Source organism: Haliotis asinina, chromosome 15, assembly GCF_037392515.1.
Source record: "Haliotis asinina isolate JCU_RB_2024 chromosome 15, JCU_Hal_asi_v2, whole genome shotgun sequence".
In the NCBI taxonomy this organism is placed as follows: Eukaryota; Metazoa; Mollusca; class Gastropoda; order Lepetellida; family Haliotidae; genus Haliotis; species Haliotis asinina.
Window position 1 is genome coordinate 51,744,976 of NC_090294.1, and position 144,179 is coordinate 51,889,154.

General features: G+C 41.9%; 5 protein-coding genes and 1 long non-coding RNA gene across 6 annotated transcripts; 5 read left to right on the plus strand and 1 right to left on the minus strand.

Moving 5' to 3' along the window:
- The first annotated feature begins 3,041 nt into the window (after window positions 1-3,041).
- On the plus strand, window positions 3,042-4,923 carry LOC137266330 (uncharacterized). Its single transcript, XM_067801816.1, has 3 exons — window positions 3,042-3,358; window positions 3,748-4,152; window positions 4,582-4,923. Exons 2-3 carry the CDS (start codon window positions 3,756-3,758, stop codon window positions 4,593-4,595), a joined length of 411 nt encoding a protein of 136 aa, XP_067657917.1. The 5' UTR covers window positions 3,042-3,358; window positions 3,748-3,755; the 3' UTR covers window positions 4,596-4,923.
- A 2,862-nt stretch (window positions 4,924-7,785) lies between these two features.
- LOC137265747 (uncharacterized) lies at window positions 7,786-11,914 on the minus strand. Its single transcript, XR_010954940.1, has 4 exons — window positions 11,785-11,914; window positions 9,320-9,464; window positions 8,442-8,806; window positions 7,786-8,030 (listed from the first exon to the last, which is right to left on the minus strand). It is a non-coding gene; the product is annotated as an uncharacterized lncRNA (long non-coding RNA).
- A 1,203-nt stretch (window positions 11,915-13,117) lies between these two features.
- Window positions 13,118-32,024, plus strand: LOC137264811 (hephaestin-like protein). The gene is made up of 14 exons (XM_067800144.1): window positions 13,118-13,186; window positions 16,870-17,033; window positions 17,968-18,212; window positions 18,834-19,052; window positions 19,924-20,227; window positions 22,284-22,390; window positions 23,990-24,158; window positions 26,012-26,292; window positions 26,811-27,016; window positions 27,427-27,571; window positions 28,815-29,027; window positions 29,559-29,778; window positions 30,135-30,712; window positions 31,165-32,024. Exons 2-14 carry the CDS (start codon window positions 16,888-16,890, stop codon window positions 31,497-31,499), a joined length of 3,168 nt encoding a protein of 1,055 aa, XP_067656245.1. The 5' UTR covers window positions 13,118-13,186; window positions 16,870-16,887; the 3' UTR covers window positions 31,500-32,024.
- A 17,830-nt stretch (window positions 32,025-49,854) lies between these two features.
- Window positions 49,855-72,203, plus strand: LOC137264813 (hephaestin-like protein). The gene is made up of 13 exons (XM_067800145.1): window positions 49,855-50,380; window positions 58,051-58,310; window positions 59,060-59,272; window positions 60,004-60,310; window positions 61,171-61,277; window positions 63,510-63,678; window positions 64,654-64,934; window positions 66,251-66,456; window positions 66,844-66,985; window positions 67,479-67,691; window positions 67,955-68,174; window positions 69,393-70,024; window positions 70,591-72,203. The coding sequence occupies exons 1-13, from the start codon at window positions 50,232-50,234 to the stop codon at window positions 70,911-70,913; spliced, it is 3,222 nt and encodes a 1,073-aa protein (XP_067656246.1). The 5' UTR covers window positions 49,855-50,231; the 3' UTR covers window positions 70,914-72,203.
- A 4,822-nt stretch (window positions 72,204-77,025) lies between these two features.
- Window positions 77,026-94,156, plus strand: LOC137265779 (hephaestin-like protein). Its single transcript, XM_067801237.1, has 13 exons — window positions 77,026-77,195; window positions 77,924-78,183; window positions 80,530-80,739; window positions 81,350-81,671; window positions 82,078-82,184; window positions 82,469-82,637; window positions 83,199-83,479; window positions 83,990-84,183; window positions 85,360-85,507; window positions 86,096-86,308; window positions 86,987-87,206; window positions 88,432-89,060; window positions 89,375-94,156. The coding sequence occupies exons 1-13, from the start codon at window positions 77,059-77,061 to the stop codon at window positions 89,683-89,685; spliced, it is 3,201 nt and encodes a 1,066-aa protein (XP_067657338.1). The 5' UTR covers window positions 77,026-77,058; the 3' UTR covers window positions 89,686-94,156.
- Window positions 94,157-96,639: 2,483 nt separating this feature from the next.
- Window positions 96,640-112,315, plus strand: LOC137265780 (hephaestin-like protein). Its single transcript, XM_067801238.1, has 14 exons — window positions 96,640-96,912; window positions 97,991-98,250; window positions 98,475-98,687; window positions 99,413-99,716; window positions 100,551-100,657; window positions 101,329-101,494; window positions 101,824-102,104; window positions 102,721-102,926; window positions 104,670-104,817; window positions 107,607-107,819; window positions 108,298-108,508; window positions 109,086-109,529; window positions 110,167-110,348; window positions 110,898-112,315. Exons 1-14 carry the CDS (start codon window positions 96,779-96,781, stop codon window positions 111,206-111,208), a joined length of 3,180 nt encoding a protein of 1,059 aa, XP_067657339.1. The 5' UTR covers window positions 96,640-96,778; the 3' UTR covers window positions 111,209-112,315.
- Window positions 112,316-144,179: the final 31,864 nt, after the last annotated feature.

Below are 144,179 nucleotides of genomic sequence, written 5' to 3' on the forward strand. Positions count from 1 at the left end.
AGCATAAATCAAGGCACATGTAGGTCACCTGCATCACCTGCATCAAGGTAGATGCAGGTCACTTGTATCACCTCTATCAAGGTACATGTAGGTGACCTGTATCACCGGTATCGAGGCACATGCAGGTCAATGGTATGAAGGTACATGTAGGTCACCCGTGCCAAGGCATATGTAGGCCAGCTGTATCAAGGTACATGCAGTTACCTGTATCTAGGTATATGTAGGTCACCTGTATCAAGGAACATTTACGTCACCTGTATCTAGGTATATGTAGGTCACCTGTATCTAGTTATACGTAGGCCACCTGTATCAAGGTACATGCAGTTACCTGTACATGCATGTGGTTGTAATACTGGCAAGTATATGATTGCTGGAAGAAATGAGTGCCAATAGATACATTAAACAGAATTTCCTGGAGGTGCGGCCTTTTTCCCATAGAAGGAAAACAACCAAGAATTCCTCTTAGAATCTAATAAATAAATAAATAATAATACGGATGTTTATAAAGTGCCAGTGTCCACCCACGAATGCATGCTCATGGCGCTCAAGTAGAAAAGAAGAGTCACTGGAAGGCTTTAGTGCAGAAAAAAAGTCTTAAGATTTTTCTTGAAAGAATCTATAGTTTCAGAGAGTTTTATGTGGAGTGGCAAAGAGTTCCATAGGAGTGGAGCAACGTGTTGGAAACTTTTCTTTCCGTAGGAAGTGAGGCGAGCTGGGGGAACTATCAGTAGATACTGATTCTGAGAGCGGAGAGCCCTGACGGGACATACTTGGTTAACAGGGGCGATAGATATGAAGAAGCAAGATTGTTGAGACACTTGTAGATGATGCACAGGACTTTGAACTCTGTCTGGTATGGAACAGGGAGCCAGTGTAAAGATTTTAGCACAGGAGATATATGGTCATATTTAGAAGATAAGGAAATACTTCTGGCTGCCGTATTCTGAGCCTTCTGGAGTATTCGTATGTGTTTTTTAGAGAGACCAGTGAGGTGGCTATTGCAATAGTCAAGGCGGGAAACAAAGAGACATCTAACTAGAGTATGTGCACTCTGCTTGGTGATGTACTTCCTGAATGTTCCGATGGTACGAAGATGTTGGTAGCTGATCTTACACAGATGTTCAACTTGTGAGGACATGGATAGATCCGATTGCAACTACACTCCGAGATCCTTGACCTGTCTTGAGGGAGAGATACAAACAGAGGCAATCTTCATTAAAATTAATATTAACTCATGCGAGATACTCGTGTCCTGTGTAAAGTATCAAGTTGTTGTGTAAATCAAACGTTTTAGTTGCTTTGTAGTCCTAGGTTGTATAACTTCCAGCCATGTTTTTAATATATAACAACAAGAACGTGTAGTAAACTCATCTGTAAACTATTCCAGTAGTTTTCCCATGGATGTGGTCTTCCATTTCCTGCAGTCACCCTGAGTATGAATATGAAATTATGTATATTGAATGTAATTGAAGATGAGTTCCTGTTTTTGTTGGTATGTTCTTGCTATTAACACACTCTCTACCGTAATATCACCCTACAAATAATAATTCATGAAAATGTCTTTTGTTAATGAACACAAATAAAACAAACATTAAAAATACTTGGTCTGTATATCCATGATGCTTTTTCACATAGAAACAATGCTTACAAACATTGTCCCTGTGTCTCATCAGTACTACAGGCCCGGTGGACACTTCAGTACTGGATTATAAGAGTGAATGAGTGTGTGAGTGTGTGGATATTCCAGCAATATCACAGGACGCTAGAAAACCCGGGTCTTTGGCGTGAACACCATAACCGCTAGGCTACCCCACCGCCCTTGAAATGTAAGAGATTTGATTTGATCTGCATACGGAAAGAGAATATTCTGAGATAGGGATAACCTGTGAATACGTGAACAAATTCGTGACTGACACACGTTTTCTTCCCAGCACAAACACTGTCTTTGAATGGGGGATTACTATTTTGTCTGTTGTCTATCACACATACATAGCAACATTGAAGCGAATGACGACGATCTGTAAATACGAAAGTCCGGACCAGAAAAAAACCCCAAAAAACATAAAAACAAAACAAAAACAAAAACAGTAATTGACGCAGTTAGGATACGATGATATGCGTCAAGCACACCAGCGAGACTGACCACCCGATTAACTCACACCCGAATCTTCACGGACAGTGGGAACGCTGGATGACCCATCGATGCAAAGTGTACGGCGTACACACTTCGCAAACTGTTGTTTAAATGTGATGCGAGGAACAAATCACATGTCACTAGAAGCGAATGTTCCGCAAACAGTTTCACACAACTAGGAACTGCTCTTTGTGAATCCGGTAAGCGTGTGTGATAGCCTGTAGCAGACAGTTTCACACAACTAGGAACTGCTCTTTGTGAATCCGGTAAACGTGTGTGATAGCCTGTAGCAGACAGTTTCATCAAATAACTTTTGGGTCTGTTTCGTATTTACAACAACCCTCACACATCTTCACATCTCTGTCACGGCCCATGCTTTCGTCTTTGTTTGCATTTAAACATGTCAAAACAATTTATAACTAACAGCAAAAATTCTATTCTAGTTGCAAGACTTGTTCTTCCACTTGAAGAAATTACGTGTTAAGCGAAGCTAAAATAACTACCTTCCCACGTCCACCAAACATCAGTCACCGCCCGTCAGTTGTCACGTACAAACACCTGACCATTAATGCGATTTGTCACACGTCACTGACCGTGACACGGACGCTGAGATTGACCCCGACAAGTTGCTGGATCAATTATGTCTTTAAACCTGACATAACCCCAACTCCTCCTGTGTCCACCCCTGTGTTTGATCATACTAACTCAATATGATATAAAAACCTGGTGGCGCTTAATCATTCATTGCAAGTAATGTTTGATGAATCTCTCTTTATCATGTCAAAACTATGTCAAAACCATACCATGGGAACATAGATGAGAAATGGTCCCCATCAATGAACAATGCTTCGGGTGGCTGGGAACGTTGTCGCTGGCATTATCGGATCCGCTCCTCACCATATCATTGCCAGTGTTGTCTGGTGTCGATTGTGTATAGCTGGGCTATAGATGAGTACGGCATTACACAGCCAACACCCACGAACCCCTGACCCCAACTGACCCCAACAGGACATTATTTATGGCACACGCGTGTAGACCACACCTCAATCAAGTTACTCCTGTTGTTCTTCAATCATGACAACGTGAGTGATGCTGTCTTCTGACAGATCTCTTGACCAATCTCTGATGGATGAGCTGCATTTATCGCCTTCACATCACTATATTAATGCTGGTTTGCTGTGATTTCACCAGAAATACAGTTTCAACGGTTTCAAGTACTGACAGGTAATTCTGACCATTTGGACTTGTATCGTATGATTCATGTATATTTCAGTTGAACAACTGACTTTTCCTTGTATGTACTTGTGACGGGAGGCAAAATACGCGCATCTTTTAGTCAACACCTGTTCTCTATATGACAATGTGCACATACCCAAAGTACACCCAAATACAAAAGGTATCTTATAATTTAAGCAGGTTATCGCGACACTTTCTGGTCCATTTATCACATGACTGTGTAGACTCTTTACCATGTCAACGCACATTTAATGTGCAAGCAGTTTCGGGAGATAACTGAAGCTAGTCATTCTATGGTGTTGACTTTATACATTTTGTTGAACAATCTTCTCCTATAGCCCCACAATATATATTTTAGTTGTTCTTTTTCTTTGAAGGTCACAAAATGCCACTCAGGTTTGTTTGCGCCTTCCTCCTTGCCATGTCCTGCTCCATCACATCGGCGACATTCCATGTGCCGTTTTTCGCAAGACCCTTTCCCTTCACACCCTTCCCAATGGCAATGCCTTATGGAGGTTTTGGTGGAGGTCCTGGGTTTCTCAGGACGATATTGCCTAACGTCGTCGGTGGCTACGGCTTTGACGGATCAGTCGGTGTTGGTGTTGGGGGAGGAGTTGGTGTAGGGACTGCGACAGTTGCTGCGTCCGTTGACGGCAACGTGAATGTAGTTGGAGGATCTCCAGCAGGAGTCAGTGTTATTGGTGGGGCGACTGTTCCTGCCTCCAGCGTCATGTACTATGGAGATGGTGTCGACATCTCTCGCCCAGACGTATCGGATACCTGTACGTATCTAATTATAGTGTATTTAAATTCGGGCACAATGCGTTGTACGACTGGAAGTATATGTAGGTAAATCTGTTTGTTGAAAATTTTAATATTTAGGAATTGTGATGCAAAATAGACCAGACAGCTTAGGATTGACATTCTATGATTATAATGAATTCAATAGTAAACGTTGATTGTCACTATCCCGTCTTACTTTGGACATATGTAATTTTCATTTGGAAAGTTATTTATAAAATATCCCCGTCGGCAGTATTTCTGCCATGTTGTGATGACAACAAGTGATAAAGTATACATTTGTGTATTGTGCAAGGTCTTGCCCATTCATCAAGTACTGGTTCATTGTTTGCAGTCTCATACCGCTCTCATCAGTAATCAAGCTGCTATATGGCACCAAGATCTAAGGGAGCTCTTCTTTTGTATTTCAGACCTGATCGGCTGATTATACTTGATGACACCAGTCATGACGAGTCCAGCTCGCGTGACGAGACGTGGCGAGAATATAAAGTACATGATAGTCCACAGAGTAACTCCGCCATATTGCGAGAGACAATCTAGGGCGAGGGCGAGAATGTATGTTTATCTGGAGATATATACTTAACAGTCAGCTCTACGTAATTGTTTGTTCTGTGGAAAGTTTATACATTTACAGTGTATGTTTACTTTAATTGTTCCTGTCTAACACCGATGAAAATGGTTTATTGCTGTTGTGTTGTTCAATTTTGTCTCCAATGAAAAATTACAAATTGAATATAATTGTTGTCATGACATCTGCGTCTGTTGTCTTCATTCTTCTATCGCCGTCATAGTCAATATGGTCATTCTAAAGAGTGCAGAAATACAGTTTTGGAAAACTATACTGCGAAAATATCCCGAAAATATCTCGAAAGCTTACAAGTAAGAAAGCAAACGAAATATATATCTCAGAAGGTAGAAGTCAGTGTCTCCCACTCTCTCAGTGCATATCTCGGCATTTTATACCCTGTAAACAGAATGTGGATATATTACAACACGTGCTATTCAAACATAGTTCGCCATGCATGCTCCAGGTACTTGTTGATATTAAATAATACTACCTTTGGTCAAACTCAGCTGCGGATGAGAAACTTTCCAATGTAAAATGTGCCTGGACATTTCACTGGAAAATACACTTGAAAGCAGATTCTACTCTATTTTATTTTCACAAGTTAATTAATAATAGAATTTCTTTCGAAAACCTAGAGATCCCACAGAGCTGACACCAAATCTTAGTCTCGAGTGAGGTACAGTGGGGCACCCAGTGGTCCCTGATTTCACTCAGAGAACCGAAGAGGGATGCAAAATGCTTTTGAGTTTATTAACATTCAGTCGTTTTCACTGTCGCACCTTATTATACAATAGACCTACTTCAAGGCATATGTACAGTGTCCCGCCATTGTACTGTATGACACGAACTGATGGGCAGGTGAAGCGATAGATCCTTACTCGACAGTGGATGAAATAAACAAGACCAGGATAGGCGATGGTAGTGCCAAATATTCTAGTTATACACCAAGTACTATTTTGTATGTGATCAGTCTAAAATCGTTTAAATAACTTTTTGCAATTGTTTCATTCAGTGTTTTTGTTTTCTCTGCCAGTTTACATAACGTATGTGAACATTATCTTATTGCTTTTCTCTAAAAAGCCCTATTATATCAAGTGCGTGCTTGGAGAGATTTGTTGACAATGTGCATGTCATACCCCCATCAGACGTCCATCACTAGTTTGTCAAAATGACCGCTGAGTTATCTTTATGCGGTATTATTTGTTTGATTGCCATGATTAGAAGCTGGAGAGCAATAAGAGGGTAAGATTCGTTATGGATAACAACTTCTTTATTACATATGATGCGACGTTTCGGTATGGATCCTTATACCGTTGTCAAGCAAGAGTGGAGTGATACAGCACAGAACAGACTTATATACATGGACAGGGATAAAGCAATAACAACGTGTGGGTATGGATCAAAGGCGGGGGATTAACAACAACAACAATGGGTGGTAGTAATGATGAGACAATAAGAGGAAGCCAATAGTGGCTGCAGCTGTAACAAAGTATACATGGCTGATCGGGTAATTAATAATGATGGCTGGTGAGCTCGAGCTCTAATCTGTTATTTTTATCAGTTCATTGTATGCAGTTGGGATCAGATATCCCTGATCTCTGTTGATTGAGGGTTTGTGTCTCCTGATTTGAACTGCTTCTGCCAGTTTTCTTTGGGTGAAGTCCTTGTGGTTTTGGGATAATATCTCTACATTGTCCCAAATTATGCTGTGATTATATGTGTATATAGCAGATTTTCGGTCTGATTTGGTTGTAGATGATAAGTGTTCTTTGATTCTGATGTTTACCGGCCGGAAGGTTTCACCTACATATGCCTCACAGTCGCAGCTGCAGTCGCAGTTGATTTTGTAGACGACACCTTTTGGTAGCTGATGTTGTTTAGAGGTGTTCCTGCCTTTCGCTTTGAGCTTTATGCGGTATTTCTGAACAAATAACCATTCTATCAGATATTTCTTTAAAACTATGAAATGTATTCATGCAGAAACAAAACTTTTTAACTTTATTTACATTCTCTGTGACCCATGCTTGCCATAAAAGGTGACTATGCTTGTCGTAAGAGGCGACTAACGGGATCGGGTTGTCAGACTAGCTGACTTGGTTGACACATGTCATCGGTTCCCCATTGCGCAGATCGATGCTCATGTTGTTGATCACTGGATTGTCTGGTCCAGATTCGATTATTTACAGACCGTCGCCATATAGCTGGAATATTGCTGAGTGCGACGTAAAACTAAACTCACTCACTCACTCACATTCTCTGTGGGGAAGAAGTGCACACTTTGCCCTTGTCAGTAACACTCAAGAGACACGCGACTGTCGTCACATAGACGCATCACTTCAAAATCAGTATGATCAAGCCGGGCATCCACTTGACTTTAAACGTGAAAGTAATCATCGAGCGTCCATTCCAAACATGGTTTATGCTGTTGTAGTCTTCACACAGGCTTAAATGATACCGGTTTCACACAAGTATTCCCAAGAGTCGTTGTAGGTCACATGTTAAGGCTGGTCTTCCAGACTGTAAGTATCTTCACTTTTCTTCTGTATGGCAGCATAACACTGAGGATCAGTGCGTGAGTATATTGGTAAAGTCGTGAAAACACGACGCTTGTAACAGTGAATTACGATACCGTTATGATAGTTCGCTCGATCAAATCATTAACATGGCTGCTGCATCACCTGGTGGTGACGTAGATTCACCAAGTGATGACTTGTACTCATCTGTTGCTGCATATATTTGTAATGACTTAGATTCTGCTGTTTTTGCATCACCAAGTGATGACTGTCACCACAACGACACAACTACCTCTTACATATATCCCCTACACAACATCAGCGGAAAGATTAAAAGAATGATTGAAACAGAAGTCACAAAACTGAGAACAAGTTTCTAGAGTCACGTGCTTTACATTCTGCCCGACAGATGCTACCACACTGTGCTACGATAAAAGGCTTACACAGAATCTTGAAATCATTTACTTAGGCACGAGTGTTGACACTGATCCTTGAAGAAGGATTGGTAATTTCAATATAACCAAACTATCATATAACAAGACGATTCTTTATTTCCCATATTTTACATCATTTTGATGGCAACACATACAGAACGAAACAAACAAAACACGTGCCGCTTACACAGACCGAGGTTTACAACTTCGTCAGTTTCTTGAAAACAAGACAATCACAACGGTTGCGTCTTTCACATTCAGGTTTCATGACGGGCTATTTTATCAAGGAGTAGTCTTGAAGGGGATTCTTGTGTCTCCTGTGGGTTATGGTCATCCTATAATATCTGTAATAACGAAAGAAATTGTGGTTGATAAATCGTTCTTCTATACGTTAAGGAGCACGAACCTCTTCATGTTAAAAACACATTGACAGTCTTATGTCACTGATAATCGAATCTTTGTTTCCAAATGTAAAGCTACATGTCTTGATTTGGTACGTGTTTGTCCTAACTAGAAAACACAATAAACATGTCAGACATTGAGAGGCGCAAAGGAGGTTCCAACTGGTTATGTAAAAAAGATATAACGTTGTTGAGACGTTACTGTAATCAGTAGACTTCTCCAAATAACTTGTGTTGTGGCTGGACACTATGTGTAAGTAAAACCACGGTGTTATACTTAAACAGTGAATCAGTAGATGCACAACAACGACGTCGTGTGACACATGGAAGATACAGAAGAACGTTCAGACTTACACTGATCAGGTGTGTCCGGACCGTCACCAACGTAGATTACTTGAGAAGACCCTTGACCCAAACCTCCCCCGACAACGTTAATGTCCATTCCTCCGTCGACGACGTTGATGCCTCCAGAGACAACTCCACCACCAAGGACGCCACCACCCATTGTGTGAACGCCACCTCCGCCAATAACTGTAGGTAAGCCCATTCCGATACCTCGCGATGCACCAAGATGGAGAGGCATCGGGTGTCGCAGGGGAGGGTACATGGGGAACGGTAGTCGCATTGGGAAACGTCGTGACAGGAAGGGAAGATATGCCGTGGTGGTTGCCAGGAAGCAAAAGACAAGTAGGATTGTGGATCGGGTGGCCATTTTTAGGCTAGAGTACAAAAATATAATATTTTATTAGTCATCTTTCTTTAAAATTGAATTACAGATTGGATCATGTTTTTGACATTTCCAGGACTTCACGTCTAATCACCTCGATCAGCAGATTGATGTTTCTTTGACGTTGTATCAAGGAATTATCTTGCAAGGACTAAAAGCGGCTTTTATGACCTATTGTAAATATTTGCATACATGTCAATTTCCTGTTTGTCGTATTAGAATATGAGACAAAGCGAGTAATGTGTAGATGTATAATGTATAAGGTTGATTATTTAGATTCAATCATAATGTACTGAACAGACACTACACAAGCTCAAAGACGGACTGAATGTAGTTTTACGCCGCGTTTAGCAATATTCTAGCAGTATCACGGCTGTGGACACAACACAGACCTTCACATACAATGCCCAACACATCCACAGAGTACTACTGAACAATTATGTGTACATTTAACTGTACTGTACGTTGGAACACGACGACAGAATGTCTGTCAGTGGATACTTACGGTGCAGGCTGTGTGGACTGACGACACATTCATGATGGCCAGACATTTATATAGCAATAGTAACAGTGGCCTGGTCATCCATCAATTGGTCAGTAGTCACGAAGTCAGCCTCAAGACACGAGGTTCAGACTGTCATCGCGAATGTCTGTGTGTGAAGCAAAATTCCTCCATTAAACTGACGGGTATTAATCGATGTAGTTGTCAGCATGGCAGGTTGAACACTGCCAGTAGTTAGAATTAGGTAACTGGGTCGTTGGGGCTTTGTTTGGTTGGTGAGTGAAGTAGTTTAGTTTCACAATATTCTAGTCATATGATGGACACTTGTGAATAATCGAGTCTGGACTAGACTATGTAGCGGTCAGCAGAATTAGCATCGGGATACGATGACATGTGTCAACGAAGTGAGAGAGTCTGACCACCCGATCCCGTTAATCGCCTCTTACGACATGTATGGGTTGAAGAGGACGAATTGTAACTTTGATCCGAGTCCCTCGGATAGTGAGTGCGTGGGTGGGCATTGAAGTAAGTTAGCAAGAGTGTAAGACAATTTGACACTGTTTTGATAAGTTCGTTTCTCTTTCAGTATTAATGCTGTGCCAGCAAAGGATGTGACATGAGCAGGGAGTCGAACCTACAACCGTTGGTCCTTGGTACTCAAAAGGGACATAGCTCTGTATCGTATCGCCGCACCACAATATGACACAGAACATCACGTCCATCTGTACTGTAAGAAGGATTTCTGGGTTTTCTATCGTCACTGTTCGTATAGTATTCAGTGTATAACTGAGCACATTGATAGGTCAGTATTTTTAAAATGCATGCTCCTCATTAGCACTTATTAATTGGATGGTTCATTGTTTGAATATAAGACAAATCTATCTCTGTTATAATGCCTTTTACCGACTGACTATTACATATTTTCTGTACGTTTTCTGTTAACTTTCTGTTACACACTCTCTGTTACAATTTCTGGTGAAGGAGGGTGGTGTAGTAGTCAAGGCGTCTGAACAGTGAGGACCGGGTTCAGGTTTCATGTCTCCTTCTGACCCAAATGTCCCAAACAAAGGCATATCCCCCAACTAATACTGTTATAGATATTAAAGTACTGATTTTACTGGATGATTTGCTGTTGTAAAGACACAGCATGCTGAATTAAAGAGGATGAGCCTGAATGATGTATGGATCATTGGATGCGTTCTCTCTTGGAAAGAAATACAATTTAAAACAGTCTATTGCGACGCGGCGCGGTGGTGTATGAGTGTTGTTGTGTGCTTTACTATGATGTTGTGGGGGCTGGATGTGTAACTGTGTATATTTCTGACACTGCTGTGTATGGCGGCAGATTGAGATACAAGTTGACCTCCCTTATAGAGTCACCTTTGCGTCACGCGTTTAGTAAAAGTCCCGGGCAACAAAAAGACAGAACTTCCTGACAAGCTGTATGACAAACTTCCTGACAAACTGTATGACAAACTTCCTGACAAACTTCCTGACAAACTTCCTGACAAACTTCCTGACAAACTGTATGACAAACTTCCTGACAAGCTGTATGACAAACTGTATGACAAACTGTATGACAAACTTCCTGACAAGCTGTATGACAAACTGTATGACAAACTGTATGACAAACTATATGACAAACTGTATGACAAACTTCCTGACAAGCTGTATGACAAACTGTAAAAAACTGTATGACAAACTGTATGACAAGCTGTATGACAAACTGTATGACAAACTGTATGACAAACTTCCTGACAAGCTGTATGACAAACTATATGACAAACTGTATGACAAACTGTATGACAAGCTATATGACAAACTGTATGACAAACTGTATGACAAACTGTATGACAAACTGTATGACAAACTTCCTGACAAGCTGTAGGACAAACTATATGACAAACTGTATGACAAGCTGTATGACAAACTATATGACAAACTGTATGACAAACTGTATGACAAGCTGTATGACACTCATATAAAAAAGATGATATATCAACACACAACTCAAACATTGCAGTCTTCGGTGACCAATCCTTGTAATATCTACTATGTGTTTGCATTTAGCGTCCAGGGGAATATGTTTCGTCGGATAATGGAGGCTGGGTATTTTGGTCACTTGTTAGCGTTATATAGTTGCAACTAAACAAATGTACAGATTTGAACGTGTAGCTTCATGCAAAACATTTTGAATGCTCTTTAACATTGGTATGATCATCAAATATATGACTTGATGAAGATTAACAATTAGGAAGGATGCAATACATCACCAAATAAAGTCCCCAGCCTAACTCATTCCTGATATAACTGAATCAAAACATTATATCTACCTGTTCATATGGTAATAATTGTTTAATGCCTTGGGCTTGCCCTAAATGTAGTTACACATTTGTGTCCGAAATATACCTATGCCTTTGTCTATGCGGGATACTGCTGTAACAAAAATACAGACTGTGTATACTCACTCACACCATGCTGTAACAGATGCTAGTCATCACTGTCAGGAAATTGAACCACCGACCCCGATCCCACCCATCCACCCATAGTCACTCATTAGTGTAGATGGGATGGTATGATGGTATGTCTCCCGCAACATTGTGGCTGCCTGACAACACATCGAACGTCACGCCTGTTTAATCGGAGGATATCATATTGTGCTGACAGTGACATGCATTACAACAAGTCAACGCCTGAACAAAATATTGAGAGTAAGGATGACGTGACCGAAATGCACATACACTAGAGAACCAGACATATATGTACTCTCCATACATACGTTTGTGTATTATGTTTTCCATGGTTATATAAGGACGTATAGTCACTAATTACATAAGATATTTTTATTTCTAGTTCTGCTTGATGTGTTGCAGGGGGTGAAAGGTCAACATACATTCTGTATTGCTCAGACATAGCGTTCTGTAACAGCCCAACCTCATGCTGTCGTGTTGAAAACGAAGTCACAGAGCATCGTCTCAAGCATGAGTGACTTCCTCGCAACCCAGTTCACAACAATATTCTGGAAATATTAAACTATTTTAATCTTACACTGAAGTGAGTTTAGTCGAGGCCTATCTCGAAACATTTTAGGAATATTTTCAATGAATGTGCAATGGACATTAGGATTTAAAACTAACGACACAGGGGCTTCTGGCAATGAGCAAAATATGCTGCCTACTGCCTACCAGGCTTTTCAAAACACCAAATACATAGAATACATACTACATACATTTAATACACACAACGTATCTGTGTGTGATGGGCTCATTATGTATGAAAACTATACCAAACAGCGAAAGAAACGCAACCCTGTTTTTGTCAATGCGGTTGTGTGACAATTTACGAAAATGCGACAGCGATGTTGATCCCATGTTATATATATATTCACATTACAGTATCAAGGATATGCGTGTTAGTATATCGACACTTTTCAGGCTTGTTCTGCCCTTGGTTACAGTCAAATTTTTAAATAGAACGCTTAATTTCGTTTGTTTTGCTGTTCAGTGTACTGCTATTTCCCGTCATCCCTGAGAAAGAAAATGTATGACGTAAATTACTTTCTGAATTGAGTATATTATCGTGCTTCGATTGGGGCTGTTTTCCGCACTTAAATAGTTCACCTTTGCCAAATTAGGGTCAGACAAGGTGATCACTCCAATCACTGCCTCTTATTGTCGGGCCGATTTGTTGAAAAGTGCATCAGATGTGCAAAGCGGAAGAACTAACAGATTTTCTCACTGTAAATCACGTGATCAGGCTACATCCCATGAGGTCACGGATGAGTGAGTCGGGTAGCTAAATGCAGTGTCCGCGACGATCTGTGGAGACATCCATATCGGCAGACGTGGTGAGGACGGGACGAGCACGGGGGTATGTTTTTTGTGTTAAATTCGATATTCGTTTTACTGACAAGTTGAAACATACAAATTGTTCACGGTCTGCAGTCTGCAGTCAACTTTAACACACGATGGGGGAGATCTTGAACATGGTTTAATACTTTTAAAGTGTTATTATTTTTAGTGAGTATTAACATTGTATATTTTGCTATGTTGTCTGTTACTAGTGAACACCAACTTCTACCGATGGACTGAAAATCCCGAGATTCATCTTAGCATATTTATTTTTGCTGAATCAGCTACACTGCTAGGTCACAGGCACAAATACATGTTGTAAGACAAATCCATTTTCCAGATATCTTTTCTTCACCTTCGGAATCTCCGGCTAGAAGTCAATTCAAATTCATCTGACATTATTCTTCGTTCCATCGATCACTTTATTATCTCGTTTGCCTGAAAATAATCGTATGCAAATATTGTGCATGGTGGATCCTACCGGGCTTGGTATGTTTACCCTTTCCGTGAACACCTGGTGTCCTCGCAAGACTTTCCTAGAATTTCCACAGCTTTCCACTAAACAGATTCAGAATTTATTTTTCGCAAATAGCAAAAGGACTGGCTTAACTTTTTCATTGCATTATACTGTATTGTATTGTATTGTATTCATCCAAACAAGATACTCAATTGTGTTGTATACATTCAAACAAGATATAGCATCATTACTGCATATGTCACTTTTCCTGTGTCTCAATTATCGTGCAAAGGCGGTAGGATAGTTCCGAGGACAGTGTCACAGTTTCTTGTCCAGAGACCATTATACGTTACTCTGATTCATCTTCCCCTTCGTCAGTGTACCTGGCCTCGATTTCTCGAAACTAACTTAAGTCTGAGTTTTGACTTAAGTTCGAGTTTTTGCTCAAAGTGGAGAAAACGCATTTCACAAAATGAACTGAACGGCATAAAATTCAACATTAGAGCAATTTGAGTTTGGTGGTTAGAGATTACTTAAATTGTTTCAAACATTTCAAACATGCAGTTACGTTAAATTCAGCTGTTTCAAATTGTGAAGCCTAGTTTGAGATTTGAGTTAAAACTCGAGAAATCGGACCCTGGCTATACTGCTCCTGGTTACAATGTACCTTGATAGCATGCCATTTGTTTTGATAGAACGCATTTCCTGCCCTGTGCGTGCCTTGGTTGAAATGCCAAACTGGATATGATGCTAAATGACAATGTTTTGGTGAACAATACTTTAAGTAGTCATGCACCAAGATGGGTTAGAAGCATGTGACAATACGCTTCCTGCTGCCTACAACAAGTCACCTGCAACCCCTAGGCAATATCCAGTCATCCAAGACTCTTATTAGAGACACCAGCTCAATGACTTTGTTGATTGTCCTAGCTCCCCTACCTAGTTATAATGCCTCCGTTGAAAATATGCCATGTTTTCTCCTGGACAAATGAGTAACTGACTGCATAGATCTTGAGACGTGTGGAGTGGCGGCAACAGGTCACGAGGTGCCCTGTCATTATATTGAACCTTTTCAGATTAAGAAACCCCTGCTAAAGAAATAAAATATGATCACCATACCTCCTCCTCGGCGGCATTGAAACGTGACGTAATCTAGACTGTTGTATAACTCGGTATTTTTAAAACTTTTGCATGCAAGCATGTTGTAATGCCTATGAACAGGTTGTGTTGTGTAACAAAAATCTGCATTGTTGGTGTTTGGCCCTCCACTTGGCGTCATGTCGACATGCTTGGGATATAAGCTGAGAACAGGGAGACTTCTGTTCTCGACATACTGTGTTGTTGGGGGTCGAACCAGAACATTCTGTACTACTGTATGTACATACACGTATACTATGATTACTTAAGCTCTGACTCATCAAGGTCCGGGGTAGAATAGGCCCTCAGCAACATTCTTGCCACAAAAGGCGACTATACTTGTCGTAAGAGGTGACTAATGGGATCAGGATCAAGCTTGCTGACGTGTGCGAATCATGTCATTGTTCGACACTGCTCATTTCTGGATTGTGTGGTCCATTATTTACAAACCGCCACCACATAGCTGGAATATTGTATAGTGCGGTGTAAAACTAAACTCACTCACTCACTCAAGCTCTGCTGTAAGGGAAGGATTGGCTGTCATTGGAGGCTGTTTGTCCCGTCGCACACACGGGTGCACTTGTAGCACATCTAGTGCTTTCGAGAAGTGACAATAGGTCTCACCTGAATTCCTGGAAGAAGGGGTAGCCAAGTGGTTAAAGCGCTCACTCACCACCCCGAAGACCCGGGTTTGATTCCACGCATGGGTACGATGTGTGAAGTCCATTTCTGGTGTTAGGACGTCTTTGTTTTAGGACGTCACTGTAAATCTTCTGTCGATTAATCGCCTGTTTGAACTGTCTACTCCCAGGGAGTTGAGAATGAAAATCGAGTGCATATTGATGCAATAACCAGGCTTATATCGTATGCGCGTTTTGAGCATACACGTGCACGGAGATCTGCATCGTATTACTGTCGTTATCAACCCGAACAACATGGTTGTGAAAGTGAAGTCAGTATTTACATATAGTATACAAGCAATAGGATACCCGAGGCACAGGGTCGGTGTTGTAGTCCACGGGGTGAAACGTTCACTCGTCAAGCCAGATATTCCAGTTCGATGCCCTCCATTCAGTTCAATGTGTGATTCCTTATCGTGGCATTGATGGAACATTGATAAAAGAGACGTAAACAACAACTGACTCATTTACTCACACACTTGTGTCATTTGTAAACTGGGTCAGCATAAGTAAAGACCGAGAGAAGCAGTAATCATTATCAGCTTGAACTACACCACAAGTTGACTGAAAGACAAAACAACAAGGTTAGAAGACTCCAGTACCATGGAAAACGTCTTGAGTCTATAGATATTACTGAAATCCACAATCCTCTGATCAACACAAACCAAGGATGCTACATACCAACGGCCAATGAAGAATACAGCCAAACTGCAAGCTCAAAGGCTATCGAAGCGCCCAATCTACATGTTATAAGTACTGAATTCAACTAGGTTATTGGCTTCGTGACCAGTAATGTGTGGCTGTAGTTACGTTTAGCTTGGTAAAGATGAAAGAATCTGCACAGAAACGCTTAGCGCAGTTATCAAGAAGTTGTTATCAATAGAGATGAATGTTTCATTTTTGACTCGCCAAATATATTGTGAGAACCATCTCCGTGCTGCGTTGAAAAGTATGCTGAACAACAAAGTAAATAAATAAATAAACAAACAAACAAACAAACAAACAAACAAACAAATAAATAAATAAATAACACGCAACTCTGGCTTTTTGGCAAGTATTTTAATGTTTAAATGTGTGACATAAGCATGAGATTTCATTTATTTAGTAAAGTGCGTTTCTTCTGCAGGTTTAAAAGTTAACATGCTTCAGACCAAAAAGTCCCTTAGTACTCATCTCTACACATTCGTCTGGAGTCGGATAGAAGGGGTGTGTTGGGTATCTTCAACACAATGGTTATATGCTGCACAGATACTTTTCTCACTTTATTGCAGGGTTATTTGCACTTGCACTCTTGTATTCACCCAGCCGTCCCCTGTGGTGTCGACGTTTTATTTTCTTTGACAGTTCAGTATCTGGCAATAATAGTTCGCATTTGCAACACATCCATCATGCTTCTGGCGTCCATGGTATGTTATTGTACTATTGCAGACTGATTGTACCATCACTATGTTGAAGAACATGCTGTCGGCCATGTCTGTGTGTCTGTGTGTCACTATATCCGGGGTAGCTGGAGACAAGCTGTTCTTCGTCGCGGCCACCGAGGAGTATTGGAATTATATGCCGCTAGGTGGCGAGGTCGTCAACATAGAGAGGTATGTACCACAGAGTGAGTGAAGGACTGTGTGGCAGTGATGACTTTGATGGGTGAGAGTGAGGGAGTGAGTAACTGGGTGGAAGGAAGGAGTGAGTCAGGACAAAGGGTATGCACACACATACTCATGCCAGGTTCAAACTCGCTCCTGTGTCTGAGGAGCGGACATTCATACCACTGGCCCTGAAATAATAGAAGTAACACATCTGAAGAAATGCCATTTCCCACACAACCTCGGCGTTATTCTGAACGTTCTGGTACCTGGCGCGTCTTCGTTTACAACTGTTTTCGTGTTCGTGGCCACATTTCAGTGTTTAGAAATTCGTGTGAGGTTATAGAGGTAAAACAATCCTCTATAACAAGATTGCACTTCCCTGCTTACGTTCTCAGCTCTTTGGAATGCATAATTAGCAAAAACGTCCCAGTGTCTCTCCATGAGTCCAAACTGGTGTCACAGAGAAAATACAGGTGACTTCTGTTTAGAGGAAATAGGTTTACAACACAAACTCTTTTCCTTTTACTACAGCTACGTTGCCGTATTCGCTCTAGGAATTGGTGTTTGAGTTGTAGACGTAAACAGCGTAAATCATCGGCCAGGTTAAGTTGTAGTTCTGGGGAAAAAAGCAAGCTGTTCATCCTTTGAATGATCTGTTCTCAAAATATTTTTATTCGAAGGTGTCGTTTTTATTGAATGTAACTAAAGTGATGAGTAAATATGCTGAACGGTCATAAATGTTATTTAACTGTTGAGTCATTCAAAATGCAAGAACTATTTTTCTATGGATTATGATTGCGGGATACAGTTCCCAGTCAGAAACATAGGACCTCGAACTGTAGTTGCCTGGATTACCCAGGATTGACATGACATGGCTGAAGGTTTCCTGGCGTTGTCTCTACAAGTAGCAGGAGATGTCAAAGATGATGGTATATTTCAGTCTGAAAGCCAGCAGGACGAAGGCAGGACAACCTGGAGACGGTCTTGTGTTCAAGAAGGCGATCTACAGAGAGTACACAGACGAAACCTTCAGCACAGAGAAACACAAGCCGGCATGGCTGGGATTTGTCGGACCGATTCTGTACGGGGAGGAAGGCGAGTTCATCAACATCACCTTCTTCAACAACGCTAGCAGAACCTTCTCTATGCACCCTCACGGCGTCATCTACAGCAAGCTCAATGAAGGTCAGCTCCTGAAATACTGTTTTAATAATACATCAGGCAGTAGGCTATGTTTGTAGCTAAACAGCATCAAATTCTGTTACAAGAATAGATTATGAACTAAATAGTTCAGTTTTTGAGAATGTTTTGTGGCGAACAAGTACTTAATTGTGTAATTTAGGAATAAGTATCTGTGAAGTTTCATATGCTAATAAGCAATGCCTTTAAGAAAGGTGTAGCGTGTCTTGGTGTTTAATTGCAATATCAGGGAAAAGTTCAAGTTTTAAAACTTTTGGGTGTTGAATCTCATCGGCATTCGAACCTACACTCACAGAGTGATTGAACGATCTAACCCACTCAGACACCCAACCTTCCACAAAGATGGGAGTCTGACAACTGATAGTCTGAACAAATACTTTGCGTACCCTTCTGTGTGTACTGGATATCGGTCATGAAGGATCGGTGCTTTACTGAGAAGTACAGTCCCAAATATAACATAAGTTGAGGTTAAGGTCAGATAAGTGTCCTCATTCCAGCGGTACATCCAACAAACCTATACTTCGTGCTTTTGGTCGCCATACAGCGTCTTGAATATGCTGTGCAAGGATGGGTGAAATTTTGTTTGAAATCTTCCACTTCTTACAGGAGCGGCTTATGCGGACGGTAGCCATGACCACTACACGGACACACCCCCTGATATCGTGGAACCTGGACATACCTATACTTACAAGTGGAAAGTAACGCCCACCGCAAGCCCGTCAGAGGGAGACCCAGACTGTCTGACATGGCTGTACCACTCTCACATCGACACCGGCAGGGACACCAACTCAGGACTAGTCGGGTTCCTGCTCACCTGCAGAAAAGGTTCTTGGACACACCTACTGGCGTTATATTGTCCATCCGTGAACATCCGGGGTAGAATAGGTCTTCCGCAACCAGTGCTTGCCACAAAAGGCGACTTTTTATTTGTGACAGGCGACTAACGGGATCGGGTGGTCAGGCTCGCTGACTTGGTTGACTCATGTCATCGGTTCCCACGTGCATAGATGGATGCTCATGCTTGTGATCACTGGATTCTCTGATCCACACTTAATTATTTACCGGCCGCCGCCATGTTGCTGGAATATTGCTGAGGGTGGTGTTAAACTAAACCCACTCACATAGATGTGTTGACTGTGAACATTATTTACAGATGTTTCAATGTTCTGGAGACATTGCTTTTAAATGATGTTAAGATAGAACATGTTTTTAACAATTAAGGATTCGTTGATCTAGTCGAAGATGTTTCGGTGTCTTTAACAGCATAATGATTAGAAAAAAATAGTAATGATCCAGCTAGCTTCGGCACGAAGCATCTTTGCACAGGAACAGAAACTGATTGGCCATTCTTCATATACTCTCCAAATAGACCGTGTCGTATATTATTACCACAGCGGGTGTGTTAGCAAGTTTGTTTGTCCCCGCATTAAATACTGTATCACCCTTATCAATGGGGTAGATGATGCCGACAGACGTAGAACCATACCGAGAGTGATCAGGATTCGAACCCACAATTATATATGATCATGTCCCTCCCTCCCTCCCCCCTCCTCCAACACGGCTTTACAGACAGAGACTAAACCATCTGAAGATCTGATCTGAACGGGAGATACGTGTGTATTGCACTTCCATAAAAGAATTCCACGGGAATATTGTTAGACGTATGTAAAATAACAGTTGTTTAATGGTTGTGCAGGTGCCCTCAACAACACAAACCTCGACCGCCATTACGCCTTGTACGTCACCACCGTGGACGAATCCAAGAGTTGGTACATCAATGACAACGTGAAACACCTCTCTCGCAACATCAGCAACGAAGATGTGGCCTTCAGTCGGACGTCCTCTATCCACGCCATTAACGGCTACGTGTTCGGCAACCTCCCCGACATCACGGCCTGTGTTGGAGAGACAGTCACGTGGCATATGGCGGGCCTAGGGTCATCCCAGGATCTTCATTCGCTGTCCATCAGTGGACACTCGTTCGAATACTTCCATCACAGGTGAAACCATCAGTAGATTCTACTTCTTCGTGAAAACATCCCGCTTGTCATTCACAATCGGGGTTAAATTGCGCAAGGGTGATTGCAAACTAACAGGTCAAAAGTTTCCAGGATTTCCAGGTTACTGCTTGTCAGAGCTCGCTGTACGACGGAGCACGCTGTACGACGTGTTTGCAGTGATTAGAAAGAGCGTCCTGTTGCAATATACAAGTGCTTAGATGTATCAAATGATACTGATCAATATTTATGTATCCAGTTAAAAGAATGTGTCTAAAAATGCAGGGCTGGTTGTTGCACAAAGTTTCGCAATGGGACGGCACCAAGTTAACGGGAAACGAGACTGTTGTGTAATCAATGCTTTCACTTGCCCCAGTATCAGAACTTGGTGTCTCAGGACAGGCGTTCCAAAGACTAAAACTTATTCAGAAAGCGGCGTGTCCTAAGCTCCTAGATTGCATGTCGTCATGTCTGAATACATTGTCAACTCCCAGTCAACCCAACAGTACATCAGTGTGTAAGATGTATATCTCTCGTTCCCAGTTTTTACTGTCCACGCTTGTGTCCCCGTGGAGACGGTGCGGAAGGCCCCACTACTCTCTGTTTCCGGGATTAATTTACCATGACGTCAAAATCACAATACTTTGAAATATCACGCTTGTTTTCCTTCCAAGCAGTACGCATTTATCAGTAGTTATATAGAGAATTGTTCTGCTCGTAGTATTGTCTTAGTGGAAGATAGGTGTTACACTGCGTCCTGATACATGCTTCAGTGAGCCATCAGGTCTGGACGCTCTTGCCTTATAAATGCAAGAAAACTCAACACAACAAATAAACATCACCTCATTCGCTGGAGATATACAAAGCAGAGGTGAGACATGCACTTGGTAAAATGAAGCTTTGTCCTATATTTCGGTCAAAGGTGGTTTTCGCTCGGTGCGGTGTGCACCACTTGCGGTTTGCACCATATCTTATTGATGTAATACACAAATAATTGCATCAGTGCAAGTGCAAACGTATTTGTGTTGCTAAAGAGTTGACGAAGTAAATGATGATCGGTTCCCGTTGTTACTGACAACAGACATATTGAGTTTTCTAGCGGTATCAATATCCTGTCTATATTCGAAACTTTGGCTCTAAAAGGGAACATATTTCAAGAAAATACAACCTAGTTTTGTTATGGTATATTAAATGTGTTAGTTTTGAAAATACAATATTTTATATGTTTGATAGAACATTTACTCGAAACAAAGTAAATCTAAAGGATTAAATATGATCTAAGCACAAGTGTAGTTTCCCATTTTCAACACACGGGCGATATATATGAACAGCAAACTGACGTAAGACACTAAACGACAGTCTATGCTTCAGTCGCAGTGTCACTTTCTATCTTCGGCGTCGGACCCGTGAACATCCGGGTTAGAAATTGTCACCGGTTCACACAAGCTTGTTTTAAGAGGCTACGAGGCCCGGTTGTCAGACCCTCTGACTTGGTTATCGTATGTCATCGTATGTCATTTGGGTGACTTGGTTACCGTATGTCATCGTATGTCATTTGGGTGACTTGGTTACCGTATGCCATCGTATGTCATTTGGGTCACTTGGTTACCGTATGTCATCGTATGTCATTTGGGTGACTTGTTTGCCGTATGTCATCGTATGCAAATGCCCCTGCTGACAACAACACTGTGAAAATCTTCATATCAGCATATCATTAATACGTTTTAACAGATCACTACATACACATTTTATATGTGTTATTACCCTGTTATCAAAGTTTACTGTAGCAGACTACCATAGAATCTAATACTTTGAAATACCATTCCTTGTACCCGTTGTAAATGCCCAGTTTTGTACCTTTCACCTTTAATGATACTTTAGCCCATATGGGATACGACGAGTGACATGTTGGTTTAGTGGACGTCAACCGATATGTCGAGATTGCAGTTGCCAACTTGCTAACTTGGCAAAACTATTGTTTGGGAAATGATGAAACAAAATGCTGAGACAAACAAATTTCTTCCGATATTGATACAGTGCTAATGATTTCTTGTTTCAGACAGTACACAATCAACCTGGACGTAGCCCAATTCTCTACCGCCACCACCACTGCGGTCTCCCCGGGAAGGTGGCGCATCAGCTGTGAGGTCGCCGAGCATGCTGAAAGTAAGATGACCAGAGTTAGCTCCCTTGTATGTCGCCTCTTCCCGGCTCTCACCTATTTGCATGACTGTCACATTCCTAGACTTTGTACGACGTAATGCATGTGTAACAGAATATTGCTAACTTCGAAAGAGAGTCGGGTCTCAGGATGCTTCTTTCAGGAAAGCATAGACAGATGCAGCTGGCAGTTTCTCGCTACAGAATCTCATCAACGACCCAGTCACTAACTCACCCATCCATCTCATCAACGACCCAGTCACTAACTCACCCATCCATCTCATCAACGACCCAGTCACTACCTCACCCATCTATGTCATCAACGAACCAGTCACTAACTCACCCATCCATCTCATCAACGACCCAGTCACTAACTCACCCATCCATCTCATCAACGACCCAGTCACTACCTCACCCATCTATGTCATCAACGACCCAGTCACTAACTCACCCATCCATCTCATCAACGACCCAGTCACTAACTCACCCATCCATCTCATCAACGACCCAGTCACTAACTCACCCATCCATCTCATCACCGACCCAGTCACTAACTCACCAGTCCATCTCATCAACGACCCAGTCACTAACTCACCCATCCATCTCATCAGCGACCCAGTCACTAACTCACCATCCATCCGAGGCTCATCAACGACCCAGTCACTAACTCACCATCCATCCGAGGCTCATCAACGACCCAGTCACTAACTCACCCATCCATCTCATCAACGACCCAGTCATTAACTCACCCATCCATCTCATCAACGACCCAGTCACTACCTCACCCATCTATGTCATCACCAACCCAGTCACTGACTCACCAGTCTACATCATCACCATTCCAGTCACTGACTCACCAGTCTACATCATCACCATTCCAGTCACTGACTCAACAGTCTACATCTTCACCATTCCAGTCACTGACTCACCCATCTATCTCATCACCAACCCAGTCACTGACTCACCAGTCTACATCATCACCATTCCAGTCACTGACCCACCAGTCTACATCATCTCCATTCCAGTCACTGACTGACCAAGCTATCTCATCACCATTCCAGTCACTAACTCACCAGTCTACATCATCACCATGCCAGTCACTGACTCACCAGTCTACATCATCACCATTCCAGTCACTGACTCACCAAGCTATCTCATCACCATTCCAGTCACTGACTCACCAGTCTACATCATCACCATTCCAGGCACTGACTCACCAGTCTACATCATCACCATTCCAGTCACTGACTCACCAGTCTACATAATGACCATTCCAGTCACTGACTCACCAGTCTACATCATCACCATTCCAGTCACTGACTCACCAGTCTACATCATCACCATTCCAGTCACTGACTCACCAGTCTACATCATCACCAACCCAGTCACTGACTCACCAGTCTACATCATCACCATTCCAGTCACTAACTCACCCAACCATCTCATCACTCACCACCTCACTAACTCACAAGATATTTTGTTTAACATTTACACTTTTTCCGTCTTCATTCGTATTGGGCAGAAATATCCATCAAACAGTATTACTTTGTTGTGGCCCAAGATTACGAGGCATTTATCTATAAGTGTTCAGTCTTGTTTCCGTAGACGGGATGGAAGCCATCTTTGACGTCCGGACGTGCGATCGTCTGCGATATCAGCCGACGTACCTCCGCAACCTCCGAAGGCACTACATTGCGGCGGAAGAAACAATCTGGGACTACGGACCTACAGGCAGAAACGAATTCACTGGCGAACTCCTCACCAAACAAAGAAGGTTGTTCTTACTGACATCCATCTCATCGCCCTCCCACTCACATATCATGTAAACAAACTCTCCTGCTCTGTCAATGTAAGTTAGCCGACGAATGACGCATTGGCGGATTTATCGCAAGGTTACTGTATAGGTTGTTATACAAGCTTAACCCCGGCCTAAACAGGCATGCATCAACGCTCTCGCTGCGAATAATTGTCATGTAGCGTTCGCCCGGAGAGTGGAAGGTCGGGGTTCGATTCTCAGTCGTCATATTATACCAAAATGACAAATGACTGAAGTAAATGTCCTGGGTGCCGCTCGTGTCTTGGTGTGCTGCGTTTACTCGGTACACTTCATGCACTGGGTGCACCGGCTGCGCTCGGTGGACTGAGTCTACTGGATGGATGTGCTGAGGGCACCGGGCGTACTAAGTATTCTTAGTGTACTCGATGTATTGGGTGTACTAGGTGCACTCGGTATGCGCGATGTATTGGATGTAATGGGTGTACTCTGGATGCTTGGCGTACTCAATATGCTCGGTGTACTCGATCTACTGGATGTACTCAATATACTCGGTGTACTCGATCTACTGGATGTACTCAGTATGCTCGGTGTACTCGATCTACTGGATGTACTCAATATACTCGGTGTACTCGATCTACTGGATGTACTCAGTATGCTCGGTGTACTCGATCTACTGGATGTACTCAGTATGCTCGGTGTACTCGATCTACTGGATGTACTCAGTATGCTCGGTGTACTCGATCTAATGGATGTACTCAGTATGCTCGGTGTACTCGATCTACTGGATGTACTCAGTATGCTCGGTGTACTCGATCTACTGGATGTACTCAGTATGCTCGGTGTACTCGATCTACTGGATGTACTCAATATACTCGGTGTACTCGATCTACTGGCTGTACTCAGTATGCTCGGTGTACTCGATCTACTGGATGTACTCAATATACTCGGTGTACTCGATCTACTGGATGTACTCAGTATGCTCGGTGTACTCGATCTACTGGATGTACTCAGTATGCTCGGTGTACTCGATCTAATGGATGTACTCAGTATGCTCGGTGTACTCGATCTACTGGCTGTACTCAGTATGCTCGGTGTACTCGATCTACTGGCTGTACTCAGTATGCTCGGTGTACTCGATCTACTGGATGTACTCAATATACTCGGTGTACTCGATCTACTGGATGTACTCAGTATGCTCGGTGTACTCGATCTACTGGATGCACTCAATATACTCGGTGTACTCGATCTACTGGCTGTACTCAGTATGCTCGGTGTACTCGATCTACTGGCTGTACTCAGTATGCTCGGTGTACTCGATCTACTGGATGTACTCAATATACTCGGTGTACTCGATCTACTGGATGTACTCAGTATGCTCGGTGTACTCGATCTACTGGCTGTACTCAGTATGCTCGGTGTACTCGATCTACTGGCTGTACTCAGTATGCTCGGTGTACTCGATCTACTGGATGTACTCAGTATGCTCGGTGTACTCGATCTACTGGATGTACTCAGTATGCTCGGTGAATTCGATGTAGGCCTACTTGGTGTAGTCGATATGTTTGGTGTAGTGCGTGTACTGGGTGTACTTTGTACGCTCTGTGCACTCGATGTACCAGATGCACTGTCTCTACTCAGTGTACAGGGTGTACTGTTGTCCTTGGCACGTTCGGTGAGCTGGTTGTACTCGTGAGGGAGGCGACACAGATGAGCGGGCTACCACCCACACGCACTTTTTACGCACATACACGCATGCACGCACGCACGCACGGGCGCGCGCCATGAGTTATGAACGGACACTGGGTCGTAGAGATGTTCCTGTCACCGACTTCACACAATCTCTGTTTTAGTGAATCTGAAAAGTATTTCAAGCGAGACAACCAGCACATTGGTGGAGCGTATAAGAAGGCTGTCTTCAGAGCATATGACGACTACAAGTTTAAGACTAAGAAAATCCAAGATGGCCACTGGAACCATCTCGGTTTTCTTGGTCCTGTGATACGAATCGAGGTTGGAGATTTGGTTCAAGTCACCTTCAAGAACATGGCCAGTCGGCCCTACTCCTTGTATGCTGAGGGCGTGAAGGTTTTGAAAAGCAGTGAGGGAGCCGAGTACAACGATGGCAGTGACGGTAAGAAACTTCAAGTCCTGACCTTGACCTCTAACGTCATAGGACACGCCATATACAATATATGACATTCCCCTTCCACGTTCTATTGCACAGAATGCAGTAGATCGATTCGGCAAGCAATGTTCGGCATCACCTAGAAGTGTCTTTTCAACAACTTTGCACATTATTTCCTTGGCTCGTAGTTGTACGGACGTTTGTAGCGCTATGTTGGTTCTGGAAAAGAGCGGCGCTCTAATCCAGGTGGGAACTGTATTTATTACTATAGAATGACGATATATTACACAGGGTATTCGAACCAGTGTCATGCCTGGTTCTGTAGTTCCTATGCTTGGCAGCCAGCACCAAGATATTGTCGGTGAAAACTCAGACGTCTCTAATCCCCATTATGTAACTTGTATGTAAGAATTGTACTGAAGGAAAATAATGAAAATATTAATGTCGAAAATAGTGCTTCATGATATATCATGATATAAATGAGGGTGGGCAATCTAGAAGTGATCACTGCACTGTTTCCACAGCAACAGCTGACAACCGGGTGTCTCCAGGCCGGATCTTTACATACTACTGGACAGTGCCGGAAGAGATGGGGCCGACAGACAGCGATCCGCAGTGTCTCACGAGGATGTACATGTCCGGTGTCAACCCCATTAAAGACATGTACAGTGGGATGATCGGGCCATTGCTTGTTTGCAAACGAGGAACTCTTAATGGACGAGGGGAACAGGTACGTGAAGCAGAGGGATGACCCAAGGAGTCGGTGATCTAGTCTATCTCACCTTTCAGCAGTAGTTCATATGAGGACTCAGGACATTCATCTCACGGATGACATACAATGCACAGAGCTAGATTTATTATAATATTTAACATTATGAAAGTTATGATCGAGTCCGTACATTTATGGTAAATGAAAGATAAACAACTCTACACAGCGAATTCCGGCCCCCGAAATTGTCTCCTGTCGGGTGTCCGCAGGTGTGTACTGAGAAAATATATTTCAGACAAAATGGTTCACAGTTTACGTGCGGATTTTAAGGAAAGTATTGCACACGTTCCTTTTTTTGCGGACAGCATACACATACTCACCCCACTCCACAAATCCTCATCCCACAATCAATCAATCAATCAATTTCCCAGATAAAAGTTGACAGGGAGTTCCACCTAGTGATGTCTGTGATGGATGAGAATGAGTCATGGTACCTGGAGGACAATATTCAACTGGCCGGGTTAGACAACAATTTCACTGACAGCGGCAACTTTTCCGACTCCAATCTCATGCACAGTAAGTACCTGTCGTGAACATCAGGGCAACGTTTCCTCAGATGCCTACACTTGTCTAGGACATGACTATCGATTCCTTCACGGAGTGGTCACGTAACGTATTCCAATTGCGAAGATCGATTGTTTGATCAACATTTTAGGTAGACATTGGTGTGTCAACAACAACAACTATCAAAACTTCAAAGATAATAATCTCTTGGTCATGGCAATAATTGACCCCCAAGGCATTGATTCTTTCCAGTTTATCAAGATGAAAGTGGCGAGCTTGATATTAATGTAAGAAACTACATTAAAACGTTGTTCCATGCAATAAACAAGAAGTTGAAGTTATTATCCGTAACGTTCAAATCTACATGCATTATTGCGTTGATGGATGCTCAGATTGATTATAAGGTCCACGCGCCATCACATAGTTGGATCTGGTATTAAACAACAAACTAACAGGAACAACAGATAAATAAGCTAATGACAGAGGAAAGACTTCTGAATTGTAAATATGGAATCTTCTCCGGAGAGACGGATGAGACAAAGATGAGTTGACACTTTCTGATGCAGGGCCTCGTCTCACTACGCGGTCGTTGTGCTACGGCAGTCGTAAATCTGTGTTAATGTATGGGAGATACGATCATGTGATCACTGCCAACTCTACATTCTTCCACCCGCCATTGATCACACCTTTATAAGGTAGACACCCGGGTTTACTTGACACTCTCTCAAACAATCAGAGCGGTACATATATGTTTTTCATTTTCCCTCCAGTAAGGCAGAGCTTGTAATGGTGTTGTGAACTGTTCACGTGTTTTCTAAAATAACATCGCAGTTTCTGCAGACCCCATTTAACATACACGATTAGAATGAAATCCGGTTCACCTTAAGTTCAATCGATTTCACTTATTCACGATTTATTGATATCACCAGAGTAATTAAGTTCTAGCTTTTGATGATATTGACTTCCTTTTCGAGTAACAAAGTATGAACTGTAGAATCAGTCGTATGGTAGTAGCTGATCGGTTTACATTCGTGTTGAGTCTGACACGTAGACAAGGGGGGTGTGTTTGTTGTTTGACATCGCACTCAGCCATATGCAAGCAAAATGACAGTAGTTTATGTACGATGTATCCTGGACTAGGTTATCCAATGGTTGATACAGTAAGCACGGATTCTGACCAGTCGATCCATTACATCTCGCCAGGGCCAATCCGGAGTCACATACAATCCCTGACGTTAATGTGTGACTGTTGTAGGCATCAACGGTCTGATGTATGGCAACCTTGAGGGGTTGGACATGTGCGTGGGCGACCGTGTCAGCTGGCACGTCCTGAGCATCGGCACAACTGTAGACATCCACTCTATATATTTCCATGGCAACCCGTTCTCTCGGGCGCACACTCACCGCAGCACCACCTTCCTCATCCCCGGATCGAGGAGGACCTTGTACATGATCCCCAGAAGTTCAGGTAATTCACAGCGTGCTGACCTCCAATGTCGAGGAGGACCTTGTACATGACACTCAGTCCAGGTAATGCACAGAGTGCTGACCTCCAATGTCGAGGAGGACCCTCAAAAGTTCAGGTAATTCTCTGAGTACTGACCTCCGGGATCGAGGGGAACATGACCCCTAGATACTTTGGTATTTCATTACCAATCTCGGTGTTCACATACATTTCAGTCCAGATTTCTCCTGCAAAGTTTGCAAATTTAGAGTTTAAATCGACTCCTTTCCATCACTGAACATTCACCAATTTCTGTACTGATTTCAAGAGAATGTCCAAAGAAATCACATCAAAGTATGCGTTCATGTTTACGTCTTCCATTTAAAACTTGACAGTGTTGCGTTTCTTTTGCTGTTCAGTATGTTTACATTGATTTTTCTTTCAAAATAGTCCACCCAAACCACACGTTTACTTTCTCTTGAACCCCAGTTTAATTTCGATATGTAGGTCTCCTGTATATTATACTATCAATGGATGTTATTGGACTGTCTGCAGGAGAGTGGGCACTAACTTGTCAGACAGACAACCACTTCAAGGCGGGCGAGAAGACGTTGTACAGGGTGTCGAAATGTGCCTCCAGCAGCGTGAAGGATGAAGTCGGTAGCGGAAAGGAGCGTGTGTTCTTTATCCAGGCGGAGCAAGTGCTGTGGGACTATGCCCCCACTGGCCATGACGTCACGCATGACAAACCGTTACCACCAAAATATGAATACAGGTTCGTGTATTCTGCATCAGGGTACGATCATTATCGTCGATAAAAAACAGATTTACATATTACACATAAACAACCCTACCCCAGTTAATTTCTTCTTTGTTCTGGTAAATCAGTAGTGTCCTATCGCAGTGTGATTGGTCAATCTGTAACGTCCTGTCACGTGACCCACCTCTCCTACGAAAACAGGCGATTTGACGGCGAATACGAATATTTACAGAATCCTTGGTTGACAAGTACGTCGATTATAACAATATTCACATCTTACCATACACAACCTTGTCTCATGACTCTTGTCGTATACGGATATTTACTAGGGGTTGGGGAGATTATTAAAAAATCCAAACTTGTTGTTACAGACAGCAACTGAAAGTTCTCTACCGTGGATACACTGACTCGTCCTTCACGACTCTGCTCAACAGAACAAGGGAAGACTACCTCGGCATGCTCGGCCCCATAATACGTGTAGAGGTAGGGGACACATTGAAGATTGTCTTCAGAAACAAAGCGCACCGAACCTTTTCCATTCATCCTCAAGGCCTGGCTCTCGGCTCCGAAGGAGCATCAGTCGAGAGTCGAATACGACCCGACCAACCTTCCGTACAACCAGGTCAGGTTCACACGTATCTATGGAAGGTTCACCATGCCTCCGGCCCGGGGAAATCGGACCCGGGCTGCATCAACTACCCATACTATTCCGACGTGAATCCAGTGAGAGACGTGAACACGGGGCTGGTTGGAGCTGTGGTGGTGTGTAGGCCGGGGACACTGGGCAGTGGTGGACACAGATTAGACGTGGACAAGGACTTTGTGAGTTACTTGACCGTTGTAGACGAAGGAAAGAGCTGGTTGATAGACAAGAATTTGGAGAGATGTCAAGAACGATATGGTGTCATGGCCTCCAAACTGGGAAAGTGCGCTCCCGGGTCCTTCTATGGTATGTCTGTGACTTCGTTCAACTGCCCGTTGAAAACCGTGGTTAGAATTGATCTTCGGCAACCCATGCTTGTCTTAAGACGCGACTAATGGCATCTGGTGGTCAGGCACGCTCACTCCTCCCTTTGATTGGAAATACGTGTACGTCATACTGCCATCTGAGTGAGTGAGTGAGTGAGTGAGTGAGTGAGTGAGTGAGTGAGTGAGTGAGTGAGTGAGTGAGTGAGTGAGTGAGTGAGTGAGTGAGTGAGTGAGTGGATCTACTGGTTGGTGAATAGTCTGTTCTGGCACTTGTCTGATTAATACAGTGCAATCATATTTCAGTAAAACCGAATCAAGAATGAAAATCTCCTGATGCCCTTTTTAATGTTTATGCTGTATTGAGTGTACATGAGTACATAGATTGATGACATATTTTTCAGGATGAATGTCACCTTGTTGTCTGTGTTTCAGTTATCAATGGTTATATATTTGGGAACCAGCCATTACCAACGATGTCGCAATGGTCTGTAGTTGACTGGTACCTGATGACCTTGGGAGGCCAACATGACCTTCACCCTCTTCATTTCCATGGCAACAACATATATGTGTATGACGGGAAGACCCACACGAGTGACGTCAAACAGTTATTTCCGGGGGTGTTTTCGACAGTGCGCATGTCTGCAATAAACCCTGGTACATGGCTCTATCATTGCCACGTGAACTATCATCTGTCATCGGGGATGGAGGGCATGTATAAGGTGGAGCGAAGGAGGATGCCTTCGGACTGGGATGAAGGCAACCTCTAACGCTGACTTCAACAGCGACGTTGACGTCAATGCGTAGTACTACATGAATGAACGCCGTTACAACTTGCCTGTGGTCATGAAAGCAGCTGCTGATGTGTTACTTGTAAAAACAGTGACCAATGACTTGGGTTTACTAAAATGCTAACATCGTTACATTATTGGTTGCAATATGTTTGTGTGAATGTTGTTTCAATGTGCGGAGCCGTTTGCAATTTGTCATTGAGAGAGAGAGAGAAAGAGAGAGAGAGAGAGAGAGATAGAGAGAGAGAGAAAGAGAGAGTGTTAAGAAGTTACGCTGTTACGATAGCGATAGTACCGCGTCATATTTCTTTGGGTTGTAAATAATTGTCACGTCGTTTTCATTATGAAGGTACAAGCATTGTTGCTTTCATTTGTTATCACTATCATACATGTTCATGTACCGCCACCGAGGTGATGCTAACATACTGAGTTTGGTAACCGTGTAAGAAATGTACACTTGTAATGTTGATGAGTAAATGTCCACGGTGTGGAATACCAATCAAACACAGTGTATGACACGTTATACTAGGTACAGCTGTACCCATGTAAATACTGTCGGGCGGATCACAGTGCGCTTTGGAACCACGGGAACCACAAATGCTCTCATGGAATACAAACAAATCTTTATTCCTACATCCACTTGTTCAGAATAACTAAGTGTATTCAAGGTTTCAGCAGCTATTCAATAGTACCATGTCCTGATGACATGACCCAGTGGGACAGCCCGATATATCACGTATATACAAGGAAGGGTGGTTTGTTTGCCGCCACGACACGACAGGAGCAACATGGCACGGCGCTATAGAACAAACATCACACTTGGTTTGTTTGCCTTACTTGAGAACACCTGATGTCATCGTTGATTGTCGGCAATCCATTCATTCCCCGTCTACCATCGTTCTGTTTGTAATTTTTTCATTTGCTCCTCTGTCAGGAAGCGGATCAACTCCAGAAGACATTCACGTCGAAGTAGAACTTATTATTTATTGACACTGATTAGTTTGCTCACTAGTCGGTGTATACTAATCGGAGTGAACATGTTTCATGAAATCGATCTACGCTTAAGACAATTTCTGAGTGAACTCACTCGCCTATCATAATCACATGCTTACCAGGGTGAACGAGACCTCAACAGTTTCGGATAACATTTCACATTTTGACACTTCCCGGTCTGATAATCCCTTACTAAAACAACAGATGAGATCTTAGGTACACCGTCTGTCCACGTCCAACGAATGGAAGAAATCAAGTTGTCCACCTATGACGATTACTGCAGCCTATTACAGGCAGTCTTATACCGAGTCAAAAAAGAAACTTCACACTATTTCTTCAGGGCACTATAAGAGAACAACAGGTGATAAGATGGTTAAATTGTTATTATTTCATTGCTGAGATCTGTGTGATGTACTCGATACACCGACAGTGCCACAATCAGCTCCATTAGGCTATACCGCCGTTCCTAAACATGGGTATACAGAATGTTTACAGAAAAGAACAAAAATTCGAAATTTCTCAGTTCAGTATTGTGTATGCCGCACCGTACATTCATCACTGCCAAGCACCGTCTCCTCGTCGACTCCCTGATGCATGTGATCACGTGGTTGGGATTCTTCGCCATTGCTCTTGCAAACCAGTGCCAAGTTCCTGCAAATTCTGAGGTTGGTTCCCAAGACCACGAAGCCTTCTCCCAAGCACATCCCAAACGTGCTCTATTGGATTAAGGTCAGGGGACCTCGACGGCCAGTCCATGGCGTTGATTCCAGCGTTATGAATGAAATTTCGTGTCAACATCGCAGTATGAGGCCGAGCATTATCATGCTGGAACTATACACCAGGGCCATGAGCCAACATGAAAGGTACGAGTTCAGGGACGAGCACCTGGTCGTGGTAAGCAGCAGCTGTGAGGTTTCCACGGTCGACCAGAAGTCGGGAACGGTTGTTCCCACAGAAAGCACCCCACACCATGTACCATTCGCCCCCGAATCTGCCGACTGCCTGTACACAACATTGGGCATACCGTTCACAACGTCGTTTCAAAACTCTACGCCTGTCGTCCGCGAATCTGAGGGTAAACCTGGATTCATCGCTAAAGACCCAATTCCAGTCTCTCTGGGCCCATTGGAGGTGACGTTGTGCTCACGGCAGACGTTAAAGTTGACGTTGATGAAACGGCATCAATGTTGGCCCACAATATGGACGTCGCGAATGTAGATTGGCAGCCCACAACCGATTTAGAATGGTTTGTGAGGACAGTCGACCTCTAATCATCTCAGCCCTGGTTCGTGTAGCCGGCAGAAATCTGTCACGTCGGTGACGTAGGACGATTTGCTATGTGACATCACATGTGGACGACCCTATGCCATTTTGTTGTAGACGACCTCGCAAGTCATACACAGTACGACGGCTGCATCCCATTGCTCTTGCGAAGTCAATGACTGATCTTCCCGCTTGCAACATTCCAACGGCACGTTCACGTTGCACATTTGACAATCGTGGCATTTAAAGTACCGTTAGAACAGTGGTTTAAAAGTAGTTTTTTCAATTCTTGAGGCCAATGCAAAGACGTGCAAATGAGGAAAACACCGATGCGAAGATCACGTGATCGACTGCAAATGCAAAACCTGATTTGATACTAACGTTATTTGCACGACGAATGGATGGGTTTGAGTGGGCTTTGCTAGCGTTTTTCTAGAGTCGAAGGATAGGGATCCCATTTCGGATACATAGATGTATCATCAGAGATTTTTAAAAATTGCATTTTGTGAAGTTTCATTTTTGACTCAATAAATTCACTTATATGTATTAGTAGTGTCACTATGTTCATGTGTATTTGTATGTATAAACTTGCGGTCTATATGAAAAAAATACCATAGGCTTTTAGTACCAACACGTGTTAGCGCATGTGCGGAGGAAGCAGTCGCCATTCACCCGAGCTCTTCATATCAGTACATTTCTTTGAAATTTGTAAGTTAAATGTTACTCTAATTTACCAGAGATGGCGGACAAGTCAAACACGTACGCTACTGAACTGGAAAATCTACAGCGTACTGACAAAAGAAATGATGGGAACCACTAGTGGGCGTGTCCTTCACAGTCTGGAAAGTGAATGGTAACTTAGTGGACAAGTTGGGGAACTCGGATTTGTTAAGGAAAAAAAACAACACGATGTGATTCTGTTGTCGGAAACGTGGACAAATCAGAGTAGTGAAGTCAGTGTGAAGTTTATAGTAAATACAGAGAGAGGAGGAGATGGTCCAGGAGGGATTCGGGTGGAATAGTGGTGTATACACAACACGCTGTCACATGTTGGTACACAAATTCTTAGTGACAGTGAGGATATCATGATTTTTCGTTTTGATAAGGTAACATTTCATTTGGATCAAGATCTTTATTTGTTCTTTGTTTATATAACTCCAACGCATTCTAATAGGAGACACATGTATCAGGGTTCAAATACTTTCGAATTATTATTTCAGCATGTTGCTGGACATAAAACAATTGATGATATACCAATTATGGGTGATTTCAATTCTCGTACAGGAGAAAAACATGACTATGTTGAACAGGAGGATACCAGAGACATTGATTATATTCTTCTTCCAGCGGACTATGTAGTTGATGACGTTGAAGTAACCGTGTTGCATCAATCAATGATGTTTTGTTACATGCCGGCTGTGATCATGTGATTAACCCAGGTGCACGTGCTCCAATTGATAAGTGTTGGTGTCCTGAGCTGAGGTCAAACTTCAAAGAGACAGGCCGAGGCTAAGTTTACGTTATGTGGTAGTGAGTGACATTGGCAGAGTCAACATGGTCAGATGTTCTGCTGAAAAAAGGACAACAGCAAGAAGTCATGTAGTACTGGTAATTGTAATTTTGAGGACCGCTTTAGAAGTTTGCTCAATCCTGAGATAGTCCCTGACATGGATTACGATTACCAGATCTGCTGGTTTTGATGGTATTGTTAACGAGTTTTTGACTTATGGTCAATTTCTTTTACTTCCAGTTCTGACTAAGCTATTCAATGTTATTCTTTGATTAGGGTATTTCCCATCAGGTCGGACCGAGGGAGTTCTCGTTCCTGATCATAAGAAAGGCAGTAAGTCAAGTCCGGATAATTATAGACGTGGAACTTTATTGTCATATCTCAGCAGTCTGTTTATTTCTATTTTGAATCCAAGACTTCCTTTTTGGTGTGGAAAGGATAGTTTGATAATACTGAGGAAAAGGCTGGTTTTAGGGACAAGTATAGCACAGGTGATTGTATATATGTTTTACATGGGCTGGATCCATTCACACCATTATCCATGATCATTTGGGCATGAACAAAGTATCTGCGCGATGGGTCCCAAAGTTTCTCAATGCTGGTTTGAAGAAAACTAGAAGTGATATTTTAAAGGACATTTTTAAACTGATGGAGCATGATTTTGAAAATCGTAAAAGTAGATTAGTAACAGAGGATGAAACATGGATTTCCGGAGTCACAACGTTCATCCACGAAGTGACACCACCCCATTTCTCCACTCAAGAAGTTCAGGTCTTCAAGGTCAGTTAAGAGTTATGGCCACTCTGTTCAGCAATGCAAATGGCACCATCCATATTGGCTACCTGGAGAGTCAAAAGACTATCACTGGTGCCTGTTACGCTGATCTACTCCACAGATTGAAAGCATCTATCAAAGAAATGCGCCGTGGTCTGTTGAGGGTCGGAGTTCTGATGTTACATGACAATGCTTCGTCTCACAATTCTGGACTAGCAAAGTCTGCAGTACATCGGTGTGGCTGCGAAGAACTTCCTCATCCTCCATATTCATCTGACCTGACCTCAAGAGACTTTCACCTATTTCCAAAATTGAAGGAACATCTCCGTGGAGAACGCTATGCCGGTCATGACGAGCTCAAATCGGCTGTATTTGACAGCACTTCCAGAAGAGCACAATGCACATGAAATTGAGCAACCCTCAGCCCTGAGGGTGATTATGTGGGAAAATAAAATATTAAAATCTGACCAAATCGTTTGTTGTCTGTGTTAGGGTTAGAAGGTTTTGACCAGCCTTCGTACAGACCAATACAGACAGGTAGTGGGCCATTTTGTGGTCAAAATATAAATGAAATCTGTATTTCGACTGAAAACTTTTATACGCTTTTATCCAATACTTGTGTAATCCACCAGTAAGTATACTCATATCAGTACTGTTGTTTTGTCGTAATGATGTTCATACTAATCCGGGACAAAGTAGTCAACAATTACAAATAGCGCAGAGCGTATAAAAATATCTACTGGCTAAGTTCCGCTTTGGTGTAAGTACACTCAAAACAAAATGACTAAATAATAATTATTTACGAGTGACAACTGTTCATAGCTGACTAAATATACTACCGACAGAAAATAAGGGAACCAAGAAATTGAACGTAGATGACTTTGACTGTGACAGGGTCCGTTATCGTGGCGTATCTCCCAAACGCAACATCCAATGACAATGGAATTTCGCATAATGCATGCCCAGCACGTGCTACACGTGCATACAGAAGTTAACTCCTGTAAATGTACTGGAGAAGTCGCAATCACTAATGCAATAGAGACTGACACTTACTGACAGAAATGCCTCCGAGGCAGTATCTCGGTGAAGCAACAAAATGGAGAATTGTGGGGATGATAGAGGGGGGGGGGGGGGACATCATTATGTGAAGTTGCCCGGCAGATGGGTAAATCAAAAAGTGTAATTTCACGCCTGTGGGATAAGTACCGTCAAACGGGTGGAGTTGCAACGAGACCTGGGCGTGGTAGACCAAAATCAACGACACCACGACAGGATCGTCTCATTACGTTAATTGCTCTACGCGATAGGTTTAAATCGGCCCCTGCCATCAATACAGGATTCCGCACATTCACTGGAAGACGCATTTCAACCTCCACCGTTAAAAACCGACTCTATCAAGCTCGTCTGAAAGCAAGACGGCCTTTTAAGGGTGTCACCCTTTCAGCTCACCATAAGCGCCAAAGATTGGCATGGGCTAGGCAGCATCAGGGACGGGCTATGCGCCACTGGCGTTACACCATGTTCTCTGATGAGTCAAGGGTTTGCCTACGATTCACAGATGGCAGAAAACGTTGTTGGCGTCGGAGTGGGGAGCGATATGCCAGAGCAGCAATTCTTGACCATGATCGATATGGAGGTGGTAGTGTCATGGTTTGGGGTGGGATTACACATGGCAGACGATCAGATTTGGTCATCATTAACGGAGCCATGACTGGTCAGCGATACGTTGACCAAATATTGCGTCCTGTTGTGGCTCCATTGGCTAGAGTTATCGGCCGAAATTTTGTATTCCAAGATGATAATGCCAGACCACATCGGGCCCGAACTGTCTCCGCTTATCTCCGACAAGAAGGTATCCAGACATTGGACTGGCCCTCTAAGTCCCCAGGCCTGTCTCCAACTGAACATCTCTGGGACGTTCTTGGTCGAAGGGTGTACGCCAGGGACCCAGGACCCGCCAGCCTGGCCCAGCTTGGTGCAGCTCTCCAAGAGGAATGGCGGGCAATACCACGGGCAACCATCCGGAAATTGATTAACAGCACGCCATCAAGGTGCCGTGAATGTGTTGCCCAACATGGTGGACACACCAGATATTGAACTTGACGCCTAAAATTGATTTAGTGGATATTTAAAGCAGTTTCAAATTCGCTATTATTTCATTAGTTCCCTTATTTCTTGTCGGTAGTATATATGTCGATTTGCATATGCTTTTCACTTATTGATGTCCTACTTTGGCTGCAATTGCATCAGAAATGTGTTTTGTTAGTTGTGAGAAGGGGAGTGCGGGAAGAACGCCTCTGAATGTGTTTATACAAGAACGTATTGACATAAATTAAGCTATTTATTTCACTGCCCCTGGTCTTTGGTGCATACAAGTATAAAAAAATAAGCTGTAATTGACATAAAAATATGTTAAAACCATGTATTTGGTTTGATTTTTCGTTTTCTTTAAAATTTGGAGTGCTTTAACACCAATGGTAAACGTACGACCAAAGCGGAAGTTGGCCAGTAGATATTTTTACACGCTCTGCGCATGCGCATAGCGAGTCTTAGATTAATGTGAAACCAACGAATGGCTGTAATGTACAGTAAACTCCCTGGATCTCGAACTTCAAGTGACCAAGAAGACAGGTTCGAGATATCGTGTCATTCGAGACTGAAATAGATTATATAGTACTACATATACAATGAACCTGTATACCAGCAATGTATTAAAAGCATGAATTACACTGTATGTGTAAATATAAACTGTATTCTAAAACATTGCATGTGCAATATAAACTGTATTCTAAAACATTGCATGTGTAAATATAAACTGTATTTTTTAAACATTTTTACATGTGTATGTAGCAGTAATAGTGTAGATCGTTTCTGTAGCCCCATTGATCACGTGACAGTGAGTGTCATACAGAAAACAGGGAATTCATGTGCGGAAGAAGTCTCTCGTGGATTTCTGTTTCTAGAGAATTGCCCTATAACACGGTTTTGCGGATTTATCACTTTTGATAAATTGACAAATTGTTCAGGTTGGACATTGGGCAATGTCTAAAGATGACGGGGTAGAATGGAACAGCTCTGTTTTGCTTCACCTGTGGAAGGAGGCAGTTTAGGGAGAGGCTCAGTGTCTGACTCCCCGTCGTCACTTGAATCAACATGAGAACCATGGTGGTCACCAAGAACGTAACAAACGAAACCATCTACACAGGTTGGGGCACATGTGGCAACATCATCGTCAGTGCTGGCGTAGTCGGGAATACATGCCTATATTCGGGCATAGCTGAGCTAAGGGGGTGTCGTCGTCTGCTGGTATGGGGTCGGATGAAGTTTAAAACCCTGCATGTCTGAAACAGGCCTGGTTGGTGCATGGTTTAACACGGTCACAAGCCCGATGCAGGAAGCGAAGTGCATCCGGAACAATGATAACGTACTCGTCTCGTTACGTTTTGTCGAGAACGTGGAGGCGTCGGTCAAGGACGAGGTGAGGGTCGTGTAGTTTCTGGTTCTGGGTGACACCTTGGTCCATGGGTTGTTTTTTGGAGGTGGTGTTTGGCGGCGAGAAGATTATGGTGGTGTTCTCCAGCTTGCGGACATGGGGATGGGCAGGACAGCTGTCGATAATAAGCGCGATTGTCTTCTGTTTGCGAGATACAGCTTCAAGCAGGGATATTCTACAACCTGTATATAGGCTCAATGGTCAGTACAGGGATACTCTACAACCTGTATATAGGCTCACTGGTCAGTACAGGGATAATCTACAGCCTGTATATAGGCTCACTGGTCAGTACAGGGATGCTCTACAACCTGTATATAGGCACCATGGTCAGTACAGGGATGCTCTACAACCTGTGTATAGGCTCCCTGGTCAGTACAGGGATATTCTACAACCTGTACATAGGCTCCCTGCTTCTAGTCAAGGGCGAGGAGGGAGCGGAGATGGCAGGGTGGCAGGGGCCGAAGCCGGGAGTGAGGCGGAGTAGCTGGTATATAGCGAGTTGACTAAGTGGTGTGGCCTTGACCTTGGCGGCGAGGGCTTGTTTACATTGGACGTGAGCGGGCGTGTCGTGTGCTACGCGCGGATAGTTGAAATTGAGTCCCAGGTCCCAAGATTAAGGCTTATGTATACATAGTATGGATAAATGGGTTTTGAACGCCTGGTCTAAATGTAGAGTATGGAGGTCATGGTGGTAGCAGAATGTTTTTTGGGAAGTTCTAAATTCTTGTATGAAGTTTCAATTTTGATGGATGGTTGCAGGTGGTTTGAATATATTGGGGGAAACAGGAAGAGATTATGTGGGTTTAGCAGCAGGTGGATCGATATTGTTGTGGAATTAGGAGGGGCTACTGTTGTGTATTTGCGTTGTTTCTTGTAGTTTGCAGTGGAAGCATAGGCCGTCGGTGATTATTTTGTTTGGTTGAGATGTGTAATGTCTGTGATGAGTCTGTTTATGGCCGTGTCAATTCTTTTAATGTTTGAGTATATGGTGATTTTCCTTATTTGTGATTTTATTATAGATATGACCCATGTTGATTTAATTGTTAGTGCTGATGTTGTGTTGAAAGTTTATATGGTGTCTGTTAGATTTAATGAGTTGTTTGATTTCTGTCTTGAAAGTGTGGAAGTTAATGTTGGGTGATGTCTGTGTTGTTGCTAGTTTGTCTGCTATTTCATTGACTTCTTCCCATCGCAGGACACTTTTATAGCCCCAAAGGTGATTGTCAACAAATTGGCAGTTCTTGTATAAACACATAATCCGTATGTAAAGCGGTCAGTCTTTTTGATGTACGGCGGATGAAGCTGGTTAACTGCTGCCGTGTCTTGGTCTCAAAAGTGATGGCAGTGATACGGTAAACTCAGTAATTTAACTAATCCTCGTGTTATTTAACCATGTAAGTGTATTTATAAATTATATTAAATTATCAACATATCAACTAAGGTGAAGTCATTTTTACTCCATTACAAATGTATTATGAAAACAAATGAAACACTTTGAAGGTTAATCATCTGCCAGTGGTAGATATGGTCAAAACTATTAGGACGGAAAAATAACGAAGCCAATGTACGTCTTTATATTTTGTCTCATAAGCCTAATTAGGTTATTGTCATATTTGTACGATTTTGAAAATTAATAAAAGAACACACGGTCTGCTTATACTTATAGTAAATTTCTAACATGACTGTAACATTTAAACATTGTATAGACTACCATTGTGGATCCTATTTCACACACGCCCTATGCGCCATCTAGTGTGTGTTTTCTGTCATATCGATTCTGCTGAATACTACAACAAATAAATTAAAACAGAATGCAAAAATGAATTGAAAACAGACTAATGTTATAGCAACAATGTCAGGCTACTACCTTGTTCAGGTATGTATCCATCAGTATCCAGATAAAAGAACGATGTTCCATTCATCTGCAGCTGGTAAGTAATCCTGCTCTATGTCGTGTGTCTTTCAACAGTCTAATTTGCCAAAAAGTTTCTTATTGGTCAATCAATCAATCAATCAATCAATCAATCAATCAATCAATCAATCAATCAATCAATCAATCAATCAATCAATCAATCAATCAATCAATCAATGAATGAATGAATGAATGAATGAATGAATGAATGAATGAATGAATGAATGAATGAATGAATGAATGAATGAATGAATGAATGAATGAATGAATGAATGAATCCAGGCAGTGGCGTTAATTCTTTATAGGAAGGATGTTGTTTTTACACTCGCACATTACGACAGGTTGTATTCAGTATAGATTACGTAAATCTACACTCTTAAACACTGCCTTTTTGACAAATCCACTGTGGAAGTAATTAATCAATCAGTGTGTTCTCGGTTAATCCTTTAATCGATGTTTGTTTTTGTAACTCAGCTGATAAACCCTCTTGCATCACTTACATGCACATATTACATTACATTCATTACATTTGAATCTACAGACCTTAATTTATAATGTTGAGTATTTACTCCAGACAGGAGAAATGCCAAATGGGAACCTATGTCGGGTAATGTTAGTGGTGTTACCACTATTTATACCCGTTATAATTCATTAACTGACCATCAAGTGAATGATGACAAATAACACATGTAGGTTTCTACTACCAAACGCGAGTTACAGCAAGGAAGATGTAATCTCTGTGTCACTTGCAGCCTGAAAACACTTATGGGCCAAACTATTTTTAGGATACCTACGGAACTTCGTTGTTACATAAGAAATGCACATAGGTGTTTGCTGTGTACTTGGGTAAATGGGTATAATCAATTATTACGTTTTCACGTAAGAAATGTTTTAGATTTCTCTACCGATGGCATAGTTGTTGTTATTAGTTTACGAATTCAGAAAAAGCAACTGTGTGTGTTTTATTATCATAGATAATAAACCAGGGTCGTATCTACCAAATGTACGTATGATGTTTGTTATGACAGCTGGAACAACCCTTAAAATTATCTAAATATAAAGCTTTGCAATCATTCGGACTTGAAACAAACAAATGGGTTGCTAGACATCATATTTTTAACCACATGATTAAATATCGAGGTAAAAAACACAGTAATAGGATCAAATTGGATTAGTCACTATACCATCCAGGCTTCAGGAAAAACAAACTACACTGCTGGGATATTTTGTTACAATCAGATAAAGAATACCATGGATATTTTTTAATAACGGCATGCGATGGGCATCCGGCCTCCTCACTTTTTAGGGTGAAGAAATTCTGCGAATGTGGACGGGAGCCCAGTCCCTTTGTCCGTCACGGTCAAGGATGCGGGTGCTGACCAATTTGCAGCTTGGTTTCGTAATTAGACCGTTGGTGAGAAACGTTATTCGCTCCGCATCAGTGCCCCTTTAAGATTGAGCCCGGTTTATTTTCAGCAGCTGATTAAATCCACTGAGTGTAGTAACAACTGAAATCCTACATGTAGAAAATAACTTAACTATTTTGTCATTCCAGTTTAAGTCAAATAATTGGTGTTAGTGTCCGTGTTAGGACAGTAGATTTGCAGTAAAGTTTCAAGTTGGTATCATATAGCTCATTGGCTTCTTTTCTCGATTCACTGCGAAAATAGACTAAATTGCACCGGTAAAAACTTCTTTCACACATTCGTTTAAGTTTTAGAAGGGAAACATACCTTTTGTTGAAAGGTATTCACAACTCATAGTAATAGTTTTATGACTTTAAAAATTGTTAAGGTGTAACTGAGGTGTGTGAAAAATATGATATATCGCCGATCTGGCCTCCGCTATTGAAATACTACTCGCCGTTGTTTGAATGTTTCTAGTTATTACTTCAAAAGCATCTTTCACATTCAGCTTTAATTCCTATGGAGGGAATATACTATCAGGTGAAATGTGTTTGGAAGTAACAGTGATAGTTTCATAATCTAAAACAAATGTGTACTTGAGGTGTGTGAAAAACATGACATGTCGCCGATCTGATCTGATACGCCATGGATGCTTGTGATGCTTGAGGGTTATAGTTCCATAGCTTCTTTCTCTCTTGTTAATTATTTCATTCATTCACCTACTTCTTTCTTTTATTGTGTTTCTTTCTTTCATTCATTGATTCATTCACACAATTCTTGCTCTTAATTCTTACTATTATTCATTAATTCATTCATTGTAAAATTCCGACTGATACAATAAATTGGCTGACGTTCTGTTAAACATAGATGAGGTAGCGCTGTGAACGAGCCAAGTCACTGTGGGCGTTTGAGCATGACGAGGCACACGTTAATTAGTACAAATGGTAAAGAAAGCAAGCGAGTGGCTTATCCCTGTTGTAGAGTATCCCTGCTGAAAGTGAAGCCCTTTACTCACTCAGCATACCGTCAATCCAAAGTGTCAGATCCCTGTTTGGCCCGACTGTTTGGCCCGAGCTCTCAAAATCACCTTACGCCTCACAGATGTATCTTCAATTCTATGTGAATCCATTGTTTAGCACCATATCTACCTAAATACGACTTTGGGGGCATTTTGGGCGAGCTGGCTAAGGCACCAGGCTAGTGATCCAGCGAAGTTGAGGTGTCGGGACCGAGCCCACCTGTGATCGGGTGTAAAAAGCTTAGAGTCAGCTTTGTGTGCAGACTCTTTCAGTGTTGTCACAACCCCTAGTGTACAGTACACAACCCTGCTCACTTAAAATAACCCACGAATCCGTTGGTATATGACCAGATAGTGGCCACATGAATACGTGCAAACACCTAGTTGCAGGTACAGCAACGTGCAGTGAATGGGAGCCTCGTTAGGATGAGAGAGCCTAAAAAACCTCGGTGCGTCAAGTGGCAGCAAGAGTTGTATACTCCCCAGGGAGTTGAGATTGAAATACGATGTGCTGTTGAGATTTACATCCAGTGATCGAGGGAAAAATACCAGAGCCTTGAGCATGCACTAGTGCGTGGATATGTGCGCTATATAAATATCTTATGTGTATTTATCTGTCTTACAGAGTTTCAAGGCGTTGTATTTCAAACAAACACGTTGCTTAAAGTGAACCCTATTTTCAATGCATTCTCAAGAAATTCTATGTGAATCCATAGTTTAGTACCATATCCACCTAAATACGACTTTTGAGAGCCCGGGCCAAGTCAGACAGAAAGCTTGTGATACTGTGCCTTTATTGAAAATGTCCAGAAAATAGGGTTGACTTTAAGCAACGTGCCTGCTTCAAATACTACGTTTTGAGATTCAATAAAGAGGTATTTAGGTAGATAGAATAGTCATCTGTAATTGTAAACACAAAACAGTACACGTGTGTTAGGTTTACGTTGTGTTTGAGAGCCTGGCCAAGTCGGGCCGAACAAAGACTTAACATTTTTGATTGAGGCTATGTTGAGAATGAAGTGAGAAAAGGGATTCACTCCAAGGGACCAGTTGTCTTTACATGTTGCACTTGATAACATTACAAAGTAGTATTTATGTAGATGTGATACCAGCCTATGGATATATGTACAATTCAAGATACTTGTTCAAGGTTTAAGCTGGTTTTGAGAGCTCGGGGCCAAGCCGGACCGAACTATTGTGGTCGAGATGATGTTTAGGGTGGGGAAGAGATCGTATCATGCATGCTTTAAATACTATGAATAGTGAATTTATGAATTTATATACATTCAGACGTAACCTCGCCCAGCCAGCTCGCAGCAGAGACCATATAATAGACTGTTATATGGTCTCTGCTCGCAGGAAACTCGTCTTCATGAATTTTAGATTTATTCTTAGTAAACTATATGGCTTAAAATTGATTATTATTATCAAGTGTGTATGTTGCATTAATAATTTGTAGGCACTGTGCTTATTAATGGGTTTATTATCTGTCACGAGTGTGTATTTTCTGTATATTTTTGTTATTAATTCAGTAATAATTATTATTGGGTCACAACATTTAGTGTTTTGAATAATAATTATGATGGGTCACATTTCGTTGTAATAGCTGGTCAACACTTTTAGGATTCTGGTTTTCCGGAATTTATCTGCTCCTAGTTTTCTATGAGTTTACGTATTCGAGGACATTTTACAGTGTTAACGATTGCCGTAAGTACCCGAAATTTCGGGAAATGACTGAGTATATATATAAAGACTGGCTGCCGTGTTGAGGGCGACACTCATTCATATCAACTGGAGGATACATATCACAGCTAACGCTTGATCATCAAATCCCGTCAACGCCTGAATCTACATTATCTGCTATCAGACCGATCGCTGTGTTTACATTCTGCATAGTTGATTACCTCTCGTACTGAGATTTTGATGAGTTTGATATATTATAGCTTGTGACCCGTTGCTTTAGATCTTGTCTCACTTATATTATATTTGAAATCTGCATTGTGACTATTGACTTGTGACTTTGTATGCCTTGCTCTCGTTGCATAATAATACATAATCTGAACGTTTATGACTTGTCTTTCATCTGTTTTGCTGCTTCACAAGGGGATTTCTTGCATCGTTTGTAACGGTAAATTCTTAACCGTAACATATCCGATACTATATTTTGCCCTCTATGGCCTTGCCCGGGTTTTAGGCTACCCGATATTGCCAAGTGTGAAGAATTCAACAGGTACTTGTTGACTACTGGGATCCGGGGACAGTTCCCCTCATTCAGTGTGGAATCAGTTTTGTTCAGAGTTACCACGAACAAATAATAATTATGAAGGCTATTATGTCTTCTATCAAAGAGAGCTATGAAGTCTCATCTGAATGGATATGAAATTGTTCTGTTGTTTAAGGGAAGGACGCATTTCTACTTCAGCTTTTGGATGGACAGTGACTATCACAATATCGACGTGTAGAGGAGGACAGCATGAGGACACACAATCCTGGAAATAACTGTAAATTGATGTGTAAATAAATGCATCGTTAATAAAGCTCGTTTTGCTTTGCTTTGTATGAGCTAACACCTGAGTGGTCACTCGGGGACAAAGGCCAAGAATCAGTTAAGAGCGATGGTCACTCAGGAACAAGATATATTAAAATGCCAGGTTCATTGCATGGGTGGCCACCTAGGGCATAAGTCAAACTATCACTCTAAATTATCCAGGCAGGTGTAGTGAGATATGAACACTTTATTATACAGGCACATGTAGGAAGCCATACACACTATATTATACAGACAGGTGTTGGGAGGCATACACAATATATTATACAGGCAGGTGTGAGGAGACATACACAATATATTATACAAGCAGGTGTGGGGAAATATGCACACTATATTATACATGCAGGTGTGGAGGGGGACATACACAATATATTATTCAGGCAGGTGTAGGGAGACATACACAATATATCATACAGGCAGGTGTGGGGAAATATACACACTCTGTTATACAGGCAGGTGTGGGGAGACATACACACTATATTATACAGGCAGAAGTGGGAAGACATACACAATATATTATACAGGCAGGTGTGGGGAGACATACACACTATGTTATACAGGCAGGTGTGGGAAAATATACACACTATATTATACAGGCACGTGTGGGGAGATATACACACTCTATTATACAGGCAGGAGTAGGGAGACATACACACTATATTATACAGGCACGTGTGGGGAGATATACACACTACATTAAACTGGCAAAAGAAAACACACAGGTTGTGCTTTTCTTAATAAGTTAAAAAAGGAAACCTTTAGATGAAATAGAACATGTAAGTTGCAGCACACTGCAATACACGTGTTTTATCTGAGATTGTGGATTTTCGTACTAAAGGGGAGTAACTCATTCATGTTGTAAAATACATGCCGCTAGAAGTAGACATGCTGTGGACAATAGATGACTGTTTGGACTGAAGTTACCGGCTGTCTGTATCTTACAACCAGAGTGATTTACTCCCTTTTGTGTACAAAAAAATCACAATACAGGTACATTTGTAAATTCATGAACGTTTTGAATGTCATATTCGTGAAATATTTGCACGGTAGCAATACCCGCCTGTAGGAGGTCTTGGTGCACCATACTTTGTGAAAAACCTCTTTAACCAACAAGTCTGCAATCGCAGTAGCCTCGAGGGACTTCACTGGAAAGCATCTGTCCATTTTGTATAAGAATCAATGGCTAGAAATATATATGTATGGTCATTCTTGGTCAAGTCCATTCATCCTGTCGCCGAAGCGATAAGCTGAAATAGTTCCAAACGCTGCCTAAAACTACACTCACTCAGGCACTCTTAAGCGATTTAAAGGGGCTCTGATGCGGAGCGAATAACGCTTCTCACCAACGGTCTAATTACGAAACCAAGCTGCACATTGATCAGCACCCGCTCCCTTCACCGTGACGGACAAAAGGACTGGGCTCCTGTCCACATTCGCAGAAATTCTTCACCCTAAAAAGTGAGGAGGTCGGATGCCCATCACATGCCGTTATTCAAAAATATCCATGGTATTCTTTATCTGATTGTAACAAAATATCCCAGCAGTGTAGTTTGTTTTTCCTGATGCCTGGATGGTATAGTGACTGATCCAATTTGATCCTATTTCTGTTTTTTTACCTCGATATTTAATCATGTCATGTGAAAATATGATGTCTACATACACGTAGCAAGATATTTGTTTCATATAAGTCCGAAAGATTGCAAAGCCTTATATTTAGATAGTTTTAAGGGTTGTTTCAGCTGTCATAACAAACATCATACGTAAATTTGGTAGCTGAGACCCTGGTTTATTATCTATGATAATAAAAAACCCACACAGTTGCTTTTTCTGAATTCGTAAACTAACAACAACATTGCCATTGGTAGAGAAATCTGAAAATTTTCTTATGTAAAAAAACTGATTATACCCATTTACCCAAGTACACAGCAAACACCTATGTGCATTTCTTTTGTAACAACGAAGTTCCGTTGGTATCTTCAAAACAGTTTCGGCCCATGAGTGTTTTCAGACCGCACGTGACACAGAGATTACATCTTCCTTGCTGTAACTCGCGCTTGATTGTATAAATCTATAAATCTACACATGTTATTTGTCATCATTCACTTGATGGTCAGTTAATGAATTTATAACGGGTATAAATAGTTACTCGACATAGGTTCCCATTTGGCATTTCTCCTGTCTGGAGTAAATACTCAACATTATAAATTAAGGTCTGTAGATTCAAATGTAATGAATGTAATGTAATATGTGCATGTAAGTGATGCAAGGGGGTTTATCAGCTGAGTTACAAAAACAAACATCGATCAAAGGATTAACCGAGAACACACTGATTGATTAATTACTTCCACAGCGGATTTGTCAAAAAGGCAGTGTTTATGAGAGTAGATTTACGTAATCTATACTAAATACACCCTGTCGGAAAGTAAGAGTGTAAAAACAACATCCTTCCTACAAACAATTAACCGCCACTGCCTTGATTGATTGTTGGTCATTATTGGCAAACTAATAGCAGACATCATTTAGTTAGTTGCCAGGTGTGCCGTCCTGGGTGACCAGTGAGATTATGTATACACCAGTGTGAAAAATTCTCAAACGATGTGTCACTTTTTCGCATGTTAGACTGTTGAAAGACACAAGACATAGAGACACATTATTTAACAGCTGCAGATGAATTGAATATCGTTCTTTTATGTGGATATTGATGGATACATTCCTGAACGAGGTAATATCCTAACATTGTTGCTTTAACTTTCGTCTGTCTTAAATTTATTATTTGCATTTTGTTAAAATTTATTTCTTGCAGCATTCAGCAAAATCTTTATAACAGAAAACATGTACTAGGTCGCGAATAGTGAAATATGATTCACGTTGGCAATCTACACAATGTTTAGATATTAAAATCATGTTAGAAATTCACTGTAAGTATAAGCAGACCGCCTGTTTTTTTATTAACTTTCAAAATGCATACAAATGTGACAAGGAACTAATTAGGTTTATAAGACAAAATATGAAGACATATACTGACGTTATTTTTCAGTCCTAACGTTTTTTTTATACCACTGACAGATGAGTAAACGTCAAGGTGTTTGATTTGTTTTCATGACAACGAAGTAAAACGACTTCATCTTTGTTGATCAGTCTACACATAAACTATCAATTGTGCGTATGGGAGGCGTAGCAGAGATCACGAACCAGTCATGAATTCTGGGATATCATCCGGGTACTCACGGGAGAAAAACAATTACAACCAGTCCACGGAAATTGCTCCACACCAGTGTCCCTTTAAGTGTGATATAGCATATCACACTGGCTGTGACGTAACCCGTTTTGTATACATGTTTATACAAACATGCCCTTTAGCGAGTTTTATGTTACAGGCAGGTGTAAGGTGATATATATATGTATATATATAGACTGACATGCATGAAACACTACTGAGATAATGCGTTGTTGCGCTCTTCTGCATTATCCTCGCAATCCTGTTTATCCGTCAGGTGTGTTCAGATCACGCGTAGCTGTGTGTTATTTTCACCATGGTGTGCAACGTGTGACAAGACAAAAGTAAACGACGTTCGGGGCGAAAACGAAATGAAATATGCGCGTTAGATTCCTAGATCAACAACACGATGTGGAGAACGGAGTTACTGTTCAAGGAAACGCACCCGGAACTGTGTGTTCCCTGACGTACACAGTGAGAGCCTCCATCTCAGTAGCCAGGTCAGTTCACCGTGACTGACTGCGACTTCTCTGCTGTTCTGTCTGCTGTCCGTGGTGGATCTCGTCACTCACCGGTTATGGCGTGGTTCAGGGCGGTCTCTTTGCTCCTTACTGCTCTATGTTGTTCCTCCGTCTGTTCTGGGGAGGACCGTGTTTACTACATAGCTTGTTCTGAGGAGGTGTGGGACTATGCCCCAGGGGGTGAAGATTTAGTTAATCTGAAAAGGTAGGTTGTTTTAAGGATATCTTATCATTTGATACTGTTTCATACCTCTATGCATTTCGATCGGGTTCGCTTGCTTCGAATGTCGACAAGCAGAAACTGTCTGCTTTGTTTACGCCAAATAAATATATTCAGAGACTGTCGTGGTTAGCAACCCTAAGGCATTGTATGTGAAGGTCGTCTGAATATCACATGTGAACATCTTGCTCTACACCATGTGTTCGGATGAACACGGATGTGTTCCAAACACGAAAATAGTATATACTCTCTGCAATAACTAAATGGACATGTGGAGGACTGGCTGCGTTGTTACATCCGAGTTTAAGAGACTGACGAATTTACTTTCAAATGTATATCGAGCTAATTTCTAAATCCATCATTGGATGTTTTCATGTTAATATGACATGTCCAAATTATCATGCTCTTCCTCGGAAGAATTCCGTTTGGTCATGTAACTCTAGACCAAACGTCGTTATAATCCCCTGTAATGGTTTCAGGAGACGGGTGGTATTTAGGGAAAAAAAGGCTTTTGGCAGGTATCCGGTGGATAATACCTTCATATTAAAACACGAGTCTCAGAGAAATCACACCTGATGCAATTCTTTATTATCCATGCACCTCATGTTCCTGTGTTTGGCGAATTCTGGCTTTGCACGTCTTTGTGACAGATGGAACTATCAAGGCAGGATACTTACTCTACGCCATCGCCTGTAACTGTCCGCTATTCCCACGACCACCCACGGCCACATACTCTCCGTCACCAACATCGCCTGTCTTGTGCAAGTGTTTGATATTCCAAAGATCACCCATTCACCTACTCTTCGTCACCAACATTGCTTGTCTAGTGCAAGAGTTTGCTATTCCAAAGTTCACCCATCCATTACTCTCCCTCACCAACATCGCTATCTGTTACCACTTTACGCTTCAAAGTGCTTCCCTGTGTGTTATGAGATATTTGAACAAACATGGTTTCGACACACTTTTATGTCATGGTGATAAGTATTTATAATATTAAGCTAGATGACATATACGTACATTAAAACTGGTAACAGGAATGAGAGATTCTGTTGGTGATTTCGTGTACACATGATCATAAATATGCACAATGCATAATCAAACAGTAACTTGAGGCTATTTGTTACCGATCTAAAGCAAATTCGGGTAATTATATCCCAAATTCGATTATAAATATCAATTAATGTTTCAAATCATTACATTTGGCTATAATATCGTGGACTGACTTAAGGACTTCCCTGTGAAAGGCATCCCGTGCGATCTGACGTAAATTAGAATTAAAGGGTTACATCTTTGATTTTAATTAAATGTTTGTCTAATAATAGTCGAGGTGTAACTGATGAACAGAATAATGACAAACATCTTTGACATGTAGCCTACTGAAGCCGATTCTGAGACGAAAACGCGCAGTTTGACAGATCCTTAGACCTACGTTTATATTATCCAACCGTAGACGCATAGCTCGTCATGTCTATAAAAAGACATATTCTGATCTTCCGATGGACTAAAACTAAACAAGAATAGAAATTGACGGTAATATTCAATTGTCAGAAGACAATCTATTGGATTGAAAAAGGATATTTAATACTCAACACGTTATCCGAGACGTACGATCTCAGTCGTCCCCATGCTTCAGAATAGTTCAGGGTACAACTGTACTTTTTAACCCTGCTTGGGGATTGGTGAGTGAACAGTGTTCTTATTCCAAGATGTCGGTTTAAATACTTGCCAAGGATTAATATAAGGCAGAAAAAAACAAAGTGAAATGTGATGCTGTCAGTCACCAAAGTTAAGATTCGTTCAGGGTTATCCGACGTACCGTTCTAAACTGACGGGCAAAAGAAACTATACAAAATTTCGGATTCCATTATTTAGAATATATAAACTGAATTTTGTTTCTAAATTTCACAAACATATAAAAAAATTACAACACGCAATAATTTGAGCACGAGTTATGTAAAACTGCACTGGTTCCTGCGAAAATTAGTTTTAGTGGTGAAAAATGTAATGCACGAGCATTACATGATCGAAATGGCAGTGGGTATACAAACCCTGCAGTCAGTATTCCAAGACCATAAAGAAGACGATTACTTCAACTGACATGCCGAGATTAACTGCAAAACAGCGTGAGAGGGCGACTGGTGTGCTCCAACTGGGGGTCAGGCCTGCTTATGTGGAAAAATCCTTGGTTGCACTCGAACAACAATAACAAGACTGCAGACAAGACTGAGGCAAACAGGTAGCGCTGCTGACAGGCCAAGGAGCGACAGACCACGTGTTACCACCGGCAATAAAGTCCGGTACGTGCGTTTGTTGCATCTTTGTAATCGCTTCATCACTGTGACGTCATCAGCAGCAACATCGTTGAACATCATGTGATCAGTCGAAGAACAGTTACAGGACGGCTCAGACATTATGGTATTCGTGTCTATCGACCATTCCGTGGGATGACCTTGACCCCTCGCCATCGACAGACTGAGGTAAACCCGCACTGTGCAACATTGGCAGAATCGGAATTGGCAACGAATTATATATACTGATGAAAACCGTTTTTAGTTATTCCTTGCAGATGGTCGGGGTCGAGTCTACCGTCGTAGAGGTGAGAGCAGGAGCCTGCTGCATTAAAGGACGATTCCTTTTGGTGGAGGGAGTATCACGGTCAGGGGCGGCATATGCAGAGATTTGACGACACATCTGGTAGTTGATGCAAGGGTTACACTGATGAATTTTTGCGTCCTGTTGTGCTGCCATTCAAACGGCAACATCGGCGTGTCATGTTTCAGCAAGATAACACCTAGCCCATACTGCCAGCATTGTGCAGGACTTTCTCCAGCATAATAACGTGAATGTTCTGCCATGGCAACTTCGATCCTCAAACCTCTCGCCGGTTGAACACTTGTGGGATCACCTAAACAGACAAATTCGTTCACGTAACTCACCACCTGCAAATCGTCAAGACTTTGCAAATGTATGGACAGTGGAGTGGCAGGAAACAACGTTATTCGGCGATTGATTAACTCTGTTAGACGTCGTGTTCAAGCATGCGTCGATGCACATGGAGGCCATACCAGTTACTGACATTGAATCGTGTCTGATAATGACTCCTCTGATCTGATCTGATCACAAGCTCTAATAAGTCTCTTAACAAACTGCAAATTTACAAGTCACACCTTCATTTAAACTTCTGTACATTTCTAATGTTAACCCCAAATGCTCTAAATTTTATGAATATTCATTGACAAATGATTGGTTGTACAATGAATTACATAACTTGACAGTTCTTCTTTCTATGTTTCCCCATTGGTATAGTTTCTTTTGTCCGTGGGTTTATTAACGTGTCTGCACCCTGCGTTTAGACGCGCGGAAGCTATAAAACAAATGACAGAAGGATTCAAGATTTAAATTCAGGTTAAATATATAATCTTTTTATTTCCATTACATCGGCGGCTGTCGTAAACCACACGGGAAGTATAAACGTCGTATTTTACTTCCTTTAAATCAGTACATCGATCCTGATGTCTAGTCACGTGACATTCAACGGATGTAGTGCGTGGACATGTACTAGTCGCCAAAACAAACCTTACCCTCCTGCCTTTATGAATTACTTAAAAAAAAACTATCAGAGATATGTTATGTTACAAGAAAGCTAAACAACAAAGCTGCTTGCAAATAATCTCAAATGCATTCATACTTAGGTGAAATGCATCTTTTACAGAAAGTTTGCATTGTCCTGTTTTCGACAATACCGAAAGAAACCATTACCAGTGATTTATGTGTTCGAAAGAAGGGTTGAAATAAAATTCGTCTTTGAGACAAAAATAAACCATTTGAAGCCACCATTTTCAACTATTAAACATGAAACTATTGTAGAGAGTGTAAAATTGTTAAAGAATCATTTGATATGATTTCAATCTTTCAAAACATTTTCTGATTTGATTTGGATTTGCATTAGTGAAACACAGTAAAACGTGCCTATTATAATGCGGAAAAGTGTTGTGCTTGCAAAGCAGGTATTTTATCAATCTTCTGGTTACACATAACACTGCCAATCACCAATACGTAGCAATATTCAAGTAGCATTTGCATGCACTATGCCACCAGAAGATTATGCTGAAAAGAGAGAAAAAGCCATTGAAATAGTGCAGATGTGGATGTGGTCGATATGCAATGCTGTCAACGCCCTCGGATGCCCTCATATCACGTGTGTTGGACTTATCAGATCTACAGTGATGCTGGTATCACCGGAGACAGACCAAGAAGTGGACGTACACGCATCACAAAGATAACTGTAGGGGCCTCCGTCATTAAGGAAGGAGGGTAACGTTTCTGTTGGCGTTTAGTGTTTGTATAGGTTTCAAGCATTCCTACTGGATGTTTACCCATGGGTAAAGCTGAGACCGTAAGAAAATCTGAAGCAACTGCAGACTAAGAAACCGGGAAGCTGCTCGCTAGACCGAGTTTGTTGCCCTGGCAACTGACGTCATGCGTGACGTCGGTTTCATGGGTACAGGCGGTTACCAGAGTGAAGGCTAAAGTGAGGAAGAGAACTTTAGCGTCTGATAATGTTCTGGGGGCGATTTTGGTCTACGAGCGAAACATCTTAACCGAAAGGTAATAATATTAAAACTAAACATAATGTACAGTGCTTCATATAGTCCCAAGTCAACAACTTAAGGTATCTTTACTTTGGAAAGTGGAACGCGTATAGTTAGCGTTATGCTAACTATATACACACACATATATATATATATGCTAACTATACGCGTATATATCTGGGTGAGGTGAACAACGTGCGGAACACTCACCAGTTGAACGATGGCCAGTTTACACATCACACTCAAAAGTGTCCCTCACGTTGGAAGGGGGGCATCGCAGTTCGTGATTTGCCTCACCCTAGAATACCTATCACTCAAAGGTCAGGCGAAGACCTTGTTTACTTAAAGTCGGCCTTTGTATACATATCAGTATACATAGTCGTCCACAACGTCCACAACGTGACTAGGTTGGTTTGTAATTGCAATATGATATCCAGGCATAAAGTGGACTGACTCCTGTGGAGCCTGTGAAATCAGGCTCCTGGCATCTGGTTCAACGAGTTTAAGGTGTCCGACTGTGACTGGGTGTAAAAACATTGGCATCAACTTTGTGTGCAGACGCTTTCAGTGTTGTTACAGCCCATAGTAAACAACCCCGTTGGTAAATGATCACATGATGACCACATAATGCGTGCAAACCCCTAGTTGCGGGTACAGCAACTTACAGTCCACCCAGCTGAGAATGGGTACCTCGTAAGGATGGTAAAAACACAATATTCGGTGTGCCTTTTGGCTGTAAGAATTTGCATACTCACCAGGGAGTTTGGTAATATGGTGTGCCGCTTAGATTGACATCCAGTGATCGAGGTAAAACAAAGAAGCGTTTTGAACATGCATGTGGGATGTACTATAGCGTCTATAGTCGGAACATGACGTGTGCCCAGATGCGATTATTTGTGGAGAAGCTTTCTGAAAAGCCATGGCATCCTTTGTACACACAGTGTGTGGAGCAGAATACATATCCAACTTACATTTTAACTGGATGAAGTCAGCTGGTTTCTTGTGTGAAATTGAGGGCTTCCTTTTTGCTGCCCAGGGCCAGACACTTCCCACTAGCAATCACCAACTGTGATTCTTATACAAACTTGCAATATAAAATATCGATTATACATTGACCTTAAAGAAACTGTCCAACACATTGTCAGTGGATGCCGCTTCATGGCAGAAACAGCAACATCTTAATAGACATGATGGCATGGCTCGCTGCTTCTGTTATCCTCTTCGCCATGCTTGTGGCTTTGAGTCCATCCATGGTGAGACGCTGAACATGTCCAGAGGGTTGTGGAAAATGGTGCTTTCATGATTGTCTCAGAAGACTAGACTTCCAACCAATAAACATGACCTTGTCCTGTCCTGAATAGAGTCCTGTTTCACCTCGCCTTTTGAAATGTCTTGCTTGCATCCCCAACACACCAGTCCCTCCTGGATTCCGCGATTTGTTTCTGCAACTTTCTATACAGAAAATAACGTGTGGTCCGCGGAAAACGCATTTTCACTGTCATTAGGCCTCCCCTTGGTTTGGTACCTCCTGGTCAGGAGAGTGCCCGGCTTCTCTATTGGGAGCACGGCCCTTCTGACACTCTGGGTACATGCAGATGGCTGTGGAGTTCAGGAGTCTCCATATACTCCGGAAAGCTCTTGGTGGGTTCGACTAGGCATCGTTTTCTGGGAAAAGCCCCATTCACTGTCTGTTCTCCATGTAGTGAGGACAAAGGCCCTGAGCTGATTATGAGCCTTACAAGCCTGGCGCCATGGTCACCCGAGCCCACTCTTCTGTATTTAATCTGCGATAGAATACATGTATAACTAACTGAAAAGTACAGTTGGTCAATAAAGTCATCTGGAACTGCTGGAATCAGCCAGCCTTAATAGTAATCAGGATTTACACGCCACCAATCATTGACCTATTCTGTTGCTCTGTCATATATTGCTACATCTTAGACAACGTCATCCTAACCTCCATCATGATATAATGATACAGATTACTACTGTCTGTGCAGTTGTGCCAATCTCGATCATCGCAGTTATCACAACCATGCCGTGTCAGTCATTACTACAGTTACTATATCCCCGGTCGTGTCAGTCATTACTACAGTTACTATATCCCCGGTCTTGTCAGTCATTACTACAGTTACTATAACCCCGGTCGTGTCAGTCATTACTACAGTTACTATATCCCCGGTCTTGTCAGTCATTACTACAGTTACTATATCCCCGGTCTTGTCAGTCATTACTATCGTTACTATATCCCTGGTCGTGTCAGTCATTACTACAGTTACTATATCCCCGGTCTTGTCAGTCATTACTACAGTTACTATATCACCGGTCGTGTCAGTCATTACTACAGTTACTATATCCCCGGTCTTGTCAGTCATTACTACAGTTACAATATCCCCGGTCTTGTCAGTCATTACTACAGTTACTATATCCCCGGTCGTGTCAGTCATTACTACAGTTACTATATCCCCGGTCTTGTCAGTCATTACTACAACTACTACATTCACAGGTGTGTGTGTGTGTGTGTGTGTGTGTGTGTGTGTGTGTGTGTGTGTGTGTGTGTGTGTGTGTGTGTGTGTGTGTCATTATTCGTGTTTGGAATTAGTTTTAAATCTCATAATAGATGATTGGTTCATTACAACCGATCAGTCATCGAAAATAATTGGTTAGCGTTATTTATCAAATTGTAATGTTTATCGACACACAAAGAGTAAAGAAACAAAATGTCATGCAGTTCTTTCGGGAACTATTTGCACAAAATGCACTTGTGAATTTACATCTTTAAGATGATTTCCCGGAGTTTTTAAGGTAAATTCAGTCATGATATGGAAAGAGATTGTCGTGCTTATGAAATAGAACATACAAACCAACCTGATGAAAATTATTGTTATTGCCAGTACATGTTCTAAAATTGTTTGCGTTCGATTTTGAGAAATAATGGTCGGCGATTGGTTGGTCGTTTTGTCATTGCACCACCCCTAGTCATTACTACGGCTACTGATGTGTGTTTGTCTTTTCCAAAGCTGATCAGGATCATGAACCGTCTACTTCCTTGTTTTTCATCAGATATGGTCAGGAAAGCATTGCATCCGTGTTCCTGAACCAGAGCTCAACACGGATTGGTCATGAGTACAAGAAGGTGATATACAGAGAGTACACCGACAATACGTTCACCACCGAGAAACCAAAACCGGTTTCGTTAGGCTTCCTGGGACCGATTCTGAAGGGCGAGACAGGGGACTCAGTTATCATCCACTTTCGGAACAATGCATCACGGACGTACTCCATGCATCCGCATGGCGTTCACTACGAGAAGGCGCACGAGGGTGTGTGTTGTTAGGAGTAGGGAAGTCTTAATGGTGATCAGAACATTGCTTGTACTTTTCACAAAATGTCTGGATTATAAACAGTTTAGACAATGAATCATTTTGGTATTCACATATTTGGAGGATAAAGCATTTGGACAATAAAACATTTGGGTAATGACAATTTCGATAATAAGAATATGCGGAATGCATCAACTGGCTAATGGCACGTTTGGATGATACAAAAATGGTTAATAACATATTTCAATTACAAAACAAATGGACAATAAAGCATTTGGGCAATGAAACATTTGGATAATGACACATTTGGATGATAAAATATTGGACAACAAATCATTTGGATAATGACATATTTCAATAACAAAACACATGGACAGTACAACATTTGGAAAATAAAACATTTGGATACTAAATCATTTAGACAATGAAGCAGTTGTATAATAAACCACTTAGATCATGACACAGTTCAACAATAACGCATGTAGTTAATGGAATCTGTATATTCCTGTTATATCGAACGAAAGACGTTGTCTGTGGTAACAACTGCCGTTTTCTTCATTTCCAAAATGCCTCAGGTCTTACAGGAGTCATCAGTTTACCCTAGTACAAGAATATCGTCGTCTCCCTCTAGCTGACCTGCCTGGAGTTCAAAGGCTGAATGCTGGTGTATCTGGTACAGCTTGCCCACTTGTAACGACAGTATACGGTATTTCCTGTTTGCATGTGTTAACCAAGTATTGGACTTTCAGGTGCACTGTATGCTGACGGAGTTCACTACCAGGCCGGTGCCACCGATATTGTACCTCCTGGACAGACCCACACGTACAACTGGACCGTGGCCGCGGAGTCCAGTCCGGCCGAGGGAGACCCGGACTGCTTGACCTGGTTGTATCACTCTCATGTTTCATCGGTTGAGGACATATCCTCGGGGCTGATCGGATTTCTCCTGACGTGTCGTAAAGGTAGCAGCTCTTACACTGTCACATCTCACACATCGGATTCCATAAACATCACATGCTGATCAACGACATCTCTGCGCAACATAAAAGTAGGGTAGACAGTACACTTAATGTCCCTGATTGTGTATAAGTTTCCATAGTAACAAATAAACCCATTTTTTATAATGAAAAGGACGCCCCAGGGGGACCAGAGATTCACAGAAAACCTGAACCAGAGAAAATCTAGACACGCTTCATTTAGGACTTAAGCATTGCAGAGAGGAGTATTAGGCAGAAGGAAAAATAATGTATTTGATGTGGTCATTATAGTTTTGCTGTTGGGCCGTATTTGGTAGTGTTTCAGCTGCTGTGCTCAACCTTGAAACGTTCAGAAACCTTTGTAATATTTTGTCAAATATTTTGTATACTTTCAATTTACTTCCACAATATCTCGAATCACATGACATCGTTTCATATTATTATGATAATTGCATAATAATACTAATAGTTATCTTTGAAACCCATAGGTCCTGACATATGAGCGTTTTACTTAACGTTCCTCTTATTTCATGTCTTTCAATTGCAATTCTGTAGCGGTGGTCTCGGTGGCACAGGTACCAGAATCAGTGGAGTGGGTTCCAACAATCCTGATAACGCGTTTCACCAAATTGTTTAACTCAGGTCACGCTACCTAGCAATGGCATCACTCCAATGTTATCTAAAGTGCCATAAAATGCAGTGGTCACTCACTTCAGGTAGTCTTGCGAAATGGGAGGAATCGCCCCTTTACGGCATTTATCTCAGCGTCGTTGACGAGAATCTCAGCTGGTACCTCGATGACAATATCCGATCGTACACCACCGGGGTTATTGATAAAGATGATGACGAGTTTTACGAGAGCAACAAGATGCACGCCATCAACGGCTACGTGTACGGCCACCTGCCGGGCGTCAAGGCATGTGTAGGGGAGACAATTCACTGGCATATGGCGGCATTGGGGACTGAGGTCGACGTCCACGCTTTGGCTGTCAGCGGTCATTCCTTCCAATATTTCAATCATCGGTGAGCGGCATTGTACATGACAATTTTTGTTACTTAGGGACTTGACAACTGCTTCTTGGATGGGCAGTTTAGAAGTTGAGGTGATGAAGAATGATAATAATTATTTTATGAATGTGAAAGGCGACAGCGTGGAGACGTTGTCTTTCGCACGTATGATGAAATCTGTCCATAAAAAGTATTATCATCATTCTTGCCAACAGCTGTAAGGGAGACAGCACGACTGATATTACGTTGAAAACTGCAAACCTTCAACTGTTACCAGTCCCTAAATCATTGTCATAGTTTTACTTGACTTGACTAGTCCATTCATATTCTTGTGACGTTTTGTAAAGTCACTAATAGTTTTGATAATGGAGATACGGCACTAGTAGTAGTAGCAGCAGCAGAAGAAGTAGTAGTAATAGTAACAGCAGTATCAGTAGCAGTATCACTCTTACTAGTGGCAGTGTCACTCGTGGTAGTAACCCTTAGTTGTATCAATGTCACTCATAGTAGTAACCCTTATTAGTAGCAGTGTAACTCTTTGTAGTAACTATTAGTAGTAGCAGTGTAACTCTTTGTAGTAACTATTAGTAGTAGCAGTGTCACTCTTAGTAGTAACTCTTAGTAGTATCTTAGTTAGCAGTATCATTCTTTGTAGAAACAGTGACTCCCTTAGTAGTAGCAGTGTCACTCTCAATAGTAGCAGTGTTGTACCTGTGTCACTTGCAGTTGTGGCAGTGTCGCTCTATGTAGTAGCAGCTCCTATCGCGCTGGGAACAGGAATCTTGTAGTAGCAGTTCTGACTCTCCTAGTAGTTGTTAAAGCGTTGACCAGCGTACCGGACATTTAATCAGAATTCCCTTCTGTTCTTCCTGCAGAAAAGACTCCATTCGACTGACCGTTGCGCAGTTTGCGACGGCCGATATGACGGCACTGGCGAGGGGGAAGTGGTTGTTCATGTGCCAAGTCAACAGTCACATCACCGGTACGTGTTCATAGCAGGCCGGGCCTCCAGGAAGGACATCGGCGGGGTTAATTAAAGGTTCATTCCCCAATTGCCAAAGATGTAACGCAAATAATTCGCCACTGAGTGTTGAGTCAACTGTGTCAATTCACAAATTCAGTCTATTACCTCCACTCCATAAATTAGGGTGCATTTAGGGTGCAAACTGAACCCCATCCCCATTTTCGTCCTGAAATATTAACCACTGACCATGAAAAATGAGCTGTGGACCTGTTGAGGCCTTTGATGTACCTTCTATATCAATGAGAACAAAGGCTGCGCGTGTGAGGTCAACTCGTTTATTTCGCGCATGCCAGTAGTTATTGGATGATATCAGTAGACACCCTGTACCAATAGCATAATCATTGGTACACATTTCATTCAGGGGTTAAAATATAAACATACATGTTACATGACATTGTATAACATCAACAGGTGTATGTTTACAGGTACATTACTATCTGTAATAATGCATACGTCACATTTTCATACCATTACAAGTACACATACAAATATTTGTTGCTTGCAAATGAGTTTACCAAATTATTATGTATCATCGTGTAATCAAATACATGATACAAAACAGTAATACAATATATACAAAAAAAGCAAATATACTCTCCCCCCAAAAAAACTCATAATGACAATTGGAGTTTTACGGTGTTTATGTCTTGAAACATCAAAACAAAATACACCATGGGTAAAATACCCGTATTTAACGGCATGATTTTCAATTTCGGCGTGTAGTGTCACAGAATACACAATTCACGTATAATGCACGTGAAAGTTAGGGATCAGGTAGTCTCAGTGATGAGCATAAAAGGTTGATCGCTGTCTGTCGATTGATTATTCATTGTATTTGGAATATTGTTGACGAAGGTAAAATGCCATGTCTAAGTGAAGCCAACCGTCATATCCCCATTGGCCTCCTCGAAACTGGCCAGTCTCAGCGTGCAGTTGCCCGAAGCATCAATGCTCAACAAAGCACCAGTTTACAGCTCTGGGAGAGATATCGCCGGCAAAATTCGGTAACAGATGTCACTCGTAGTGGGCGACCTTGAGGGACCACTGCAACGCAGGATGGCTACATCCGGCTACATTACCTGTCCCATCGAACAGCTACGGCGACCAGAAACGCTCAACAAATATCCGGACTGAGGAGGCTTTCTGCACAGACCGTCAGGAACAGGTTGAGAGAGGCTGGTTTACGTGGCAGAAAACCTTATTTTGGCCCTGTGCTTGGACTACAACATCGTCGACAGTTCAAGGGCGCAGAGGTGATGCCGTGCAGTTCTGGATGCCCACGGTGGTCACCCTAGGTATTGACTTCAGCGCCACCACACGTCTCCATGTGACGCTCAAACTGACATTCCTCGTGCTGGCTAAGTCTGCATTCCCAGTGTGGAATTTAGTTATATTTCATTGACTCATAAAGTCTACAAGAAACATAAAAATACAGTTGAAATTCCTATATGCGTTTCTTTCGGGGAGAGTATAGATCACTAATGCATAAATCATGAAATAAATCATAACATGTCTACCTTGTGTGCGACACTGGAGTGTTGCTACTGGCGGTCGGTCCACTACTCCGCATTCTACAAGACTAGGATACCTGAGCTGAGCTAATACAGCACAGGAAAATATATACGTACGTCATGCGACTGAGAATTGTCCCGACACACATATAACTACAAGGAAAGGTTTACTTCATTGTGTGATTTATATTAGATATGCATCATAAATTCCCGCTTGTAATACAACTTTACCTATCAAATCATCACTCATACACTCCTACTCAAGAGTTTTCATACATTTGCTAATTACACTATCATAAATACTTTACTGGAAATGCTTACTTATGATACTTAGGTATGCATTAATAAAAGTATACAGCGTAAATGCACTATAATTTCTAAACTTGGAAGCGTATTCACTATTTGGTTTTGCAGTGTACAACAGGTGACAAGTACTGTATAAGTGAAAATGGCGAATGACGTATGAGTTGAAATATCCCACTCAACCAGGTGATCATTACAAATCACATTACGGACAGAAAGATAGAATAATGGAATGATTCAAGATGATGATGATGATGATGATGATGATGATGATGATGATGATGTGGAATGTTTACGTGCGTTTTCTGAGGTAATTATTTCCAACATGGAAAGTGACAAGTAACGCGGAATATTATTTTTTAGCTGTCTATTTCAGAGGGGATGGAAGCGTTCCTGACAGTCGACAGCTGTAACGATATCCCACGAGCTGACATCCGTGTCGACAACGTGCGGCGTTACTACATCGCCGCCGAGGAAGTGATGTGGGACTACGCCCCGTCGGGACGGAACAAATACGATGGAGGCGAGCTGACAGAGGAGGGGAGGTAGCTCCATGTCTTGCAATGTAAACTGTTTCGCTAAAAGATTCCGTATTCAACTACTGGTACTATTAAAACACAATTATCAGGATTAGCTGTTTAGATGGTTATGATGAACAAAACAATCTGATTGATTGTAGATTTCACAGATAACGTTAATCCTTAACGGTCGGCTGTCGCTACAGTTGAGAAGATGACAGACCCGCTTGACCTTGAGTCGACTGAGGTGTTAGATGTTCAACATAATACATAAATACAACTTGTACATGTACAACCTAAAACTTTACCAAGGCAATGTTATCGTTGCTGTTGCCTTCTTATGATAATATTGATTAGACGATCAAGAACACTGCAAGTACATGTGATATCATGTTATATATAATGGCAGTTTTCTCAAGGCGTTGAGTCCGTTTTCTCTACCGGCAGTGCCCGTTTTCACGTAAGCGGTGGCCGTTTCCTTGGTTTGGGGGCTGTCCGTTTTCACTATAGCCTCATGAAATGTTGCTAAAAGAGGAGTAAAACAACCCAGTTACTATTTCCGAATATTATCACGCTCTACCAATGCCATCTATCCTTTTCCTTTAAAATTAGAATGTAACGTAATTATATCAACATCCCCATCCGCACCACACTCTTTTCCATCACATCACCGCCCTACCCCCTCTCCCACCCCGCCCTACCCCACCCTTATCCAACATCCCACCCTTTCCAAACTCTTCTTCATCACCATCACCACCAACCTCCTCTCTCACCCCACCGTTATCCAACATCCAACCCTTCAACACTCGTCTTCATCACCATCACCACCAATCCCAAACCCCCTCTCTCACGCCCAAATACCATTCAACACCCCGACTAACATACTCAGAGCTCTGCTGTATCGCGTATTGCGCTATAGTGCGCCAGTGGTATTTAAACTGAATCTCATCGAGTTATTGTGAAGTCTAGAGTTGTTCACAGTGGTGCACTTTCCATCGTCAGTGACTCCGAGGTGTTCTTCAAAAAGGACTCGTCTCATATTGGCGGAATATACAAGAAGGCGCTGTTCAAGGAGTACACCGGCTACATGTTTGACCAGGAGAAGGCCCGAGATGCCAGTGAGACCCATCTTGGCTTTCTGGGTCCAGTCATCAGGGCAGAGGTCGGCGACCTGGTCAAGGTCGTGTTCTACAACAAAGCTACTCGGCACTACTCCATTCACCCCCACGGTGCGCAACACAGCAAGCTGAGTGAAGGCGCCCTCTACAACGATGGCATCTACGGTAACTGCAGTCTTAGTTTTTACAACAGTTGTAGCTACTGGTTCCTCTTGTCGACTGTACACATTGTCCGTGTTCGAATCCCATATAAGCCATTTAATGCCCCAAAGACGTCTAGTAGTTAATAGCTAGTTTAGCTGATATACTACTCTCGAAATATGGTTCCCGAAAAAGCCCGATGAATATAAAATAGGAGCTTCTGTGATTACATTTCAGATGAAGTTTTGACCTTTGTTCTGGGTAACATCCTGTATGGTGTGTTTCCATTTCCGTCCTAACCTCCTTGAGAGGCGGTGAAAGTAATGTGGATTGTTGACTTCAGTGACAGGCGGTGACAGTTGTGTGGGTTGTTGACTTCGCTGGAAGGTGGTGACAGTAATGTGGGTTGTTGACTTCAGTGACAGGCGGTGACAGTTATGTGGGTTGTTGACTTCAGTGAAAGGTGGTGACAGTTATGTGGGTTGTTGAGTTCACCGAAAGGTGGTGACAGTAACGTGGTTTGTTGGCATCACTGGAAAGTGGTGACATTAATATGGGTTGCTGAGTTCACTGAAAGGTGGTGACAGTAATGTGGGTCGTTGATTTCACTTGAAAGTGGTGACAGTAATGTGGGTTGTTGACTTCATTGAAAGGTGGTGACAGTAATGTGGGTTCTTGACTTCACTGGAAGGTGGTGACAGTAATGTGGGTTGTAAAGTTCAGTGACAGGCAGTGACAGTTATGTTGGTTGTTGACTTCACTGGAAGGTGGTGACAGTAATGTGGGTTGTAGAGTTCACTGACAGGCCGTGACAGTTATGTGGATTGTTGACTTCAGTGACAGGCGGTGACAGTTATGTGGGTTGTTGACTTCAGTGACAGGCGGTGACAGTAATGTGGGTTGTTGACTTCAATGACAGGCGGTGACAGTTATGTGGGTTGTTGAATTCACTGAAAGGTGGTGACAGTAACGTGGTTTGTTGGCTTCACTGGAAAGTGGTGACAGTAATGTGGGTTGTTGAGTTCACTGAAAGGTGGTGACAGTAATGTGAGTTGTTGACTTCACTGGAAAGTGGTGACAATAATGTGGGTTGTTGACTTCACTGAAAGGTGGTGACAATAATGTGGTTTGTTGACTTCACTGGAAGGTGGTGACAGTAATGTGGGTTGTAGAGTTCACTGCAAGGGGGTGACCGTTGTCTCTTTGTGAAATCCCCAGACCCAACATTCAACCGAAAAGTAGCAAGTCCGCTATGACAGTTGTGTGTATAAACGATACTAGAAAGTGTGTGAGATGTACGTCGTTAATGACATCAACTGACATAGTTTGAATCCTGACAGGGAAGTACGACGACTACGTGGAGCCCATGAGTATCCACACCTACTACTGGACAATACCGGAAGAGATGGGGCCCACACCAGAAGATCCACCATGTTTGACGCGAATGTACACCTCCAGCGTGGACGTCGTTAAAGACTCCTACAGCGGCCTGGTCGGCCCGATGCTAATATGCAGAAAAGGGTCCTTGGATGAAAATGGGAATCAGGTGCGCAGAGTCTGTTTACAAGCACATGTGCTGAAAGTTTGGCACCAAGCACATGAAAAGTGACACCAACGATTTTGGCGAGGTGATCATCGTATTCCAGCTGCGTCGATCGATGCTCATGACGTCCGTCACTGGCTAGACTAGTACAGACTAGGATACGTGCAGACTAACGCTATATAGCTTGAATATTATTGAGTGTGGTATTACAAACAAACAAACAAACAAACAAACAAACAACAAACAAACAAACCGTATGGTAGGGTCTTCACCCAGAACGTGACAATGGCAGTCTGTAATGGGTGACTGAATATTGTTGAATATCGCATTATTTGCAACTTTGAAAATTAATGATGATTGTAAGTGGATCTCAGTCATGTTTTATTCCAGATCAATGTGACGAAGGACTTTTTCCTAATGTTCTCTGTGACCGACGAGAACAAGTCCTGGTACTTGGACGAGAACATGCGACTCAACGGCGTCGACCCTTCCACCGATGGCGATGAGTTCGAAGAATCCAACCTGATGCACGGTAAGAGTAACTAGATATAAATCCCCGAATTAAACGCTTCGGCGTATCGTGTTTAGATCTGTTCTCCCCATCACACCAAACTCGTTCTTTGTAAAATGTTCAGATCAACTTCAGCCGGAAGATGGCTAAGCAAGCAATACAAAAATAACATATTATGAAAGCATATAATCTGTCAACAATGGACAGTAAAAGAACTGTCAGTGACTCTATATAGAATGTTAAAAAAACCAAACAACCCCCCCCCCCCCCCCCCCAAACCCCCAGAGACTTAAAGCTACTGTCTCATCTATCATGACTATTTCAGCATGAGAACTATATAACTATATAAGGGAACTGTTGCATTAAGGGAAGTGTTGCATGTTGTCACCAGGGTAATCCTGGTGTCTGCTCATTAGTTATTGCGGATGTATTTTTTTGTGTTTCTCTTATTTCTCTTAGTGTTGCAGTTCACTGTTTGAACATTTACCAAGTCTCAAATCCTTTGTTTCTACAGGGATTAATGGGCGGCTGTACGGTAATCTCGACGGCCTCGACATGTGCGTTGGTGGCACGGTCAGATGGCACGTGTTCAGCATGGGGACAGAGGTTGATTTTCACACTTTGACCTTTAATGGTGACAATTTCAAGAATCTCGACAACCAAAAGTCGGCGTCCGATGTCCTTCCAGGAGATATGAAAACTCTCGACATGATTCCCAGTCACCCGGGTATGTACGATCCCCCATGTATGTATTATTACTGAAACAGTGATTTTCCCAGTCACCCGGGTATGTACGATCCCCGATGTATGTATTATTACTGAAACAGTGATTTTCCCAGTCACCCGGGTATGTACGATCCCCCATGTATGTATTATTACTGAAACAGTGATGTCCTTGATAGTTCCACAGCACACTTTGTATGTAAAATGGGTATAATTGTTGTTGTATTTTTTTAGGTTCATGAATGATGTATTGTTGTATTTGCTCAGGTTCATGGGGCCTAGTTTGTAGGACGAACGACCACTACACGGCGGGTACTAAGGCCATCTACAATGTTATGCGCTGTGGAGAAGCTGCTGATCCCGACACGTCACTTCCGGTGGAAGGACAGGTTGTCCGGAAGTTCATTCAAGTAATGGAGATACTATGGGATTACGTGCCTCAAGGAAGGGACGCCATTTACAACGAACTGTTCACAGTGGAAGGAAAGTAAGTGAAGTTATAGATAATACGATAGGCCTGATGTGGATATCAGTGATTCGTCAGAGAGGTATTTACGTCTGAACTTCAACTCTCATGAAAGTAATATGTTAACTGATGAAGAAATCTGCCAAAACTATTTAACGGTTATATCAACGTTTAGCTTGATTCGTGTTCATTCGGGTATTTATTGGATTGCAAACCTAATTGCCAACCTACACAACAATCTCTACATGGAGAGATATATTGATGGTTCTAGTACATGTTTATATTACCACCGACGCCTTGTCTCACATTGACCATAACCCATAATACTTTGAAGGTACAACTATCCTAATATTCCCAGACAGTTTTTGTGACAATTAATACCAAGTGAACTCTCAAGAACCGAAAGGATTTGCTTACGAATTTAGAATCTCAGAAACAGACCGAGTTTCATTCTGTCAAAACATTTGATTTTTCCACATCGTATACAACTATCTCACGAAGCAAATCTCAGGAAACGTTTTCTGTTGGCAAAATCAAAACATGGTAATTTGGTCTAGACGTTTAACTTACGCTTCCATGTACCGTTTAACTTACGTTTCCGGTACATGGATGATTCAGTATCATTCAGTAACAATCAAATAGCCAAATGCCTTCCGCTCATGTGCCCTTGAACTTGACATTATGGAGACACATGAGACCGCCTCAGCTGTTTCATATTTTCATCTGAGCATGAAAAGCGGCAAAAACATTTCTACACAAGCTGAATGACAAAAGGGATGACTTCAACTTTCTAATAGTCACCTTTCTAATAGTCAGCTTTCGCTTCATGGTGACAGTCACTGGACTGTCTGGTTCAGACTCGATGTTTTAATAAACAGCATCATACAGCTGTAATAGCAAACCACTCGGCTGTTGGCAGAGATTTCTTATGAATGTGGAAAGGATTTTGTCCTGTCTGTTTGCATACATTTTCAAACTGATCCTGACAGAATACCATTCTGTTTTTGAAACGAAATGTTTTTGTACATCTGGTACAAAGTTGTATTTCAGTTGGGCAATCGCTATGCTGTTCTTGACCAGTGTGGACGCCATAATAGCTTTGTTTTGTAGTATCAATATCAATAAAGGAAATTCGAGACTCTAAAACGAACACAGTGATGTTATTTTCGCTCACTCACACAACGAGCCTTTCAAACAGAGGAATTAATGTTACTAGACATATGAACTTTTATGTTGTAGTCATGGGGCGACGTTCGTGAGCGAGGGCGATACAAGAATAGGAGGTACGTACATCAAGGCCCAGTACCAGGAATATACTGATGATACGTTCACCATGCCTGTGATACGTGGAGATGATGAGCAATACCTGGGTCTTCTTGGTCCAATAATACGACTAGAAGTAGGCGATGTTCTGGATATATTGTTCAAAAACGGCGCCACGGAGCAAAATTACACGATCAGAGCGCACGGACTTCACTTCAACGGTGGCGATGGTAATTTCAGCGCCTCGGACCAGCCGAGTGTTCCACCAATGGGCGTGAGAAGGTTCACTTGGAATGTTACGGAATCTGACGGCCCTGGTCCGAGTGATCCCGAATGTGTAGCTCGTGTGTACTTCTCTGATGTAGATCCGGTCAAAGATGTCAATTCCGGTCTTGTCGGCCCGCTGGTTATCTGCAGGAAAGGAGCTTTAAAGATGGAGATGGGCAAACGAACACGGAAGAATGTGGACGCAGACTTCGCCCTGTATTTCTCTGTGATTGATGAAAATCTGAGTTGGTATCTGGATCAGAACATTGGGAATTTTGCCGGGAACGCCTCAGCGGTGAAAAAAGACGACGAGGATTTCATTGAAAGTAACCTTATGCACGGTAAGGGTGAAACTGTGCACTTGTAACTGTAGCGGGGAATAGTCGGTTGTCTTCTAGAATATGCTATCTTGCGTGTTGAGGAGTGAGTATTTTAATAGATGAGGGAGATCTCGGACATTGTCTGATTAGGTGCCCTCCTCCGTGTGACGTGGTACTGACAGGTCAACATAACCAGGTTAAACTAGGATTCGAACTACGATCATAGTCCACGTTTCCATGGCACAGCTTCGGACACCGGAACAAGGGATCCCGGATTTCGAATTTTTATGATGACGTCAGTTATTGCTTGTACGAGTTTTTCTGAGTTAGTAAATCAATTGTCATCCGTAAAATGCACTTTCGATGTATCAACTCGACATAACTTGAGGGCTGTATGTATTATAATGGGGTAGTAGATTCCACAGTTTATATGATTTATTCCATTCGCATTCATTTTATTACAAATAGTAAAATACACACTGGCTTACCAAGCTGTGTTGTCGGTTGGAATCAGTTTCTAATGAAAATCAGTATTTATCAATAAGAAATGTCGAGTAAATCTTACCTGCCATGTTTCAATGTTTCAGCCATCAATGGGTACCTGTACGGCAACCAGAAACCACCATATATGATGGAAGGCCAAACTGTTGACTGGTACCTCTTCACGCTGGGGACAGAGGTGGACATGCACTCAGTGCATTTCCATGGCAACGACATTACAATTTTCGAAGACAAGCCTCATACCAATGACGTCGCCCAGCTGTTCCCCAGCGTGTTCACCTCTGTTCGCATGCACGCAGTGAAGGTGGGCAAGTGGTTGTACCACTGCCACATCCACGACCACATCCATGCCGGCATGATGGGCGTGTACGAAGTAGAGAAGAATTTTTTCAACAGAAGTCCCAATTAATACAGCCATATGGATTCAGGACAGGGTTGTGGCTGCAAGGGCTTTTCGTAGTTAAAGACTTATTTCAGGGGCGTGGGTGGGGAGAGAATAGAATCTGAAAAGCATATGCTAACCATATCAACTTCTTCGCTTGACAAGTTGTGAAATCAAATGTAGTTGTTAACCAACTGGTTCATAAATGCCAACGCTGACCGAGGTGGTCAACTCGAGTCTTCGTTAAGACTGATTTCAAAATTCAATTACTCACCTACAATGTGATGATTAGCTTTACAGGCACAAGCTTTCCAGCGACGACATAACGGCACACCTTATTTAAGCCCTAAATCTCACATTGCCGAGGTGAAGAATTATTCCGTATGAACAAACCTACAAATCGATAAACTGACATTCATCAACAGTTTTATGCTCCATGTTCCACGAATATCATGAAACGGACGTAAAATATCTCTGTAAGTGTGTATTTTATTTTAGAAACCCTTCTTAAAACAGACTGAGTGTAAATTATCATCACTGAATCTGTAGCCCGGTCTCACCGACGGCCTGGGGTTGGTTCTCATACTGGTGTGGTGTGACGCCCACTTCTGGCCACCCCATCGTCAGCGGAATACAGCTATGGGTCCAGTCAACTTTAGAGTCAATGCATTCACATTAGATGTTGTAGGTATGAAGTTCACATAGACATCGCTGCTGATGCCGGTGGTGCTGTAGTAAGGTGCGACTAAATGGATCCTACTGTGAAGCCACGTGACCTGGCCATTAGTATGTCAAAGTGACCCTCCAGTTCGACGCTCATCACATCAATCACTGTATTGTCCTCTCAAGAGTCTGTTGAATACCGCCTGAAGTTATACGGGCTTTATTATACACAAACACACACTGCACCGTCCAGAACCTTTAGAAAACTGCTGTTCATCGGAAATATTATTTCTATTTTAATAACTGGACCATTCATATATATATCAGAATCTGTGTTGTTGCCAAGTCTACGTAGCAAACCGTCCGTACTAGCAAGTGTCCGTATTAGCATAGTTGTATATGCGAACCGTGAATAATACTATTTGGTAAATGTCGTAATGATGGTGATATGTAGGACACACAGGATGCAAGTTTCCGTGTTCACTGAACATCCCGGTGTACTTGTCGTGGTGATATTTATCGAGTGTTCTGTTTTTGTACTTATGCTTCGGCCTTTTTCAGCTCCACTCATCCGCCTGCACATTCCATTTACAACGTAATACGTACATGACAACATGCAAAGATCTATTTTTGAATAAAATAATTTTTCATAAATAATAATGTTTTGTTTTTTTGTTACATCTGGTACAGCTACAGCACATAATGGCGAGAATGCTACAGAATCAGAGCCTTCAATGTCAGCTACTGGTTCTGTTTTGTCTGTGACACATAAGGTACCCTTAATTCTACTTTATCTGCTATTATTGTTTCCTCGGTTAATACTGTATATTACATTTGGGACTTTTACTATTTCTGTTTCACTGTCTATTTGATGATGGAGTTCTGGATAAACATGAATATATTTTGTCGATATATGGCTCAGAAGAACTAGCACTGTATGCAGGAATTACTCCTCTCCAAATTGCGAATGGAACGAAAAGAGTGTTTTCACTTGTACACCACTTGCTATCGCTATTGCTCTACAATTCTCCCGTGTTAACGTTTATGAAAGTCTACATTACCATCAGTCCCGTACTGTCGGGGCCTTACTGTCCCGTATATACCTATTGTCCTGTATATACCTATTGTCCTGTATATACCTATAGTCCTGCATATACCTATTGTCCTGCATATACCTATAGTCCTGCATATACCTATTGTCCTGCATATACCTATTGTCCTGCATATACCTATTGTCCTGCATATACCTGTTGTCCTGTATATACCTGTTGTCCTGTATATACCTCTTGTCCTGTATATACCTATTGTCCTGTATATACCTATTGTCCTGCATATACCTATTGTCCTGTAGATACCTATTGTCCTGTATATACCTATTGTCCTGTATATACCTATAGTCCTGCATATACCTATTGTCCTGTAGATACCTATTGTCCTGCATATACCTATTGTCCTGTATATACCTAAGGTATCATGGAGCCTCCTTCTGGTTATTATGGCAATTTTGTATCCATGGCGACGCTAAGTATAATAATAATGATAATGGCCGTATTTTCATCCCACTCGTGCATGTTCATACGCTGACACATTATTACCCCGGAGAACCCCAGCTGCCTGTAAGGCGCTTGAGGATTATTAATCACATATCGGGTACCCAGTTTCTGCTGGGTGAACTGAGGCCAGTTTGAACAGACTCACTTGCCTAAGGTGAGACCACATGAATCAGATGTGCTTCGTTGCGGGACAGGACCGAACCCTCAAGAGTCACACTGCCAAACACGCTGACTCATCAAATGACTGTTCGCGCTCAACATTGCTTTACTTCAACTGATTCGTCACCTGAGCTCTACGTACAACACCACACGCCACCACAATGTGTAATATATACTGTATATTAACTGTTTAATGGTGTTTGTAACTCAACAGCGAAGCTATTTTGCATCGTGTGCATGACAAAGGCAATAGATTAGATCCTAACAGTTGTAGAGGTACTTCTGTTCTCTCTGAAATCGCGAAAACAATGGTCACAAAAATATTAAACAATAGACTGGTAGCATGGTGTGAAGATAGTCATATCCTTGGTCACAACAATGTATTGACAGTCGGGACTGAAGCACAGTGGAACATGTTTCCATTCTCTATTCCTCAACTCAGACACGGTTCTGTTGTATATTCGTTGACTTCACCAAGTCCTTCTATAGTGTGAGACTTCACCTTGTGCAACTGTTCTTACTGTGCCATGTAGGAAGAAAGTGTTTAGAGTCATATCGCTCGTCTATGTAGGACCAACCGAAATCTTGTGCTTGCAAGACAAATAACATGAAGTGATTATCTCTCCTGTACAGCTGACACGAGTCAGGGATGAGTGAACGCATATCCTCAAGGCTAAAGAGTGCAACAGGAAGGTTTATGTAAATGAGTTTTTATAACATTACTTCTGTGATTTTTTGTTGATGGCATTTGTAAACGAGTGAGAGTGCTGGGAAATTACACAAACTGATTGGTTGTGTTGCAGAATTTGCGATAGCAGTGAAAATTGGTGCATCCAACCAGAAGACATTGAATTGGCTAACCCATACACTTATCTAGGAATTTGTTCACATCCAAATTGTCATGGAGTTCAGCTTGGTAGACTCTTGCGCACCAAGCTGAGAAAGCCTTATATCTAGTCTTGAACTTCATAAACAAATTTCAAACCGAAAATTAAAGATGTACTGTTTCTATTCGATAGGATCAAGTTTAATTAATCTATGGTAAACTTGGGAGATTTCTTGGCCTCATATGTAGAATGCTGAACATCATGTTTAAACTACTTGCCATGCCCACCAGTAGATATCAAAGGCAAGTCATACTATGGCTTATGGTCTGGAAGCAGATGGTGCGGAAAGGAATCACACGTTTCATCAATCAGCCTAACAAGGCTGCTCAGCGAATATAAATGAAAGTTATCACATTATTGGAAATGTAATTCTGTTGAAATGGGATCATATTTCAGTGTGGTGCATAATACCAGGTAGAGAGCTGCGCTTACAAGACTCGCATGCATTAACCATAAGCTCTGTATGGAAACAAGGAGATAGAGTGTGGAAGTTCTGTTTGTCACTGTTTAACAGAAGAAATTTATACATGAGGATAAGATCCACTTTCTTATTATCTGCTCACACTGTCTTACAGCTCATCTACTGAAAATAGTACATTCATTCATGAAAAGAAGTTTATACATATTACGAATTGTGAAAATCAGCCGTCATTTTGCAGAATCTTTTTTCAAGGCCTCAGCTGTGAGGCAGAAGTACTTCAGCGCTCGATGGAAGGGAGATAAATCACTGTCACTGTACCTACTGATGCGGGTTTAAAGCATGGTTTGTGAGCATGTTGGTAACTCAGCCGACTTTCAGACTTTGAGTCTTACTCGTCAACACATGAACATTAATAAGCATTCAATGTATTTGCACCATCAAAGTGTATCGGTTTCAAGGGAAGTGATCTCCAAGCAATCTACCTGTTGCCTTGTCGTGATGCCGGTAAGGCACGTAACCAGCATCACCACAGGTACACTCTCTGTGTATCATCGTTTGATGCTGTGACACTTTCTGTGTGAAATGTTACGCATTGTACCATACTGTCAATATTTTGAAATTTCCGGGTCTTTGTCTTTCGCTTGAATAAACCATTTCCTGATGATCCTCGCTTGTCACTTTGCAAAAGAAAAAAAAACTAACCGCAGAAAAACAAACAATGTATGCTATTCACCTGATGAGGAAGTAAGAATATACTTCGACACGTCGTGACTCTTCACTATAAAGAAGTCGTCATCTATAAAAAACCCTCGTGTCTTTATGTGTATCACTTCTAAATGCCATTCAAAGACTCAGTGAATGCTAGTAGTTTTCATAAGTTTTATATCACCCCACTGCCTCGGACCAGTGCGGACACGTTCATGGCGCTTTAGTTCGTAGTTCTCCAAGCGCCCCATGATACTACTGTCACGTGACAACTTTGACTGACGGCCAAGTCTACACGTGACCCAAGCCAACTGTTAACCTGCTTCATCTGTGCCATTCAAATCCAAATACCGGTATATGAAAGTTTGAATTGCTCCTGTGTTCGAAAAGTGTAATACTTCTTAACTTGGAAACCGGATATAAGTAATTGTTACATGTATCAGAGCACGTATTTCTAAATAACTCCATGTCGTGGTATTGTGTGTGATCAACTGATGAGGTGTAATGTTATGTGTGATGAGCTGATCTGCTGCGTTGCTATGTGTGATCAATTGATCTGTTGTGTTTCTATGTGTGATCAATTGATATGCTGTGTTTCTATATGTGATGAGCTGATCTGCTGTGTTTCTATGTGTGATGAGCTGATCTACTGTGACGTTTCGGTGATCAGCTGATGAGGTGTGATGTGTGTGACGAACTGATCTACTGTGACGTTTGGGTGATCAGCTGCTGAGGTGTGCTGTGTGTGACGAACTGATCTACTGTGACGTTTGGGTGATCAGCTGCTGAGGTGTGCTGTGTGTGACGAACTGATCTACTGTGACGTTTGGGTGATCAGCTGCTGAGGTGTGCTGTGTGTGACGAGCTGATCTACTGTGACATTTGGGTGATCAGCTGATGAGGTGTGCTGTGTGTGACGAGCTGATCTACTGTGACGTTTCGGTGATCAGCTGATGAGGTGTGCTGTGTGTGACGAACTGATCTACTGTGACGTTTGGGTGATCAGCTGCTGAGGTGTGCTGTGTGTGACGAACTGATCTACTGTGACGTTTGGGTGATCAGCTGCTGAGGTGTGCTGTGTGTGACGAACTGATCTACTGTGACGTTTCGGTGATCAGCTGATGAGGTGTGCTGTGTGTGACGAACTGATCTACTGTGACGTTTCGGTGATCAGCTGATGAGGTGTGCTGTGTGTGACGAACTGATCTACTGTGACGTTTGGGTGATCAGCTGCTGAGGTGTGCTGTGTGTGACGAACTGATCTACTGTGACGTTTGGGTGATCAGCTGCTGAGGTGTGCTGTGTGTGACGAACTGATCTACTGTGACGTTTGGGTGATCAGCTGATGAGGTGTGATGTGTGTGACGAGCTGATCTACTGTGACGTTTGGGTGATCAGCTGCTGAGGTGTGCTGTGTGTGACGAGCTGATCTACTGTGACATTTGGGTAATCAGCTGATGAGGTGTGATGTGTGTGACGAACTGATCTGCTGTGCTGTTATGTGTGATCGGCCGATCTGATGATGTGATGTTGTGCCTCGCATGTCCTTGATCTTCATCCGTCTCGTTTCTCATTCCGCCACACACCTATTCAATATTTCCTGTAGAAAGTTACTGGTTTAACTCCAGCCAACCATTTCAGTTACCGTGAATTATAGTAATTTTAGAAAGAATCTACAGGTTATGAAGCGTGTGATATTTCCTTTATGGGAGTAACTCTGTGAGTATGTAAATGACAGCGCCTGACTGAATGACGTGAACACGGCCTCCTGTCTCGGTGCAGACATGCCGGCCAAGTGTATGCTCTGTGTAGTGTTGATGATGGCAGGTTTCTGTGACTGTGTGGACAGACACTACTACATCGGGTGTGTGGAGATCCTTTGGGACTATGCGCCATACGGGGACCTAGTGACCCCCACTAGGTCAGTACCTGCGCACTAGGAATGTCGAAACCCTATGTTATTACTTAAACCATATTGCTGATGTATCATATTTTGTGAACTGACTGTGAATGTACCTGTGCGCATTGTCTATCAGTGAATGCACCCAACTGTTTCAAGTATCAGTAAATGTACCACTGTTTCAAATGTCAGTAAATTTACTCATCTGTTTCACCTTCTAGTGAATATACTCAACTGTTTCCCCTGTCTTTAACTGTTGTCAATAGTTTCAGCTATCAAAAAATGCGCTGAAACGTTTCACCTTTCACTTAATGTTCTGAGGGGTTTCACTTGTCAATGAATGTACCAAGCCGTTTCACTTGTTTCAGTCAAATCTTTCTGTCGTCAGTGAACCCACCCTACTTTTTCACATGTTAATGTATGTTCCCCACTGTTTCACCCTATAGTGATTGTACATGACCGTTTCACATTTCCGTTCATGTGCCCCACTGTTTCATCTGTTCGTAAGAGAACCTGTGAGATGCCCCTTTCAATGAATATACTAAACTGTTTCCCCTGTGAGCATGGCTTCCGGTTTTACCTATCACTGGGTCTGTTTCACTGTCAGTTAATGTGCCCAAAAGTTTCATCTGCATATGAGTTTTCCTGTTTCACCTGCCGGCATCTGTACGTTTCTCCAACGATAACATAAGGGTATCCACATCCCAATGTTTTATAAGTATTTTGATGACTATTTTCACGGTTTCAAGATTGAACATCACCAGTCCATCAAGCCAGTACCTGAACCAGGGCCACCACCGGCTGGGAAGGGTGTACAAGAAGGCAGTCTACAAACAGTACACAGATGCCACATACTCAGTCGAGGTAGACAAGCCCAAGTGGCTGGGGTTCCTTGGACCCATCCTGAGAGGGGAAGAAGGAGACACGCTTCTGTTGCACTTCAAGAATTTCGCCTCCCAGAGATATTCTATGCATCCTCACGGACTGCTCTACGACAAGATGAGTGAAGGTGAGCTCCAGTGCATTGATGTTACTATTGCATCCTGCTCCTAGATGTTGTGTAAACATGATGCATGGTTTCCTGTAAAGGTTCTGAGTTGAATAAAGTTCGAATAATGGTGTTTGTTGGGCTGGCATTTATCAGGTTGTCCACCCCTGTGCTTGACTGTGTTCTTTGCGCCCGGTGGTGTGGTCGCTGTCATAATATTGACCACTTAACTGGTTGACCCATTCAGCTATTGTAACTAGGGATTGCATAATGGAATACATACTTAAAGTAATTAACGATCATCTCGGTCTAAGTAAACTTAGTCTCAATGTTATTCCTCACACTCCACCACTGAGTCTAACAAACCCTAACGGAAGGTCGCGTCAAGTAACCTTTGAGTGACCTATGACCGTCTAATCAATAGACAGACGGTTAAATAGATTTAACCAATCAGACAACGGCTACTAGTTAGGGGTCGGTGGGACTTACAAAATATTCAGATCTCCGCACAAACAAAAATCCGCATATACCACAGTTATTTGACCTGCAGTATATACGCTTTGGGATTTCTGTTGACATTGTTACCATAGCTAATGTTTCCGCAAGATCTCATCCTTGAATATTGCCCCAAACACTATTTTCAACAACTGTTTACTCACCGTTGTCATGGTTATAACATGCGCCTTGTGCATCATCCGGAAGCGATCGTATGCTAAATAGCATTCGGATTCGTTCGGATACGAAACTTTTCGAGGTAAAAAGTCCACGAGGTATGTGCGAATGTCCACATTCACGATTTGGTAAGCTTTGTTCTGATTGGTCAGTCTCAAAGGATACCCGACGGGACCTCTAATAAGGGTTTGTTAGACTCAGTGGTGGAGTGTAACGAAACGCACTGAGGCTAGTTTACTTAGACTGCTATTATCTAGTGTAAATACAAAGTGTCCATGTGCAGTCGAACCAACTTCGTGCTGAACATGAACGACGATAGCAAACACATTTGTTTTCTAGGATTATGAGATGCACCTACTGAGGTTTACAGCAAAGGAAGCCTGTCAAGTAATTTTTCGACAAAACATACATGTAATGCAAATTAATTAATTTAAACCAGGCCGAGAAAATAATAATTGAAGATTTCGGAGCAGGAAACCCATATCTTCATCCGACTACAAAGGCAAGAATTGTACATCCTTTACGAAGCATGAAAGGTTGATGACAAGCATGACAAGTTAACTTCATGTCTATCGACCATGGCCGACAACATATACACAAGAACCTTTGTCTGGCATATATACTGTAATTCCTGTTATATCTGGGAACAACAACTGTGTAAAATGTGTGAATGAATACTGTTACTGTGCTAACGTGAATTGATATGTCTCGCAGTAGACAGGAGTTCATTCTTTCCACCTTACCACATTCCTGATAAATATTTAAACATGTTAAGCAAACCATATGATTTAAGGTTCTTTATGCTTTGATGACGTCTAAACATGAACATGCATCACAAAATGTGAAATGAAAATTTGAAGGAGTGGGTGCATGAGGACTCGAGACTATTGTCTCCCATTATCGCTTTCTCGTCTCACATGACCACTTTCTCTTTTCGTGTTATCGCTTTCTCGTCTCGCGTTACCACTTTCTCGCTTTCTCACTTCCGAAGTTTAATGCCAGAAAGCCATGGTCTAAATCAGCGACGATAGACAGTGACGTTTAGGTTGTTTTGTGTGATGTTGGCGGATGTCAGTTGTAATGAAGGTTGTGACAGGCTTTTTCACAGGTCTTGACTTTCATTGCCTCGGTGAGTCTGTGTTTTCATCATGAATATTCAACAGGGATGCTACTAGTTTGCGACCGCTGCTCTGACAGAACCTATGCAATTACACAAATGCGTCTAATCCTGTATCTTGGCCATGATATATGTGTAACCACGGTTGACTTTTAGTATCCAACAAAATGTTTTTTTACTTTTTACATTTTTTTATAAAAAAGTCCTTTTTTCTACTTAACTTACTGGTATAACAAAAATATCTCATGATAACTACCCAAATTTAGCAGAAATGTATTAAGGATGGACTCGAACAAATACTCTGTAATTGTATTAGAGCCGCAGCCACATATATTCGGGTCAAACGTCGTGGAAATGGTTTGAATGGCGCCATACACTCACGTGCAGTTTAGTTAGGTTTTCAGCTTCCAATGTATTTTATGTTAGACATGTGGCGGACATTTCCAAATTTCATGCCTCAGTGACAAATATTTCTGTCCGATCAATTGTCTATATTGCTGTGCACCTTTTCGAGGTAAACAGGTACCTCGCCTTGAATGTACACGACATCTTGTATGTTGTTCGCCTCACACCTGCAGGTGCAAAATACCATGATGGCCACCACAACCTGAGCTCGGATGACCTAGTGTGGCCGGGAGGCTCACACACGTATCGATGGGAGATCAACAAACAGGCATGTCCTACCTCCCACAGTCCCAACTGCATATCCTGGCTCTATCACTCCCACGTCGTCCCCACCAACGACACTAACGCCGGCCTCGTCGGATTCATCTACGCCTGCAAACCAGGTCTGACTTCCTAGCATTGCCAACGTTAAATATTTACTCACTCATTCAGACTTGTTCAAAACGGAAACGACTTTAATCTCATCACATGGTCGTAAGTGCAATCATACAATCATCAGCGAATTGTGGTCGGTTGATTTTGGTAACTTTGACTGACAGGTATATTTAATATTGACATAGACAGTATAAAAGATGGGTTTTTAGTTACCTTGTTAGATCTTAACAATACACTGCTACTCATAAGAACATTACTCAAGAACACATTAACAGAGCTTTCTGTCCAGACGCGTTTTACACATCAGCGCCGTCTGTGTCGCAGAACTGGAGGTGGTCTTCCATTAGCTGATGGTAGTTTACTGTTTCGTTCAAACCTGCCCTTTACGTCTACCACGGCAATGTCTTGTCCGTTTTTTGGACCTTGACCCTATCGGAATCCTTGACTCGACACCACGTCCTGCTCTGAAGAGCAGTTGATGAACATCACAATGGTTGTAAGCAGTCAATGGCGTGACGCTTATGCCAGTATCTCATGTTGCTATTGGCCGTAAAAAAGTAGGATTTACTCTAATTATGGCATGCATCTACATTCTCTCACTCTCTGATACCTGGACAGGCACCCTAAACAAGACGTCAAGTGGGCGTCAGTATGCCATCTACGCTAGTCAGATCGACGAGAACAGAAGCTGGTACATGCAAGACAACCTCCACGTGTTCGGCGGCAACGCCAGCACCGTCAACAAAATCAACATCAGGGACGGCCGGTTCAGACGTTGGAATATAATGGCGGCCCTAAATGGCTACGTATACGGCAACCTGCCCGGCGTTGACGCCTGTGTTGGGGAGACGGTCACGTTCCATTTTGCCGCCTTGGGTCACGCCAAGGACATGCACCAGCTGGTCATCAGCGGCCATTCCTTCAAACAGTTTGGTCACGTGTAAGATTAGCGCCTCACTTGATTATTCAACCAAGCTTTTGATCTGTTCATATAAATAATACCCGACTTTGGCTGGAGAGCTATCATCGGATACTTAATAGGTGTATTTTGCTACATATATTTCTGACACAACTTTACATGGAATTGTAGGAAATTACCAAGAAACTAGTACATGTATGTTGATTAAAGTGAATCCTTGAGACAGAAGCAAGCTCGAATTTGTACACATGTAGAGAACTGAGCCATGTCATACGGCATGACAAGCGAGTTGTTTCAACCACAGACTGCCCTGTACAGATCTTCCAGTTGTTAATGTCAAACAAACAGATTTCGCAAAACCAGAAACACATCGAAACATGTATTTAAAGGCTCAATATTCCTACATGCAAACTCCTGTGGGTTTCAGCCGCAACGCCATCAGCCTAGAGGTGGCCCAGTTCGCCACAGTGACGGTCAAGGCTGTGGCCGTGGGACGCTGGCTGCTGTATGATGAAGTGATCAGCAACTATGTGGGTGAGTAATTCAGAGAGGTCAACCCAAGCAGCAAGGGAGGATGATGTCGGGATAGTGGCTTTTATTACATGAAGTAATGAACAGTTGTAGAATAGTCAATGTATTAATGTCATAATATATTTGTGAAATGTTATACCGTTTTTGACAGTGGGATGGATTAAACAGTTGCTGGTGGTGGCACGCTTTCACTGTGTGTGGGTATGTGTACTTTGCAATACTTTACACATACTTCGGGCTGCAGCATACACATGAAACTGTTCTATATAATCCCGTGACTTTCCCAGGTGGTATGACTGCTTTCTTCAATGTTGGAACATGCAGCCACTTCCAGTCTAAACCCAAGATTTCGCCACCTCGAAATGTCCGGCGCTTCTATATAGCCGCTGAGGAGATTCTATGGAATTATGCTCCGTCCCAGAGAAACAGGTTCGATGGAGGGTCACTACTGCATGGGTAAGCAACCTGACGAATATTAAGGAACGGACCTGTTCTCAAACGAGGAGGATTATCTCGTGAAATAGCGACAGCACAACATGTATTATTCTCAGAGTTTAATCAATGTTCCCTCCTTACTGGCCTACTTGATTGTTTAAGTGTAATAATCTAACAAAACCAAAAGGAAGAGCATAAATACTATCTTCAGTCTTAGAACTCATGTTTTGGACGCACAGATCCGTTGACTGACAAATTGTGTATAGTTCACGGTACTGAAATTCTTACCTACAATTTCAGTCTTCATCTTTGAAAACTATGAATGTTCGGCATGGACGAATTGTCTTTTACTGTTGATTCTCTTCTTGATTGATTATGGCGGTGCTCTCCACAACGGTGTTACGGAAACCTTTACGAATCCCGAAAGCTTTACACATTGCACCCATGTAGTACATAGAACCCGGGTCTTCGGCGTCATGAGCGAACGCTTTGACTACTATGTTGCGGCACCTCCCTTCTTTTAGAAGCAACAGGTACTCTAATGTACAAATGTCCCTTTCTGTGTTTTTTCTCCTTCCTTAGGGTTTCTAAAAAGTATTTTGAGAAGAGCCGTACAAGTATCGGCGGTACATACAAGAAGGCCGTGTTCACTGGCTATACTGACAAGTCCTTCAAAATGCAGATAAAGCGGTCCCCGGATGAAGAACACCTTGGTTTCCTCGGCCCTGTCATCAAAGTGGAAGTAGGGGAAGCTATTGAGGTACACTTCCTGAACCGCGCGAGTCGACCATACTCGGTACATTCACACGGCGTGCAGTGTGACAAGGACAACGAGGGGCTGTTGTACAACGACAACCATCCAGGTACGCTTGGTCGTGTAGGTAGTGTCAGGAACGCGGAAATAAGCTGTATCAGTAATACATAAATAAGAACACGTTGTGACGGTAATACAGAAAAACGCTGTGGGACAGGAATAGGCTGTGTCAGTGTAACTGAAATCACAGGCAGAAGACGTGTTAATGTGTGCCGAATGTACAGACAGTATTGATGAAACCATTGAAAAGTTATTACTTTCCGACAGTAATTGTGTTGATTTGCCAAGAAAAGATGTTTCGGATACAATTAAATAATATGAGGAGATGAAAAAATATCAGATTCAAATATTTTGAAAAGCCCCTACATCCCTCGAGCCACAAACGTTTGCACAAAAAGCAGACAGTCATGTCCTACAACCATGATTTATAATCTGAGCATCTGCTCTCAGCCCGGTGGTAAAGTAGATTATTACGAGTATGGGAATATACATCCAACAGTCTAGTATCGTGGTGTGTTGTCCAACACTTGCCTCATTTTCAAATGATCATGTCTTGTAGAGACATCCAAGAGGTTCATCAAGCCGGGCCAAGTACGGACGTACCACTGGGAGGTTCCGGCGGACGTCGGACCACAGAGGGACGATCCAAACTGCGTCATCCGTGTCTACACGTCCGGCACCGACATCAGCCACGACATCTACAGCGGACTGGTGGGACCCCTTGTTATTTGCAGACCAGGAGAAATACAGAAGGTAAAAAGATGAATAAAATGGAGAATGGAAAGTGAAAATGAGGAGTGGTGAAAAAAGATTCTCACGTTAAAAAATGTTGTACTTATGTAGCAGCATTCATGACTGTGTAAGAGAATGTGTGTGTGTGTGTGTGTGTGTGTGTGTGTGTGTGTGTGTGTGTGTGTGTGTGTGTGTGATATGTCTGGATTATTGCTGATTTTAAAGTGCTTACCCACTAGCAACATGTACCATCGTTTAACGTGCTCTTTTACCGTGTCTGACCATTGACCTTCGACTCTTCTCTCTAGCCACTCGACAGCGGCTTTCCAAGGGCCATTATTTTCTTCAACAGAAACTATACTCAAATGCTCAACATACTCTGTTGGCACTTGATAAAAGTGCGGAGAGGTTTTCTTCACAATCACGTTACTTTGACTTTTTACATATGTCAATTCACTAGGTTTGGATCTATCCTTGTACGCCTAGATGTCATTCAGTGTGCTCTTTATGACTTCGTTGATTCGCCACACTTAGAGTTCTATAACTGACCCTGCATTGCACAAAAGAGACGGTATTGATTCGCGACGTAAGTGTTCGAAACATATATTTAAACTTAGAGACAAAAGTATACCGAGTTTTGTTTTATCTTCATGTAATAGAACATCGAAAAAAACTGTTGTTATATAAGTGCTTGTCGATTTACCCATAACTAATTTCCGAAACAGTCTGTGAAATATAATCTTCGATGTTTTTGTGAAAAATAAATTGGATCGAAGAAAAAAGTTAAATTTAAACATACATGATCCATGCAATGTTTTTAAAGTCAACATGGGCAGTAATGTACTATTATTGATGTCGAAGATATCCAGCAGCAGGGGAATAATGGCTGTCTTTTTTCTCTAACTTTTTCAAAGTTTTAAATTAACACAGGTTCTAAAGAACTAGCCAAGTTCTGAGCTCATTCAGACTCCAACTATTCGAGAGAGGAATGAAAACACAAGATAAACTCACATGAGGATTAGGACTCCTCTGCTTCTCGGATTGTACAGATGTTTCCCTCAGGTGACTACGATACACTGGAAACTGTTCGTGTTCAGTGAATATGCTACGGCGTTGTGGAACAGCCACTTTCTCTGTTTATGTCTGTGTGCAGGGGAACAGCGCTTTACGAGTTCTCCCTCTTCCCTTCTGTTCCAGACAACAGCAGCTCGTGAACTCTTCCTCTACTTCTCCATAGTTGACGAGAACTTCTCCTGGTACTTGGAAGACAGTATTAAGATGGCGAAGGTCGACCACAAAGTAAACAGATCGGACACACAGTTCTTAGAGTCCAACAGGATGTCCAGTAAGTCAGTAAGGAAGGGTCAACAGGCATTACGCCAAGTGTCCTGGATAATGGTTTGACCATCAGACTCATTCTAGGTGTTCCATTTAGCTTTCTGCTCAGTTGAATGAATAGTCGTGAAACACACACATTCTTTGTTATGCGAACTGGTGCTTGATAGTGCTGGAAGGTCAGGACATGCTTGCCTTGCGAACACCCGGTGTTCAGTAATGCATTCACATGATTGTCACTGATATGCCCTTTACGGCAAATGCTGTTGGTCTGGTTATCATTTTGCACAGGAACTATGAATATGCTGTAGACACATGGACAAGGTGTGTATGTCATGAGTTTATTGAGCCTCTCCCAGGATGGTAATATCTGGCTGGTCTTTTCGCTTTCTTACGAAATATATCGGTATGCGACTGGAACCAGTTCGTAACGGCACCTCATGGTCACAGTGGTGGGTTTTATGTCACCCTGACCCTATGTATGGAAAGGATGCTCATGCCAAGAACCACTAGCCAGTCTGGTGATCACTCGCGGTTGTGGTTGTAACAACACAGAGCCGTGGACCCATAGTCTTCATAAATATTCGTTTTCCTACAGGTATAAACGGTTACATGTACGGGAACCTGCCCGGTCTGGTGGTATGTAGAGGGGAGATGATCCGTTGGTACGCCTTCAACCTTGGTTCGGACCTGGATCTCCATACCCTCTATATTCATGGCAACATGTTCGAGAACCACCACCAGCACAAGTTCTCTACAGGGATGATATCTGGGGCTCTCAAGACTCTCATCATGTCGCCCACGAACATAGGTATGGTATTACGTCACAATAGGTATTCAGACTCACGTGCAGTTCGTTTGTGTTCTGTACCACGTGATGAACTGATGCAGCTGTAATGGCGAGTGTCATCGAGTGGGATGTCGGGTGGGAATATACCTGGTAACATAAGCTTGTCGTCGGTGGAGATTAAACGCATAATATTGCCTGCCTGAGTGGCAAGGTAGCTTGCATGTCAGCCTATCATGACAGGAGGAAGTGCGCTCATGTCATAGGTTTGTCTGTCCAAATACATTTCACAGGTCACAGTTATTTAATGTTACATGTAATGCTTATTATTGGTAAGAAGCAGGCTGATCATATATACAGTTCTGTAGATCGATACTCATGATGTTGATCGCTGGATTGTATGGTCCACACTCGATTATTTGCAGACGGCATGAATATAGCCAGAATATTGCTTAGAGCGATTTTAACACAAACCAACCAACCAACCAAACAAACAAACGAAATGGTTATTACTGAACGTAGCATATTCCAAAAATATACCAACACTTACATATGAATATGATGATTTGTATTGTAGTCACTGGTGTGAAACTGAATAATCCTCTCTTCTGGTACCGTTACAAGGGACTTGACATCGAAGTGGAAGTGCAAAATGAATGGAAGTACAAACAAAAGTCATCTTCTATAACCCAACTGTTCCAGGCACATGGGGTTTACAGTGTCACTCCAACGATCACTTCCTGAAGGGGATGACTGCCATGTACCAGGTTCGAAAATGTCCTCTCAGGCCCTCCACCCCCTCCCCACGAGTCCGCGGGGGTCGCGAGAGAGTCTTCTACATACAGGCAGAAGAGGACGTTTGGGACTACACCCCACAGCACATGGACGTGATACAGGGGGTGCCATTCATCACTCCTGACAGGTAAGACGTGGCACAGGGGGTGCCATTCATCACTCCTGACAAGTAAGACGCGGTACAGGGGGTGCCATTCATCACTCCTGACAGGTAAGACATGGTACAGGGGGTGCCATTCATCACTCCTCAAAGATGAGACGTGGTACAGGGGGTGCCATTCATCACTCCTGACAGGTAAGACGTGGTACAGGGAGTGTCATTCATCACTCCTGACAGGTAAGACGTGGTACAGGGGGTGCCATTCATCACTCCTGACAGGTAAGACGTGGTACAGGGGGTGCCATTCATCACTCCTGACAGGTAAGACGCGGTACAGGGGGTGCCATTCATCACTCCTGACAGGTAAGACATGGTACAGGGGGTGCCATTCATCACTCCTCAAAGATGAGACGTGATACAGGGGGTGCCATTCATCACTCCTGACAGGTAAGACGTGGTACAGGGAGTGTCATTCATCACTCCTGACAGGTAAGACGTGGTACAGGGGGTGCCATTCATCACTCCTGACAGGTAAGACGTGGTACAGGGGGTGCCATTCATCACTCCTGACAGGTAAGACGTGGTACAGGGAGTGCCATTCATCACTCCTCAAAGATGAGACGTGGTACAGGGGGTGCCATTCATCACTCCTCACAGGTAAGACGTGGTAAAGGGAGTGCCATTCATCACTCCTGACAGGTAAGACGTGGTATATTCATCACTCCTGACAGAGGAGACTGGGGACAGATGTACATTCCGAGGGCGGTATCCCTGGGACAGGGAGCCATCACAGGGACTTCGTTTCACCACCAAGTACCCCCATCTAATGTGGCACCCAACGTACTTGTGTTTAAATCATACATATCCAATTTGCTGGTCGGCCTTTTTGTCGCAACTTCACTGAGTGAGTATAGTTTTATGTCGGACGCTTGTTCCATAATCTCAGTGCTGGAGGCAAAAGGTTACGTCAGATAAGAAAACACACTATAAAACTTTACACTTCAAGTATAGATAGGCCGGGATTGCATGTAAATACAATACGTTTGCAAGTGGAATCCTAATGATCATTTGAAACTGGAATCCTAATGATCTTTTGGGGTAGTTTAGTGGTTGAACCGTTCGTTCCTCACACCAGTGACTTGAATACGATTTCCCACGTGGGTACACTGCTTTTTCTGGTGTTCCCCGCAGTGATATTGCTGGAATATTGTAAACACGTTCGGAAAACTAAACTCACTCACTCTATTTTCAGGAGAGGGACCGTCTATACAAACCGTACAGGATATTTATTGGGAACAAAATACAGGAAACTGTTCTATCGGCAATACAAGGATAAAGGGTTTATGTTTCCAGTTAAGCGCCGGCCAGATGAGGCATATCTTGGCCTCCTGGGACCCGTGATCTATCTGGAGGTCGGGGACATTTTGACAATAGTGTTCAGAAATAAAGGACGACGTCCATATTCCATTCACCCGGAAGGACTACAGAGTACCACGGCCAGACTGGGACCATGGCGGCCGAACCGACGCGACCAGAAAGTTGTCCAACCCGGCAAGACCTTCCGCTATCAGTGGAAGGTGACCCATTCAGGCGGCCCGGGGCCATTCGACGCCCCCTGTCTGTCCCGGATGTACTACTCGGATGTCAACGCCATTAAAGACACCAACTCGGGACTCGTGGGGCCACTTGTTGTATGTAAAAGTGGGATTTTGGACAAAAAAGGAAAACGGACAGACGTCGATAGGGATTTTGTCGCGTATTTTACTGTGATCGATGAAAACTTTAGTTGGTACCTTGAGGAAAATATTGCGAATCATTCCCCACGACCAGACCTAGTGGATCGGAATAACAAAAATTTTACAAACAGCAACAGAATGCACGGTAAGTTGGCCTGATTCGGGTTTTCCATCTGTAACTTGTGTTCCGGAGCTGCACCGTCGAAATAATTCATTTGTTTCTCAAATAGCTTATGATGTAACATTCGTGACAAATTGTGTCCTCCGAGACAAACTGAGGGCTCATGCTTCCTACGTGGCAATTGTATCGACTAGTTCCGTTGTGTGCAAATAGGCACGGCACTGTTTAAACAGAAACTTTAACAGAGTTGCCAATTACAAGCACGTGTTGGTTTTTACCTTAACATCGGGAAACAAGCCGGAGTGCAACTTTGATGTAGATTTTGTGGTTTATTTCAGCAATCAATGGCTACCTCTACGGCAACCAGCCAATACCGACCATGTACAAGGATGAAGACGTTGCTTGGTACCTGTTGTCACTGGGGTCACAATTTGACCTTCACTCCGTTCATTTCCATGGCAACCTTGTCACAGAATTTAGTGACACGGCGAGAAAAAATGACGTCACTCAGATCTACCCGGGAATGTTCGTAACCGTGCGCATGCGTGCAATAAATCCCGGACGGTGGCTGTATCACTGTCACGTCAACAACCACATCAAGGCCGGCATGGAGGGGATGTACCAAATCGTGGACAGGAACACAGGATGAGGGCCACCCAGGCTGGATGTCCCGAACATCTTCTCCGTACTTCATTGAAACAACCAGACTAGACGATTCCCTGTGTCGTGTTATGTCCGGATCCCTTAGCTGTCAGGATCCGCTGTGGGTTGGATACTAATTTTACGCTAATTTGTTTGTCGGCAACGTACCCAACACGTCAGAGACGTCTGTCGCATATATTCGTGGCTATAGAAAGCTTAAGCGCCACACTGTGATGACAGACATGATGTTCAAAGTCATAAACGAAACCCATTTCTTAATTGTCGACGTTAATGGAGGTATGGTAAAAAACATATATATGTGACGGTTCATCAGATTTAAGAAGAGGAACGCGTTTTATGGATATATAACCTCTTTCTTACAGTGCACGTGACGTGTCGGTGTTGATGTACATTGATATGTCACATCACATGCAAGACGGAACTTGTATATCCATAAAAAGTGTTGCTCTTCATCATACCGTCTACTAAATGCCACAACACGAGGACGTTAAATGCAACATCCGTGTAGGGTAAGTGATAGTTGCGTTGAACATACATCGACTAGAATAATTAATATGAAGGATGGGTTCTTGGTAATACATTTTCCCCTTCAGTACAGATCTACTGCTTTCTACAGGTTTCAAATATCGTATTCTAGATGTTGTTTGTAATTTGACAGACACAATAAATGAGTTGCTGATCTACTGACGTACGTATTACGTCAGAATACGCATCACACAGGATTCCTGTATTTGGTTCACACATTATATGTTTGGAGTTGCTGTAAGACAATGAGACATCACCACACTGATGTAGGTTCCACTGCACTATATCAGATTCACATGCTCCCTGAACAGGCACGATATGGAAATAACTGAAAAGACAGATACCCGTCACAGCTGTGTTTGGAAGAAATAGTGTAAGATGCTTAGTTTTTGAAAAGCACTTCCATTAAGGAACTAAAACTGACCACATGGTAAGTATTGAGTGATGTCAGTTTTATCACCATCACTTATATTTACATGCGTAAGGATATTTTCAAATAGGTGACGTTTGGTTTATGGGGTTTATGTGTTCCGCTTTCTGTGCTTATACAGAAAATACGTTGGAAGAATTGTCCAGAAGTTGTGTCAGAGAGGTCATGTGTACATGAAATGGCTGTCGAAAGCCTGGATGAGTTTCGAAAAAAGTATAAGGTTACAATATACTAAATGGGAAACCACTTGGTATTGTGTAACTAGCTGTAAAGCACACCTTTGTGACCGGACCACCCACTCCCCGGTCACTGAATCTAGCAGCCCGTCTTGTCTGTAGCGAGACCGTTATCCAGATGCAATCGGCGATATTCAGGCATACCTCAGAGTACGCCTGGTTCCGTTGACTGTTGTACACCATTGGGGATCCTGTAAATAGCACCATGAACAACTAACTATATGGCAACCATGTACAGTGAAGTGTATCGGAAGTTGGTGGGCGTCATCAGTCATTCGGACTTCTGGGAGGAGCGGTCTTTATTATCTGTTACCATTACAGGGACATATTTCAAACTCACTGGTTCTCAAGTACGATTTTATCACAAATAATACAAACTAAATAAGGTAAAATTATAATTAGTTATTTTAGGATTGTATGTGTATTTCTTCGGTTATTAAAAAACTTTATGTGCTTACTGCATATAAATGGGTGCAGAAACTTCTTTCAGACGTTTGCGTTTTTAGATTCATACATCAATGAATCAATAGTTGGTTTAGTTTTATGCTGCTTTCAGCAATATACCAGCAATATACCAGCAATATCACATCGGGGGACACACGAAATGTTCTTCATACATTGCACCCGTGTAGTGGACTCGAACCCGGGTCTTCGGTGTGAAGAGCGAACGCTTTAATCACAAAGATACCTCAATGAATCGATATATATAGTATATTGAATCCTTATGGTTACATTCGCAAGGAAAACAGGTGTTATTAACCAGATGTATGAAATCAGACAACAATGACCAGACTGATTCCAGACGGGGAATACTGCATATGGTGACGTGAATCAGGTGACATTCTGTTTATGCATGGTCGATAGCCACCAGATTCAAACAATACTTACCAGAGAATATGTAGACAGATATTTAGGAGCTACAACCGAAGGCATGCAGTCACTGTTTTTCAGGCCAGCAAGAAAAAGAAATGACGGGAGAGTCTTCTGGTCAGAACGTATCGAGGATATGCTATATTCATCCTTTCCTGCTTCAGTGGTCGCGAGATTGTTGTGCGATCCGAGCATGCATCAATGTTGCCAGACTTTCTGTGGAGAGCAACAGACTTTCTGTGGAGAGTAACACGGGAACAGAGATAGGAAACGCTCGACTGTAATTGGGTTTCCCTGGCAGTCTGATGGTAAAAGTTCAGTGTAGGTACGGCTTTCGTTTGTACGTTATTTTTTGCAATAAAACACGACCAGTTCAACAAATCAGAAAGCCAGAATTACAACGGACAACGGAATTTTCATCATTAAATTATTCCTCATCTTCTGCCCGATTTTCAAGGTTACAAATCGCAAAAATCCAACATCAGTTGGCTCTGTGGATAAAGCTCAATACGATTTGATTGATAAAGATCATGACCGTTACACTGTTTGAGGATGTTCACCCTGATGGTAAGTGTGTGATAACAAATGGCCCCTAAAATGGACATTTTTTCATCAGAATGTCAAAACCGGACAATTATATGTTCCAATGTGCGACAAACCGATTCCACGGGATTTCATGCATCCAAAGACGTATATTTGTGAATATACGTCTTTGATGCAACAAACCCTTTATAGTGTTTGTCGTTACTGACAGTAATTTTCCTGAATGGCGAGGTTTAATATATAAAGAAGTTTGCACACATGTACCAGTCTCGTCATATTGTATGTTAATTCTTTCTTCAGCTTGCTTGAGCACAGAGAGGGCGACCTCATAATAATCATCTTCTTCCAACTATGATGTGTCAAAACGTCTTAGCACTTCAGGTTTTATCGCTGTGAAAAGTCGCCGGTGGGAACACATGTCAGAATGTGGACCGCTCCAAGTTTTAGAGACCAATATTCATAGACTTTGCCTTTAATGCCGGTGTGCCTAACGTCAGTTACATTCCCTTGATGAGATGTGCTCCAGTAAAATAGTGTACATAATAATATGAGATTGTCAGTCACGATGCTACTCCGTTCTTTGGGCCACAGCGAGCAAACTGAGGAATCCCTCCGCGTTAGTCAGTCTCAGTTCACACTGGACGTGAGCACGCTTCTCAGTTTCCCTCTCTTAAAATGCTGAACATGTAACTCTAGTCAGATTTTATTATGTAAATGATCATGTAGATTCTAATCACTTCATGTGACAGTAAACCTCTTTTTGGTAAACCGGCGTTGGGAAATTTCCGCATAGGGCATGTTGGTCTCCGTGGTGTGGTTGACGGACTCACGCGTATGTGGTATCATGATTTGCCCTTAGCTATAATAGTGTGAGCAACAATTATCTCCCGAGATAATAGGTTAGACCCCCTTCATGCTCCAAAATTGCACACATGTGCAGAAATACACACATATGTACATTTACACACATGTGCATAATGGGTCCATGAACGCAATTGCACAATATATGCAAAACTGCACAGTGAGCAAATTCGCATCAAGTGAGGGGTAGGTGCAAAAGTATTTTTGCACATAAGTATTTCTGCTCAGCGTGCATTCTGGGTGCATGAACGCATTGCAAATGTGCACATGTATAAATCAATGCAAATGAACATGGAAATGCAACAGAAAAGAGAAGACAGGGAGCATCAGTACAAAATGATGTATATGATTATGAGCCGGATGCAAACAATGCAGACACGACACCGACACCGACACCGACACCGACATCGACACCGACACCGACACCGACACCGACACCGACACCGACACCGACACCGACACCGACTCCTCATAGCTCATCCATCATTGGGTCTCTGCCACGCACCACATAACCATACGGATGGTCACCTTCGCCGAATCAAGGAAATATCTCGTATGATGAGATTCGTACAGTGGAGATTCCTTCTGTAATCTGTGATTGTAAGACAAAAACACGTTTTGTTAACCAATGTTTTACCAGTTCTTGTGCGATTTGATGTTTTACTTCAAGTGTAACCTTTATGCTCTACGTGAAATGGTCCAAGGAGACATTGGTTAAAGGAGACGCTGTTCAGACCTTTTTCAACTTTAACTTCCTTCTCCAATGGTTCAAGGGTACACTGAACATTTTTCAATTTTGTCTTGAATCTCGAACGGTTCAAAGAGATGCTGATTTTTTTCTTCAAATATACATGTATTTCAGCCGTAAAGTGTTATGTTGCATTGTTCTAAAGATCACCACATATGGTCACCCTATCTGTTTGACTTAAATTTATTACGTTTATTTCTGCTCACATGCAATTTATCAGACAATAAAGTTACTGAAACAATGATTGTAACTGTCTATTCAATATTCATCAACCATGAAGTGTTGTGAGTTTAAACTTCAGTCGCAGCGCAGTGTATGAAGCCCCAGCGATAACCTGTGATTGAGTTGTGAGTACTGGCTTGTTTTGACATGATCAAGCCTCAGTTGTGTCATTCATGAATGTAGATCACGCATGATTGCATCACACACTCTCATTCCCTACATGGGATTAAACCTCGAGACATTGTACTCGAACGTTCTGTAAGCTACCCCGTACTACCTGGCCTGAATGGTCAAAATATCAACGGAATCATCGCATGGTGGTGAAATATCCACAGGTTTAAATCTATCGGGGTAAAATCACAATCTAGCGCCATACTGGTTCATGATCATGCATTCGTTTGCATTTTTAGAAGGAAAAAGAAGTGACAATTACAGTAACAGCACCAAGGTATTGATGTGAAATGAAAAGTCAACATGTTTCTCGCCCTTTAAACTGCGACTGTTACACGTAGAAAATCAAGGAAAATCAGAACAAAACAAGCTTGTTTGTGAAGCAACTTCTATTTTAACACAAATGTCATGAAGCATTTCTAGAGTTAGGACCGATGATTTCATTATCTTCTGCATCGAAATAAATATTTGGTCAGGAACCAAATTGTAGTTAGATTGCGATTCAGAAGTATCATTTGGATCCAAACATAATATAATATGAGTTAAATAAATAAAGAAGTAAAGAAATTTATTTCAACACAAAAGCACCAAGTCATTTTGGTCTATTTATGATCATTGTCACTTTGAATGGAATCCACATTGATTAACATCAGTTTGAATTTAGATAAGTACAAATGTTGTTTCGGATTGAATTGGCACGGTCATTAAACACATCGCTGTTATTGTTTTCTTGAAAATCCATGTCATCTACTGGATACAGCCAGTCTTCTCGGAAATGTTCCCGTCTGAGTTCGCACACATTGTGTAGCACTACACACGCCATGATAACAGTTGAGGCAAAGTCCACGTACACATCAAGACGTTTCTGAAGTCGGTGCCAGCGTCCCTTTAAACACCCGAATGAGCTTTCAATTGTCACGCGGACCCTGCTCAGTCTGTAGTTGAATGTGGACTGCGAAAGGGACAGATTACCCCGATCTGTATAGGGTTCATCAGCCATGACTTCAAGGGATAAGCAGGATCACCAATGAGAACAAATGGTATATGTATCCGGGTTCCATCAACTTCCAGTTGCTGTAACCAATGAGGGAACAAGTTTCCAGTGGCTGCATGATGGAAGAGAGACGAATTCTGGCATCATGCACACAACCTGGCCAGCCAACCAAAACGTCAATGAAGACATAACGGTAATCATACGTTGCCTGCAGTACTAAAGAATACCATTCTTTACGATTGAAAGAGTCTCCAATGGGATAGTCCGGGTCCAATGATTGGTATATGGTACCCATCAATGGCGCCACAACAGTTTGGAAATCCCCAAACTTCCTGGTACCCTTGTACAACTTTTTCAGCGCATTGCCTTCCGTAAACCGAACTACCATTGGCCCTAACTCCTCCACAATAACTTCACAGTCGTTGTGGACACATGTTGCAGTTGTCGACTTTCCGACACCAAACAGGTTGCCAATAGTCCTGTACTCCCTTGTTGATGCCAGCCAGTAGATACATAGTGCAACTTGATGACGCACATCTAGTGGATATCTGTTTGGTGCCTTCTGTAGGTCATCGTGAAGTTCATTGCAGATATAGCTAAAAGTTTCTTCAGTCATACGAAAATTGTCTACCCATTGTCTATTATCAAATGTGCCCTCCACCATATCCTCCCACCAAGCCCTGCTTTTTTCAAGTCTGTTCCTTGATCTTTCCTTGCCTTGGCCTACAGTTAATGCAACTGCAAGCATGTATGGAAACTATCTTCTTCTTCTCTGAATATCATGCAGTGTGTCCATGTTCAATGCTACTTGTTAAATGACAAATTTGGCTAGTGTGTCCTTTAAATGCTCACCTAAAATAGATTTTCTGCAGTGCATGAACGCATAGCAAATTAGACATTTACATACCCATGCATTTTAACCTATATGCATGAACGGGGTCTTATTGTTTCGGTACGTTAACGGTAAATCGCACCAGGGTATGTGTTTTATAGGTGTAAGTTTTGATGGACATTCTGCCTTTGTTGAATGTAATAATATTCTGCTTTCGCTCCAGTGTTTGGGTTATTGATTTACTTTAGTGCTGGGGATTCTGAAATGATGAAATGACACTAAAGTGTCCAACTGGACGTTATTGGGTAATGGTGACATTATCGTTGCTCTGACAAGTCGACCATGTGTCATTTACCACTGCAGCAAGACAAACCTGTTGTAAACGTTACATTTACTGTTACACCTCCAGGCATTAGGGGGTCAGTAACGAGGTCGTTGAGTGTCACTGATTAAGACAACATTAAACGATGGTTCAGTGAAAGTGAGAAGTTCACCTAATAAATGAATACCTAGTCGGATTGTGTGTGACAGTTGTTCCCTGTTGATAATACAACGGGACCCCTGTTCATTGTGACCGCTTTACGATCCATCTAATCGCGTCACACATATCGCTGCTCTGACAAATACCTGTGTGAACATACAGAATCATGTTGGTGCATCTGCTGGTTGTCTTGTGTTGCTGCGCACCCAGTGATTCGGCTGAGAGACATTTCTATCTTAGTGCTGAGGAGGGTCTGTGGGATTATGCTCCTGGAGGAAGGGATTTGGTTTCAACATGGAGGTACGTCATACATTTGAAACTATATTCACAACTGTGGGCAGCAAGCTCTGTCTCTAATGATAGCATCGCTTAAATGTTCAACTGTAGATGGACACAAAAAGTGTGTTTGTGTGTTATTTTACACAACACTCAGCAATATTCTGGACTACGATGACTGCGAATATTGCTCCCTTGACAATTCTGTCACAGTGACAGACATCATGATATTCACCCACTCAATATCTATAAAACGACATGCACCATCCAAGTTAGCAAGACTGACCTGCCGTGTTCTTAGTCAACTCTGGCGACAAACATAGTGTCACTGAGTATCTAACCCGCACCTCTACCGGACATGTTTCGAACTTGCAAACAACATTTCAGAGCTGATGCCCCGTTACCTCAGATGATGATAGTTTCATGAAATACTTTGTATTTGTGTTGTGTATTTGTCCCTGTAGGTGTTATGTGTGTAGCGACAGTTTACAGACTTTGAGGATTCGTATCTGAGAAATGGGCTTTTGAAACCGTGGCTGGTGTTATGAATGCCGAGTTGTATTGCTTTGTTACGCCTAATTGATACATCCTCATGCGCCTTTCGTTGAAGTCACAGGTTCTTTGTTTCGTTGACCCATGGCAATCAAGACCTTGAGTCATATTATCCTTGGATTTATGGATGATGTGAATGAGGTGTATTGTGTTCCAAAACAGAGAAACATGACCTAGGTCTGAGGCCACACATACTTCATATGACACATCGCTTTGAGAAAATAATCTGTACCTTTCGTACGGGCTGATAAAATTCCTGTCATATCTTCTCCCTTCCCTCTTTTCTTCTCCTCTCATTGTGTATGCAAAGGTAGTCTTGTAAGAAGAAGAAGGATTAGCTCAGCGCTGTTCCTACATTTACTAATCTTCTTCATCATCCGGGTTCTCCAACGACGTGACGCTGTCTGGTCTGATGTATGCCTGTGGGAATGCTTTCATCCATTCCTTGGTGATCTCAAGCGACTATCACATTGAACAAAATATGTTTGTAGAGAATCAGAATACCGAGACTATGCCGAATCATTGCGGTTCACACACTTTTGTGTTGTAGAAACAACGCCACGAGCTTGGCGAGTGAATACATCACACGAAGCCGAGATCGTGTGGGTCACGTGTACAAGAAGGCCATGTTCCGGGAATACACGGACTCCACCTTCACCCTGGAGAAACTGAAACCAAAATGGCTGGGCTTCCTTGGACCAATACTGAAGGTGGAGGTCGGAGACACAGTGAAGATCCATTTTCTAAACAGAGCATCTAGGGAATATTCTGTCCACGCCCACGGAGCGACGTACAACAAAACAAACGAGGGTAGGTGGGGCACAGGGAACTGAACTGAATTATTACTTGAATCAATTCTTTCGGTAGATGTGCGCATGTCGAAAATGATGAGCTGAACAATATTTGAGTGACTAAGTATGAAACTGTTGACTTTTATTATATTTCTCACGTTAATTGTGTCATGATGAATCTTTCTTAGGTATAGACTCTAAAACTTGTGTTGCTGTACTTGGACAATAATCTCCTGTACGCAGGCGCTTTGTACAACGACGGCTACCACAACGTGGCGACGTCTGCCGACCTGGTGAAGCCCGGCCACAAATACACCTACACGTGGAACATCACTGAGGCGTCAGGTCCAGCCCCGGGGGGCGAGGAGTGCGTCTCCTGGATGTACCACTCCCACATCGACACCACACTCGACATCAACAGCGGTCTCGTGGGCTTCGTGTACGTCTGCAAGCCAGGTAAACACTTTGCACCTTAATAATGTTACGAAATATTAATATCATAGCAACTAATTCATGACACCCACCGTTCAAATGTTTCCGGGATATCCAAGACTTATGTGCAATGTTATATACCACGCCAGTCTTACTTACTCCACTGTCGTCTCTCCATCTGTTCACTGTTTTCCTTAACTATATATTCACGTCTACACTATCCAACAGTCCGGTATTTATGTGGATGAACATTCACAGGATAACACATTGAGGCTGAGCTGGAACTCCGTCCAACTCATGTATGTCTGAACTGGCAACCCACTTCAATTGTTGTCTCATGTGCGTGTTTTCCAGTATTGTATATCCAGCTTCGACTCAACATGCAATGCATTCCTTAGTTTTCCTCAACGTAAAATTGTGAGCTAGTTCGATGGTTATGCGTTTACATAAAATCACGTATATATCCAATACATGACATGCACAGTACCGACATAACCGCCACTATTTTACTTTGCGTGTTTGTTTAACACCGCTGTAAACGATACATTGCGAGAAAGCGAACGAATGCTGGTCCTGCCCAGTACTGTTTTCTGTTACAAGCACAAGCACATTTCAGATTTCCAGATTTAGTTTGACAGGAGGATCATTCTACAGGTTTATGGACCTGTTCACATTTGCTTGAAATATAATGACAAAATCGAAAAATAGAAATTGTCTTGTTGACAATCAATCTCAGTTTACCTGTGCAGGATCTCTCAAGAAGCACGTGAAGAACCGCCATATTGCCTTTTACGTGAGTCACGTGGACGAGAATTTCAGCTGGTACATAGACGACAGTGTCAGGCTGTTTGCCCCTCACGCCAACCGAAGCACACGAGCCTTCAAGATGTACAATGCCATGCACGCCATTAACGGCTTCGTGTTCGGCAACCTACCCGGCCTGGACTTCTGTGAAGGTGAGACTGCCACCTTTCACTTCGCCACCATGGGCCACGCCACAGACATCCACCAAATGGTGCTCAGCGGCCACTCATTCAAGCAGTTCAAACACAGGTAAACGTCAACACAAATCCTGTCCGTATATTTTTCGTTTTAATATCGAAGACATATCACGGCGGAAGATAAAAAATACACGCTTAACACTGTACGAATATGACGAATGTAAGAGGCGAGGGAAACCTCTACATTAGAATCACCACCCATGCAAATATATCATAATATACAACAGGAAGCGACTAGTGCTGGGAAACAGGTCTAGTCTACAATGTTGATTTACGGCTCCATCTCCATATTGGTCTTCCTGCTCTAGAGTGGGCGTCTTTCAGACAAAACATAAACTGTCAGTTAAATTTCTGTTAAGGTTCACTTCATTCTTACTACATCTCAATGTGGATACGTAGAAACACATTAAACGGCTCTCGTTGTTAATTCGAAATTCATATCGTCAGTTTGAACAATTCGACAAAGTTTCAGCAGTTTAGTGATAATTCGACGTTGTAGTTCTCAGTGTCTTCAATATACTATTAACTATGCTTATTTCGAGGAACGGTTGTGTAAATGTTGAACTCACTTCACCCTGGAAGGACTCTATTTTTTATTACAGATATGTTTATATCATATTTATCAGAGCATTCCAAACATTCGGTAAAAAGTGTTTAGATGTGAGATAGTTATGGCAGGCCTGGTCGGGCAGGGCGCTGGACAGATGACCATATTAGTTCTTTCCAAACCTATTACCGCTCGCTGGAGTCGATGTCCGGAGGATGCTTTTTCAGGGTTTCTAAGCCCCATACCCGTAGTAAAAGGGTTATCATCACAGCCCAGCCTGACCTGTTCTGTTCACAGTAGGCTCAAGCCCAAAGCCCTCACTCACTGACTGTGTTACAGGTACAGCTCCGTCAGTCTTGGTGTTGCCCAGTTTGTTACAGTGACTGTGAAGATGCAGACACCAGGAAGATGGCTGCTGTACGATTCACTGGCTGCAAACCTGGAAGGTAGGCCTGGCATCAGAGCCGTGCACAACTGGTAAACTACAGTAGTCTTTACTTCATTTATTAACGTAAACTACCCGCAAAATATCCAGTTCGGCCGAGGAATGTAGGTTCTGATGGTTGCTCGAGTGACTGACCCCCTGTTGTACAGTGACAGCACCAACGTATCCTTTATTTATTTATTTATTTATTTGTTTTGACAAATCGTGTCACATGTGACACATTTCCGATTATCCATGATTTAAATGCAAAATATGCTTAAAGACTCTTATCGTGGTATTCTGACGAGATCGGTTCATCAGACTTGTTGATTTGGTGGACATATCATGTAGTGTATCATATAGACATATCATATAGCCACGGTATAGTGATTGGGTACATCGATGCTTATAATGCCAGTCATTTGATGTTTGGGCCTTTACTGGTATATTTACTGTCATATAACTGACAATAGGTACAATGTGGGAGGCCCATTTCTGGTGTCCCCCGTTGCGATATTGCGGAGTGCGGTGTCAAACACAGCCCAATCCGTGTGATGTTCCCTGGTGTGTGGGCATCAAAAGATGAACGTATTATAGGAATAATTCTATTTCATCAACCTCCTTCATTATGAATTGTCAGACGGACTTTCGTATTCATTATGAAATCCAGGGTTCACGTGTTCGCTGTTTTAGCCGGGTCAGCTGCGTTCGTTAACATCAGGCGATGTGGTGGAGGCGTCAACAACGACGTCCTCAGGCCCAGACATGTGCGGCGCTACTACATCGCCGTGGAGGATGTGCTGTGGAACTACGCCCCCTCGGGCAAGGACAGATACAACGGGAGAGGCTTACATCAAGGGTGGGTACCTTGGTGTGAACTGTGAACCTCCAGGTGCACGTTAACCAGCCGGAGAGTCTATTTAGTGAATGTGTGATTAGGTAGCCAGGTAATTCAAACTTCTCAATTTGAACCCGTCCAACCCTCACTGAATACCTAGGCCGCACGCGTCATTACACTCTCTCATTCAAATTCCTCATATAACTATCTATTTTCATTTACTTTATGAATGTCAGAGACAATGACTGAAGTGATTCAAAGATAATTATTTAAATAGCCTGATGTGGCTAAAAGAGAGCTCTTGCCAAATTGGAAGTAAATATATATTAGAGAGATGTTTGTCAAGTCAGATCAGCGGCTCTGTATTTCCAACACGACCGCTACACCATCGGCGGCACGTACAAGAAGGCGGTGTACATGGAATACACAGATAAGACGTTCAGGGTGCAGAAGAAGAGAACCAGCCGAGATGCTCACCTTGGTTTCCTGGGTCCACCAATCAGAGCTCAGGTAGGCGACGCCATTGAAGTGTACTTCCTCAACCGAGCCAGCCGGCCTTACTCCATCCATCCTAACGGAGTGAGACACGACAAGAACAACGAAGGCTTGCTGTACCAGGATTACCAACAGGGTCAGTATTAAGAAAGGGGGTGAGGTCTGTACGGTGTCCTCGCCGTGTATCGTGCCACCGCTCTTTGTTGTAACTGACATACTGTTCAAGGTGGCATTACGACTCAAGCCGTATTCACCAGACGCCTCAGCTTATCAGTGAATTGCTTTGTGAGTGAAAGCGGCATTGATGGTCTGAAGCCATACATTAACGGTACATGTGTACATGATGAAGCCTATGGAGTGAACAGTGATAACTTGAAGTCGTGCCAGCTTGATGACAGAAGAAAGGTCAACTTGCACCTGTGGCTCATCAAACAAACTCTTTGTTTCCAAAAACAATCAACCATGAGATATATGAGAGAAACATTTTTAATTTGAATATTTGATACTGCATCCTGGCACGGAAGGGCTTGCTATCTGTACAGTGAATTGTTGGGTCTTTCATCCTAGGAGAACCACTTGATCCATTTTTGGAAAAGACCCAAACACCTCGTTTCACCACTTGATAGTTGGTGATCCATTATATACTTTACATTGCTATTTAACATTGTCTCCCAGTAAGATCTCTTTCTGATCTTGCTTACTCTCTTGTGTTGATGTTTCTGTGTAATCACACTATCTTGTCATTATCACAGATACATCTAAATCCTTTGTACGGCCAGGAAAAATGGTCAGATACTACTGGTCAGTTCCTAGATCATTTGGACCGGAAGATGATGATGCACCATGTCTGACCCGGATGTACAGTTCAGGAACTAACATCATGAAGGATATTGCCAGCGGCCTTGTGGGACCAATGGTTATATGTAAGGAAGGATTTCTAACACCAGACGGTCGAGAGGTAATCAGAGATTTCAAGTAAATTATAATCTGGTTTTAGATTCACATATATCACGATATCAAGTCAAGTCAAGTGAAATGTATTGTATTCAAGGCCTCCGGTCCATATACAAGGAATTACGTACATATATATATTTATAATATATAATGCAATGACAATTATGAAGTTACATGGATAACACATTATTTCTCATGACAACAGCGTGTTTCACAAACAAAGAAAGGTTACGGATGACAGTTTCATTTCTGGAAGTGAGAATGGAAACAAAGGATAATGTTGGGTGTTTTGATAGATAATTACTTGGTATACATTTTCTTCTAAGATTATCATAATATGGACATACAAATATAAAATGGATTTCATCTTCAATAGCCGAAATGCAAAGTGGGCAATTTCTCAAATTTCTTTCAATGGACAGTCTTCTTCCTTTATTAATGCTTAAATCTAATAGACCTAGTCTGAGCTGAACAAATGTACGTCTGATATTTCTTGATGTCAAAACAGACAAATATATTTCTGGTTGTATAAGGCTTTTAAAAGATCGATATAGATCATACCTTGAACTATTTTCTAAAGTCGAACGCCATTCTTGATGAAACATATTAATTGACTGCTCTCGGAAACGTTTAAGAAAAAGGGTTGCATTACCTACTGTCTGATTTAACCATACAAATCCAAAGCCATGAGAAAATAAAACATTTCTAATATATGACGCCCAAGTTGTCTTACCCATATTATCGAGGTGAACAAGCATATTATAAGCTATTTTAGATATTCGTTGTTCGTGCATTTCCAAAATCTTAAGCCAATACTTTAAACATCTGATTTGTGAATTTATATAAATTGGGTATCTCCCACATTCCCCATAAACCATACAATTCGGTGTTGCTTGTCCAACATTTAGAAATCTTTTACAAGCTAAGAGATGAATCTTCTCAAGACAATCTTGACGCTGAAAACCCCACACTTCTGACCCATAAAGCATAATCGGTTGAATTTGCGAATCGAACAGTTTGAAAAATATCTTCGGAGTGAAGATACCTATCTTCTGAGAAACGGACATAATATTTATGAAAGCCTTTTTTGCGCGTGATTGCAAATCAAGGACACTTTTTCTAAAATTCATCGTGTGCGAAAACATAAGACCAAGGTAAGTATAATGGTTAGCGATAGTCAGTAATTTACCATTGAGAAACCATTTCTCCTTTGCGTCCCATATATATCACGTCTCATATATATCACTATATCACGCTGGTGCGTGGCCACGGCATGGTTGTGCTTTAAGGTCATTCTGCGTTCCGCTGAACATTGTCCCGATTTCAACATTATTATATATCTCCAATAGACAACAGTTAAAGACAAATTGGAAAGACAGAGGTCACAAATAGACGCCAGGCCAAGACATACACGCCGGCTCAAAGATACGTCTGTGCAAATGTACATTGTATGAGAAATATGACAGTCACAAAAGTTCAACGTTTGTACGTTTCTAAAGTTTCTGTGATCGTTTCATTTAAGGCATGTGTCTTACAATTGGCTTAATCTTTACACAGTATCCATTTCTTGCTGGTCAGACTGAAAGTCCCGATTTAGGTAGAGTTACATTCTATTACGTCGAACTTTATAGTTGTCTCCAACTGAAAGCTTAGCTTAATTTTTATTAATGGTTTTGTCTATCGTGTGTTTAATAGTGTTTGAGTGTAACATGTGCGTCTATTCACCGCCTGGTGACTCACTCCCCAGAAAGACGTGGACGGTCACTACTTCTTGTATCTGTCCCTTAACGACGAGAACTACTCCTGGTACATCAGCGACAACATCCGCCTTGCCAGGGTCGACCCCCGGATCAACAGGACAGATCCACTTTTTGTGGAGAGCAACACCATGAAAGGTGCGTAACCATCGACCCGGTTTTAGCTCAGTCATATATAAATACATTTATTTACAACATATTCTGATCTAATCAGCCACTGAAAGACTTTTGTTTGAGCTTATCATCACATAAACCGATATTGATGACCCTCCCACCGATGGATCACACTGATGTCTGATATCGGAGTTGTATTGTTGTTGTCGCTGATTACTGACTACAAATATTTGTGTAAGTGGTGACACAGAGCCTTAAGATATTTCACGTGATTTACACCATGTGCACACCGGGCCCAATGTTTATGAACGCATTCAATATCGAGGCATTATTGTGAATGTCTATGTTAACTCGCGAGTTTGGGGAATCAGCTCGCTTGGCACCTAGGAGGTGTAACTATACCAACCCACACACAACACGAGAACCTGAGTGAATAAACAAGGAGTTTATTATGCCACAGTCACAGGATGATCTTTACATAATTATCACAATAGTATAGGGTACAAATAATTATTGGAACATATTGACACGGTAATCAGGTGTCAAAATACATTATCATTATAGGCCGATATACAAAGTACATAATCATCATACGTCGATGTACACAACACATGCTACATAAATCAAGATACATTTTCTAACACATAACATCAACCCAAATTCGTTCATACATCTTATAATACTAGCATATCCAAAACAACATTACGCAGTACATAATGAAATACACAGTGTCGAACACACTCTATACAATATACCAGGATAATTCAACACTGGAAAGTATTCACTCATAATACAATAATTAAAACAATACACGACACGCTCCACGACAGCCACGAAACCATGCACTATTATCAAACAGACAAAACATGAACAGCGATACAGGGAGCGATTTGGGTTTTACAGCGCTTTTAACAATATTTCAGCAATAGATAAGGACACCAGAAATGGTTTAACACATTGTGCCCACGTGGGGAATCGAACCCGGGCCTACAGCGTGACGAACAAACGCTCTAACCACTAGGGTACCTAGGGTACCGTTCCTGAACAGAGCAATAGAGAGTAATACAGTCTAAAATATATTAACGATCCACGTCCCACATAAACATAACGACCTTGCCAAGGATCTTAACATGTGGCCATGATAGCAAAAATGTATTGCAGAAAACATCGAATAGTAATGGTAACGATTTGCCAAGGTAGAAGAAAGTAAGGGGTCTTACCTGAGTGAATAAACAAGGAGTTTATTATGCCACAGTCACAGGATGACTTGTGACTGTGGTCGTCCCTGTTTTATACCCTTTTCCAGTTGTCATAGCTAATCGGGTTTACTGATAATATTGCTGATAAGTTGTTGTATCTAAATCCTATTGCCTAATTCGATTACCGATAACGTGCCTACTGCGAAGTTAAGTTACTCTATCTGTCAGAATTACATAAAGATTTTCATAACGTATTTGACGACAACGGCGTTGACAAGCGAAAGACACGATGCATCTGCTGACACTTACAAGATATTGGTCTTGGACGTTCGTTATCGGTGTGACCATGAGTGAAGTTCACGATAAATTGGATTAGCCTATCTCTATCTGTTGACACTTACAAGATATTGGTCTTGGACCTTCGTTATCATTGTGACCCTTGGCAGATTAAAGATGTGGAACGTGTAGCCTTTCGATATTTCAATAAAATATTCTGTCATAGAATCTTTATAAAATATTGTGCATTTCCACCATGTTAATATCTATACACCCAGGCCTACAACTGTAACGTGTTAGTGATTCATTCGTTCACAGAGTAGCATCCATGCCGTCAGTGCTTCCCATGGAGCAGAGCAAGCCCACCTGATATATAGACATTCAGAATACACACATGTTGAATGTGTATTCCAGAAAGATCAGAGTTTAGAGCAATGTGTATCAGTACGTCGAGGACAGATGACGTCAGATACACCAGCGTGTGTCAAATATGAATGTCATGTCCAGTGTAGTGAGTAAACACTACGTGGAGTTCCATTCATAGCTAACACTGTGAATTGTGACAAACGTCATTGAGGGGAAAGAAGGGTATCCCCGCGAGGACAAATTGTGCTTTCCTCCCTGCTGATCTGTATCTTATGATAAGATATTGGACAAAGACAAAATTGTATGAATGAGCAACGTCTTTATTCAGGTGATTATCTCAAGAGAATTGAGAAGTACAATGATTATCTTCTGTTATTGTTAATCGTATACTGTATGAATCGGAATCTGCATCGAAATGTGGAATCACCTGAATAAAGATGTTGGTCATTCATAAATTTTAGTCCTTATGTGAACAGAACACATGAATTGGAGGATCTACTCGGCTTGGCAAAATCAAACCAGGATAATCTGTCTAAGCGATACAATTGTGTCTACCATCTGATATCGTTAACATCGGTCAATCTGCAAGGTCACTAATTCATCCAGCTAAATTTTCACCGTGACTGTATGACACATTTTCCAATTATCAACTGTCTCTCGTCCTGAGCAACACTCCAACAAATCCAGCCTTTGCTGTCTACATAGTCTGAGACTCCCATGTTGTTTCCGTCAAGAAAGACCGCTCTTCCCGTTAACTTGACTCTTCACTCATTCATCCATGGTCCCCATGGTGGTATTACATCACTCTCAGATTTGTTTTTCGGGTGACCCCTACACTGGAAATTCACACATGTGGAGGTGCTTCTTTGTTTGATCAAAGGTTCTTTGTCAGCATATATTTCCTTATGATGTTTCTTGAGCGCTGAAGAATATATTGTCTGCGAGTTGATGTGTGAATTTTTCGTTGTTCAGCTATCAACGGCTTCATGTACGGCAACCTCCCCGGCATCACGCTGTGCCAGGGACAACGAGTACGTCTCCATGTGTTTAGCATGGGCTCTATCCAAGACCTGCACGCTCTCTACGTCCATGGGAACGACTTCGCCGAGAACGGCCAACACGACCGTTCCACAGTGCTCCAATCCGGCACCGTGAAGAGTTTGGTTTTATCTGCGACAAACACAGGTTCGTAATTCAGGAACGTACTTTGTGTTCCTATTAGTACTGTACATATACCACTAGACATTGACATAGCATCAATGTCATGCTTTGGTATCAATGACATGAACTAAGCCCTTTGACGTCACGAATACCATGTGGATATATTGTCATTACCATCCGTACGTATGTATGGCTGAGCTGAAGGTACTGGCACTATGAGACTACTGGGGAGGGCCACATGCAGTGCAATATTAGTCCAGCGGAACAGACTCAAGTAATTACGAGTCGGTTCGTGTTGCGTGCTTTACTGTGCTCCGTGTATTTCCTACTGTATTTACCTGTATATAAATGGTGTGTTATCCGACTTTTGGTCCCGGGTCACTACCCAACACTTGCAATGGGGCGTTTTATATGGACACCACCTCCCCAGTCGTATATGGCTTAATTCATACATTCATGAAAGGCTAATACCATGGTGATGTTTGTGTGTATTTGTTGACAGGTGTCTGGGCCCTGCAGTGTTACAACTACCACCATTTTGAAAGCGGCATGACCGCGCTGTATAACGTCCGGCAGTGCAGGAGTGGGTCGCAACGCCCGGACATCCAACGTGCAGGGAGAAGCTACTACATTCAGGCCGAGGAGATATTGTGGGACTACGGGCCTCTAGGAAGGGATGCAATCAAAGACCAGCCATTCGGATTACCGGGGAGGTAAGCTGTAATGGAGAAGTGCTACTGTTTTCTGAAACTTTCGTCTGCAACGAAATGTGGATCAGTTGGCTTAGTGAAACGCGCAGTGTGTTCTGTCAGTCTTCGTCTCCAGAGTGGTATGGTTGGACTTCCCCGGGAATGATGATTGTAAAGACTTTTGCATTTTTTGCAACGTTTTTTTAACCGGATGTGGAATTTATCGTTTTCTGATTGACTGTCTATGTCATAGCGACGAATGTTGCCCGGTCAGGACAAGGTATACCACCATGGTCTGTCTTTGCGTCCATGGTCACATACCAAATTTGAAAAGGTGAATTGATCACAAACACTAATGTAAGACTGTTAATGTTCACGCCCAATGAATTCAAACGATATAAATAGAAGATTATAGCCAATGTGCTGCTGATCCAGGCACCCAGGGGCTACCACTCGTGGTGAGGTGGACCAGTGCATGTAAATTAGCATAAAACAACAATTCACCATTTACAACACTCTACTCAATCTAATGTTGATCTATTTACAGCAAAGTATACTCAACACACGTACATACGAAACCTTTTGTTTATTTGTGTTTTAGCAAAGATTACGTCTACACAAATAAAAACGAGACGTTTCTGGGAACAAAATACATAAAGCTGGCGTTTGTCCAGTACACCGATGCTACATTCAAGACCCCAAAACCCAAGACGAAGGAAGAGGAGACCCAAGGTTTCATTGGACCCATCATCAAGGTCGAGGTCGGGGAAACCCTGACTGTCGTCTTCCGTAACAAAGGCAAACGATCTTACTCCGTTCACCCTGAAGGCCTTAGTTACAACCGTAATGAGAAAAAGTGGAAGGTCAAAGGTAACGACCAACCTGTTGTTGCCCCTGGAGATACATTCATCTACCGCTGGATGGTTGCTTATGGAAACGGCCCCGGGGCTGCAGACTCCAACTGCGTGACACGGATGTATTACTCTGACGTCAACGTGACAGCAGATAGTCAGACGGGTCTGATTGGTCCTCTTGTTATATGCAGGTAACACAGCCCTGTTATGTCTTAAATCTCAGTTCTCAATACGTCTCAGTGTGACTGTCTGACAATCCCCTTGTGGAAGGTTAAGTACGGACACGGTGATCACAAGTTGAGCCAATGTCTGCCAACGGACAGTAAAACCAGCTATAATGACACTGCATCAAGGAATGAAGCTAGCATGTCTCTCTTAAATTAGATTTCACATTAGCACAATACGTTTTAAAAGTGGGGTATAGATTGCCAACATCTGAAGGTAGATCACCATACAATGGACCACGGGGACTTAAAGTGACTTTGCCACCTCCATGATCCCTAGTTGGTTTACATTATCCCTTCAGGAGCTTGTGGTTGTACAATTTAGTCAAACTTTGACAGTTTTGGGGAATTACGTACCCTTTCAGGCGACCTTGATTAGAAAACCTCCAGTTAACTAAGGGTTAACAGACATACCAAAGATACTGACTGTACTGAAGTTTGGATGCTACTTCAGCCAGATGCCAACTTTGAAGTCTTTACAAAATACACAGCATTTTCATTTTGTATTCGTTTTCAGAACTCAGATCATCAGATCTTTGCAAAGTGAGTAATTCCAAGTATTTGTCAGTATGAAATATATTTGAAATAATTCCCATTCTGACAGGAGGGGAACCTTAGACGCCAGTGGTCGACGGAAGGATGTGGACAGAGAGTTTGCAGTCTACTTCAGCATAGTAGACGAGAACTCCAGCTGGTATTTAGACAGGAACATTAACAAGTTTGCACCCCGGCCAGACCTGGTTAACAAGACTTCAAGAGAATTCATGAACAGCAACCACATGCATAGTGAGTAACCATGGGAATACGAACTGATTTACTGATGATGTTTACATCCATCCAGGACATGTTTGTATAGTTGCCCTTCCATCTCTAAGAAATGACCAAACTCTTCAGAATCTGTAAATAAACCTTTCCTGGTTCTCATCGTTATCATATAACAACCTACTCTCAACCTATTGTAAGTCGCATGTATGAATATTTCTGGTAGACCGCGACAGCAGAAATAAACGAACGTCACACGGTACCCAAGTGCCAAAAGCGGCAACCACCTCCGTCCTGCTGGTATCATTGACATTGCATCATGTTCGATAAATGTCTCACTGCCAAGAGTCGTTTATTGTCTCTTTGAACAAAAACGTTAATTAAACTGTCAATTTTTCCTTATCATCTGCCCCCACTAGGTACATTATACGCGTTCTTCATAACCTTGCCTCTGAAGATATGGATTACCTCCCATGGTCATTTCCTTCCATTGTGGACGATATTTCTGATGCACATTCACTCACTGCGACTCTGCCATATATTTATTTGAAAATCTATCATTGTTTATTTCAGGTGTGAACGGCTACATCTACGGCAACCAGCCCGCCCCCGTCATGTACAAAGGGGAGGAGGTGTCTTGGTACCTGATGACGATGGGGTCAGAGTTTGACCTACATTCACTGCATTTCCATGGCAACTTGGTGACAGAGTTTAGTGAAACCAACAGGAAAAACGACGTCGTCCAACTTGTTCCGGGAATGTTTGTCAGTGTGCGCATGCGTGCTATGAATGCTGGGAAATGGCTTTATCACTGTCACGTCAATAACCATCTAGTAGCGGGAATGGAGTCGCGTTACCACGTACTTGAAAGGACGATAAACTGAAAAGAAACTCGCAGCACTTACATGGCTTTCTTGTAATAAATAATGGTGTTATTATTCTTTGAGAAGGCGTTGCTGGGCACCTTTGGTCTAGTGCGATTGAATTAGGTGTGAAGGATAAAAGAAACTTCATCACTGAAGAGCCAGAACAAGGTTATGTTCAGAAGTTTGCCGTTACACATGTTCATCTCAAAGTGTATACACATCGCATTTCATGTCAAATATTCTATATTGTAAATATTTTATCAGAATCAGTGATGACAAATAATGTGAATAGCGGCCCTTAGGGTGTAGCTAAAGGTGCTATTAGCCGTCATGAGTGGGTCGTTAGATGTACGTAGATAACTTGTAGTTAGATCTGGAGGGCCGGGTGACGAGCATATTGGAGTTGGTCAGTGACACCTGTTAGTCTGCACGTGTAAACAATCAAAATGAACCGAAAGAGTATCATGTCACTTTCCAATACAAAATTAGAGATCTTTGTGTATGGCCGCGAGCAATTTACCAGAATCACATCATGTGTTCGTTGTAATTAAATGCCTCAATGCTCATGTAACGTATTTCAACAGAGTTGTTTTCTCTGAGGAACATCCCGGGAAGAGTTAGCAGGGCCTTGCAGACCCAGATGACAGCCCTCTATCAGGGCATTATTCTAGATAACACCCTCCTAAGAAGATGTTATCAAGAATAATGCCCTGATATGAGAAAGCTATCTTGTCTATGAGGCGTCGTTTCCGCCAAATAAAACTGAATGAATACAAACTACATTATTTTCAACATATGCCATATTTGGGATTTCACTTCCTCAGTAAAGTAAAAATTCTAGTACTTTGATGGTTGAGTCCCATCAGGGATTCGAACCCGCACCCTCAGAGTCAGGCACCTAATCGCCAGCACACAATGTCAGCCACCTAACTCGCTCAGCCACCGCGACTTCCATGTCCCGGATGGGACTCAACCAACAAATTACTAGAATTTTTACTTTACTGAGGAAGTGAAATCCCAAATATGACATGTGTTGCATTTGACCACTTCTTAAATGTCATCGTGTAATCATACATTATTTTCATTTCATTTATTATTGAAATTAAAGACGATTACAGGACGTGATTTCATGTCGATGTTGTTGATTTTAGAGACATCCATCTTTATCGGATTTACTGTCGTTTTGGACATCTTGCCCACGTCTGTGTTTTCAGGGGTTTCTTGTTTACAGGATTTGGCGAGTATTTCTGAAACCGCGGTTTTCTGGTCTCTTGAAGATACGAACCGCTTCGCTCCTGTGACCTGTGTGTTCGAAGACTGTTTGTTCATCGACGTTGGCTTGATACAGCCGCGTTGCCGCCGTCGCCCGTAGCGAATGGTTGGTCTTCTTGCCATGCATACCAGCGGAAGTGCAGACACGTTTGACAGTTTCCTGCAGGGTGTTGTGTCCAACTGGGACACTGGTGAACCAGATGCACGGTTTCTCTTTCCTCAGTGGTGTCAAATAAAAGGCGTCCTTGTCCTTGTCCTTGTCCGGACAAAGTTCCGGGCTGTGAATAAAAACTGAATGTTATTAGAATACGTAACTTGGAGTGATTTAGGAAATAAAAAGAATCGGGAACATTGGATATCAATATTTTTCTTTACTTGACGAAAACAAAATTTCGGGATATGTTTTCCTCGGACTGTTTTTTTTCCAAATGTTATGAAGTATTCAAGTATAATACACTGACATAAATACCATTGTCAAAACAGTAAAACTAATAGAGAATTATATTTTTCTCAATTCATACCAAAGTGGTTTGTACTTCTAGTACATTCGCACACAGCAGCGGTCCGGTCTAGCCAGGTTTCCATACGCCTTTACGTAGTCTTGAACGGCTTTTCAAACCTCAAGGGTTCGTTTTGAGGCGTCTTCAACGTAATTTAGGTACCTTCGCCCAGTGTCATCAGTGGGTTAGTAATCAGTAATTTGTTGTTGTGCATCCGGTGGTTACGATGCTCGCTTCCACCACGTAGTGCAAAGTTTAGTCCTGAAAGAACGAATGCGAAAGTATGCAGTACCTGTTACATCTAACATCTATTCTCAATATTACCGTATATACCCGCGTATAATGCGAGTTTTTCGTACCTGGAATGAGGGGGTCAGGAAGGGGGGGGGGGGGGGGGGGGGTCGCATTATACACGGGGTATAAGATCTTACGTTTTTCCAGCTGTTTCACTTTCCACTGATGATGTCAACCGGCATTTGATAGCCATTCAGACACTTCACAAGAAAACTTCGCATTTAGTCCGAAGGAGCTGTTATTATCCGAAACAAAGACGAATTTTATCTTGTTGTCTTGTTTTTTTACGTATATTCCCTGCAAATAAAGTTGAAATGACCACCGATCCAGATATACAAATTACATGCCAGTTGACACGGTAAACAGACATGAGAATGACAATTTTTTTTAAAAAACACTGAAACATCAAGCCGGGGCGCTCTATCCAGACATTCCCAAATAAATTTGTTCTTTACAGACGAGTCGAGGTCTTTCTGACGATCGTCAGTTTTACCTCGCTTGCTCATTGTAGCCATTTTCCCGCGAATACGAGTGCTTAACACATGAGAAGTCACAAGATGTTGTAAATGTAGTTTTGTCGTTCTTACTGACTAACAAAGTTTTTTATTGTGATATTTTTGTTGAACTAAATTGAATTCCGGTTAAAAATAGCACTGTGTCTAGCAGTTTTTGAGGGGAATCTTCTCCCAATACTTGTGTTTCCCACAATTTCTCTTCTCCGGCTAAACGTATTACTTCCGTCAGTTTTCTTGACGAAGCCCCCATTCCAGCAGCTGACCTTTCCTTCATAACGCAGTCAAGACATTTTCTAGCGTCGCTGAAAGTATCATCCTCAAATAAAGCGAATTTCGAAACTGAAGCTTTTAAGGCAGATGACAGAGAAGAGAACATTGCAAACAGCGAATATGAGGGATAATGGCCTCCATCTTTCTTCCTGACTTCACGCAAGAAGTATTTCAAACATGCGTTCAGTTCTTCAGCCGTCATACCCAACAAACTCTTTGTTAAACAGTCTGAAGTAGGATAAATACTGTGTCTCACTGAACGCTGCATTCTCTCTGCTTGCCACCCGCTAAATGACAAAGCCCATTCGTTCGTCCTTTTCGTACTTTCTGACAGATTGCCATACAATTTAGCTTGCACCATTTCTTCTGACAAAGGCTCACTGAAGCGGAATATGAAATCGTATTTAGAGTTTTCACGGTATTTCGCCTGTGTCAAAAACAGCTCTTCACAGTCAGACATTGGGAATGAAACTGGCGCGTGCAGCACATGCGATCACAGCACGACAGTTGTAACGAATCGTATTTCGCCGAATACGTCAGAAAACTGCCGAATTTAACGAGGCGTCAGTACAGAAACTTAGAACGTGAAACCGATCTTCGAAGATGAGTATTTGGTGTTTATTTTCGGTATAAAAGTTGGTTAACACCCTCACTCTCGGGCGTTCTAGCAAAGAAATGCCTTTGATCTAGGGGAGACCCAAGGGCGCGTTAACCCTATGACAAAGGCCTCTATTTGCCAGAACGCCCTCGTGTTTGCGTGTTATCCCTGACATATAACCATAAACGTCACATTTTGAGAAAAGAAACAAAAATCTGTTATAAATGCTATTCGTCATTCCATGTACGTGCAAAATAAAATATCCACTCATAAAACTTGCATGCATAGAGAAACGGTACCACGAGTGATACAGTGAATAAGCTTTATATAAATTTACAAGGTCAGTTTGTTGGTCATGCCATATCGGGTTAAGGTTAAAATAAATTACAGAAATGGCAATATATTTCACAAATGTGCCATTTGGAAAGCCACGAGCTGTCAGATGATTGTCAGTAAAAGTTAGTCTCAGGCACTGTGTGTGATGGTACGACTGATTCAGTGGAGGCTTGTCTGCTTTAACTACTACACTGTCAGTGTGTTACAAATGTTTTCACCTGATTTCAGTTGTACGTCTCGTTCCTTAAGGAAAGGTGGCGTGTAAAGGTAAAAGCAATAGGTATGCATATGCACTACAGTCCGGTACAATATAGATATATATATATGTAATATATCATCCCCAGGTGTGTGTGTGTGTGTGTGTGTGTGTGTGTGTGTGTGTGTGTGTGTGTGTGTGTGTGTGTGTGTGTGTGTGTTAGAATGTCTTAGTTTATAAGAACGCTTAACAACACAGCTTTGTGCTATATTTCGGTGAAATTGATCTTTTTCAGAGGAGCTAAATAGTCCCATTATCGACCATGCCGAAAATACGCAATAACAGTGATTTGGATGTCCAAAAGAAAGGTTGAAATACATTTCCGCCTTGAGTGTTGTAAGAATATGTAAAACTGTAAAAGAATCGTTCTTGTGGTGTCTGTTATTAATAATATTTTCTGCTGATATACCACGTGAAAAAACCACAACAGACTTTCTCCAGTTTTTGGAAGATTCAAGCAATATTACACAACGTCATTACAGAGAAAAAAATTATGAAATGATTTTTAACGCTTAAACTGAAATTGATTAAACTTGATGAAAACAATGAAAGTATTTTGGTCGATCCTGTTTAGAGGACCACAAACTTTTGGATATCTAATTTCTCTGAAACTGGAGAGCAGATAGCTGAAGCGTTTCAGAAGTTGTATACCTCATCTCACGAGTTTCAGGCTGATCTGAGTGGGTGGATATTAGATGGTAATATTGATCTCGAGGTAAACACAGCGGAGTATGTTCCTCTGTGACCAAGTCCATACATTCCACTCCCCAGGTATTTGACAGATAAGAAAGCTATCCTGAATATCCATAACAATGAGCAAATATGTTCCATGTGCCTTGCACTCTGTAGATGGAAAGCAACATCCAGGGAGGGTTTGTAAATATGTAGGACAGGAATCCGAGTTGAATTTTCAAGGTATTGATTTCCCTATACAACTGTCTCATATCCCCAAGTCTTGGAACGAAAAACAGACCTCGGTCAGTGTATACGGGTATGAACAGCAAATCTTTCCTCTCGATATCAGCAAACAGAATTTTGACAAAACAGTGGATATATTGCGACTTTCTCAGGGGGAGAAAGACACCTTTGTCAGATCAGAAAAATTAGCAGCTTAATGAGAGACTGAACAAAGCACAATGCAGTCGAATTTTACTGTAGACGATGCCTCCGTGGGTTTATTAGACAGGATTTGCTGGATGATCAATTCATCTATTGTGCGGAACATAACCCTCAGAAAATATAGCTCCCAAATGAATACAACAGTGGATTTAATAGGACTTGAATCTATTCAAAAACAATTAAAGCTACTGTTTCTCATATGTGCTGATTTTGAGGTCATGACTAGAAGGGTTAGTGACATATCAAAAAATACAACCTTGTATCAAAAGTATGAACTTTCTGGGTATTGTTATTGTCGTCTGCTCAGACCCAAAATTTGCAAAACCCTCAGTCGTCTACCGAGGACCCAATGCCTGATTTCCCATTTCATTAACTCTTTACTCTATGACAGAAGAATCCCAACTTTCAAATGGTAGACACCTGTCATATTTGTCAGGAACCTTCAGACAAGAAGATTTCAAAATGCGGGACCATGTTCATTAGGTAGGAAGAAATCATTATCATCAAAACTGGAACCTTCAGATCCAGAGTACTATCATTTAGATCCAGCCCATTATTTTACTCTCCCTGGTATGGGTTTGGATGCCATGCTAAAATTGGAAAGGTAGAGCTCGAACGTTTAACCGATTTTGATCAAAATCTCATGCAGGAGTCTGGAATGGGAGGTGGTAGTTGTAGGATATCTAAGAAGCGCAGCCTTGCAAACCTCCCGGGACAAGCAGGTTATCAATCCGATGTAGCAAACAAGCATTTGGTCTATTGGGATGCTAACAACCTCTCTGGGTGGGCAACGTCTCAAGCGTTGCCTGAGGAAGATTTTGATGAGTATGGCAGCTGATGCTGCCTTTGGTTATATCTTAATTAGAGGTTGATTTAGAATACCCTCGCCTTTGCATGATGCACAGTAACTATCCCCTACCCTAGAATCTATGATAGTGACAAAACACATGCTTTCACAGCATTCAAAGGAACTGAAAGGGAAACTGTCAATTAATAGAAAACCAACTGTCAATTATTAAAAAACCAAACAGACAGCTGGTGCCTGATTTGTTCAACATCGGTTACATTATAGAAATTTGCAGTTATATCTCAGTCAGGTAATGGTCCTCCCTAAAATCCTTCATGCCATATAGTTCACACAGATTCCATGGTTAGAACCATTCATCCATTTCAATACGGAGAAACGTAAACAATCAACAAATATAAATGACAAAGCTTTTTTCACACTGATGAACAACCCCTGTTTTGGCTGCAGCATGGTGAATGTACGAAAACATGTCAATTTGGAACTTGTAAATTCTGACAAATGCTTGAGAAAACTGTGTGCCAAGTCCACTTTTGAAGCATTCAAAATTTGTAACCCTCATTTGGGGACCATTCAGTAAAGAAAGAAACACTGTATTTAAATCCACCTGTTTACGCTGGGTGTGTGTTCGACATTAGATTTATCCAAAGTACACATGTACAACATCCACTGCAACGTCATTAAACCCAACTACGGCTCCAAAGCGCATGTGTGTTTTACAGACACAGACTCTCTGTGCTATGAAATTCAAACTGCCGACTTGTACCCCGCATGGGAAGACATGCATATCTGTTTGACACCACCAAGTATTCGCAATGCCAGCCTCGCCCCTCAAGAAAAAATGAAAATGTCCTAGGAAAACTCAAAGATGAATTGGCGGGAAAAATAATGATTGATTTTGCTGGTCGCTGACCGAAAGTGTACTCCATGTTTTACAAAGAATCAAAACCAAACTAGCTGATGGCGAGCAAGATGAAATAGTACTTGATTCAGAGAAAAGGAAAGCCTAATGCATTAGTGAAACCGTAACAAAAACCAAATACCTTCGCCATGAACTGTACAAATAGGTGTATTTTGTAAAAAAGTACAATGAAGACATGAGGTGGTGCAGATGCAGAGTAAAAGAAATCAAAATAGGCCTCTCAAATGGAATTTCGACCCTTGCTAACGGTCAGTACAGAACGAAAGCCTATTAGGGTCAAATCCGTATCTGAAATTTACGTTTTGAAAAGTCGTAATTACGAGATTGATTTTTCCTGTATTCTGTGTTATTTATGAAATAAATGTATTAGCAAAGCATAGTAACTTCTTCGATATAGGGGACACCAGTCGGCTGAAGAATATCTGCATCTCGACTCAATATTAAAATGTATAAAGGACAGAAAGGTCAAACGGAGCTCTATACAAGGCACATGAAGAAACTGTGCATACAAAAATTTAGATTCTAACTTTATCAAAGCTGTGTAGACACATAAGGATTTCAGCTCAGAGATTAGTGACATGTATCCAACATGCACCATTCCGTGACGTCAGTGGTTTCGTCCATGAGACCTGTCATACTTTGTTGCACGTGCACTCCAGGAAAGAGACACGGAGCAAATGAATGAAACACAATACTGTCACTATGGAAAGCTCAAGCCCTGTCCTTGCGATCGTTTAAAAGATTTAAACGCATAGCCGTCAAGGCTAACGTCTGCACAACGCCATGAGGCCATCGGGCGTATATCCCAACGACAAGTGGCTGCACATTTCCACTGCCACCGGAACACCTTCACTGGTGAGACGCTACCACAACACATCCATCGACCACGTTCTGGACGTACACGTGTAACAAGTCCAAGACAGGACAGGTGGATAAGGATGACACATCTTCGCCACAGGTTTCAGACTACAGTGATGACTGCCCGAACCATCAGGCTACTTCGCCGTATTCACCTTAACACATTTCGACGTTTTCGTCATCACGGTACCGGGCCACGATGTCCAGCCTTAGGACTTATCCTGGCATAACGTCATCGACAAGCTCGCCGAATGTGGTTCTGAAATCGTGTCCGCAGGCCTTTGTTTTGGTAGAGAAATGTTGTTTTTACGAACTCCTTTGGTGATTGTTCAGGGTAACGTAATTGGTACAGGGTACATAGATCAGATTCTTTGACCTGTGGCAATGCCTTTTCTACAACGTCATGGCCCTGGGTTAACATTGCAACAGGACAATGCCCGCCCTCATACGGCAGGGGATGCTATGGATTTCTTGCAACACCACAAAGTTGACTCACTGCCATGGCCTGCAAATTCACTATCTATCCCCGATACAGCATGTTTGGGGCGAGATAATTCGACGTCGACCATTAGGACCATGACAACCCATAACCCATGAATCGAAGATAATTAAGTGAGTGAGTGATTGAGTTTATTTTAGTTTAGTTTACGCTGCAGTTGTCAATACTCCAGCTATATGGTCTGTACATATCGAGTCTGGACCAGACAATCCAGTGAATGTGAGTATTGATCTGCGCAAATGCGAACCGATGACATGTTTCAACCAAGACAGCAGCATGAACACTTGATCCCGTTAGTCGCCTCTTACGGCAACCATTGTCTTCTTCTGTGATAAGCATAGGCTGCTGAGGACTGAATCAAATCAGAAGCTATGAGCATCAGTTATATACAGCCTCCGTCAATAAAATACGTCTCTTCCCTTTCGATAACAAACATTATGTTTTAAAGGGTGGGATCCATACACTGGCCCATGGACATTACAGAATCCATTCAGTGACTTAGTGAACGACTTTTCTTCTCTGACGAAAAACTCGTGAAGGATATTTGTGTATTGCTAACCTACATATGAATGCATGTCCTTTGGCCATTATGCTTTATTATGTAAATATATTGCATATGAGCTTTCTTATAGTTGTCCGTTTGGTATCTCTGGGACTTGGTGTATGTCACCTGTTGTAACAACATTATGTTGTGGTCTATCTGATTCATTGCTTGTAGGTCGTAGGTCGACAGTCAGATTGACACGGGGCTTTTGCACAGCTGTCTCATACACTGGCATACACCAATCTACAGTGTTTGGGTAGATATGTCTGGCAAACATGTGGACTTGTAAGCTATCTATAAGTGAGTCGAATAGAGTCACATAGTGCAAATTCAGATATATGTCACGTGACTCTTTCCCTCGTGGAAACAGATTTTGTAGGACGATGATGACATTCATGCGATGAGAGGTTCGAGTAAACAGCTGAGAAATGCGTTTGTCATCCTTAGCTTCAGACATCATGTCACCCAACACCATCATGTTGTTATTCCTGACATCCAAGTAGGTATCGTCAAGTACGTTGTAAGGAATTCCTTTCACAAACGTCACATAGAGTAACGGTTCACTGATCACTTGGTACAGGGACTGCCATTGGGTATAGCACCAGATTATGTTAATAGGTGCTGGCTGTATATATCCTTTGGTGAAAAGGTTGTAAATAAACACAGATTTACCACTGCCAGCAGGGCCCACGACCACTGCATTATATAGGATAGTAAACTTGCAATGTTCTTTATCATTGATTTGATTGTGGTTTCGCTGTTGGTTATACATTGAGTTTTGCGGCGGCGGTAGTATCTGAGTCTGTGTCTGCGGTGATTGCTGCGGCGGCTGTGAATTTCCATAATCATTAATGTGCTTATGTCTCCTATGTCTCAGCATAATATTTTTCCTTGAAAACTGTCTCTGGCAATCTCGACATGTTGCTTCCATGGTGCTGCATCACATCTGTCCTTATTTGTACACCGCGGAGGTCCTGCTCTAGGATCTAGCTTTTGGAATTCCTAGGATAGTCCACCTATTTGACAAAGACTTTCTTGTGACCTTTCTACCTGTCAAGACTTTCTCCACACGCCACATGGAGTCTGCAGACCTCTAGACTTTCTGAAGTACATTCGCATAAAAGTACCTGTGATTGGATCCTCAGCCGTAATCTTCAGCCGTATTATAGATTGGTAAAATATTTCCTTCGTCCAATTCTCCTGATAGTCACGTCGAAAGGTATGTCTTATATGTGACAGTGATCCCCTACTTTGAATTTAAAGGCTTTCCTTCTTGTTTCATTCGCCTTGTCTGCTTTGGGTTTTCCTTAATTGTTTGATCAGTGGGTCCATGTACTGTTCTTTCTAAACAACAGATTCATCGTTTGCCTTGGTAAGAATGTGTGAACGTTCCTTCAGCGACCTATGAGGTCTCTGGTTATAACCATTCACCAAGTCTTGTAAAACATCAATATAATGGCATTGTTATTTGTAAGTAAAGTGTCTGTACATTGTCGCTTTAAGAGTTCGAATTACTCTCTCGGCATAAGTTGCTATGCTTTCATTCTGTGTGACATAGGAAGTGATGCCCTTATTTCTGGAAAAGGCCATCAGTTTCTTGTCAGATCCTATAATGTGTGGAAGACGAGACAATATCTTCTCCATGTCCTTTATGCTGGTGTCTGGGTCTCCACCCATAGAAATGTATATCAGAACTTTCAATAAGCATTTCACACTACCGTTATCCGAGGCTATATTAGATACATCAGTCAAGTCAATATCCAACCGATTGTTCAAACCAGTTGAAATCACTCCTTTCCATTTGAACTTGTAATTAAGAGGTTGTTTAAGCGAAAAGGCATCTTGAAAACTCCTGATGATGAAAGCTGATGTCGAATTTCCCTTCCCTTTTCACCGTGTGATATAGCTGAACGCCGAGAAGGAGGCTGGGTGTTTGGGATTTAAGTAACTGCTGGACAAATAGTCTTTCCATCCTTCAGAGGGCATGATGAGAAGACAAATGATTTGAAAACATAAGAAACCATATCTCTTTACACAGGCTATGACTGGTCGACTGTGTGACCTAGCTTCGATCTCACGGTGCGGCCTGTACTGATATGTACGGCCTACAATGGTTTCTTCATACAGTTGACTTCACTGGTGTCTCTGGAAACCCAAACCCAAGTCGTCGGCGTGACGAGTTAACGCTGTATTATTATCCTACCCGATAACTACATCACCTTATTAATTGGATACAAGAAGACATTATGTCTTACACAGATTGTCTGTGATCCCCAGGAACACACAACACAACGTTTGCTTTTTGTAGTCCGAATTTTGCTTCTGTGTGGAGAAAAACGAAGATAATGATATTTTACGTGCGCTTTATTAATAGGCAAGAGTTGTCTCTCTTTGACCTTAAACTATTGCCTGACGCCAGTGATCGTGACCCTCAAGAAGAGCACTCAGTACAGATACAATGTTCCCCTCACGGCGACTCAACACCCAGTCAGGGTACAATTTGACCCTCAAGGAGACCCAACACTCAGTCCGATTACAATGTGACCCTCATGGAGACCCAACACTCAGTCAGATTACAATATGTCCGTTAAGCAAAAGCAGCGGTCAGGGACATGCATCCATATATAAGAACATTTTAATAGATATCCATCTGACACCTCAGTACATCCACTACATTTAGTAACCTGGCGTAAAGCACGTGGCGTGCCAGCGATACTAAAACTTAACAGCATATATAAGACTTTCCTCCTTGCTTTGATGAATTACATCGTGATATGTCTGTGTCATCCCCATCTCAGAGCAAGGAAACTGCGCATCTACGCCATCAATTAAAGTAAAAAGTAAGGACATTGGAAGCGTTGCTACCTGGAATGATATGAACAGTGGAAAAATGGTAAGGTGATCGATTTACGCAATTTGCTCTGAAATTAGAGGAAGAACCGCAGGGAAGGTCAGTGTGGATTACAGGGGCCGGTTGTCACGTGTCTCCTTATACTCCGGTGTAAGACATATCGGGAGCCAAAGACGGCGTAGCAGGTTGTAAGTTACACATTGGGTGTCGCTTCCCATGAGAAAAAAAATCCCGCAAAACACCAGTAATGTCTGTGAGCAATGACCCCAGTCTTCTGTGGAGTAAGTAGTACTATACATTTTATACTGAAACGTGACTTTCAAAAAAAAAACAAAACAAAAAAAAACAAAAACAAAAAAAAACAGATAATGGTGGAGTTTGACGAACAATTGTCTAATGAAATCTGAAATCCATTACTTTCGAATGAGGAAAAAAATCCATGGCTCGGACGTACCAGTCTCGGCGTGTCTCCTTGCTCTCAGGTAACCCTGTGTGCACTTGGCGTTGTCCAGGCGATTCAATGTCTCCCATTTACCCCTGAGCCTCCCACCTGCATGAAATGGGCATATACTTTATATTGTATCAGTATTAAAGTGTTTAGTAGCTAGGAATACCTGATATCAATACAATTTTAACACCACATACAACCTACTCTTGTACTATGTGAGCGTAGGCCGTATGTGGTGTTATGTGAGAGTAGGCCGTATGTGGCGATATGTGAGAGTAGGTGTATGTGGTAATATGTGAGAGTAGGCCGTATGTGGTGTTATATGAGAGTAGGCCGTATGTGGTGTTATGTGAAAGTAGGTTGTATATGGTCTTACGTGAGAGAGGGTCACCACAAAAAGATCACACACCTCTACATAAACCGACATACACACCACTCACGCAATGTAATCTCACAAAACTGTACATACAAGCTCCTCTCACACAACTCTACATACAGGCAACTCTCACACAACTCTACATACAAGCTACTCTCACACTATGAGCTGTTGTGTAGCCCAGTGGGTAAACCGTTCTCACGCCGAAGTCACGCTTTCGATTCCACACATGGAAACATCATGCGAAAGCAGCTGCTGATGTCAGTGGAATACTGCTAAATGTGACCTGAAACTGAACCCACTGACTTCCTAGTCTCATTCCAAACTAACATACGTATACGTAAATGTACAACCTACTCTCTGACAACACAAGGAAGGTCTGGACTACACCACCTTCTTCCACCATCATCATCCGCTACGCAGTGACATGCCTACGGCGAGATATAAACAACCCAAATCAATTTGTCATGTCTATAGCCTACTAGCGATACAGACTGATTACAGTATCACATCTATACGTCGCGCAGATGAAGGCCGGATGTACGTAGAGTTAAGTGATCGATTTCAATTTGGACGAAATTCATCATATTGTTGTAACAGCGCCTTGTAGCTTATACAAAACGCCGTTCCGATCGAAGCCTTATCTAAAGTCTGGTGAAATTACAGACTGCATTCGGTTTTCGCCAACAATGCAAGTCTTGGCTGCAATCAAACATTCCGTGCTTAAGTGAACTGTACATATAGTGTGGGATGAAATCAATTATGATGCTATACACATATGACACGGGGTTGCCGACATGTGAGCTTTATCTAACTCATGTAATAGACAGCTTGTTGCACAAGATGGGAGAAAATAGGGATTTGTTTGAACAATGTTCCACATAAAGAAATCTATTTCCCCCCAAAGATCGAAAACTTCATATTCCCTGAGGGGATTGATGCCACTGAGTTCAACCACTCAGTGGTTTACTGGAGCCACTGAGTGTCACAATGAGACCTGAATTATTGTATATAGGTGGGGTGACTGATGTTAGTGGACCAGAACTTACTATGGTTTACTGGAGCCACTGACTCTAAGAATGAGGCCTGAATTATTGTATACAGGCGGTATGTCTGGTGTTAGTGGACTTAACCTTATAATGGCTTACTTGGGGCACTGACTGTATCTGTGATACCTGCCTGAATGATTCTCCTTGGGTGGTGTGACTGATGTTAGTTAACCTAAATGTACAATGATTTGCTGGTGCCACCGATTTCATAATGCGGATTATCTCAGTATCCCTCAGTGTCTCTTAAAGAAGCATGAACTTGCAAATTGATTTTGCGTTGCTTCTATGGATTTAAAAAAATCGCTGTCATCTGGACACCGCTTTAGAATACACGTCTGTTGTACATCTTTCATTAACAGAATGTTAATATTTAGTGCGCTCTGAAACTTTAAGCAGTCTACATATTGTGAAACATGTTTAAGCGCACAGATTTAGCTAAACATTATTACTTACGAAACGGAGTTGTTTTGACATTTTTAACCGTAGTTTATATAGTCACGCACTCGACATTACACTATCTCATTAAAGACTGGCGTTGCATTGCTACAGAGCGAGGCATCGTCTTCTTTGTCACCTTAGACTGCATTGCTCAAGCATCGTCTCACCGACTTCATAAAGGCCTGTCTGTGGACTCCCAAAATACCTTCATATTGTCAAGCTTAATATTTCGTCTATTTGAGATCTTGTAGTTACACGCTGTGTGTTCTCTGTCTTTGAAGACAGCGTGTGATATGTCAATGCTGCGTGTATTAATGTAGTGATTCGATTCAATTAAGGAGTGTCTATTTCAACGGTTTTGTTCTTTGTGTACCTACGCTCTCTTTGTAGGGTTTATGTTTTAGGAATCGTGGTGATTACAGTAAATACCAAAGGTGCAACAGGATGTAGGGAAAACGCACAAGGAAGATCAAACATACCAACTACAATGAAGCCGACCTCGGTTTGCTCCTTAACGCTTAAGGGCGAATGTATAGAAAAAGAACTCTGCTCTTCAGACAGATTATATTATAGAATACCATCTTACATTTAATTGAAAATGATACTGCTCTGATATTTGGAAATGAATGTGAGTATACTGAAATACGATATATTTATCACTGACAATAAAGACGTTTAGAATCTTTGGGTTTTACACGGGAACTTACACTGTTATTGAAAATATATGGCGATGAATTACATCACCGCAAAGACCTGTATATGTTTTTTTCAGGTTAAAAATGCTAGATTCGGTTGGCATTTAGTCCATAGAAGTTAGCTTTAAAAGTGAGGATGGAGTTGCAGTGCCAGCACGTGCTCTAGCGTTATTTGTGTTTCACATGATTCCAACCATGGTGACGTGTTTTCCTACTTTGTATATTTTTTCCTGTTGAACGCTGGGCAACGAAGAGTGCAACGCTGTATTTGGAGATTTCCATGTTGACATGTTCAGAATGTTTTATTTTTCTTGTTTTTGTTTCAAGTGGTAGTGTTTGAGGTTGTCCTTGAGGAAACATTGCGTAAGCATGAATCCTGCCGGACACGAACATAAATAAAAACAGTCATAAGGCTTAATAGAAAAACTGGTTGCAATATTTCGTGAACAGACCAGTTTTCTTGCAAGCCATCCAACTTTCTGGGTGATCAAACAATCCAGGTCTTCCGATGCTGAAAGAGGAGTTAAAAACATGAGTTCATCGACTTGTTACATAAACATGGCCGCCTTGATGTACTTTGTGTTTTGAAAAAATGTAATATCGGAAATCCTTTTAGCGGTATTAGGACGACTACCTATTTACAATATTGCACCAAGTACCCCTTTATGCAAACTCATACAGTGGACTTTACAATTCTGTTTCAATCTGGTAAAAGTTATATAAAAAGCTCTTCAAGACGTACCCAACCTTAACGAAATCCAATGTTTGTTTGGAACGTTTTCTGTAAGAAATGACGAATACTTTCAGAACCCAGTTCCGCGTGTTCAACAGAAAGCATACAATGGTGGAAGGCTGCAACGACTGACGGAACACTGGCATGGAACTTGAAAGAGCCTGTTTGTCTTGGCATTGTGGTTGTAATCGGAAAATACGACAAGCCGTGTCATTATACAAACTTTCAGTCGGAAGGAACAATGTGTCCAATAGGCCTTCTCATGCTCTCGACACGTGTGAGTTCTCGTTGGATTTGCATTGTAAATATGATTTTTTGTGAGTAAAGCTAACACAGATAACATGACCTCCTGATTAGTCACGGGGGCAAACATTCACCACGACATAATGAAGTGTTCTTAAGAAGAGGTCTTAAGAACGTTGAGGAAAAGCAATGTTTAGACACCTAGTTTATCACCACTGTTTGGCCGATAGACAAACAGCTTAAACAACTGTTATTATGGGTCCCATTGCGGATAAAGTTCATAATTGGATTTCAGGAACCCGTGCTTGTCGTATTAGGCTAGCAGCAGGATCGGGTGATCTGGCTGGCTAAGGTGTTTGATACAGGTTACTGTATACCAATCACGTAGAGTAACGCTTATGATGTCAACCACTGTAGTATTGTTATAAGGTGAAAATTGCAATCGTATACAAGAAACGATTTATACATTTATCTATCATTGAGATTTGCGGTTAGTTCAGCATAGCACCAATGCTATTACTATTGGGTAATATATTAAGGGATGGAAAAAGAAAATAAATGTCGGACAACTGAACAGAACAGATTCGTCAAGTAGCAATTAAAGCTGAGTCACTGATTAGAATTAAGGGAGATTTCCAATCACGAGGTACGACATGAGACCAGGAAATGATGTAACTTCTAACGAATCAGAGAGATTGTAGAGGGTCATGTGACAAGGGTGGAGCAGGCTCGAACACCTTAAAAAGATACCGTCAGCACTAAAAAGGTGCGAGGTGTGGTGCGGGTTGAAGAGACAGTAGAACGCTCACATCCCGAGAGCTTGCCCTACCCTGTCCAGGCCAAGACCAATTGTTATGAAGAGAGGGATCGAGTAAACCGATGTGAGTATAGAAACTTGTGTTGAGTTATTCATTGTATGCCAGAGTGCCAGTACATGAATGATATGCGTTAGTTAGGAATCCCGGTCGTCCGACCACTTATTCCTAGATGTAGCCCCCCGGACAGACCAAGCGAGTATGCCACCAGAGCTGGTGCTATTTACCAGTGAGAGTTGCCAACAACACGCGTGGATTGGCGTCAAGCAGTAACGGGACGTAGCGTTGCACAGATAGTACCCCTTCAAACATTCACTCTTAGATTCCGGAACATTACATGAACGATGTTTCGAGGCAGGCATGGCATTCATTCCAAAGAACTACAACGGATAGCGACTGGAAAGACAGTTCTGTCATTGATGACACAAAATGGTTAGATGGGGTATGAAAGTCGATATCTATGCGGTGGTTTGACTGGTTGGGAAAACAGTTAAAATCAATTGAGGCCTTTAGTTTCGTAGCGTATGACTATTCCTACGTCTGGATCTGACGCCGTGGATAAGAAGATTCGGAACTGTTATGATAACAATTGTTTGCCTGACAATTTAACTAACCACAGTAACATCTGTCGAAAAAGTGAATTTCCCCAGCCATCGTTGGATCACCAGTTGGAGGTGCAAAAGAGGCGTGACACTGCGCAGGTAAGCATCCCTGACGTCCTCAAGAAACCCCCTATAACTCTCACAGGCGAGCATACATTCTACAAAGAAAGGGGAAATATCAACAGGTTATTCGTTTCTTCAATCAGAAATAACTGATCCCTGATTAGCCAGATCATCTGGTTTTCCTACAGGTCATATTCATATTGTAGGAAAACTATATACACAAAGAACTTATTTAAACATAAACTGTAGTTTTGCAGTTTGAGCACGTACATCAAATACATTGTGGTGTCCACGTTGGAGAGATGGGGATTTATCTGAGCAGTAGGATCCTTTGACTTATGACTAAAGACAAAATTCATGTTAATCTTATTATCATACTTTTTCATTTTAACAATTAAAACACTGGGTTGCACGCACAAACCTGCCTGTACACTTATGGCCCTGGAATGTTGGATTAATTGGTAAATGTGAAAATTCTAAATGTCATTTTGCATGTCTTACTCTATTCAAGGTCAGCTGCGAGTGTAACCTCAATGTAATTGTATTACAGGAGGCACTCTCCTCTTCAGCATCTCTGTCAGCCTCCTGATCCTCTGAAGGGACAGTCTACACCATTCTTCGTTGGAAACAGACAGCCTCCTGATCCACTTAAGGGACAGTCCACACCATTCCTCGTGGGAAACAGACAGCCTCGTGATCCACTGAGGGGACAGTCCACACCATTCCTCGTGGGAAACGGCCTCCTGAAGAACTGAAGGGACAGTCCACACCATTCCTCGTGGGAAACAGCCTCCTGATCCTCTGAAGGGACAGTCTACACCATTCCTCGTGGGAAACGGCCTCCTGAAGAACTGAAGGGACAGTCCACACCATTCCTCGTGGGAAACAGCCTCCTGATCCTCTGAAGGGACAGTCTACACCATTCCTCGTGGGAAACAGCCTCTTTTTCTGTACAGGAGGATGCCTTCCTATGATCCAAAAGATTAAGATTAAGATTAAGTTCTTTGTGTTTATAAGAAGCATACATGTATATCTAGCAATGGCATCTGTTGAATATATTACTGTTTCTATAAACTGTATCCATTTAAGGTCACGTTATCGCAGTCATGTCCGAGATATGATCCGAAGGGTGAAGTTGTCAGGGGGTGCTTGCGTTAATACTATGACAGTGTCGAAACGCTGGATTATAATGTTACATACGTGCATGCAAATGGCGTCTACACGAGTGTGCGAGGTATCGGATTCATAGGCCACAGTATCATTTATACAGATGCAAGTAAGATCTACGTCCATGAAAGTATCGTTTATGAAAGTTTTACGTATGCAGATGAAAGACTTAGGTTAAAGTATGGCCTATGTATATGATACTGTTAAAGATAGAACACTAAAACTCTTCCAAAGGACAAATCATTATTTTGAAAGATTTCATGAGCATAACTTCGTAGATGCACTACTAGATGAATTACATCATTGTTAAAACAATTCTCTAAAAACCAATTGATTTTCTTTAATAAAGAACGAAGATTTTAATTCATCGTTTGTTAGGGGAAATACGACGAAATGAAACACGTTGAGTTGTGTTGTCAGTTGGAAAACATACGAATGAACTCATCCACAAACCCATTACTGACAATGTCAAAGAAATAACAAAAAGAACTTTTCGTGACTTGACCGGGACGAGATGACGGGATGTGAAAGATTTCCGTTCCACTCATTCTAGACGAGCGAAAGTCGGATGTACTATAAATCCCAAGAAATCAGAACTCAGTAGATACATAATATAAATGTGTAAAAACTATTATTAGGTTTCTGAATCTGAGAGTGTTGATGGGAACCATACCCAACTAAAGTACTACCACCGGTAAAGTGTAATCCCAAATATAACATATTTTACATATCACTTAAAATATATGGATCAAATCATGAGTGCTCTGATTTTATCCAGAATATCAAAGACATGCTAGGATCAGGAGAGAGTAACAGTTATATAATATGCTGAGATTGGAATATAGTAATAGATAGTAACCTTGATACATATGATTATAAGCATAACAATAATTCTAAAGCTAGAAAATAATTATTTAACATTATAAACTGATCCATGGAGAGAATCAAGTTCATATGAAACACGCTTCACCTTGAGACAACCAACACCACTCAAAGAATCTAGACATATTTTTCCCTGATCTCATAATCTTAGGCAGATTTATCCCCAAGTATCAAATCATATCATTCAATAAGTTTATTTAAATTTTCTCTGGGTCAAGAGGATAATGCTTTGGGACGTTTAATAATTCGTGACTTTATGATGTTTACGATGAAAGATATGTGGTACATGTAGAAAAAACTACCTTAAAAAACAAACACATTACAGCAACACGGGTAAGGAAATGAAAATGAAAAGAAACATAGTGTTAATGACAAACTACTGTGGGAAATATTCTATATATACTATTCATCTACCTGAAAAAACCCAAACCAAACTTTAAACAGAGACAGGAACTAGAAAACAAATGAAAAGAACTATAAATTGAACTAGACGATGAGTCAGAGGATAATGAAGGAAATAAATATTCCGACGCAGGAACTGGACGAGATAATAAGCCACAACACAACATGGTTATATGTAAGATCTGAAACAAAATAGAACAAGGACAAAAAACAACTAAATATTTCTTGCACCTCTCCTTAACAATTCAACAATTGAATTAGAAAGAAAATGATACTTCAGTGATAAAAGATCAAGCAGAAATCAAGACCAAATCATTTTAAAAAAACAACATTACTCATGTGAGGTGTGTTTCACAAATAAATGTAGAAGATTTATTCATAGGTGATGAAGTACCAAAATTGTCCGAAAATGCAGGGTCTTGCTTGGAAGGAAAATTAACTTACCACGAAACATTATCAGCTTTAAAGAAAATAAAAAATGATACAGACCGAGATGGTTTCTGCAGTGAATTTCTTAAATTCTTTAGGAACGATCTGAATAACTGTTTGATAAATTCGTTGAATTATGCACATGAAGATGCTTGGCTATACATATACTATCTAAAAAGGCATAGAAGAAACAATATGTTATATGTTATAAATGACATGTATAACTTGTCCACATATAGTCTTTAGTGCATGAAATTTTACATCATTTTAGAAGAAGGTAATATCTAAACAACCAAGTGGATAGATTACGGAGACTTTGATGGTGACGACGTAAAACACTACCCCGACGTCGGCTTTCCTGGTTCTCAGACCAATCTCTTTCAACCTGTTCCGTACAGTTTGACAGGATATCATCTGAGGTCCAAGCACCCTGACTGCTGTGCTCTCACCAGTGGTAGTACGATCACGCAACTGTAGTACCCGGATGTACCGATCTTGGGCTTCAGTGGTACTTGGAGGTGTGCATGTACGGGGACGGTTATTTGTCATATGTGTTTGGTTGAAACAAGTGCAAGGCGTGATATCTTGCTCAGACTAACATTCTGAGGTCTGGTAACAGAAGGCTGGTTATCAGCAATATGGAATCTCTCAATGGCGATGTTCCGTGTCGCAGATTCAAGGCGTGACGTAGTGACGTAGACTTCAAAACGAATGCCATTTTCTGAAAATAATTATCTCATCAAAATTAACGATTTCAGGTAAAATCGATTTTTCACTTGTGTAGTTGTGTAAACCCTGTTATCAGCACTTTAGGTATATATTTTGACGACTTTTTGAATTATTAGGTAAGGAATAGATTCCTGTACAACACAAATCGCCTATGCGTTTCTTGTCGGAATCTGTCTATCTATCTATCTATCTATCTATCTATCTATCTATCTATCTATCTATCTATCTATCTAAATATATATCGAGAAACTGTATCGAAACCACTAGTGAACGTTTAGTAAAACGTAAAACGATACAAGAAACTGTATCAAAACGTCGTGTTATAACATCAAAGCAGTTGTCATCCATATCCGCTTCTTCTATTTGACTTCCAGCTTCTAAATATGCCGCTGAAACAAGTCTATGTGCATTATGGATGTGCTGTATATAGAAACAATGTACAGAACATGACTTATGACTACTGTATTTATAGAATTTCAAACTACAGCATTGCGGCATCTACACTTTCCTCAAAGGAAGACATGGTATACCTTACTGTGTATATTGATTACTATGTACAACATAAAATCGGGAAATGCGTAAATATCCAATTTAAAAAAAAAATATTTTGCATCCCACTTGGGGTTCGTTTAAAGACATCTGGCAGCAAATCGGTACATAGACCAGTTTGTCTTCCGATCATCGTGGGTGATTGAAAGAGTCCGGTTTTTACACAGCTTTTAGCAATATTTCAGCAATAACACGAAGGGGGACAACAGAAATGGGCTTCACACATTGTACCGATGTGGGGAATTGAACCCGGGTTTTCGCCACTAGCCCGACGTTGAGAGATTGTTGTTTTATCTCTCATAGTTAGTGTCACTGGTGACCTACAATTATTTAAATATTGACGACATGATCTTCGGATATGAAACACACATGCAAGCACGCACGAACGAACAAACATACACCCCTTCTCCCTCCCCTTCTTCCGCCGTCGTTGACGTACAATCAGCATGACGACCTGACAGTCAGCACTTGCCTTAGAACTACAAAATCTATAACCATGCTAAGCTTCGGTCCAAAACAACCCGGTTACTTGAAATGTGCATTGAACAAATTGGATATGGTAAAATGTATCAGTTGAGCTCTTTGCTGAAGAGCGTATACGACGAATTCTCTTTCTTACACGATCAATAAAGACGTCTTTGTACGCCAAGGCATAATAAAGACAGACGACATTTTATAATGGCGCCACTATCTCGTTTAATAACGCTTAACAAAATAATGACCATGAGCTGCACTAAAGAAAGTGTCCTGATGGTTTCTGACTAATAGGAGGTATCAACATTGTCTTTATGGGATACATCAATGCCACTATTCTTGGTCTTTTAGACCTACAGAGAGACATTTTGCCAAAGACGGGAATATTATGATGGCAATAAAATCATTGAGAATGGTTGTTTGAAAGTTTTAGATTTGAGTATTTTCAACGATGAAACTTTACTGACTCAATGAGTGAGTGAGTTTGGTTTTACGCCGCTTTTAGCAATATTCCAGCGATATCACGGCGGGGGACACCAGAAAATGGGCCTCACACATTGTACCCATGTGGGGAATCGAACCCGGGTCTTCGGCGTGACGAGCGAACGCTTTAATCATTAGGCTACCCCACCGCCCCTTTACTGACTCAAACACAAAGTCCATTTTGTATAACATAACGCTGATATTACAGTTTCATAAAATGAAACTATTTCCGCAAAATGTGTAAATACTACTTTATGTATGTTTGTATGTGTGTGTGTGTGCATGTGTGTGTGTGTGAGTGAGTGTGTGTGTGTGTGTGTGCCTGTTAAATTGTAAATTGAATTTCTGCTGTGTCTAAAGATTCTGTTTTGTGAAATGTACAAATTCCGTTTTGTGAAATGTAGGTCAGTTAAGAGCCAAGAATAGACGTTTAGTCAAATATCTTATATATCATATGTAAATATCAAATATCAAATGTAGAGACTCCTTCATAGGCTCCTTCGTCATCTCTATCTCTGATATATACGTTGTTACAATGTTCATGAAATGTCTCTTTATCTGGGCATTGTCGATTATGCAATGAATTTACAGAGATTGTCAGTGGATGTCCTTCTTTGGCATAAATAACATACCTTAAAAGGCATAGCATGGCTCGCTGCCTCTGCTACTGCCGTCATCATGTCTGTCTCATTGACACTGTGGGCCATCCATGGTACGACCTTGAACATGTCCAGGCCGTCCTGGAAAATGATGCTTTCAAACTGTTAAGGAAAGGTCCATAAACATCCTCAGAAGAATTCCAGCCAACAACCCTGGCCTTGTCCTTTTTAATAAAGCCAGTGAATTTATTTATATCATTGAATTTCTGCCCCTTTTGACAGTAACGTGATTTGCAAGATTCAGGAAAAACTTCGCGGACCTCATTTTTGAAATGTCTCTCTTGCATCCCAAGTACGCTGTGGTCAGACTCACCACTGTTCTCGGTGCCCTTGGTTTGTTACCCCCCGATCTTTCGGTGCAGATATGGAATGTGCCCTGGTTTTACAGAGCGTCTGCTACTGTGGGTAATGCAGAAGGTTGCAGTGTTGGGGAGTCTGCATATTCTTCTTAAAGTTCATTGTGGGTTCGACAAGGCAGCGCTTCCTGGGAGAAGTTCCATTCGCTGTTTGGGCTGTGTGTAGATGGGGCGAGGGCCCTGAGTTGATGACGAGGCTTCCCGGCCTGATTCTGCCAAGATCACCCAAACCGTCATTGTTTCATACTACATTTAATTTGTAAAAGATTACAATAATGAGTCCACTTATAAGGCGCAAGCTCCATACACCATGTGCATGCTCGTAGCGCTACAAATATACTACAGTATTAATCAGACATTAGATTTTAGTCCACGTATTCCTGACGGAAGAGATATGTTTTGTTAGCTTGGGCGTTTCGAGTTCTCTGAGTTCAGGTGAGAGTTTGTTATATGGGACTGCAACATTATAACTGAACCTTGGTACTGTTGGTGCCTCGACTGCTCATCCAAGACCTTTGGGGGCCAATGTCTTGATCCAGTCCTTGAAAATGCATTGTTACAAGTAATGAACTGTTTCTCCACTATATTATGTGACGACGTCCACGTCAAGAAAGAAAGTGTGAACTGCAACGACAGAGGTGACCCAGAGACTACCATGAAGCCATTCTACTATGCATGCGTCCGACATTGATGATACATTTTGTGTACTAGGCTGACGGGCTCTTGTGTGTATCAGGTAGATAGCCTTGAGACCCTCTGTGTTAGTTTATCACTCAAATGTGGTTAGATGGATCTGACAGTATATAGCAGTGGTCAGGTAGGACCTAAATACAATATTTTGTGGCTTATGGGTTTGGATGTGGTCATTTCGTTGACACTTTGCTGTGTTCAATATGTTCATTTTCTCCAAGACAGGAGTGACTGATCTACCAAGGCCACCCTGGCAATTAGCAATCACAGTCAGTCGGATGCAGGTCTGTAATGGAAACGGCGGTCACCCCCAGCAAACTTCACAAAATGAAGGACACAAAATTCATGACTGAGTTGTAAATGGTTGTTCGCCCTGGTTAGAGTTGACGCTGAGGAAACACGGCCAGGTTACATATCACCTTCACAGTTTGAGATCATACGTAAGTAAACAGGGCTCCCAGTCTCACGCTCGTGATAACAGACAAGTAGCAAATGATTGTTGACACTCTCTGCAGCAAGGCTTTTCAATGATACATCATGAGAACACGTTCAAAATGTAAGCCATTACTGATCGCTTTCAATGCATATATATCATAGCTGTTCTGCAGTATATGATATAAATTAAGTCGTCAAGTAGATAAGTCGAACGGCGCGTTATATAGAACATATATTTTAATACCGGTTAAATATATACATACAGTGTTGTTGTTTTTTATTTCCATTTCTGAACAATAGAACCGTTCTCCCTGATCGGGTAAGGCGACTTGTGACCTGGTGATACATGATATTTACCCTATACAATTTCTGGAAGGAGCCCTGCCAACAGTGTTTTTATGGCTATTGTATTGGACATATGACACGACGAAAAATATACACTACTGACTTAATTGATACCGAAGAAGCCATAGATTCTGTATCACACTACGTCATCGAGCACCTTGTCAATAAGTAAAGCATCGTATCATTCTTCGAAACTGGGTCAGTAGTTTTATAAATAGCTCAACCAACATCTTGTGTAAGTCAAAATTGACATGAAATAAAAGAAGTCGCAGACCACTATCTTCCGAAACCTTCTTTGAGATGCTGTCATTTTAAGGCGTATTAGATGAAGCTGATACACGTCCGTTATTCTGAAAATATACATGCAAGGTCTGCTGATGATCACCGGGTGTTTTTGGATGGAGCGGAATCACGCCTCAAAGCTACTCGAGACACACTTCAATTGTTTGAAGAAATCTCGGGCCCTACATATCGATAAAAATATACGGCTTTTGATTTGTGTGGATGTATGTTTGTCGTGAGTAGAAAAAAAGAACTTGAGAATAGATATAAAAAATAATGTTGTCGATCTGGAGTAGAAGAAACCGGAGACTAATTAGTGTAAACACAGGGCTGTATACTCCAGCACCATCAACTGTCGTCACTAGAGAATGTATTTATAACTTCTTAACGACACAAGGTCACTGCAATGTCCAGCCCAGTTGCGAAGGTGGGTGGTCATGATTATCGGATCGCCTGTTATTACGATCATTTGCAGGCAGCCATCATGTACCTGGAATATATTGTATGGAACGTTCAGATATCTCGAGTTCGGCTATGGAAACAACTCTCACAAATCAGGAGAGTTTGTCCTTCAGGTCGATTTGAAATGTTATTGATTTATTAAGTCGATGATCTTATCATTCGTGCAGAGAGATACGTGACTTTTGAAAAAAAACAATATCTGATTTAATTTCTTTTAAAGTTAAGCAACATTCAGAAAATACACATTTACAATAGAGGTAAAGACACATTGTATAAGAGGCACCCTGATGATAGCGTAAATACACCAAGCCGTTCTTGTTAGAGATCATTGCGGTCCAACTGAACATCACTGCATGCCAGTGACGTTTCCTAAATGAAAATCGATGACATTTGATTGCTACAGGAGAAGAGCCTGGTAATTTGAGACACTACAAATGGAACTTTCCTGGAAAACCACAGCGGATCAAGCATGCACTCTATACAATACATAAATCAAGAAACGAGCAAATGAACGAATACAGGAAAGCGGAACAGATTTTCGGTGTCCTTAACCACGTCATGCACGACAGACAGAGAGGCAAGCGATGAAATTGGTGAAATCGATTGATATATGTGGCGGAGTTGGTGAGACCACTTGAGACTAACAATGATTATGATGGACAAAACCGTGACGTCATGACAGAAACGGTAACGAACAAAACATGGCCTTACGACTCAGTGACAAAAAAGAATGCCAAGTAGGTTTTGATTAATGAGAAATATACCGACGTACGTGCTGCCATTGTCATCCTCCGTGTGTCTACTGTGTATTCGTGAGCCGCACGTGAAATAGGCCCGGCAGTTCGAGGAGGCTAATCATATTATCTCTCTATTTCGTTGAAGTAATTAAATAGAAATGTCAAACGAGAGGGTTAGGAAGAAAATTAGGCAAATCATCTTCCTCAATCACCATCAACGCGGGCAGAGCATGGGGATAATTGGGCAGGTTCCGCCCAAAGCACGGTTTGGGAATAGAAGGGAGTATTACAAACAGATATGTCAGCGGCGAGATTGCCGTGCTGGTGACATTAACTCAATTTGTTGGAAGACTATAGTCAAGATACGAACTTTAGGGAACCAAAACGAAACCACGTGGGGTGTTGAATAGGGTTGAAAATCGATTTAAAAAGGCCTAATTCTTAAAACATTTCGAGTTTTTTTAATAGCTCCAAAGAGAGAAGGTAATAACTGAGTTTACGAGCGTAACTTGAATCTTCGTCATTTCCCCACTGAGACCTGGTAATTGCTGTACTGCTTCTGGTGTATCTGATATCGATAAGGAGGATGAAAACAGATCGTGTTTGATTAGGATCTAGATGAGTAGAGATCTAAGGCAATACAGGGGTTTCTTGTAGCTACCGTCTTGATAGTGGACACACGCGATATACAAGGACAATGCAGTCAACACTATATATAGTTAATGTGTATATTCCAAACAACAAACAACATTCTCGAATATCTACCGAAAGAAATCCACAAGGGAGTAAAAGCCAACTGCCGAAGGCGATTATTTCAGTGAATCGGTGAAATGTGTATGTCCTGTTATACCAGGGTATCATGGGGTGTCACAGTGCACACCTCGCCGCAAAATATCATTGTCTACACAGATTATGTATAAGTCAGGATATCTATACTTATACCAGAACGTATCTTTTTAGCCAACAAAATTTCATTATTTTGCAGAAACGATGCCAGTGACTATCCACAAACATTTACTCGACAAATTGTATAGATAGTAGTCTCTGCATGCACACTTTTGTTATCCGCCATTTCATATTCAAATATATGGCAATACACCTCGCAATAAACTACAATACAATGTGTTTTGCTAATATACTGCTTCAAGGAGCTGGCTGGCGCCAAGGAGGCGGCACCAGTCCGGACCTGTCACTGCTCCTGAAGCTTCAACAGATTGGTCGGACCAAGACTCTTTGTATTTACCTCCATACAAAAAGCCAATAACAGGTCAATAAGTAATAAAATGTTAGCTGAGACAATGAGAAGCTACGTCGGCACCTCCAGTGAAGATGCTCAGACATTTTTCAAGGTGTCATGGAAGACAATCATCCAGTTTTATGGAGATATGTCGTGAAAACCCTGTTTATGAATGCTGACACGCCTTTGTATGAGATTCCAGCCAAGGGAACAGTTCAATAAATCCAACTTCTGCAATTCATATCTCAACACCCGTCACATAATCTGAGAAAATATTCCCTTTGCGATACAGGAGGACGTCTTTCCACACATGTTTATGTGCAGTGTGTTTGTAAGTAGGTATTTATATGATGATGTGGCGCCCGATAATGCTGTACCACTGAACAGATGCTAGTTAACGATTCTGAGCAGATTTTATGCTTCTCATTTCTTGACGGAGAGAAGTAATTCATGATGTCACCTAGCTGCGTAATGAGGTCAAACTGTCAAATCATTCTGTACTTGTTAGAAGAAATACTATTTGAAGGTTACAGAAATACATCACCTGTTAAAATGTCAGAATGTTAAAGACAAGTTTTGTATCAAGTGTAAAACGCGAAGCAAATAAATCCGTTGCGAGTTGTTTTTCCGCCGCAGAGCGTATATCACTGCACAGCGGTAGTGACAGGCCGTAATTTCAGTTTGGCCTCGTTCTTCAGCTCTACATTGTCATTATTTAGAACTATCTTTACACAAGTGATAAGAATCGATAAAAGCCTATCGCATATCAGACCAAAATGAAATAGACTGATCTCATTTTGATTTATTCTTCGCGCCATGGCAGAGATTATATAATAAATTCTTCCATCGTGGGAAGAAAACACATCCATCCTGCTAGTCTATATGTCAAAGAGAACAGAACCCCATGGATCGAGGGAAGTTATCATAATTATACTGGAACTAATGATGTCATATTTTTTGCTTCAGACAGTGGCAATAGAAGGATAATATTGTCATAACCCATCACTCTAGATGACTTTGCTGTGGCCGGCTGTCATGCCTCTCTTCCGTATTGTCAGCGAGGTGATTCTGTGCCTACAGCAGCCAAATCTCCTAAATACTCTCGGGGTTTAGCATGGCGAGTGTTGAGCGTGTGTATGTTCAAGCTTCGTGATATATAGTCCCAAACATTCGATAGTAAAAAGTAAGTCCAATGTCAAAATGCTGCATCTTTAAACAGATGTAGAGATATATATCATTACTCAGTAACCCACAATGTGGAGGATGTTATACTTCCTTTTCTCGGGAGAGCGCGCCCTAATGTGCGTTTTCAAGCTGTTTTCACTTCAGAGCACCGTGGTGGAGATTGCGTCGCAGCAGAAGATGTCCGATGACTGGCACACACTTATCATGGCGTTTTCAACCACAAAAAGCACATATCCTGATTAATGTGCTTGTGGACTCACAGTGCGGACAAGAAAACAGTGGGTGTTCGTGGGATGGATTCACGAACTACATGCAGCCTTGAAGGTTTTATGATGAGTGTTTAGGAAACGTTGTCCAACTGGTTAAAGTATGTATAGTTTCAATCAAGTATATAGACGCACACAATGGACTTTCACTCACAGAGACATGCACACATGCACACATGCGCACACTCACACGCCGGATGTTTGTGCCGGGTGTCGTCTTATGTGCAGTTCAGACTCACGACATTTAGTAGAGCATCGGATGCCATCGACGATTGATAGTAACGCACACACATATTATGCTTGTGATGAGATATTTGTGAACCGCAAATCTTTGTGAGGGTATTTCCAAATTTGACAGCCAAAGTAATAATTACGAAAGAAGATCGAAATCGTTAACTTCATTATGTTTCGCTCCTAATCGTAGTTTGGAGGAAACAGGCTTCTGTTTGTCATAATCAGACAAACACACATTTTGGTAAATACTTGCCCTTTTGGTCGTGCACATGAAGTATGGAAGAGAACAGACCGACACTAGTAGCTTTATTGCCGCCATGTTCAGTAACCTTTCCGGTTCCCATTTTAACGTCACACGTACAGGCCTTGAGAGGGAGCTTGACCTGTTTGATTCACTGACACCTTACCAAGAAATTACTTGAATCTGATCGGCGTTGATAAAAACCATGGGCTGAATAATCGGGTGGCACTGGGTGCAAAGAACCAGTTCTTTTAAACTAATCGCACATACACATACACAATCGGTCTTTCGTTGAGATTTTATGCAGGAGTACAGTGTTTTGTGAGATATGCTGACGTGCAGCAGAGAACCGAAATTAGCAGCTCTTATTAGGGGAAGTTTGCACGTGAAGGTGTGGTTTCTTCGCTTAAGTTTGCACGCTTACAGGAGTATTCTCAGACATTTGACCGGGTAGGGATGACTTCGTACTGCAGGTTTGCAAGTGTAGGAGAGGTTTATTGGTTGACTTCTGCCGTTATTTGAGATATTTTGTGTGGAAATTTGCAGATGAAGAAGAGGCTTCCTTGCTTATGTTCGTGCCGGGAGGAGTGGATTCATGGCTGATGTTTGCACGTTTAGGAAGATCTGCCTAATTGAGGTTTGGTAGGGGTAATTTCGTGGACGAAGTGTGCGAGTGCAGGAGGGATTCCTTGCTAGATGTGTGCACATGAAGAAGGGAGTTCCCGGCAGAGGTTTGCACATGAAGAAGGGAGTTCCCGGCAGAAGTTTGCGCCTGTTGGAGGGATGTTTGGGTTGACGTTTTCACGTGTAGGGGATGGAGATGGGTGTAGTTAGACGCTCGAACGTGTAGGGGGAGACTGCCGTAATCAACATACACGTAATGGATATTACTATGTGGGGGAAACCAGGGCTTAGAAGCCCTGTGGGGGTAGCTTCAAGTAACTCCAACGGTTTCTTCTTAGAGGTTTGCATTTGCAGGGGATGGGTTTGTTTCTTGGTGGAGGTTTGCACCTGCAGTGGTTGGGGTTGGTTCTTGTTGGAGGTTTGCACATGTACAGGGTATCTATCGTTAGCAATTTGCATGTATTGGAGGGCATTTCAGTTGGCATCGAACTCTCATAGGAAGGATTCCTGAAAAAGTTATGTTTGAAGAAGAGCCTTCGCTCTGTATCTCTCCGCCTCTGTCTCTCGCTAGTTCCACAGCTGGATGCATATTCCAACTTGAAACCACTTCTTTAGATGGATGATTATTGCTGTATATCCAAGAGAACTTTTCTCAAAACCGAAACATTTCAACGTGTATCATATAGTGACTTGAAACAGTAGAGTGGATCTGAGAACGTGTGCATGTGTAAAGGACGCCACGTCGTCTATAGTGTGTAGGTCTTCCGGACACAGATCATAATCCATCAGTACTACTCTCTTCCCTCTGATATCAGATATTACAGACCTGGCACTTGTAGACTTCGTGTCTGTACCTCACACACGCAAAATACTTAAACATGTCTCAAGTGTCATGATGTATCTGTTGACAATTGCCTGTTCTGTGACGTGCTGACGGTTTAGACTGCATGTTGTTTCCGAATTGGCAAAAGTGTTTGCGAGACGTTTCAGGTTATTTACTTTGAAGGAGTTGTTTTGAAAAAAATGTTTAAATATGTATTATGGCTGTCAAGTCATTTGTGTCGATCACAAATCTTGGATGCACATGTACCTTGAATTGGATATCTTTGGTATAATAACTAACATTGATTTCACACAACAGCTACATTGATATCATACTCAAACGCGTACTTCAATCAACAACAGCTGCATTGACGTCACATTCAAACATCTACTTTAAACAACAATAGCTGCATTGACGTCACATTCGAACATCTACTTCAAACAACAACAGCTGCATTGACGTCACATTCGAACATTTACTTTAAACAACAATTGACGCCACATTCAAACATCTACTTTAAACAACAACAGCTGCATTGACACCACATTCAAACATCTACTGCAATCAACACTAGCTATATTTCCTTCGCTCAATATTTCATTGAGTATTTCGCCGAACGCAACAAAATTGCAACAGGAAACGTCACTCATTTTAACTTTTGGCTATATTGAAAAAGGTACTTTCGAGGTGACAATGAACACATTGATAGGAAAAAGTATATATACGTCGTATACAAAATGATTCATTACCGAAATCGATAGTGTTTTGTAATTATCGGCTAAAAGTTGGAATAGTCGTCTGACTTTGTCAGTTATTAGGTGATACGAATTGAATTGTCTGGCAGTCAGGTAGCAGAGATTGAGTGTCAGATGACACCATGATGACGGTCTATCTGTCAGAGTCGAACTCATCTTTCATCCTTGCCAAGCACTTGAGAATGATTTGTGCTTTCTCGGGAAATGACAGGCAATTTGATACCATATGACTCTTGAACAATCTTTTTCATCCGAAATCTATGAAAAAAGACCAAACTGTCAATTGCAGGAAGATTGAAATCCCCGCAAGCCGTATTGATTCGGAATCGTGTGCAACGAGTGAGTGAGTGAGTGAGTGAGCAAGTGAGCAAATTAACGTAAGAATTAAAGGTTCACGAAAATTGATAGGCAAACAAAATAAATCCTGAGACAGCTCTATTGATCAGTAAAAATCAGATTGGACAACGATGTGAGGCGCCATTGTGTTGTACTGTGTCGGGTCAATGACAAATATAAATATTAATGAATATATATAATAAAATATATCCTTAGTTCTCTGACGGGTCGGCAAAGCAAAGTATATGTTTGATGAAGGCTGGAAATTCGATAGAAATGGATGCTTCATGGTGAGGATTTTATTCCGGTACCACAGTATCGTTAAATCCTTGAACCATGTATTTTTAAGTCAAACGAAAGTTTTCAAGTGCACACTTTCCCTTTACCTGACGTTTGATTTCACATGTCTATACACCATTTCAATACATACTCGTCTCACAGAATTAGCATTGTATGTGGTCAGCTATAAGTCTGTACCCTGTTTCACGACATACTCGTCTCAAAGAATTAGCATTTTATGTGGTCAGCTGTGCTTCACACTCCGCCATTGTGATGAGTCGATTGATATTTCCTGCTTCATGTGTGCACAGTGCCACAACAACAGACACAGGCAGCATCGATTACTCATTACTTTAACTAATGTTGTTGGTGGAGCATTTAATGATTTATGGCCGGAGATCCGAGCTGCACGCCCTTGGCAGAACGGGCATCAATTACCAACTGTTTATAATTAGTGTGAATATCGTTATCGTGGCGGATCAATTTGATTTCATTAACGTCAAATAAACACTAAACGATTTATGAATATTGGCTACAGTAGGTTTTGTTAAACTACGCCCATCTGTTTTACCAATAATTTCTGGCAAGTATGTACTTTAGTACAAATAAAATACGAGTTAGATGGCCGCACCCGGTCCCGCGTAGTTGGTTCAGCGTTCTCTGTTATGATCTTCATTGACAGTATGAAGCCTGTTGCTGATATGAGGTTTGTTTCCGGTTATGTATTAAAGATATTAACAATGCCCTCATACGTCGATAGCACGTTTCGTTGTCGAACATATTTATCACTTGATTATCCGGTCCAGACTATCCGACAGCTGGTATAT

Excerpts from the sequence above, each read along its gene's own strand:
- LOC137266330 (XM_067801816.1), top strand. The coding sequence starts at position 3,756 with ATGCCACTCAGGTTTGTTTGCGCCTTCCTCCTTGCCATGTCCTGCTCC.
- LOC137264811 (XM_067800144.1), top strand. The coding sequence starts at position 16,888 with ATGTTGAAGAACATGCTGTCGGCCATGTCTGTGTGTCTGTGTGTCACT. Across the intron at positions 18,213-18,833 it reads CTACAGCAAGCTCAATGAAG|GAGCGGCTTATGCGGACGGT; the intron begins GTCAGCTCCTGA and ends CACTTCTTACAG. Across the intron at positions 19,053-19,923 it reads CCTGCTCACCTGCAGAAAAG|GTGCCCTCAACAACACAAAC; the intron begins GTTCTTGGACAC and ends ATGGTTGTGCAG.
- LOC137264813 (XM_067800145.1), top strand. The coding sequence starts at position 50,232 with ATGGCGTGGTTCAGGGCGGTCTCTTTGCTCCTTACTGCTCTATGTTGT. Across the intron at positions 59,273-60,003 it reads TCTCCTGACGTGTCGTAAAG|GTAGTCTTGCGAAATGGGAG; the intron begins GTAGCAGCTCTT and ends CACTCACTTCAG. Across the intron at positions 63,679-64,653 it reads GAGCTGACAGAGGAGGGGAG|TGACTCCGAGGTGTTCTTCA; the intron begins GTAGCTCCATGT and ends TTCCATCGTCAG.
- LOC137265779 (XM_067801237.1), top strand. The coding sequence starts at position 77,059 with ATGCCGGCCAAGTGTATGCTCTGTGTAGTGTTGATGATGGCAGGTTTC. Across the intron at positions 80,740-81,349 it reads CATCTACGCCTGCAAACCAG|GCACCCTAAACAAGACGTCA; the intron begins GTCTGACTTCCT and ends ATACCTGGACAG. Across the intron at positions 83,480-83,989 it reads GTACAACGACAACCATCCAG|AGACATCCAAGAGGTTCATC; the intron begins GTACGCTTGGTC and ends CATGTCTTGTAG.
- LOC137265780 (XM_067801238.1), top strand. The coding sequence starts at position 96,779 with ATGTTGGTGCATCTGCTGGTTGTCTTGTGTTGCTGCGCACCCAGTGAT. Across the intron at positions 96,913-97,990 it reads GATTTGGTTTCAACATGGAG|AAACAACGCCACGAGCTTGG; the intron begins GTACGTCATACA and ends TTTGTGTTGTAG. Across the intron at positions 101,495-101,823 it reads GGGAGAGGCTTACATCAAGG|ATCAGCGGCTCTGTATTTCC; the intron begins GTGGGTACCTTG and ends TTGTCAAGTCAG.